At 41.9% G+C, this 141,729-nt stretch overlaps 10 protein-coding genes across 11 annotated transcripts in view; 7 read left to right on the forward strand and 3 right to left on the reverse strand.

The window, feature by feature from the left end:
* Positions 1-424: 424 nt before the first annotated feature.
* On the reverse strand, positions 425-15,617 carry LOC311508543 (high affinity choline transporter 1-like). Of its 2 annotated transcripts, XM_084573351.1 has the most exons (9): positions 14,795-15,617; positions 10,833-11,025; positions 10,533-10,646; positions 6,615-6,770; positions 6,306-6,454; positions 5,695-5,838; positions 2,574-2,727; positions 1,678-1,895; positions 425-1,556 (listed from the first exon to the last, which is right to left on the reverse strand). In XM_084573351.1, exons 2-9 carry the CDS (start codon positions 11,014-11,016, stop codon positions 1,050-1,052), a joined length of 1,626 nt encoding a protein of 541 aa, XP_084429477.1. In that variant the 5' UTR covers positions 11,017-11,025; positions 14,795-15,617; the 3' UTR covers positions 425-1,049. The 2 variants fall into 2 exon arrangements, with proteins under 2 accessions (XP_084429477.1, XP_084429478.1); XM_084573352.1 differs by lacking the exon at positions 14,795-15,617 and having other exon boundaries at positions 10,833-11,354.
* Positions 15,618-17,084: 1,467 nt separating this feature from the next.
* LOC311508544 (high affinity choline transporter 1-like) lies at positions 17,085-22,247 on the reverse strand (the record flags this gene model as incomplete). Its single annotated transcript, XM_084573353.1, has 8 exons — positions 21,950-22,247; positions 21,697-21,810; positions 21,253-21,408; positions 19,992-20,140; positions 18,944-19,087; positions 18,623-18,776; positions 17,714-17,931; positions 17,085-17,591 (listed from the first exon to the last, which is right to left on the reverse strand). Exons 1-8 carry the CDS (start codon positions 22,131-22,133, stop codon positions 17,085-17,087), a joined length of 1,626 nt encoding a protein of 541 aa, XP_084429479.1. The 5' UTR covers positions 22,134-22,247.
* An 11,886-nt stretch (positions 22,248-34,133) lies between these two features.
* Positions 34,134-41,943, reverse strand: ints13 (integrator complex subunit 13). Its single transcript, XM_084573617.1, has 17 exons — positions 41,804-41,943; positions 40,697-40,947; positions 40,513-40,587; positions 40,175-40,377; positions 39,700-39,780; positions 39,475-39,565; positions 39,246-39,374; positions 36,997-37,081; positions 36,726-36,818; positions 36,472-36,561; positions 36,099-36,277; positions 35,853-36,017; positions 35,571-35,725; positions 35,236-35,463; positions 34,996-35,126; positions 34,543-34,678; positions 34,134-34,398 (listed from the first exon to the last, which is right to left on the reverse strand). Exons 1-17 carry the CDS (start codon positions 41,805-41,807, stop codon positions 34,362-34,364), a joined length of 2,133 nt encoding a protein of 710 aa, XP_084429743.1. The 5' UTR covers positions 41,808-41,943; the 3' UTR covers positions 34,134-34,361.
* A 719-nt stretch (positions 41,944-42,662) lies between these two features.
* ano6 (anoctamin 6) lies at positions 42,663-57,056 on the forward strand. The gene is made up of 20 exons (XM_084573128.1): positions 42,663-42,933; positions 46,853-46,923; positions 47,361-47,489; positions 49,618-49,683; positions 49,758-50,045; positions 50,146-50,259; positions 50,358-50,473; positions 50,655-50,789; positions 50,890-50,992; positions 51,349-51,409; positions 51,609-51,754; positions 51,895-51,972; positions 52,251-52,476; positions 52,568-52,737; positions 52,822-52,919; positions 53,000-53,130; positions 53,352-53,557; positions 54,457-54,653; positions 54,860-54,965; positions 55,111-57,056. The coding sequence occupies exons 1-20, from the start codon at positions 42,831-42,833 to the stop codon at positions 55,333-55,335; spliced, it is 2,769 nt and encodes a 922-aa protein (XP_084429254.1). The 5' UTR covers positions 42,663-42,830; the 3' UTR covers positions 55,336-57,056.
* A 90-nt stretch (positions 57,057-57,146) lies between these two features.
* pwp1 (PWP1 homolog, endonuclein) lies at positions 57,147-63,065 on the forward strand. Its single transcript, XM_084573014.1, has 14 exons — positions 57,147-57,416; positions 57,755-57,813; positions 57,937-58,097; positions 58,231-58,316; positions 58,444-58,540; positions 58,667-58,905; positions 59,002-59,075; positions 59,184-59,280; positions 59,387-59,448; positions 59,532-59,643; positions 61,410-61,500; positions 61,920-62,041; positions 62,150-62,255; positions 62,388-63,065. The coding sequence occupies exons 1-14, from the start codon at positions 57,351-57,353 to the stop codon at positions 62,480-62,482; spliced, it is 1,467 nt and encodes a 488-aa protein (XP_084429140.1). The 5' UTR covers positions 57,147-57,350; the 3' UTR covers positions 62,483-63,065.
* A 205-nt stretch (positions 63,066-63,270) lies between these two features.
* mrpl42 (mitochondrial ribosomal protein L42) lies at positions 63,271-65,470 on the forward strand. Its single transcript, XM_084573023.1, has 5 exons — positions 63,271-63,426; positions 63,848-63,896; positions 64,532-64,616; positions 64,901-65,064; positions 65,285-65,470. Exons 1-5 carry the CDS (start codon positions 63,348-63,350, stop codon positions 65,328-65,330), a joined length of 423 nt encoding a protein of 140 aa, XP_084429149.1. The 5' UTR covers positions 63,271-63,347; the 3' UTR covers positions 65,331-65,470.
* Positions 65,471-67,261: 1,791 nt separating this feature from the next.
* On the forward strand, positions 67,262-73,987 carry ube2nb (ubiquitin-conjugating enzyme E2Nb). The gene is made up of 4 exons (XM_084573932.1): positions 67,262-67,368; positions 69,066-69,312; positions 70,500-70,640; positions 71,747-73,987. The coding sequence occupies exons 1-4, from the start codon at positions 67,339-67,341 to the stop codon at positions 71,788-71,790; spliced, it is 462 nt and encodes a 153-aa protein (XP_084430058.1). The 5' UTR covers positions 67,262-67,338; the 3' UTR covers positions 71,791-73,987.
* A 17,891-nt stretch (positions 73,988-91,878) lies between these two features.
* nudt4b (nudix (nucleoside diphosphate linked moiety X)-type motif 4b) lies at positions 91,879-105,693 on the forward strand. The gene is made up of 5 exons (XM_084573240.1): positions 91,879-92,439; positions 99,245-99,355; positions 101,074-101,118; positions 101,237-101,324; positions 102,000-105,693. Exons 1-5 carry the CDS (start codon positions 92,344-92,346, stop codon positions 102,218-102,220), a joined length of 561 nt encoding a protein of 186 aa, XP_084429366.1. The 5' UTR covers positions 91,879-92,343; the 3' UTR covers positions 102,221-105,693.
* Positions 105,694-108,897: 3,204 nt separating this feature from the next.
* On the forward strand, positions 108,898-121,294 carry pkp2 (plakophilin 2). The gene is made up of 13 exons (XM_084573075.1): positions 108,898-109,320; positions 111,051-111,121; positions 111,561-112,138; positions 112,244-112,385; positions 112,529-112,736; positions 112,826-113,003; positions 114,029-114,146; positions 116,089-116,235; positions 117,950-118,126; positions 118,378-118,531; positions 118,616-118,802; positions 119,001-119,088; positions 119,614-121,294. Exons 1-13 carry the CDS (start codon positions 109,137-109,139, stop codon positions 119,689-119,691), a joined length of 2,310 nt encoding a protein of 769 aa, XP_084429201.1. The 5' UTR covers positions 108,898-109,136; the 3' UTR covers positions 119,692-121,294.
* An 8,846-nt stretch (positions 121,295-130,140) lies between these two features.
* rassf8b (Ras association domain family member 8b) overlaps positions 130,141-141,729 on the forward strand; it is a 15,100-nt gene continuing 3,511 nt past the window's right edge. The window contains exons 1-3 of the mRNA XM_084573303.1: positions 130,141-130,730; positions 139,251-139,425; positions 141,667-141,729. The exon at positions 141,667-141,729 is cut by the window's right edge and continues 288 nt beyond it. Of these exons, the coding sequence (XP_084429429.1) occupies positions 139,314-139,425; positions 141,667-141,729 (175 nt within the window). The 5' untranslated portion in view covers positions 130,141-130,730; positions 139,251-139,313. The remainder of the gene's footprint in view (positions 130,731-139,250; positions 139,426-141,666) is intronic.

Here is a 141,729-nt window from a genome sequence, read left to right on the forward strand (position 1 = left end):
ATCACGCTTTTCTGGACGGCAATGGTTTGTCTTGTCTTACGCATTTACTCCTGGTTGTACTTTGTAAAGATAAAGTTCATTCATAAAAAATGGAGAACTGACCGCACAGACGATAAATGATCTTAAGTTTGTGGAAGGTGGACGCCGAGGTATACTACGCTGCCGCCATGACACCGGAAGTCAACTCTTGTGTTGATTCAGTAAAAAACATTTAAGTTTGTGGTTGTAAGGTGGCAAAATGTGAAAAAGTTCAAGGGGTATGAATACTTTTTCAAAGCACTGTATGTCAGCGACTTTGAAGAGAAAACAGTTATCTAAGCTTGGCTTGGAGTGTGATTTTTTTTAGAGGCGGGCGAGGGTGAAGTGTGTTTGTAAAGTGTTGGTATATTAATCTAATAAAGGACAAATTTCTTTAAACCAAATAAATTGTTTTATTTATGACTTTCAGGACAAAAAAGACAACTAGAAAAAAGACATTTGACCAAAAGGGACCCCTTGACCAGCACTGGTCATTGGCTGCTGTGTTTCTAGGAGGTTCAACCTGAACATGCATACAGCATACGTGTGTGTGTACATTAACATGGCAGTTAAAAACAGAAACTCAATTAATTTAAGCCTTCTTAAATAGTCCCATCTAACCAAACCGTCCAAAGCAATGTCCCAACATACATGCTGAGCTGTGCCCTTAAAACACATAAGACATACAAAAATAAAATGTAATACTCAAACAATCACCAAAGTAAAATCCTCATCTCAACCACAGTTTTATATTTTGTCGCTAAAGGAACGATAAATACAACTCACTCTTAGGATTTGTTCACACTTAATTCAGTTCAAAAGGAACTCTGGTACAACTGCAAGTGTGAATGCTGCCATCTGAAACTTGAACTAATCTGTTTGGTCTGGACCAAATGTACCACTTTGTGTTTTGGTCAGGACCAAGAGAACCCTTAGACATATCATTGATCCCCTAAGAAATAGGAGCACATTTGACCCGTATGACCAAATCCTGCATTAAAAATCAAACATTACATTTATTGTTTCTATTATTATTCTTCATTCAGTTTTTCACTTTCTTCCACATTTCTCTGGACTGGTGCCATGTAATGTGTGTTGCTCTTCAAATCAGCATCACTTGTACTTTTCAGCAGCCTCTTCTCAGATATCCACTTAGCCAGCTGTGATACTAGTATAATAGTTGCGGTGGTGAGGAGCATAATTGTAGTGCGAAAAGGGAACAAGCGGTATCTGGAACCATCCTCCTGCATCTCATCCCACGGCAGGGGCAGAACATCAGGGAGGCCTATTTGAGGTTCCCCAACCAGAACTCTCAACAGAATCGCGAACACAAAGCCAGCACAGGCCCCGTACACGTTCACCAACTGGGGCAAGAAAAAGGTGCACATCACCTGGGGAGTCAGCATTGAATACAAAACATCTCCACTGACCATCCAGAACAGGTGAACGGATGACGATATCATGGCCAGGCCTGCTCCTATCACTCCACACAGGACGACTGACACCTTAACCACCACAAGAATAGTTTTTTCTGATGCCTGAAATAGAAGAAATCCTTTTATGAGCAATCAGGTTTGTTAACCAAAGTGGATAATTCTTGAGACATATTCATTTGCTGCTTGCTTGTGTGCTGCAGACCAAAACCAAAGTGTTACTCACCTGTTTCCAAATGATATTCTTGAAGATATTTCGGCCCAGTTGGGAGGCAGCAGACAGGAGTACAGAGTCAACTGAGGACATCACAGCTGCAGCGAGTGCTCCAATACCGATCAGTGAGACGAAGAAAGGGCAAAGATACTGAAGGGCAATTGGCAAGATCATACCAGCTTTTCCCTGTTCGTACGGGCTGGGTGAACCAAAGGTGGTCTCGTTCCAATCTGACAGACATAAAGGAAATGGGATTACAATAAACAGTATCATAACATGTTCACTTTTTGTTTCAGGTCCTTCCACAACATTTCTATTGGATTAACACCTGAGTCCCATTACATTGATTGGAAATCATCACACCTCACAGATAGGTAATATTGGGTGAATAAACAAATACCAAAACATATTATTTCTATTTTATTTGTTTGGTTGGGTTCTCTGTGTCTACTGAAAGGATTTATGTGAGTTGTTTTTATGCCGAAATTCTGAGGGGGACAAAGACTTTTAAGCGGCTCTTTTCCCCTTTTTTTTAAACTGTTAAACTTGGTTCAGATATTTTGGGTAGCCTTTTACAAACTTCTTACAATAAGTTGCAGCAATGTTGGACTATCGCTTCTGAAAACAGAACTGGTGTAAAAGAGTCCGTTTAAAGGGACAGTCAACAGAGCGTCTGTGCACAATTGTTGAAAAAAATAAAAGTAGATGTCCTAACCAACTCACCAAAACTATAGTTTGATAACATGAAATCTGGGGAGTGGTTAATGATGTCAACTTAAGTTTATGTAAGTGTTTGTGTGACAACTGCTCCTTCTAGTCATAATTATTGGAAAAGAAAAGGGAATAAAAACTTGCTTCATGACTAAGACAGTAAGTACAACAATGTTTAGATAGTTAGGACTAGGTACTGGTAGATGCCGCCACTGCTCCAATGATGAGTGATGGGATGCCGAGGATTGGACATAATATTGCTCCAGCATAACAAGTGATCTTAGCTTGAGCATCAGTGGCTGTGGACAGGACCCTCTGGTAGAACGATTGGTAACACAGCCCTCCAATGCCCTTGGAGAGGATTAAAAGCAGAGACAATGACTGTGTTTTAAGGAATGCAATATGTTCAGGAAATGGTTTCCAATGAAGTGCAAATTTTCGTTCTTAAGAATGATGTATTTTCTACTGACAAGTAGAGTGTTGTGGAGTTGCCCATGTAAGATACAGTGCATCTGGAAAATATTTACAGCCCTTCACTTTTTCCACATTTTGTTATGTTACAGCCTTATTTCAAAAAGGATTAAATTCATTTTTCCCTCAAAATTCAACACACGACACCCCATAATGACATAATGACAATTTTTGCAAATTTATTAAAAATAAAAAACTAAGAAATTACACATACACAAGTATTCACAGCGGCTGTGGCTCAGTAGGTAGAGCGGGTTGTTCACGAACCAGAGGGTTAGCGGTTGGATCCCCAGAATGTGCCACATGCCGAAGTGTCCTTGAGCAAGACACTGAACCCCCAGTTGCTCCCAGTGCGTGGCACTGGTGTGTGAATGTGTGTGTGCTTGTGTGAGCGAATGGGTAGATGTGTCTATGACTGTAAAGCGCTTTGAGTACCAATAGGTTGAAAAGCGCTATATAAAAGCAAGGCCATTTACCATTTACTTTGCTCAATACTTTGTTGATGCAGCTTTGGCAGCAATTACAGCCTCAAGTCTTTTTGAATATGATGCCACAAGCCTGGCACACCTATCTTTGGGCAGTTTTGCTCATTCCTCTTTGCAGCACCTCTCAAGTTCCTTCAGGTTGGATGGGAAGCGTCGGTGCACAGCCATTTTCAGATCTCTCCAGAGATGTTGAAGCCACTCCTTTGATATCTTAATAATAATAATACATTTTATTTATGGGAGCCTTTCAGGACACTCAAGGTCACTGTACAAAATTGTTAAAATAAAACACAATTAAAATACACACAAACACATATATAGTTAAATAAAAATGACAGTAGATGAAAGTGAGACTATGGAATAGAGTAGGCCTGTCTGAATAAATAAGTTTTGAGCTGAGATTTGAAGGTGGTGACAGAGTCTGAATTTTTTAAGTGTTCCGGGAGGGCGTTCCAGAGGCAGGGGGCTGAGCGGCTGAAGGCTCTGGAACCCATGGTGGTCAAGCGAGCCGGTGAAATGATGAGTTGTATGGATGAGGATGACCTAAGAGTGCGGGCAGGAATGTTTATGTGGAGCAGGTTAGTGAGGTACCGAGGGGCGAGGTTGTTTGTTTAGCAGGATTTTGTGTCAAGGATGACACCCAAACTCTTAACCTGGGGGGAGGGGGAGACTGGGGAATCTGAATGGAGAAGTTATTTATTTTAGACAGGGTGGATTTGGCGCCAATGAGAAGAATTAAAGTTTTGCCACTGTTAAGTTTGAGAAAGTAGATGGAGAATCGGGTTCTGATTTCCTGAAGACAGTCAGAGAGGTATGTGGGTGGAAAGGTGGAGTTGGGTTTGGTGGACAGGTAGAGCTGGGTGTCATCCAAATAACAGTGGAAATGAATATTGTACCTATGAAATATCTGGCCAAGGGGGATGAGGTAGATGATGAATACAAGAGGCCCAAGAACAGAGCCTTGGGGAACACCAGAGAAAAGGGGGGATGGGCGGGATGTAAATGTTTTTAACTGAATGAAATGAGTGCGGCCAGAGAGATATGAGATGAACCAATCGAGAGGTGTGTCAGAGATACCGAAGGAGGCTAGTCTATGGGTGAGAATGGACTGGGAGATAGTGTCAAATGCTGCGGTTGGATCAAGGAGAATGAGGATTGAGAGGAGTCCCGAATCAGCAGCCATAAGGAGGTCATTGGTGATCTTGGCTGTGTGCTTAGGGTCGCTGTCCAGCCGAAAGATGAACCTTCGCCCCAGTCTGAGGTCAAGTTCACAAGCTCACAGTGCTCTGGAGCAGGTTTTCATCCAGGATGTCTCTGTACATTGCTGCATTCATCTTCCCCTCTATCCTAACCAGTCTCCCAGTTCCTGCCGCTGAAAAACATCCCTACAGCATGATGTTGCCACCGCCACGCTTCACTGTAGGGGTGGTATTGGCCTGGTGATGAGCGGTGCCTGGTTTCCTCCAAACATGACACCTGGTATTCACACCAGAGAGTTCAATCTTTGTCTCATCAGACCAGAGAAATTTGTTTCTCATGGTCTGAGAGTCCTTCAGATGCCTTTTGGCAACCTCCACACAAGCTGCCATGTGCCTTTTACTAAGAAGTGGCTTCTGTCGGGTCACTCTACCATACAGGCCTGATTGGTGGATTGCTGCAGAGACGGTTGTCCTCTCTCCACAGAGGAATGCTGGAGCTCTGACAGAGTGACAATCGGGTTCTTGGTCACCTCCCTGACTAAGGGCCCTTCTCCCCCGATCGCTCAGTTTAGACAGCCAGCCAGCTCTAGGAAGAGTTCTGGTGGTTCTGAACTTCTTCCATTTAAGGATGATGGAGGCCACTGTGCTCACTGGGACCTTTAAAGCAGCAGAAATCTTTCTGTACCCTTCCCCAGATTTGAGCCTCAAAGACCTCCGAGACATTCCTGTCTCTGAGAGATTCCTTTGACTTCATGCTTGGTTTGTGCTCTGACATGCACTGTCAACTGTGGGACCTTATATAGACAGGTGTGTGCCTTTCCTAATCATGTCCAATCAACTGAATTAGTTCACTTAAGCTGTAGAAACATCTCATGGATGGTCAGTGGAAACAGGATGCATCTGAGCTCAATTTTGAGCTTCATGGCAAAGGCTGTGAATACTTATGTGCATGTGATTTTGTAGTTTTTTTATTTTTAATAAATCTCAAAAACTAAAAAAAAAAAAATTCACATTGTCATTATGGGGTGTTGTGTGTAGAATTTTGGAGAAAAATTAATTTTATCCATTTTGGGATAAGGCTGTAAGTGTGGAAAAAGTGAAGCACTGTGAATACTTTCCGGATGCAATGTGATGTGATGGGGTCCATTGATGGTGTCCCTTACCAGTAGCAGTAACTCGTCTACCCAGCGTCCTGCATCTTTTAGTTCCAGTCTGCCGATCCATGGCTCCTGGTGCAGCTTGGTTACTGCAGCAACAGTGAAGTTAGCAGAGTAGGGGCTTGTCAGGATAAAAGGCACGCAGAGCCACTGAAATAAAGAGGAAACTATTAAACAGTGCTGCATCGTAGAAATTCAAAATTTCACTTGAAGGGATCATCAAAGTCTTTTAAATTCATTTTGATTTTACTTTTACCAAATTGCATTTAATTCCATTTAATAGTTTAAGACTGAACACACCAAACCAACATCAAAGGACTAGAATCAACAACCACCAGCAAAGAGACGACTATCAGTTGGTGTGTCATGGCTGTTACACCTACACACTAGATGAAATGTCAAGGAGTAATCAATATCAATGCAGTTCGTCCTCTGGTGATCATGAATCACCATGGCACACTATCCAATAGAACAGACCAAACATATCTATACCAAAAATATGTGATGGTTCTGTCATCCAAGTTATGTATATCCAAAAGTCGATGCTAAAACAAAGACAACTGGATTTGTTGTGTTTTCTTGTGAAGCGAAAGAAGCTTTACAAAAAATTTCCATACCAAGCCGAGCATGATGAAGCTTAGCTGGATGACATCAGTATAGGCCACAGAGTATAATCCTCCCATTAATGTGTAAACGACTGCCACAGCTGCAGAAATAACCACAGCCAGTGAGGAGGAGATATCCATGACCACGCTTACTGTCCCACCTGTAAGACATACATTAATAAGTTTCACAAAGCTGCTATGGTGTTACTTTCACTGTAATTTTAAAATAGTTGTTTTAGTTCCCTGCTGGCCAACACAGAGTAGTTCAACCAGCAATGTTAAAATACCAGTGTCATTGTATTGCGGTAATGACAAACTTACCCAACGCAGAAAGAATGCATGTTATCCACAAGATGTCTCCAAGGAGAGCAGGAATGAAGATAATAGCTCCGATAGCGTTGCCATATTTCTCTTGAAATGGGTCCATGAGGGTGACATATTTCTTTGACCGAATAGGTTTGACAAAGAACAGTCCACCTGCAGTCAGACAAAAGAAAACAGTACACCCCACCAACCAAACCATTACTAACAGACATAGCGAATAGTTCATATACTGTATTTCATTAGATTAGAAATTGACCAGAATAGTGATAAATAAATTATAACCACAAAGACACGAATCTCCCATGAATAATATTGATAAAATAAATAGAACCTAGCATTTGACATTTTATTGAATTTACTGTCAGACGGTTGTAACGGAAAGTTTTCACATAATCAACACACATAGTTCAGAAGCAGCTTTGACCTATAAGTCTATTGAGGTATATGTTATATGTTCGGGGCCTGCGTCTGGGAGCCAGACAAATAGCTGGTCAGTGTTTGATTGGCAACGGATTCTCGCACATAGCTGTGCTGTGACAGACGTGTCAGCAGGGCATTCTTTTTGATATCTGCTGTAGAATTAAAGCAAAATGAGAAGCTTTGTCTGACTGGCTGCAAACATCAGGGACAGAAAACTACAGGCAGGGAGAGAAGCTTTAACCTCGTCTCCATGTCAGGGTCTTAAACTAGATCTCGATCTGGGCTCAGCTACACCCAGAAGACTGGCACAGTGAGCTAGACTGCCTGTCCCACAAGCACTCAGGAAAGGGCTGAAGGACTGTATTGAAACGCAGATGACATCACGGCTCCACTAACATACAACCATGAGGCTGAAGCATCAGTTTCAGCTGCTGAAAAGCTGGAGCTTTTCTTAAAAGAACACAGAGATGCTCAAGAGGCAGAGGTGGATATAGTGGGCCAGAGAGGAAGATTTCTTAAATCTTGAATGCAGATAATGTCCTATACGGTAGAAATGGAGAAACTGAAGGTTTCTTAACCACTGAATCAATCTGAAGCAATTGTGTTGAAATGGTTCAGGTGCATTTGGTGCAATTGTGGCGACATCTGCTGGATAATATTATACATAGCATTCGCATAAAACAAAGGGTCGTGAAACAGAAAGGCACTGTTGTGTTTGTTCAACAATAAAGGATCTACAGTATGTGCGTCTTGAAATGCTTGTTTTTTTTTCTTTTATAGAAAATAATAATATACTTGTATGAGTTTGCCATCATTTAATACTGTATGGTTTAGATATATGCTTTTATAAGATTGATAGAAATACAAAAATATATTTACAAAATAAAAGTGAAATGGTTGTGCAACGAGGGACTGTGATAACAGCAGTTGTGCAAAATGCTTGTGAAACTGGGAAGGGGATTTGGGTGGTTCAGAGATTTTTATTAAAAACAAGATAATTTCAGCTGAGTTAGGCTTTAGTCTGTTTCTCTATGTATGTATGTATGTATACAGGTATGCAAATCAGTGTATAGTGTGTGAATGCCTATGTGCCAATGTAAGTATGCAAGTTAATCTAATGTTATACTAATACCTTAAACTTCACTCTCCCTCGTTCTAAATCAATGAAACTACATAACGTATGCAAAACTCTCCTCCTCTCAAAAACCCACAACCATCTCAGGCATTGTGCCCATTTATAAGCATTGTGAGTTTGACAATCTCGCTCTGCATTCAAAACTGGAGTGACACTTTGCCGATGACGGCCGATAGGCATGTGACGTAATGAAGCTTCATTTGTTGAGTCACGTGATTTTTCGACTGATGAAGCGAGGCATCGAAACATCTTGTCGCGATACTTCTGCTTTGAAAGCTTGACACTGTTTCGAGCGTCTGCTTCGAGCGTAACACCTCTACTGTACAGATATGTACGTGAAGGTTCTCAGTCAACCAGGTCATGGTATATCCAAAAACATTTAAGAAAGGCAAATGGACTTTTAAATAGGTTTAAATAGGAACATCTGTGGGTTTCTGTTGACGACCAGGAACTGGCACGACTAGTGTCCATTAATGACTAGAGACTTTCCTGTTGTTGAGTGGGGACTGTTTGTCCCTGTCTTCCTTCCCTATGATTGTTGCTCTAACAACCCATTATCAGCCAGAGGCTCCAGTCTCAAGGTGTTAATGGGGTTGAATCTTCTTGAGGACAGAAGTTAGGACTGTATTGTAAATTGATGGCAGCTTATACCTCAGTCCACCTCCTCTGTTTAGAGAAGGTTTTTCCAATTTAACATATAGATGGCTTCCTTTACGCCTCTTTCAAACCTTCTCTGGCAAAGATTTGGATGTTAATGTCTTCAATGTGAGTGTCTTTTGTCCTTCAGGTGTAGGTGGACCACTGAATCGTTTCCTGATGTGCTGCCTCTTCTGTGCTGTGACATGCGTTTGTGAATACGTTGTCTGTACATTCCTCACTGCACTGAACAGCATAAACTACATTGCTCTGTTTTTGCCCCCCGGGTGTTTTGTCTTTGGGGTGGACAAGTGTATTACCGGGTTTGAAATAAACTGGAATAAGGTGTTTCCTCAAAATTCAGCAGTTGCCATGGTACACAAAGCAAAAGTGCACAATACACCATGTCGCCGCCAGACCTATACTATCCTTAACGCATGTCCTTGGGAGCTGACTTTGATTATGAGAACAAGTGGTCCAGAGAAAGTCATAAGAAAGATTGGGCTTGAATGGTCAAATTGGAATGGCACCAATTGTGTTGTCTCTGTGAACCTGAGCAAAGCACTCTCACACACTCTTTATCGCTTTACGAATGCACATCCACAATTTTCACTGGTTAAGCCAAAACATAAGGAATGGGCAGACTTGAAACCTTGGGTCAGAGCATGTGATATGGTTGAAAATTTCCCAACAATCAATACACACATGGCTTAGAAGCTGCTTTATAATATAAGTCTATTGAGGTATATGCCCGTATACCTCACCTGTACATGTACAGGTATATGTTCTGTAGTAGTCTGGTGTTCTTTCAGGGCCTGTGTCTGGGAGACACACAGATAGCCAAGTGAAAAATGTGACCTCCAGTAGATAAGAAGTATAAAACAGATCTACACTGTGTATTCTTTGCTCATTCGCCTCTCTCAATTCTTTCTTTGTCTGTGCTGTGAGCCCATCTGATCTGCAGATGATCAAGTAAACACACAGAAAGAAGACAAAAGCCCTATTCGCATGGGACTACTTTTACCTGGGGACGTCATGTGATTCAGAAACGACCCCCCTACGTCTGTGTTTCATGTGGCACATTCGCACGGGATAAGCAAACTCTGTGTTTTACTCTAATTTACTATGCATAGTGATGTGTCTGCTACTTTCCGCTTCATTTCACTGCATGTCAGAGGACATCTTACACTTTTTGACAGCTTTAGTTACTTTGCAAATTCTAATTGATAATAAAAAAATATATTTTTAGAAATAAAACATGATGAGAATATTGATCCCGGGAAAGAAATTACGAACGACCTTTCCCGCTCTCCAGACTTTGATTTACAGCACATCCTTCATAATTCTTAAGGGAGGAGAGGCAGAAAAAAGCTGCGAATCAAACAAAAGTCTTGAAAAAGTAAAAACACATCCCAAAATCACAGAGATGCCGATTCGCACTGGATTAGTATTATCACAGGACCTCTGTGTTATGAGAAATAGGGAAGGTAATTTGCAGTGTAATTTTTACTTTACAAATTACGGACATGGTCGATTCGCACGGGATTAAGATCACAGACGACCTCCGCTATTATTACAAATTACCAGAGGTCCCCGGGTAAAACTAGTCCCGTGCGAATAGGGCTAAAGAGTGTGCTGATTTCTTATTTTCCAACAGAAATATCCACCACACGGTTTATTGATGATTTTTCATTGCGGCATTCGTTGCATTTTACCTCACTCACCTAAAACCAGGTTCATGGAGAAGGCAAGAGGTCCAACGGCCCAGACCAGTCCCTTTGTTGGATCATAGATGACTTCAGCATTACCCAAAACATAACCTCCACCAACCCACGTGGCTGCAAAACAAGAGTGGACATACAGTCAATGAGAAAGTCAATAAAGTCAGCTTCACCAGTGTGTACATTTCTATAATTAAATTTCAAAAACATTCATCGATTTCAAAGTTGAGCCCCTACATGGGTTACTATTATGACCATCTGAGCCCCCATCAATGACGACGTCGCTATCATCATTTTCATTACCTGTCATAGTAAATATGCTGACCCAGATGTTTAAGTTCCGTCCTCCAACCATTGCCACTTCACTACGGCTCCCAGGGCATTTCTTCTCCTCATGCTTGGACTTCTTGGATGCCCAGATGCCCGTTACCAGTATGATTACGTAAAACACTCCTATGGACAGTAGTCCTATCCAGTTGACGGCCATCCTCAGTGTCTGTGGGGATGCAAAACACACATAAAGGTTAAGGAACACTCTATTGTACCGACTTTATTCTATGGCTTAGACCAGGGATGGGCAACTGGCGACCCGGGGGCCGCACACGGCCCGCGACCTCACGACCTCACGACCTCACGTTATCTGCCATGAAGGATTTCAATTTAAGTTGCCGCTACAACACGTTGCCCAAAGCTAAATACGAGAAGTATACTGAAGCTGCAAGGGCTGCTATCGTAGCGGACCTCAGATCAAAAGTACGCAAACAACAGCGACTTTTTACCAGTGCCCACTGCTGGTCGTGGCAAGGCAGAGTGGGTATACAGGGAAAATGTTAAACTGTTTCTTAGTGTGAAAATGCACAAATTAGTTCTTGCAATTAATGTTTGTCTGCTGTTGTGCAGCTTTCTGCCAACCTTGAGATGGATGGTGATTTGTATGTTTTATTTTCATGAGCCCTTTGCACTGGAAAAAAAAGAAAGAAGTGTTTTTTTTGTTTGCTTCAATAAACATATACACAAACATATTTTAAATGGCAGTTTTATCATATCTGGTTCAGTGTGCGGTCCTATGGGGCCCTCAGGTAGTGTCGATGAAAAATTGTGGCCCCCTCCATCATTTAGGTTGCCCATCACTGGCTTAGACAATGAAATGTATACGCATTTGTTAAATTTGTTAGATTCTTAGAACTGACTGGGACTTGCACTAAGCTGCACTTTCTTTACATTTTCTTCCCTTTTTTAAGGGTGTTATCTATTTTTCATAAGCGTTTTATTTAAATGTTGTGTTATTTATATGTGTGCCTCTTAAGCCGGGAGTCTGCAAAATTTCGTTATCTTCTCATAATGACAATAAAGACACTTTATGTGTGAATGTAGTTTAACAGCGGGCAAAAATAACTTGCATCTCTAGAAATGGTATGGGAAAGTTTTTGAAGAGGTTTTGCAGCTAAGGGAAATGATGTAGTGGTTTTATTGTATGTGCTAAGACTGTCCAACTGCCAGGCCTTCTATCTCCTAATCTGGAGGCTCCTTTTCTTTTCCCCTCTCTGTTTTCTCGTGCTTGATTACAGTCAGGTGTGTGGATTGGTTCACCAGCTGACAGTGAGTCAATCAACGCCACTACTTATACCAGGCTTCCACCACAGCACATCACCAGTTGAACATGTTTTACTTGCCTTTTGTCGCTAGACTGTGCTCTTCTTTCAAGACTGTGATCTTGACTTGAGGCTACCTCCTGCTTGCCTGTGCCTGTTAGTTTTGAACCCCCTGGCAATAAAAAGCACTCTCTACCCAGCTCAATGCCCTTTAAAAAGATTAGTCAGCTGTTGAATCCCAAAACTCAGCTTGTTGTGTTCTGGGTTCAGCCTTCACCCCGACACATTAGATCTGTTTCTTAAATTAAGAATTTCGTGATGGTGATTCGAATCCTTTTATCTGTTGTTTCTAGAGCGTGAGATTATTTCAGTTTGATAACTAAGACCAGTGAGCGCTGGAGAATGGGAGCCTGTGTGTGTGTCCGTGTAAGAGAAAGTTTTTGTTTTTTTTCCAGTGACTGGGAATCTCATCACAAATAAATTCTCCAGTGAAGTTCCAGGTTGACGTGTATTCTGAACCAGTTTTCTGAATGTGAAAAGACTGTTATTAACCTGTCAACAAAGTCCTAGTAAGAGCAGATTTGTCGCTTGAAGGCGTTCTAACAGTAGTACTGGTGAAATACAGTTCGGCGCAGCATTAAACTGCACTTTGCGTTTAATGTTGCTCAGCGGGTAAAATTACAGTATGTATGGATTTATGTAGACTACGTTTCTATGAGTGTTAACAGTATGACTTGGGCTGCTTTTATACCTAATATTTTATTCCGATTCAGGGAGTAATGTTCTTGTTTCTTTTCTGTACAGTCCTCAAAGTCACTTATACCTACAGGCACAGTTATTTCCATGAGGTTGTTAAAGTAATAAATATGACCATGCTCTCAGCCAGAAACACCTGACATGTAGTGACACAATCATTTAACATTCCATGCACCACTGTCAAACATTTGTCATCTGTCAATTTTAACAGAGAATAAAAATAAATAAATACCACAGTGATTACATTAATCAAATAGTAACCACATTTGTGTTAGACAAGGATCTATCATCGTCTCTGACATAATAGAAAGGGTGATGGTTTTAGTTGTAGCAAAGGCAGTTTGCTGTACATGAGACCAGGATGCACTATAGGAAGTTAGCACAGACGGTGTGATGCTTTGGGCAATACTGTGCTGGGAGTCCTCAGATCCTGCTGGTTTGAGGAAGACAATGACCTTAAGGTGTTGACCTCCAAATTCCCCAGATCTCAATCCAATCAAGCATCTATGGTATTTGCTGGACACAAACACGTGCAGAGACCCATCTAAAGAATCTGCTGCTCACATCTTGGAGCCAGATGGGGATAAAAATCCAGAGTTCCTTGACTTCCATTAAAAGCTGTCAACTTCTTTACCTAAATTCTTCTAATAAAATCCCAGATTCACGGGGAATCCTGGGCCATTTTTCTATATTTTTATTTCATCCTGCTTCGCCTCCTTGTGTGTGTCCCGCATTTGGGTCCGACCTCGCCATACCTCACCACCACAAAACGTGACAGCCACACATTTGGGGCTTGTTTCCATTTTGGGTGTGCACATGGAAATTATCATGGAATTCTTATGTTTTTGTTTTTTTTTTAAAAATTGGCAGTCAAAGAGATGGCCAGTCGGGCTATTTAGGTGGAATACTGGCCAATAATAATTAAAGAGTGTAAGTTGCAGGACTTAAAGGATCTGCTGCTAACATCGTGGTGCCATATACCACAGCACACCTTTAGAGGTCTAGTGCAGCACATGTCTGAGTGGGTCGGAGCTTCCATTTAAAACCTGTCACCTTCTGTTGTCATTCCAGGGCTGTGTCATTGCTTGTATTACAGCCCTGAATATGGGAAGAAATAATCACTACAATGATTTAAGGATCTTTCCTGACAGTAGCTCTACTGGAGTGCATTCAAAGCAAACACACATACTTTTTTTTAAACAAATAAATGCAAATACAAGTAAATGGAATGGACAAAAATAAATTAGAACACAAAATTGATCAAACAGTAATATATATATATATATATATATATATATATATATATATATATATATATTCAACTTCACATAAAACTAAAAATAACAAGCACAGGGCTGCACTGTTAAAAAAAAAAAAAAAAAAAAAAAAAGTGGACGCCATGACAGCTCCTTAAATCTCTATTAGCCTCATTCATATTTGAGTCATTTATATCTTTCTTTCTTATCTTTTTTTTTGTCAGTTTTTAATAATTACATTTAGTCCAGCTGCGACTGGCAACATTCATTTAGGCACCCATTTTATATTATGTCTTTAGACCAAATAGAAAAATGTGTTTTTTGAAACCTCAAATTAAATAAACAGAGACGTTCAAAAGCAGCGCAGCGGCTGAACACGTGCTCCCGAGAAAACTTGTAAGTAAAAAAAAAAAAAAACATAATGATGTGAAACCATCAAAGGTGTACAGGGTTTAAAGCAAAATAACATTTCAGATCTTAAACAATAAACTGCAGATCATCGACTTGAATGGTTTACTGTAGGCCTATTACTTTGTATTAGGGCTTATTCACACAAGAGGGATACATTCGAGAAAGTTAGTTTGCTAAACGCTTATATTACACACTGCTATGTTTAAATATGTGCCAGTAAAAAGGCAAACTTATTTAGCTTCATACTTACCGTGATGGGAGCTGTATGAATAGCAGGGTGATGCGCCTCCAAATGCTGTATTGTTCCGAGCTATTCTTTACCCTCAAAACTACCAAAAATCGAAGAGGAAGAAAAAGGAGGAGGAGGAGGACCAGTTTTGCCAGACATACGACTATCACATCACCAGAAACCGATGCCTGCTCATACAGCTTAAAAAATAAGTGAACATGAGTACGGACTCGGGAGGACAGAAAGTACTAAAACAAAAGAGTCCAGCAGCATTGACACGGACACCGGCAAGAAAACTGTTCGCTTTCTCCTGTTGGGGCAGTTCTGCATGCAGAGGGTAGATCCGGTGCTTTTATTTTGATAGTCAACAATGAATAAAGCAGTTCTTTCCCACGAATGGCAGACACTCCTTAGATAATTGCAGTCCCACGCAGTCAAAGTACTACAAATTTAAGCTACAGGACAAAAGTTTCTTCATTACACACCTGGAAACACTAGGGAGGATCAGACTTTAGGCAAACGCCCCTTACCCAAACTTGACTGGGACGCACATTTATAAACATAGTCCGCACGTATTTTGAATGTCCGCTTTTCAGATAGCATCCTATCATGTAAAATAACGGTTTAGTTAACAGACACCAGATATTAGTTTGAGTTCGTCTCGTCTTAGTCGCAGAAAAAAGGAAGAAAAAAAAAAGAAAAAGAAAAAAAAAGTTCGCTGACGAACATTTTTCGTCTTCGTCAAGCATCGAGAGCCGACCGAAATGCTTAACCAAAATGGAAGACATACTGATATTATTTATCTTTTCACTGCATAAATCACATGATTGTGGGTTAATAATTAAGGTGCATTCATTTTATGCACCTTGCAGTTTATCTAAGCGAAAGAAACGAAGCCAACTACTAGCATCAGCCCTGCTGTTATGTCAGCGACTTTGAAGAGAAACAGTTATCCAACAGGGCATGCTTTAAGTTTTTTTTTTTTTTTTTTTTTTTTTATGTAGGGGGTGACGTGTGCTTAAAGACGACGTATAAGTATATTGATCTAATAAAGGACAAATTAATTTAAACCAAATACATTGTTTTATTTACGACTTTCAGGGCAAAAGAAGACAACAAGAGAAAAGACATCTGGCTAACGGGACGTCTTGAACAGGCTGTGTTTCTAGGAGTGTCAACGTGAACATGCACGTACGTGCATGTGTGAGCAACATTAATTTAAGCCTTCTCTAACCATAACCGCCCAAAGCTGTTTAATTGAAAATTGATCCGTAAAGCAAATATCCTGCATAGTTCCTCGACTTTAATAAGCAGCTATTGTACAAAAACATGAAGTGATGAAGTGACTACCTGATCGCATGACTTCCACTTCCAGCTCGTCTTTGACGTGCGCACGCAATCGCAGCGTTCGCGCGCATTTGTGGAGGGCGTGATTACGACGCTGCTATTTCACCTGGCAACGAGAAATACTATTCTCTGATTGGCTGACCGATTCAAGCGGCGCAGTCTGCCTTCGCCTCATCCATTCTTAGGTTATAGTCTGTGTTACTAGTGTGGTGAGTTTTATGCAGTGACTCTATTAATGCACTTTAGTCATTGTTTTTGATAGAAGTTCTTTATTACTGATTTACAGTGTTTGTTTAAGTCAGAAGTATATGATAATTTAAAGGTAAGTAAAAGAAGTTATTGCTAACATTATCTTTCCATGCAGATAGTTTTACAGTCAGCTGTTTTTGCCCGAGCTGCTTTCTACCAAGGACATAGCTAGACCTTGTGTATATAAGTGCATCTATTCACCTTGTAATACAAGGCAATGCTCTAGTTAAACCTCATTTCAGACTATGTGAGTTTTTTAACGTACAAACCATGGACTCATGTTATAAAACATCATTTTAAAATCTTGCTGCCTCAAAGTGAAGATACCTCAGCCTCAGCTTCACAGATGATTCTGCTGGTCTCTACAAACACACAATGTCCCAACATACATGCTGAGCTGTTCCCTTTAAACATAAAAGACATAAAAAGAAATGTACTACACAAACAATCACCAAAGTAAAATCCTCATCTCAACCAAAGTTTTATGTTTTGTCGCTAAAGGAACGACAACTACAACTCACTCTTAGGATTTGTTCACACTTGATTCAGTTTAAAAGGAACTCTGGTACAACTGCAAGTGTGAATGCTGCCATCCGAAAGTTGAGCTAATGTGTTGGTCTGGCCAAATGTACTATTTTGTGTTTTGGTCAGGACCAAGAGAACCCTTAGACATATCATTGATCCCCATTGATCCCCATTGATCCCCTTTCTATTATTATTCTTCGTTCAGTTTTTCATTTTCTTCCACATTTCTCTGGACTGGTGCCATGTAATGTGTGTTGCTCTTCAAATCAGCATCACTTGTACTTTTCAGCAGCCTCTTCTTAGATATCCACTTAGCCAGCTGTGATACTAGTATAATAGTTGCGGTGGTGAGGAGCATAATTGTAGTGCGAAAAGGGAACAAGCGGTGTCTGGAACCATCCTCCTGTATCTCATCCCACGGCAGGGGCAGAACATCAGGGAGGCCTATTTGAGATTCCCCTACCAGAACTCTCAACAGAATCCCGAACACAAAGCCAGAACAGGCCCCGTACACGTTCACCAACTGGGGCAAGAAAAAGATGCACATCACTTGGGGAGTCAGCAATGAATACAAAACATCTACACTGACCATCCAGAACAGGTGAACGGATGACGATATCATGGCCAGGCCTGCTCCTATCACTCCACACAGGACGACTGACAGCTTAACCACCACAAGAATATTTTTTTCTGATGCCTGAAATAGAAGAAATCCTCTTATGAGCAATCAGGTTTGTTAAACCAAAGTGGATAATTCTTGAGACATATTCATTTGCTGCTTGCTTGTGTGCTGCAGACCAAAACCAAAGTGTTACTCACCTGCTTGCAAATGATATTCTTGAAGATATTTCGGGCCAGTTGGGAGGCAGCAGACAGAAGTACAGAGTCGACTGAGGACATCACAGCTGCAGCGAGTGCTCCAATACCGATCAGTGAGACGAAGAAAGGGCAAAGATACTGAAGGGCAATTGGCAAGATCATACCAGCTTTTCCCTGTTCGTACGGACTGGGTGAACCAAAGGTGGTCTCGTTCCAATCTGACAGACATAAAGGAAATGGAATTACAAAAAACACATACAATATATGTGTTGTGTGTGCATATATATATCGGTATTCTCTACATTTCTAAATAAAAAACTATTCAAGATATCTGCGGATTTTCACATAATTTGTCAACTTGTGCATTTACTCAGGAAAATAAGCCAATAGTTTAGTTAAAAAACAAAATGATGATGACATGGACAAAGGAGCTTTCTGAGAACCTCAGAAAAAGGGTTCACATACTTCCACAACTCACAGATGTGTAATATTATGTATTAAGTATGTATATGTAAGTATTTGCGCCCTTCTTATGTTAAACCTGTTATACCTTGGCTTGTCGTACGGTAGAAAGTATGCACGGGGCCATGACCCATTTGCAACCAAACCTTTTCTCCTACTATTTTTGTAAAAAATGTGGTACCTTCAGGCATTCATAAATGGCTCTCAACTGTGAACCTGATTTGTGGAGGTCCAACTTTTTGGCTGATTTCTTTTGATTTCCCCATGTTGTCAAACAAAGAGGCACTGAGTTTAAAGGTAGGTCTTAAAATACATCCACAGCTACACCTCAAACCGACTCAAATGATGTCACTAAGCCAATCCATATAACCATCTCATCAAAACTATAGTGTAACATGAAACCTGTGGAGTGGTTTCAGCTTGTATGTCGTGTGTTTGTGTAGGTACTGGTAGATGCCGCCACTGCCCCAATGATGAGTGATGGGATGCCGAGGATTGGACATATTATTGCTCCAGCATAACAAGTGAGCTTAGCTTGGGCATTAGTGGCTGTGGACAGGACCCTCTGGTAGAACGCCTGGTAGCAGATCCCTCCAATGCCCTTGGAGAGGATTAAAAAAAACGAGGTAATGAATGCGTTTAAAGGCCACCTAAGCCATCATAACATATTTTCTCTCTGAAGAATGATGTGTTTTTTACTAACAAGCAAAGTGTAGTGGAGTTGCCTATGTAAGATATGTGATGGGGGCCGTTGATGATGTCCCTTACCAGTAGCAGTAACTCATCTACCCAGCGTCCTACATCTTTTAGTTCTAGTCTGCCGATCCATGGCTCCTGGTGCAGCTTGGTTACTGCAGCAGCAGTGAAGTTAGCAGAGTGGGGGCTTGTCAGGATAAAAGGCACGCAGAGCCACTGAAATAAAGAGAAAACTATTAAACAGTGCTGCCTCGGAAGGTAACCACGAATGTCTTCACCAAATCCGTTTTTGTTCTACTACTTTCTACTACTTTCAAGACATTAGGAACACACCAAATCAACATCAAAGAAATACCAGCAGCAAAGGCCGACTGTGACATCGCCTGTGTCCGGACCAAAAAGTTCCACTTCAACACATGAACTACAACCAAGAGCCAGCTAGCACATGTATTCTTCTTGATTTCAGCGATCAAGAGAAAATGTAATATCTTGGTGTTGTACAATATCTCAAAAGCATCAATGTCATTATTGACTTTTATTATATACACTCTGGATGCCAATGGTGGCTATGGCCACATGTGTCACAGCCCTTACACCTCTGCAGAATCATGAATGTTGATCATGGGACACCATCCAGTGGTTGTTGAGACAGACCAGTTCAACATAACTATAGTAAAAATGTCTGTGAAGAATCTCAATCATCGAGGTGATGGTATATAAAACAAAGGCGACTAGATATGTTAAGTTTTCTTGAAGACATTCTGCCTCTTAGCCGAGCAGCTTCTCCAGTTATAAATGCCTGGTGGGGGACCAGGTTTTGATCCTGTTTTAACTCATTTAATGCCAGAACCTTTAGACTCGAGGTGTGAATAGGGGAAAATCTATTTGGGGATGGATGTTAAGACCGTGATGTAAGTGGGTGTTAGATCGTGTCTCAGTCAACCTCCCATCTGTCTTCTCTGACTAAAATGTACTCATGCAACGTGCACCCTGATGCAACTGCTTAGATAAGTAGCTAAACGTCTTCAAGAAAAGTCCAGTTGCCTTTGTTTTAAATTTAGTTTTTTGCATGTACTAAAAATGGTGTGAGAAAGCTGCAGCAAAAAAAAAATCTCTGTACCAAGCCGATGGCGATGAAGCTTAGCTGGATGACATCAGTATAGGCCACAGAGTATAATCCTCCCATTAATGTGTAAACGACTGCCACAGCTGCAGAGATAACCACAGCCAGTGCGGAGGAGATATCCATGACCACACTTACTGTCCCACCTGTAAGACATACATTAATAAGTTTCACAAAGCTGCTATTGTGTTACTTTCACTGTAATTTTACAATAGTAGTCAATCATTCACAACTTTGACTGTGGTATTACTAATTTGAAAATTGTTGTATAAGATACACTGTCTGGCCAAAAGAAAAGTCACCACCAAAAAAAGGGTTGCACACTCTAATATTTCGTTGGGCCACCTTTCGCTTTGATTACAGCACGCATTCGCTGTGGCATTGTTTCGATAAGCTTCTGCAATGTCACAAGATTTATTTCCATCCATTGTTGCATTAATTTTTCACCAAGATCTTGTATTGATGATGGGAGAGTCTGACCACGCATGATGGGTGCATCACTTCATCTGCCTCTCTTCTTACCCTGATGCGCCCATCACTCTGGAACAGGGTAAATCTGGAAAATCCGGAAAAATCTGAGACCACATGACCTTCTTCCATTGCCACAGAGTCCAATCTTTATGCTCCCTAGCAAATTGAAGCCTCTTTTCCGGTTAGCCTCACTGATTAGTGGTTTTCTTAAGGCTACACAGCTGTTCAGTCCCAATCCCTTGAGTTCCCTTCACATTGTACGTGTGAAAATGCTCTTACTTTCACTATTAAACATAGCCCTGAGTTCTACTGTTGTTTTTCTTAGATTTGATTTCACCCAACGTTTAAGTGATCGCCGATCACGATCAATCAGGATTTTTTTCTGACCACACTTCTTCCTCAAAGACGATGGTTCCCCACTATCCTTCCAGTTTTTAACAATGCGTTGGACAGTTCTTAACCCAGTTTTAGTAGTTTCTTCAATCTCCTTGGATGTTTTCTCTGCTTGATGCATGCCAATGATTTGACCCTTCTCAAACAGACTAACATCTTTTCCATGACCACGGGATGTGTCTTTGGACATGGTTGTTTAAGAAATGAGAAACTACTCATTGCATCAGTTGGGGTTAAATAACTTGTTGCCAGTTGAAAGATAATCGCCCATGCGGTAAATATCCAATAGGAGGCTCGTACCTATTTGCTTAGTTAAATCCAGGTGGCAACTCCTTTTTTGCCAGGCCGTGTTGATCATAAGACTAGTATTGTATTCTGTTAATGACAAACTTACCCAACGCAGAAAGAATGCATGCTATCCATAAGATGTCTCCAAGGAAAGCAGGAATGAAGAGTACAGCTCCTACAGCATTGCCATATTTCTCTTGAAATGGGTCTATGAGTGTGACATATTTCTTTGACCGAATAGGTTTGACAAAGAACAGTCCACCTGAAGTCAGACAAATCGAAACAACACAATTATGGAGCAACACAGCGAATAGTTTATATACCGTATTTCGTTAAATTACTAATTACCTAGAATAGTGATAAATAAATCAATCATAACCACACAAAGACACAAATTTGCCCTATTTATCTTTAAAATAAATAGAACCTAACATTTGACATTTTATTGAATTTACTGTCGATTTTTACTGTCTATGGTTTTTTGAGGAGATTGAGGTTCCTCTTTGTACCATCATTTTACATCAAAGCAGTTGCATTTGAGCTCATTTACCTATAATCAGGTTCATGGAGAAGGCAATAGGTCCAACAGACCAGACCAGTCCCTTTGTCGGATTATAGACCAATTCAGCGTTACCCAAAACATAACCTCCTCCAACCCACGTGGCTGCAAAACACGAGTGGACATACAGCCAATGAGAAAGCACAAAAACATTCACCGATTTCAAAGTTGAGCTCTGACATTCCGACATTATGACCATCTAAGGCCCCATCAATGACGCTGTAGCTATCATCATTTTCCTTACCTGTCATAGTAAATATGCTGACCCAGATGTTCAAGTTCCGTCCTCCAACCATTGCCACTTCACTACGGCTCCCAGGGCATTTCTTCTCCTCATGCTTGGACTTCTTGGATGCCCAGATGCCTGTTCCCAGTATGATTACGTAAAACACTCCTATGGACAGTAGTCCTAGCCAGTTTACTGCCATCCTCAGTGTCTGTGGGGATGGGAAACACACATAAAGGTTTTTGCAGAGGTTTTGCAGCTAAGGAAAACTCTGTTGTACTGATTTTATTCTATGTCTTAAGACTGACAATGAAATGTATTTGTTCAATTTGTTAGATTCTTAGGATTGTATGCACAGTTTCTAGTGTCCATCTGCAGAACAGGAATTTCGGGATGGTAGTGTTACAGTGAGCAAAAATAACTTGCATCTCCAGAATTGCGGACGAATAGTTTGGCAATGGTTTGTTTTGACTAGTACAGGTGTCAATCCAGTCAAGTAGGGGTGCGCCGATCAGCATTTTTGCAGGCGATCACTGATGGTCAGTCACCCGGGGCCACTATGTTGTGCTGCTCCAGTCCAGTGGCCAGGACGTCTCAAAGCAGGCCACTGTCATAATTTCGTATTTTTGGTACCTCCGTTGTAATCCTGTTTGGTTTCTTTGCGTTTCCTGTTTTTATTTTGTAAGCTTCATCCTTGGTGTTTCTTGTCTTTGATTGTTTGATTGGTTTCTCCTTGAGTGCTCCACTCCTCATTAGTTTCACCTTCATCAACCCCTCTGCCTATGTGTGCTTATATAGCCCTGCCTTTCCCTTTGTTTGCTGCCACTTTGTCTGTGTTGTTCCCTGGATGTTTTGATTGTGTTTTTTCCTTGTGATCAGTGCCTGTGCTCAGTTCAGTTTTGCGTTTTGACATTTTCTTTTTTGGTTTCACAGATTTACTTTTGTTGAATTACTCTATGTTTGATTACCTCTTGTTTACCTCTGATTAAAAGATCTGCTGCTAACGTCCTGGCGCCAGATACTGCAGCACACCCTCAGAGGTCTATCGGAGCCCATGCCTCAGCGGGTCAGGGCTTCCATTTAAAACCTGTCATCTTCTTTTGTCATCTCTTTTTTCAATGAATCATCACAAAAAACTTAAATTCCTCCAGAGTAATCCTAGGTTCAAGAGTATGCTGGACCAGTTTACAGAACAGAGAGACTTTTATTAACCGGCCACCAAAGTCCTAGTAAGAGCAAATTTGGCAGTCACTGAATGTCAGTGTAGTAAGCTGTAGTGTAATTACTGTTTGCATCTTGTAAGCACATACTAATACTATTGGCATTTACTGGTGAAGTCCAGTTCGGTGCAGGAATAAACTGCACTTTGCATTTAAAGGGGAATTACCGTTTTTTACAACCTGGACCTTATGTCTGGCATAAAATATGATCGTTTACTCACCCATATAACTTTATTGTCATTTGGAGTCTTTCGGACGATATTTAGATCTGCGTATATCCATATAGTGGTAGTGACTGGGGCACCGCAACGCAGCCTCTAAATAACGCATTATTTGCCACGAAACTCTTTCATTTCGCGGACGTGCAGCGGTTTGCTCTTCTTTGGCCAGCTGTTCTTCTCTCTGCCTCTGCATCCTCCTTTCAACGAGCTCCTCATCCGTATACTCTGGCTCAAAACGGTAAGGACGTCCATCATAAACAAAGTCCTCATCCACAACCTCAGAATCGGAAAAATATTCAGCCATGTTGCAAAAAACTAGCAGTAGCAAATTACAGGTAAACAAGATGCGCAGGGATGACATCATCCAGGTCAGAGGTTAGTAGGTCAATCTACTGGTAACTCCGGACTCAACGGGGAATAGTACTAGCAAATCATAACAAAGTATTGGTGAAATGAACGAGTTTCACGGCAAATAATACGTTATTTAGAGGCTGCATTTCGGTGCCCCAGTCGCTCTCACTATATGGATATATGCAGATCTAAATACCATCCGAACGACTCCAAATGACACCAAAGTTATATGGGTGAGTAAACGATCGTATTTTATGCAAGAAATAAAGTCCAGGTTGTAAAAAACGGTAATTCCCCTTTAATGTTGCTCAAAATTATAGTATGGAATTATGTCAACTATGTGTCTATGCAGCCCTGATGTAGTGTATGAACTGGGATGGTACGTTAAACGTAGCTCATAGCTAAAATAGCTCCCATAATTGCGACTCTAGAGTCCACATTTAGTCAAAGGCCCAGAGCCTGAGGTAATAACATTTGAAATGTGTCCGTTCCTGTGCCTTTGTCAGTTTATCAGGGAACAATGGAGCAGTGCTAAGGTTTGCATTAAACTCACCACAGGTCCTTTCTTTCTCAGTTGGCTTCATGCCACTCCTCTTAAAAATATTTCCTGCCAGCCAACACCCCCCCCCCCCCCCCCCCCCCCCCCCCCCCCCTTCATTCCTCAGTCTGGCTCCCATTACACTGCGTCGGTCAGTCCCAGTTTATGCCAGGGGCCCTGCTCACAATAGTAAGGTCTTAACCGTTCTATGGAAAGTGTATATATTCCATTACTCATCATTGGGGCACAGCCGACCCTGTTATACTGCAAAAATAGTGTGTCTACAAGGTTTTCCTCACCATTGAACAGTACATAATCAATTTCACGTAATGCCTCACAACAGGACCGTTGAACCAATTGTTTCTTAAACATTTGAGTAAAAATTTGGTTTGCCTACCAAATATACATCAATTAGTCATGTTTGCACTTAATTTTCTCCAACTTGATTGACCTCAATTCTGAAATAATGTAAGACGTGTCTTTTATAATAGTTAATATAGTTTCAAGATAAGTTAAAGATTTTTATTTTATCGATGCTCAGCTCCTGAACCGGGTTAACAGAGATATACTGTACATGTAAACAACCACCCACATGCAGTTACAACCATATTCAAAATCAGGAGGTGATTGACACGAATAAATGAGGTGCTGTTCATGTTTACGTTTTAAAATACAGTGACTTTTTAAATTAAAATACACAAAAGAGGGACTTTTAATGGTGTGCCTGTAAAAATGACGGTAAAGGAGAAAAGGAACATCCTTCTGGATCATTTTGGACTGTGGACATGTAAAGGAGCCTCACAGTATTGGATGTTTCACTGCTAGGGAATTAAATCTGAGCACAGTGAAGTTGTTTTCAGCGGCACATACCTTGAACAAATTTGCAGATCAGTTCTTCTGTAAAACTACACACTAAATGCATAGATACAAATAAAAAATTTGCAGTTTACTTCTTGTTACTTTACATGCAGTTGCTGCAAAGATGCTTCTCCCGATCATCTTGTTTTCCACTATTTGTCATGTACCAGCTGACTGGGATTTTTTTGCAGTGTGCTTTGTTAATCAAATGGAAAATACAAATAATCATTGGCAATTTAAACTGTAAAAAAATGTCAGTGGAGCAATAATTACAAGCTGCAAGCTGAACAGTTAGCAGAACTCTAAATTTTTTTTGTGTGAATTTATAAAATCCACTGACAGCAAATGCTCCATTCTCACAAAAATAGCACTCCTGAGGAAACCATGTATCTTTACAATATTTCTTTTCATTACAAGTTAAGAAAATTGGAAATTATTTTGCGCCAAAATAATTTTGAATTGTTACTTACCTGAGTTATCTTGGAGTGTCCAAGTTTGAGCAGAGCTCCTCAAAACCACTTATCAGTGAGTAGGCACAGTCCATTTTCTTAAGACTGACAGGGTGCCACAATTTGCTCAACCTGAAATACCTGACATCTAGTGACATGATTGGTTCATGTGGCATGCTATGGAGGCTATGGGCGACACGCTCTCACATTTTTCACAGCCACAATGAAAACAAATCAAAACACCAAACAAAAGTGGAGCTCAACTGCCGCAAAGTTACCACCACAACAACTGGAAGTAGAAAAAATAAATAAATTCACACCAAGCTGAGCAGTTGACACCACAACCAAATGGTCCCGTACTGAAATCCACAAATTCAGCGGAGGTTTAGAAGAGTTTAAAGGTTTGGCCAATTTGTTGGTATTAAAATACAAAATAGTCTTTCATAGTCTCAATGTGTGGACGAATGCACAAAATCATTCCAGATGAAAAGTCCAGTTGCACATGTAACTGATGTGTATATTGTGATAGAGTATTTGTGAATATTTGAAAGAATTAAACCCAAAATGTGTCTGGGTTTGGCCATATTTAATAAACAATTACAAAACTCACCCGCTTAAAGCTGTGTCTCACTGGCCATGCTGCTGCTTGTACCTGTGTTCAAACATACAGTACATCCATACTGTTACACCACTGCATTGAGTCTGTTGTATCATTCTACATCATATAAAGTAGACACTGTATAAATAAACTGTATTTTATTTTACTATGACCTACATTTATTGTAAGTAGTAACAAAGTTAAACTGTAACATTCAGTAATAATAACAATATAATAATATTAATAACAACATACATAGTAGTGATACTAGTTGTGATTATGCATCATTAAATCAAAACTTAAACAGTAGCGACAGTATCTACGGTAGCATTATTAGGCAACTTTGCTTTATTTAAACTTACAAATGAAAAGTCAAACAGCATTTTTTTTTATGTTAGAAAGGACAACATACCTCGACACTGGGACCTCTCTTCCACCTCCTCTTTCTGAAAGCTGCACCTGAGGGCTTGGACGACTTTTCATGATGACAATATCAGTTTGACTGTCAATAGGAACCGCGGGTTTAAGCTGTATTTATTCATTTTATATTTTTAAGAGGGAGCACGAGGAAAGAGTGCGAGGAAAGTCGAGGCTGCAAATTATTACTATTATTTTTATTTTAGCTGTATTTTTTGGGGTTATTTTTTAAGATCCTCCAGCAGGTGGCGCCCTAGATGACCGCCTATATGGCCTCTGCCAAGAGCCATTTCTGAAAATCACTAAAAAAAACTAAAAAACTGAAAGAAAAACGTGGTTTTACCAGAACCCATATTAACACTAGTTACTGAAATTAAATAGTTTAGTCTTTCCTCAACTTAATACTCAAAAATAGACCTAAAACCTACCCGTTGTTGAAGAAAATGCTGCAAAACTAATGGATGTTCAAAAACAAAGCAACCAACCAATCCACCATCAACTCACCCAGCTTCATCTCCCACTGTCACCACAACCAAAGCAATCATGCTGGTACCTTCCCAACTTAAACCTCAATCCTATATACCCTCTGGAGCGCGCCACGCACAGGACGGCTTTAAAAGATGAACATCAGTAAACCCCAACCAGGTCCTGACAAGCTCACCCCCACCAGAGAAACATGTCCCCATCCAGGAAAAAAAAGGCACAATGATCGAGTGGTTCGAAGGAAGGCTGAGTTACTCAGTCCAATTGGTTCACTTCTTAACTGCAAGAGAGACTGCGAGGGACTAAAAGGACCTCAGACACTCTACTCACTAAAGACACACCAACAGGAAACATGTAGCAGCCAACAACAATAAGTCACCTCCATTCATTCAACAACAAAACGCCGGTGTTCAGTCTCCACAAAAGTTCAAACTATCCCAGATGACCTGGCTCAAGGGCCACAACAGAAAGTTGAGAGAGTGCGACAGAGTTACAAAATGAAATGTGTATTGCAACAAGTTATATATATAAAAAATGTTTAGTACAATTAAGGCAAAGAAAATGAGCCAAAGACACTTATACTGTCACTGCAAAGCCCATCGGGGTGCAGAGGGACGTAACAACATAATTTAAGAACTTTTGTACATGTAGTGTAAAAATTACATCCCATGAGATCCTACTAAAACGACTGAAATGACCTCTCAATACATCACACATACATCGATCAGCCACAACAATAAAACCACTGACAGGAGAAGTAGATAACACTGACCATCTTGTGACAAATCAATGTTCTGCTGGGAAACTTCTGGACCTGGCATTCGTGTGGATGTCACTTTGACATGTACCACCCACCAAGACCAGACCAGGCACCTCCACCCCATAGTAGTGACTCTCCTTGATGGCAGCAGCCATCCCCAGCAGGATGCAGCCTGACACAGGCACACACACAAAAACAGTTTAGGAACAACTCAAGGTGTTGACCTGGCCTCTAAATTCACGAGATCCCAAACTGATCAAATATTTGTGGGATGATCCACAGAGGCCCCTCCTCTCAACCCATAGGACCCAAAGGCCCCCACTAACAACAATCTGTTGCCAGACACCACAGGACACCCTCAGAAGGCCCATGTTTATTCTCTGATGAGTCACAACTGTTTTGGAGGCACAAGGGAGACCTACACAATATTAGGAAGGTGGTCATAATGTTATGCCTGATCGGAGTACAAACTGTGTGAGATTACCTACCTAACTACATGTGCATTCACACAGTTTAATAACTTGTCTTGTGACTGTGTTCAGAATCTAATTTCTTCAACCTGAAGATGAATCTTAGCTGTTCTTGAAGGGTTTTACAGATTTTTTCCAATTGCGTGGTGCTGCAAGAGCTACAGGCCACAGAGATCCTCAACCGTAGAAATTACGGCACAACAGTGATGTTGAGAAAAACAGGTATTCTCCAAAATGTAATGACATTGAGGAATCTTGTCTACTAGGCTGTCAAGAGCCTGGTAGCAACGCTAAAGGGACTCATCTTCTTTCTGACACCTATGTTTGTGTTCTTCATTTGTCTGGGCAATTTTTTATTTTTATTTTAATTTTAATTTTTTTGCAACGTAAATACCTTATATTGAAAAAATATTCCCACACAAAGATAAGCCAGGTGGACAGACTTATCCAAACAGACTGAGACCTGAAGAAGGGTGGGCCCTCTTAGACTTAGGTTGTCTTTTTTTGTTTGTTTTAAGCTTACCGTTTAAACAGGGGTGTTCAGCTTCTTAAAAGTATTCACTATACAATATGTCGTGTATTCTTAAGCGAGGGAGGGCCTCAGTTCACTGTAAACACATACATTGTACGCTTGTCATGACTAAACGTATGTGAACTTTTGTATCACGTGTGACCATTGGACTTCTCTTTACGTACAGCTAAAAAACTGAAAGCCAGATCATGTGTGTGCAGTAAGTGTTCATAGGTTCTGGGGGTCCCCAATAAGTCACTTTGGTCCAGACTGAAACACCACAATAAAAAGGATTGTCATAAAATTAGGTACACATGTTCAAAGTCCCTATATACTGTAGTAATCACAATGCTTTTAACAACCCTTTAATGTTTCCTCTGTCTTCAACAGATGTTTGCTCTTTTTAGCGCAATTTATTTGATCCCTCTAATAAAACAGAGCACTGACCAACACTTGAGTGTCATTACATTGACTCAAAACGCCTCTGAACAATTGGGCTCTAATTTGTCCTTGAAATTAACTTTTGCCACTCACTGATATGTAATATTGGCTCATTTTTACAGAATAAAAGCAAATACACAATGTTTGATTCATTCGTTTGATTAGTCTCTCTCTACGTTCAGGATTTGTGTGAAGATCTGCTGTTTTTATGCAGAAAAGAAGAAATTTATGGGGGTTGCAAACACATTTAAGCACCACTGTAGAGTCTATCATAAAAAGCCGTTTGTTTTTCTACTTCATGATCAATATAAAAAGGGATAACATACTGGCTAATTCTAAGCATGTGAACTTTCATGTTTTGGTCCGTGCCAGCATAATGAAATACACGCGCGTCCACAAGCGTGGACAAATGTTGTAGATGCCAATTTAAAAATATCTTAACGTTTTCTTCTTTCGTTATTGCTTCTCAAATTGCTCTATGGTCCGTTTCACGCTTTCCTCCACATCTCTACGAACCAGTTCCATGTAATGTGTTTTGCTGTTCATATCAGCTTCTTCTCAGACAATCACAAAGCTGGTTCTTCTTTCCTCTTTGTTTTTAGTACCACGATCAAATGTGTCCAACACTTACAAGACCTATCAAAACTAAAGACGTAACCGTGAGACTACTTTCAGTTTAGTTCATGCATAACAAGCTAACCATCACCATGTTAGCAATGTCCATGTGAGCATGCAAGCAGGGCAGGTAGCATGACTCTTGGTCATGTTTAAACTGAGACAGTCGGTTATTGTGTTACAAACATGATGTCATATCGGAGAACACCTCACTCAAAGACATGAACAAAAAAAAAATACTCACGGCCTTCTGATTTGATGCACCAAGAGACTGAACGGAGATCAGCCATCTTAAGTCACAAAAGTCATTGTTAGGGCCTGGTAGCATTTCACGTATCTTAGTAACCACAACTGACTTGTAACTGGATCACCAGAGTGTGAGCGCTGCTAATGATCGGGTTGAGGATCAGGTTCCGTCCAGCTGTAAACATACACTGCTAGTTGGCGGTGCGTCACTGTACATGTAGTCTGCTGGAATCTTTGGGGTGGGGGTTCTTCTTTCGGAGCAATGCCACTTTTTTTATCACAGCGATAAAGAAGGATTTCAGAAAATTTCCATCTACCCTGGAATTAAAAAGTATCCATCTTTTGTCTCAGAAAAACACCTGGGCTCTTTATGATTGATCACCTTCCAAGGTAGAAACAGGACATGGGCGACCTTCCAGGCCAATTTAACCAAAAGAGCATCGTGTCACCTAAAAGCCCGGACCTTTACCTCAAGCTATTGCTGTTGCTCCAGAATGTGAGTTTAATGCAACACTGCCTCCTAAGGACAGAAGTTGGCGGGTTTCCCAACTTCACATCTGAGGCAGGATCTAGAACTTTGAATCTTCTCTCAACATTGCCACCATCATGCAGACCGCACAGTATTAACCCTTCTCTGTCGCTGACCCTGGCCTCTTCCGCGCTGACACGCGAGACCAACGAAGGAGAATGGCTCGCCACTTGTCTGACCCCGAGACCTCACCGGAGGGAAACCCCCCTCTGGACTGAGTCCTATACAGCCAACCGCACTGACTCAGAGAGTCAATCGACGGCCACCTCACGGGGCAAGTCTGGTGTCGTTGACTTCTATATGACTGCATGTGATTGTTCTGGGTGTTTAGTCATTCAGATCATATGTTGTAATGAGTTGACCTTGTTTGAATGGCTGCCCACAGAATGAATGGAGTTCAACGGATGAATGAATGAATGGAGGAACATATGGGCTAATAGAGCAAAGGAAAGTTTGACCACATGGAAAATAAATGACTGCGTTAGAGATAGGAATGGGTCCAATGAATATTAACAGGCATTAAGTGAATTTTTGGCCTCTTGGGCAACTTTAATAAGACAATGGTCACTAGAGGTTTTCTTGTTAAGCCCGTTTTGATGTCATTTTGTGTTTTGGTTGGTTCTGCAAACAGCTATCTAGAAATTATACTGATGAGTATGATCCAAACTGCTTTCAGAAGCAATGTTACTATAAAAACCGATGATACAAACCTTAAACTAGGAGGTGTAGAACTATGACCACTTGTTGTTGTTGGTGTACCAAACGACTTGCGTTGCATTCTCCCTCTCTTAGATCACACTGTCTACGACCGCGAGTTTATTAGAGACCACAGCACAGCCCAACCAGCACACCACAACCTCCCATCTGTTTCTCATCCACTCTCAAAAGACGCCGACGAGCGACCGCCGAGCTCCACATTAACGACAGCACAGTCACTGCCATCATCAAACAATATACCAGCCACTCAGCCGTTTCCAGATGTGTCACCGTACCCTCACACAATCCTAAATCCGACTCAGGATGTGTCACTGACCGCGTTAATGGGTCAGCTGGCGGCGTCTGGACAACCTGAGCTGGAGTCTTCGCTCTCTGCACCCTTGTTATACAGCCTGGAGGCATCAGAGATGTTCACACCCGCTTTACCCTCTGAGCTTTTTAGTGGACAGCTGGGGACGGATGCAGTATTTATGTCTGTGATTCCTGTGCTGCAAACGTTCTCCATATCTTCACTTTCTGATACTGGAGAATTTTTGCAGCAGAATCTTGAAGACAGTTTTGACAAAAATGAGCAGACATTAAGCTTAGGAAATGTAACACTGCTACCAACACATCTGTCATCGAGCCTTTCTTCATCAAACCCTCCTGAAATTATTTCAGTCCCAACGCTATCTTTCAAACCAAGCGGTGGGACCGTACAAGTCATGTCATCAGAGGAACTAATTCAGACTCTGCTCCTTGAGAAAACTGAGATGTTCTCCCACGTATCTTTAGTCAATACGGTGACGACAAGCTCTTTTTTAAGTAAAACACTTCTGGATATAATTCCACCAGTTCTAAAAACTGTAACTCAGGAACTTCACACAACATCCTTGGATCTAGACCCTTCGTTCCCATTACGTGACGAATCAGTAGCACAGGATGTAAGTGGGTGTCCTTCAGCAATCAAAAGAACTTTGACTGAATATCTTTCAATACGGCCCTCGGGAGATGTTTCAGAGGAACTTACGGAGTCTAATGAGTTTGCATCTGCACTGTTAGGGTCAGCGGAGGAGATGTCTGCTAGCGAGGCTTCAAAAACATCTCGTCAACAAATAAACATCTCGGAAGGTGACGTCCTCTCTACAATAACACACCCGTCATCAACCCTGAGCTCATTTAACTACAATGGAAACAGCCGGAAACCAATCACAGAGGAGCTTCCTACTCAGCAGTTTCTGAGCATGTCAACCTCATGGTCAACATCATTGCTAACTTCAGGCTTTTCCTTGTATCAAAGGCTGAGCTCAGTCCAGCTTTCGCACCCTTCAGCTTCTATCTCGAGTGAGTACCGCGCATCTATGCCCCTGAGCAAGGCATTGGAAGTCTCAGTTGCAGCTGAACATGTCTTCAAGATACAGGCGTGGCAGCACCTTTAATATAATTTCTGAATCTACTGTGTATCAAATTTAAAATAAGTTTATATTTATTCAAAATGTCTATGAAAGTAATTGTTTTATTTTCCAGGTTCTCTGAATCTCCCACCTAAAGTGGCACAGTCTATCCCAGCTCTGATGGCCACTGTTGGTTTCCCCTTCCACTACTTGATCCCATCCAGAACATTCGTAGATCCAGAGGACGGCGAGGCTGCTGCTCTGTCCCTGGAGATGCAGCTGACTGATGGACCCCCTGTCAGTCTGGGTACCTGGTTGGCTCTTGACAATTTGGAGCTTCACGGTGTTCCTCTGGAGGTGGACCTGCAGTTTGCTCCTCAGGATCTCCTCCTGGTGGCTCGGGACAGGCACGGTTTGACCGCCCGGTTGCCTCTAACCCTAGATCTGACCCGCAGCCCCGTCGCTCCCTGCCACGTTTTCACCCTGACAGCTCAGCGCAGCCTCCACTCTATGCTACGCCACCGCCGCAGGGTGGAGTTACTGCTGAGTAAACTAGCCAGCTTCTTCAACAGCTCCAGCAGCCACCATCTTACTGTTGTTTCCATGACTCCTGGCTCCACTGTGGTGTCTTGGTACAACTACAGCCTGTGTGAAGCTTCTCAAATCAGGACAACACTCTGCCACACTGATCAAATACGGAGAATGTGGTTGGCAATGAGCTCTACGGATGGATCAGTCAACCCTGCATTCAGAGAAGCAATGCTTCCAGAGTTTCCTATCTCAAGAGTTGGATCTGTGAAATTCAGTTCTGACTGCTTTCCCAGCACTTCTACAGTTGCTAGTTCAACCCCTGCTGTCCACTCTACCTTGAACCCAGGTTTAGGCACCAATACTTCCCTCAGTCCCACCTCTGACAACTGTGTCTCTGCATCTCCGGCTCTAAACGCCACCTCAAAACAGGTGGACCCCCATCAAAGGATGGCTGACACGCTGATAGCTCTCCTTATAGTCTGTCTTCTTATCCTTATCGTCCTCCTCGTCTCGGCAGTCCTCTACTTCTGGGGTGGTCACAGGAGGTCGAGAACAGTTGCCATTTGGCCTGCGAGCAGTATTGTCACGGTTCAAAGTGGAGACTTATCGGCCATAAGACCAAGGAGGCCTCCACTGCTCCACCCTGAGCTACCTCCACCTCCACTGAGCCCGTGGTTCGACCTTTCACCTGAGGACAAACTCCCGTCTGATTGCGAGCAAGAAAGGAAAACTCTTGACAAGATACTACAGCCTCGTACTCCGCAGTATGACTTTTTAAATAAATAACTAGCTAAATAACTAGCTTCATTTTCCATTTCAAGTGTGGACAGCTTTCCTCTGGAGCAAGTCTTCAGACAAAATTCCACATTCAGGATCATTTGTGCTAAAGCCAACAGCAATGGTCTCTACTGGCAGCTTTATTGTGTTACACAATATGTGAACAGCATATCTACAAAAACACGGGTAAAAAAAAAACATTAGAAATTCCTTGTTAGAGTTCACTGTCTATTTCGTCTGATGTCCACATTTTCAGGAGTCTGAAAAACACTGCGGTCCATAATCTCATCCTTGGAAAAGGTGAACCAGTAGATCTGTGGAGACATCATCTGGAGGCCTTCCCGTTTTCATGAACATCCATCCTGTGAAGGGGGAGAACGGTATTAGTCATGACCCTGTCACAGTGCAAAGACAATGCAAGCATGCAGGTCTAAGCCCTAGGGTACTGTCACTCAACACGATGATTGCGACACCCTAAAAGCGATGACTGATTTTCCGTAACACACCCATTGTCATCTTTGAGGTGCTGGTACAACTCGAACTTGTTGTTCACGGAGCTCGCTCTTCCAACAAACTCTTGGTGCTTCCTGGAGTTGGCTGCGGTGATTCGGTTGGTCCACATGGTGAGGAGTGAGACAGGGCCTGCAAGGAAAGACAAAGTATGAATGAACGCAGTTTGTTTCTAAAAAGTTAATCTGATTTACTAAAGTATTAAATATGTTCTCAAGACAGTGAAACGTGTTATTGTTAAATACTGCTAGAATACAGCTAAATAAATAAATGATCTTTTTTTATATGACAACTTTTCAGTAAAAATGCTTAAAAAGAAAATCTTTCATGCACAAAATTGAGACCAGTACAGACAATATTTCAAAGTAAGGAAAACAAATCGGCGAGTGAGCACGAAGCTTGCTCTACTATCTACATCTGAACCGACGTAAGATTTCGACTGCTCGTACCTTTCGCTCTCTCTGGAGGCTGAACCTCCTCCGTGGAGAGACGAGGCTTCTTGTTGAGTGGCTCTGGCGAGTCGGGGGAATCCTTGATCACCTCCGACTCCTGCTCCTCTTTATCCAGCAAACCCTTTAGTCTTTGGGAAAGTGCAGCAGCAAGGAAACGTGTTTTCGTCAGTACATTTTGGCGGAAAACCAATAATTATCCAGCTGTAAGCAGACCACAGGTATACAGACTCTACTGACCTTTCAGAGTCTTGCCAGCTTTTGTCCTCAATTTCCTTGTTGCCATTCTTCTCCATCCTGTCTTCCCTCTCCTCTCTCTTCCTCCCCCTCTTCTTCCTGTCCTCCTCCTCTGGTTTGCTGCGGCAGGCGATAATGCAGTCCAGAACTCGCTGGTGTCTTTCTGTGGCTCCGATGTGAGTCTTCACTAATGTTTCCAGCTCGTTCCACATTGTCCGGTACTGTTCGTCCCTGCAGATAACAACAACTTCCGTTTAATTGTGTGGCAGATTTTTCCTTTATGCTTATAAGCGCAGGATAGAGGATGTTTCTAAATGCACTCAAATGTAAATAAATACCTCTTGGGGCCTTTGCCTCTGGACCCCACTGTGGAAATGGGAAGTGGGTCATTCTTCCTCTCCATTTCAACGAGGTTGTAGACGGTCTTCTGGCAGGTCAGAACATCCTCATCAGTCAGAGTCTCTTTCACTATTAAGTTAGCCAAAGGAACCACCTAGTGGAGGAAAACAGGAACACACACTTATGCAAAAATGTGTCAAAGGGGAAGGATGTGTGCAGACAGGAATATCTAGGAACAACATCTAGGAACAACAAGATAGAGATCTAATAAGGCTGCTCACTGCCTGCATGTTGAAGATGGTGGTCTGGGAGATGATCATCGGCCAGTATCGGGTGTGACGTTCCAGCTGAGCCTTGGCCCTCTCAACTGGTAGCTTCCCAGAGGGATCGTGGGAAGACTCTGCCACCGGAGTCAGCCGGTTCTCCCTCATAAACTCACCAAAATCCTGACGGAAAAACAAACAAAGTTCAACTGAGGATATTTGTGCTTCGTGTTTCGACGCAGCGCGGGGTCGAGCTGAACGTACAGTAATTCGGTAGTCTGTCACTCTGCCGCCGCAGCCTTCGCTGATGGACGGCGGGTCCTCTAAGGTGGAGCGGTTGCTGTTGAGCACGTGCAGGAAGATCTCGCCTCCGTGGCTGCTGAGCATGTGGCTGATGACCTTGGATCCCGACTTCCTCGGCTGCTCCAGCAGCACCGATCGACCTGTGGTCAATCAAATAAGAGGGGAGATGAGTTAGCAACTGCAACAATTAGCGTGAAGATCAAGAGCAGGAAAAAAGTTAAGGAGCATTGGCCAACTCCTTCCTTCAGGTAAATCTTAGGATTTCAGGAAGAGCACAGCTTTAATGATCAGACTAAATTAGAAAAACAAATATAGATGTAAAAAAGTAGATTACCATTAAGGAGAAAGTTTGTCAAACACGACGAGGGCCGACTGTTAACGTCTGTGGGGGAGATGCGATAGGCTCCTGTGCAGTAATGCAGCTCTGAGGAGAGGGGGGGACAAATACATCACGTTAATTCCTGCAGATTATATAAATAACTTTCCTTTACTGCTGTGTACAAATGTTTTTTTTCCCTAACAGGGTAACACTGTTTGCTGCCTCTGATAGGTCTTAGTAAAGATGTAGAAATTGGAAACTGTGCCCACCTATGCTGTTTGTTCGTGGCGTGCACCATTTCAGCGTAACCGTCTCTTTGAGGCCATTTTCTCGAGTGCTGGTGCCCGCCATGTGCAAGTCTCCTGCACAACACAAACACCACACATATATAGTTAATTTTCCTTCATAAAAAAATTAGATATTAAGCAAACAATAAATCATCAGAGGTGTGAAAGAAACTGGAGATCAGCTTCCCAGCAACGACGTTTCATTTGAGTTCGTCGTGTTGTGCGGCTCTTAGTTAATTGTATTTTTACCCACCGCTTTTAAAGAACTCCAGGTGAGCGTCTCTGTGATGCAGGAGCTCGACGTCGTAATTGGCCGATGTGTTGGCGTGCTGCTCTTCCTGTCCGCCCCCCCCACAGAGACAATAACACACACGGGTCAGCGTCATGTCGGCTCTTAAAATGTGCAAACTAGCACTAACACACGGGCACAAACACACGTCAACACTGCTGATTTCATGTTCCAAAGGGTAAATGATCATGGAAAAAGTAAAAGGAAAACAGTGACTTGCTCACAATGTTTTCTCCTCTTTAAATCAGAGTTTAAATCTGATTAACAAAATACATAGCTCTGACTAGAACCTACAGTTGTTTGACAATGTTAAAACAGCTTTAGTCTATATATTTAAGCCTGACAAACTTTAAGGGATTTAAGGGATGGTCGAAAATAGTTACTGAGACGGCACAATGGACCACACTGAGACACTAAATGGAAGGCGTCGTCATGGAAAGAAAAGGAATCAAATGGGGACAGAGACGAGGGGGGAAGTTTGGACAACCTTTCAGGTATACACACCTAACAGACACTGACAGTGGCTACGTTTACATGGACACTAGTCTTCCACTAATAAGAACAAAATCCCTCATGTAACCACCTCAATCAGAACATGGGGGGGGGGGGGTGTAAACCTTTAATAATCCGCTCAGTAAGAAGATATTAGCACCTAATAGCCTTGTAAGTGCTCGATACAATCGTTTTTTTTCTCTGGGTGGCATAAATACATTTTTTCTGTGCATGTTTGCCTCATATGTTCCAGTTTGTGGAAGAGACACAGACAGAGACAAGAGTGGTAGCAAAACACAGCGGAAAATGTTGGTCCATCTTGTTCTCTCGCTGACGAATTAAATCAGTTTAGTCAATAAAAAGCTAAGTTCTTCTTCTTTGGTTACATTTCTAGGCGATTCAATGGTCCAGAGCGGGCAAAAACTTATATTTCGTTTGATGTTTCGGGACATGCCTCTTATCCATAGACTGTATATAAAAGATTGTCGCCATGACAGCGCCTCAAAATAGAAGCAAGTAGAGCTCCCCCCGGTGGCTGGCTGCAGTATAGGTCATAAGCTCCGCCTCCTCCATGTTAGTGGATGGCAAGAATAAAACAGGAAAGTACACGTTAAATAATATATATATATATTTTTTTTAAGGATGGTTTCTGTCAATTTAGGTAGTTAATATAATGCTGATGCATGTTCAAGTGTCAATTGTTCTGATAGGTTTTGTTTTAGTTAGTCATTTGATGCTATAGAAACAGGATGCGGCATTATGACGACAGACAGTTGCCATGACAACTGCTCCATGAAGCAGTTCCTAGAGTAGGAAAAAGTAAATAAATAAGTACAGTGTACAATGCAATATTTCTTGGACCGTACTGCGCAGACTCGAGCTCCAAACTCGAGAAGGAAGTAGAGCCGCGTCGTCCATATTTATATACAGTCTATGATTTTATCAGCTCATTTTAATTAGTGTCCATGTAAACACTCTAATCAGAATGATTTCAGTCAGAAATATTGTCCATGCAAACATAGCCACCGTTTAATACTCAGAAGAGGCAACGTTGGTCACAGATGTTTTGACAACATCTAAAACATTTAAATGCAAGATTCATATTATGCCCTTTTTTTTTAGTGTAAATATAGTCTCATTATGCTGTTATCATATCATATTAGGTTAAGCATTTTTAATCTTTTACATCAATCTCTGCAATCCAGACCAGAGTTGCCTGTCCTTCACTTGAGCCTCATCCGCAAATCTGTAGAGCAGCTGTCACATCAAAATAACACTGTAAGACTGTGGGGCTCAAAATATACACACTACATGGTGTGAACTCTGCCCCCTTCCTCAGTTTGATGTGTGTGTGATCAGAGTACTAACCTGTTCGCAAACATTTAATGTGGGCTAGCAAAACAGAAAATACAGCATGAAACCAGCAGCAGGTTCACAGTCATATCAACATGCAGGTGAGATCAACGAAAGAGTGAGAGTTTAATGGGTTATTACAGAGGAGGGAAGGCTCACACTGAACAATTAAGCAAGCAAAAAGAAAAAGAGTGAAGGAGGAAATGAGAAAAACAACAAAAGTAAGCAATCGATCAAATAAGAAAAAACATATATAGCGCGCCAACATATTTTATACTCATAGCAGGAAAAAACACTTTTATGTAAGTTAACATTTTGGTGAGGGATGCGCAAGACCAGACACAAGGCAGGAAAGAGAGGCTTTTTACCTTCATGGGGATGTTTGTTATGGTGGTAGAGGCCAAGTCAAAGTGCTGCTGGACCAAAATGTTGAGCTTGGTGGCCAAGTGTCTCCCAGCTCGAACGCTGTGAACCTCACTGGTGAGCAGAGGGGAAATCTGAAACAAGAAGAAGCGGATAGATGTAAATTCGGCTTTAAATGTCACGCGTTCACTTTCTTTTAAGGCAGATTTTTATATCACTGAGATTCTCGCCCACCTCTTTCTTGGGTCGGTCGGACACCAGCGTGTCCTCGCCCTGTGGGTAGATGTGAACTAGGACCAGCTCACACTGCTGGATGGCCATCAGCCTAAAACCCCACGAAAAAACGTGTTATTTATTGTCTTTTCATGAGTCATACTTGCTGGATAAAACACTATGACATGCTACATATACACGCGTATCGTTCATGTCACTTTTCCTTGCATGCCATCTTCTACTGACCTGTCTGAGCCTGCTGCCAGCTTGTTTTGTTCTAAAATGGTTTCCTGGATGCAGTCTTCCAGCATGCGTACATGAGTATCACTGTATGAAAAAAAAGATGAAGGCATAAACACAGCGGTAATGACAATACACGGAAACATTTGTCAAATGTGAGCATTTCCCCTTAAGGCAATTATGCACTAAATGATCACGCATAATTAAAAAATAATCAAATAATCATCCCATTAACTCCAGATGCTGAACTGGAATATTTACCACTCGGGCAGTGATAAGGATGAAATGACTGTCTTAAATTAGCTTAACCAACATTGTACGAGTTTTCAGTAGCAATATGATACATTGGTGAGATGTTAAAGAGGTACTGATTAAATTCCACTGTAATTTTTAAGCGTGTTTATGTGATGGGAAGTGTTTCTAATATTGTTGATCCTCTATACAAACACAGTTGATTTTCTGGCATGTTTTTGATAGTGACCTTTTAGCATTGGTCAGGCAGATAATACGGCCTCTGTTGGCAACTCTCTCGGCTGTGTCCATCAGCGCAGTGCGCCGCTCGTGCTGCAGCTCCGTGATCTTGCATAGTGACTCCACGGCGGCGACGAGCCCGTGCAAGATGCTGCAGCACTCCGGGTCCTCTCGCGGATTTGGCGGGCCGACGGCTGCCAGAGCTGACATGAGCTGCAACGGGGGAGAGAGAAATGATTTAATCATATTACTGCTCTGTTGCTGCTGTTGACTGGAAATGCAGCACGATGCAGCTGTTCATAGACAATCAGCTAATGCAGTTTTTACTTTTAATGGGCAGTGGATTACCTCATGAGTGCTCTGATCTTCCCGTCTCCAGCTATTCAATATGTGGAACTCTGAATCACTCACAATGTAATTAATCTGTAAAATAAAGAGGTGGTGGAACATTAACAACATACCTGGTGCATAGTGACAAAACTGATTAAACCTTTCCAACCATGTCTTCATAAAAACAAAACAATAAGCTAACCAGTTTGTCCTTTGGATAAACATCGTAGAGGATCCGGCAGTACTCCATGGAGCACTCCACAGCACAGGTCCACAGGGACTTGGACACAGGGGCCAAGGGAATAACCCCTTGAGCTCGGCTCTTTGTCAGCACGTCACACTCCACCTGCTGACGACTGGACTCTGCCATGTAGGGACAGTGGTCCACCACGAAGACCGTCTTGTGCGCCACTGAGAACATATTCATCTTTCTAAACTGCACTGTGCACTGATCTGTAAGAATAAGAGAAACGCAGTGATGTTTAGCAGCGGGGAAAGACCTTTGTTTTCTGTTTGTGTCGCAAATGTAAACTGAAATAGGATATTCCCAACGTGTCAGGGATGTAGCAGTGTTATCATTCAGGATTTAATCACAAACTCGCAGCATTTCTATTAGGGAAGATAGTCTGTCAGGATATGGGTCAACATAATTTTTTGTTATAAATAGACTGAAGTTAGTTAGATCCACTCCTTAAAGGGAATATATGATTCATTTTATTTTTGTTTACATGACTGATTTCTTTATAGGATCATTTAGACCCATGGCAAGACCAAACTGTGATCTACTTAACAAAGATCTGTAAATATCACAGCATTTTATATAGATCACAGTTAGTAAAGTTCATTGTTACTAGAAAGCTGTATGACAGCTGTCACATTCACGTTCGGTCTGTATCCATTTCTGACTTACTACTACAGGAAAAACCGGTACGCCAACATGGGTGTTATCATTTAAAGTGTTTCCTGATGGTTCACACACACACACAAACTTTAAGGTTTGCCTGTTGATCAGTGAACTCACCTGCCGAAAAACTAGTTTTCCGGTCAGAAAATAACCCGAACCGTCTGAAAATCGGAGGCTTGTACTCCTTTGTGTCAACTTTTAGCAGATAAAGTAGTTATTCGGCTGCCAAGCGATGAGCCTTATCAGTCTCAGGACATGTTAATCACCACAAACTCAGATTCGTTAGCAAGCTAACATCACAAGACCTATTAGAGTAACAAGCCACCGCATTAGCCTGCTAGCTAACACTAGCCTAAATCATTTATTCGCTGATTCACGTTTATGAAAGGCGATGTAGACATTTACCCATTCTGGCATTGATGTGATACTAATTTAAACGTCTTCTTATTAGGCCACTTGCAGACGATTGCTGTCCTACTATTTTACACACTAGTAATGGTAAGCAGAAACAATACACTTCCAGGCGCTGCAAGCTAGCAGATTGTTATTGGCGGAAATGTACCCAGCGCTGTTCCGCCGCCGTTTTCCTTCCCCCTAATACAAGCGCAGCTTTGATTAATCGTTCCTAACCCGCCAGTGTACATCTTTCCGTAAATCATAAAATGGGGCGGAGAAAACAAATAAATAAATAAATAAAAATCCTATTCAATGAGCAACAAGTTAAAAATATATATATGCCATCCTACAAATGTCTACACATAATAATAAAAAGTTTGTCGGGCGACATAAACCGTTAAACTAGTCTTTTCTTCTCGTCTTCATCTCTGTTGCTATTGAAGACGAAGAAGTTGTCTGAAAAAATGTGTTAAAATGACGGGTTTAAATGTTGTATTCGTTTCAGTTTCAACATTTTAAGTCTTCCTGGAGTCCGCAGACATATTTGAAGCTGAAGCCTGTTGCGTGGTTACAGGTTAAAAAAGAAAGAGTTTATGAATTAAACCTAGAAGTTGGCCGTTGAGACGGTTGAATGCTAAACTAGCAAAACAATGGCCGCGTTTTCCCCTCACGTACCCCACCTGTGTTTTTACACACAAAGTAATATTTTAGCAGCGAACTTGGGGCGAAATCAACTTTTAATATTGTTCATGCTTCAATGGGCGACATGTCAAACGCGTAATGAACAACGGTAACGCCCTCCTGCATCTCCGCTCGCCGCCCCCGACCCCACCCGTTTCTTTTTCCCTTCTCATGTCACGACTTGATCAAACTTTATCAGGCCGAAACTATGTTGAGAAGTGACGCCGGTATGCGCTGAGGCTGCGCCGTGAATCCACTGTGACATGCTGTAGGGGTTGTTGTTGGTAAATCGCGTATAAAGTTTTCTGGCTCTCGGTTATGTGACTTTGAATCCCACCACCAGCCTCACCCCCCGATGAGGACCATGAGCGACAACGACATCCTAGAGATGGACTCCCTGTCTGAGACAGATGAGCTGGCGGGTGATGGGAACTTGGACCTGATAGACGAGGAAGTAGGTAAGAGAGACACAGTTTGCCTTTCGCAAGAGATTTGTTGTCTTTTTGTGGGATCTGGGGCATCGTCTGGGCTTTTATCCCCAGCCGCCCCTGTCCATCTCATGGTTAAAATTGCACAAATTTGTTCACTCATCCATCACTATTTTGTGTGGTTTAGTCTCAGTTAACCACTTTTCTCCTCATTGTGGTTATTATTATTTACAAAGAAGACACTTGGGATTATGCAAATTCTATTTAAGTAAGAAATCTGCTTGAAATGAATGCTCACTTAACACTTGACTTGCCAAAATCTTAGCCACATGGAGGTTATGCTAATAAGCATTTGTTTATTAATATATCTTGAGAAGCTGTTGGTTTAACTGTGTTTTCATTTTGGGTGGCTGCGGTTTATGGTACTGTTGCGTTGTATTGTGTTGTACCGACACATGCTTCTGTTTCAGTCAGTGGGTAAGGCTCAATAATAAAAACAGCACCACAGACTACATCCTTTAAAATGATTATGCAGTTGAGTGACCACATTTCCTGCACCGTTTCAACACAAGTTGGGCACTATCACAGTCACGAAAGGTGGATTTAGTCCAGAACTGTAAGACTGGAATGCATTTGTCCTCTCTAGTGTGCCTAACGAACCGTCAAGAGAGTGTATTTCTGCCGATATGAAACACGAGCCCCCTTTGTCTTGTGGCCTTAAACGGTCAAAGCGATGACTGTACAGTGGGAGACTGTTTTAACATTCACACCGTGCAGCTGTGCACCCGTGGGAGCGAGGTGCTCGCATTTGGGAAGAAGCCCAGTCTCACACCAGGCATCTGTAAAAGAGAAGAACCTGTACTACGAGTATTAGCTCGTCGTCAGTTAAAGTAACCTTTTTATTTCATATATACGTCAGATGTGGTTCCACAGACAGGCTTTGTGGAAGCAACCGCCTTTTTTGACCGCGGTTGTTTGGACTGTTTACATTCCTGAAACTGAAACATTGTCTGGATGCCTTGACTTGTCTTGGAAGCCGATATAGATGAATATAGATATTGTTGGAAGTCTACACTTACTGTACGTTATATTGCTGTCTCTCAATCTGTGAGCTCCTATGTGTTTTTCACAACAACGCACTGTCTGCTGTTACATCCTCTTTAAAAATTCACCCACTTGGAGACAAATGGTCCTTTGCGGTTCACACTGATCGCTCTCGGTAACATAGAATAGGCCCTATCAACATGGAAACAACATGGAAATAAAGTGGATAACAAAGTGCACGTCAAAGTGCAGCTTTCATAATGAATTATTAATGCCTTTCGTCGACCTTGTGGGTGCTCAGCAGACTGGACAAAATAGTACTTTTATTGTTACACCAAATGTGCACGGTGAACACGTGGTGATTAAGGAAGACTCCCGCATGTTTCATATCTGTACCCAGATGGTGCAGTAAACCTGATGCTTGTCAACTCAAACGAGAAACAGTCTCTGTGTCCTAACATGGTTACTTTACTTAATTATCTTTCATCTTATTTCACATGCAAAATGCTCAGTTGCTGGCGCTTGCCGTTTACACAGAAAAGACATTAGAGCTTATTTTGTTTGTGTGTGAGAGAGCAAGAGAGAGAGAGAGAGAGAGAGAGAGACAACCAGATGATATATATAATTCCCCTGTGTTTGACAGAGAACAGCATTTCCTGTCAGATGTGGCATAGACACAGAGCTGTGGCTGTGTCTGCATTATTCTGCTCACGCTGGCACGGACTGCGAATGTAAGAGAGGAAGTTAAATCTCCGCTGGTGTGTTCTGACGTGAGGGCAGAATAATATGAACATGCTTTTCTCAAGAAACATAATTACTCACTTGCGGACTCTAGGAAACATAACAGTGATTATTTCGAGTGATAAATGTGTTGGAGGCTGTGAGAGTCTTCGTACTTAATATGCCTGTGAAGCATGAAAGTGTATTAAGTGGAAGATGCGCCACAGACAACCACAGGAAGTGATTCTCCCCTGTGCCCACTATAACTTTAGTTTCCTCTTTCTTGCAGTATCCTGTTAGAGTGGGCGCAGTGTTGAACAATTTGTCATCTTTGTCCCTAAGTGTCCAGTACTTAATACTTTAACTTAGATTATTTTATTCTACATATGCTTATTTACACCCAATTTCCTTGTCAGACTGTTTAGTGATTCCAAACATAGCTTCCCAGCTGTTACTATGGCTAGAGTTTTGAAAACAACATCTGCCTTCACTTAGCTTTCTCATCGTGTTCTAGTTTATGTGGAAACAACGGACCGGACTTTCCATACTAATGTTTTGTCATCTGTTTTTTTTTTTTTTAAAGACATTTATAACACAGTCGTGAAGCATGTATAGAGTATGAGTAGAGCATGAGGAGAAACGCCTCAGCAGACAGTGACATGTTTCTTTTCTTTTTGTCCATGTAACTTTGTGGTGAGTGGGTAATAGTCTGCAAGCAGTGGAAAAAAAAAAAAAAAAAAGAAAAAGCAGCAACAGAGTATGACGTTTAAGGAAATGAATAACGGGCACGTGTTGCATCGTTGATCACCAGTAAGGCTGAGCATGAATTTTGTCCTGGTCATTTTGTAGGTGAGAGTGATGTTAAGTTGAAGGCGTATGATGGGAAAAACAAAGCAGACCATTAATATTTAAGTCACTGCCTCAATAGGAAATAAAGGTTAAAGCAGGTATAGGTGACTATAAGGGACATTTTCATTTCCTCTAATAATCTGTAATCCAATTTTAGACGAATTTAGCGAAATATAAGAATCATTACACGTTAAGTTTGACTTTCTGTTTTTGAGAATAGCTCATAAAACATGAAACAAGATCAGACCATAACAGAGGTGCCGTGTAGACTGCAGCTGAGAAAACACGGCATTTTGTTCCTGATAAAACAACTCCAAACTCCTGGACATCAGGCCGTATCTGTTAAACAAATCCAGGCATTTTTTCCTTCGCTGAAGTTCGATAACATCAGTGTCACTGATTTATTGTTGTAAGGATGTTATTCAGTCTCTAACTCAGAGTTTCGGTTTAGTAAAAACTTGATTTCTTATTCTGTAGTTTTCCAGATGATGCTGCGGTTTTGTGATGAGGAAAAGGAGAGGTGTTGTATTTCAAAGTTATTCCAAGTCACTGTTAGGCCTTACAGCTTTTGCAGCTAATACTCACTAAATGTGATCATGTTTTCTCATAGATTGTATAAATATGGACAATGTGCCACCACTTCCTTACACTGGTAAAACTGACGCTATTTTCTGGGAGATACGGGCGGCGTTATCTTGCGACTTTGGAGCCAGAGTCTGCGCAGTACGGTCCGAAAGTGGAGCCAAGTGGAGCCGCAGTATCGATGACCCGACCACACTTCTGCCGGACTCACTCGCTCTGCGTTTACTTAATACTACACTCTGCTCTACCTCCACCAGTTACATGGAAAAAAGTGTCAATTTTTTTTAACATCCATCAAGATTATATTAACTACCTAAAATTACAGAAACGATCCCTGAAAAATAATTATTTGATGTATATGTCAGTGTTTTAGCTCGGCCCTAGTCCCATCCACTAACATAGAGGAGGTGGAGCTTATGACCTATACTGCAGCCAGCCACCAGGGGGAGCTCTACTTGCTTTGGCTTCACTGTAGAGGAGCAGTTCCGCCGTCCATCTTTATACAGTCTATGTGTTTTCTCAGGTGAACCTTTAAGAATATAACCCATTTTATATCTTAATGCACAGCTAAGCTAATCACAAAAATAAAAAACAACAGGGCTCTTGTAAGATAGCAAAAAAAATTTCCATGCGTTCTGCCAGATACTGATATCACTCGGCATCGCATTGGCCAGACTCTTGAAAATGTCCATATCGTTTATGGTCATTTTCCCGTTCCTATTCTTATTTATGTGTCTGCTCTTTTTTCCTACAGTTTACCCCCAGGAGTTTCTACCGACCTATCAGTCCATTAAAGAGGGAGCAATACTATCCAAAGCACAACAGGTGAGTCAGCTCTGTCTGGTCGTGCCAACGAGCAGCATAGCAGCAAACTTTGTCGGTGTGTCTGAGTTGCAGATTGACAAAATAATCCACATTTCTTATGCCACTACACAAAAACACACTGTGATATCAAAGTACTAACATGCTGTGTGCTGGCATGGGCTTTATGAATGCTTAGTGGGTGTCACAAGTCTGATTGTGCGGAGGGAGGAGGGCAGATAGACGAAGGGCGGGTGTCTTAATGTTTACTGACTCTTCTCAACTCTCCTGCATTGCCCACATCACAGATCAAGTAGGCTTATCAAGCAGTATTTAGCAGCATCTCGTCGCTACTCAACATGTTCAATACGTATGAAATCATGGAGGAAGAGGAGTGCGAGTTTCAAACCGCAGAGTTTCAGTCCGCAGAGTTGCCTGATGTGAATTGTTTCTGCCCTCAGGCAGAGTTTAATGGAAACCCCGACTCCTTGTTCTTCAATGACGGCGTGCGGAGGATTGACTTCATCCTGGTGTACGAGGATGAGGACAAGAAGGAGTTTGAGAAGAGGCACACGTTTCAAAGGCGCAAAGTAGGTTTCTCACTCGTTAATCTCTCTGTACATTAAATCTGCAGGTAATGTAATGACTCCTTATACATATAATAGATGATAGAAGAGTGACATAGTGTGTGGGCGATATTAAAACTGCCACATCAGCATCCTAGTAAATGTTAGACTCATAGTTTTTAAATAGATCTTGTTGCAAATCACGTGCCTTTATGGAAGACGATTGTTTTTCATGAATGGAAACTATGCTGTTAGTGTTTTTTTTTTTTTTTCTTCTGCTGAAAGCACAAGTTTAATGTCACGCACAAGTTGATTGATGACATGACCTTCAAACAAAAGAAAATGCATTATGAAACAATAAAGCATTTAATGATAAAGCTATTCATAAGCACTTGTAGGGAAAGATATGGTCAAACATGATAAGGTTTATTACTCACTACGAATCCTTATTTGGAAAAGGAGTTTTTGTTTGCACCACATTCACATTGTTAACTTGTGGCTGTGTATCAGAAAGCGTATTGAATTAAATGTTGCTTTAACCTTTAATAGTTTGGGAAATGGAACGGTGCATTTTAATTATGAGACGTTCAGTGTAGCTGCGCTGGCTGCGTTCCCTGAGGGAAGATGAGCAAATGAAGAGCATCGTTCCTTCACTTAGAGCACCAGAACTGTGCCAAACAAACTCAAGTCAGATCAGTGGGACTTGATCTGAGGACACAGACGTCATACTCAGACGTGTTTGTTGCCACTGATGTCTTACACAAGAGGTTTGCAGTACGGTTTGTGCAACCTGTTCGGGAAAAACGTAGATCCAGTGTTGCAATTATAACACTCAAGTGGTTTTGAAATAGACACCGTGCTCTGTGATGGCTACGTTGAAACTTACTGATGTACATGTAGTTACTATATGCCTATATGCAGGTAATGGGGGTTATGACGCTGATCCGCCGGACAGATTCACCAGGACTGAACTATTCCTCATTCATAATCATCCCTAATCGGATTAAATCCAGCAAAGGGTGATCTGTGCAGCAGCCTCTACCAGGCACTCCCATTACTTTGTTTTTTCCACATCAGTCAGACGTTGCACAACCTCTTCCTGCTCCGATTCCAGCCGCTGGAAATATGTGATTCAGCTCTGTTGGTGTTGGCTAAACTGTTGGCTCAAATGACTGAAACTTGTGCTTTTGACAAATACATTTTTTTTTGTCTCTCTAATAGTTCACGCTCTTATGGTGTTTCCTGTCAGTCACGGAAACATCCACCTAAAATACAAGGTTGGCTAAACAAACAGCGGAGCTATTTTGCTTTTGCTTTGTCAACATTGCCTCAAGGGTGTTGATTACAAAGGGACGGTGAAAATGTGGGCGTGGATACATGAAAAAATTGTTTGCCTTGACAGACCATATTGTCCTTAGTGATAAGGATTCCAAGTTATAAAGATTTTAATTAAGATTCTTTTGTTTCTAATGGGTGTTCCTTAATGTTTCTTTTTAGTTCATTGTGCAACTATTTTACTGCATTCCTACTATTGTGTAGGTTTCCCTTGTGCCTCCAAAACAGAACATGGGCCTTCTGAGGGTGTCCTGTGGTGTCTGGTAACAGGATGTTGTTAGTGGGGTCCTATGGGTTGAGGGGAGGGGCCTCTGTGGATCATCCCACAGATACTTGATCAGTTTGGGATCTAGTGAATTTGGAGGCCAGGTCAACACCTTGAGTTGTTCCGAAACCGTTTTTGTGTGTGTGCCTGTGTCAGGCTGCATCCTGCTGGGGATGGCTATTGTCATCAAGGAGTGTCATTGCTGTGGGGTGGGGGTGCCTGGTCTGGTGTAGGTGGGTGCTCCAGAAGTTTCCCAGCAGAACATTGGATTGGCACAAAATGGTCAATGTTATTTACTTCTCCTGTCATAGTGTTATGCCTGATCGGTGTATTTGCTGTGTAAATAATATTATGGGAGTGGAGGTATCCAAACAAAGTGTCAGTATGCAAGTGCTCATGTTCTTTGTGTACAAACATGGTGGAACTACACATTGGACTTTGTTGTATCTTCCTTGAACTCTTTCAGGAGAGTATTCATACCTGTGATTTGACACATCAGCACATCAATATGGATCAGAAAGTTTAAACTATACCTATATCCTATATCTCCAGAGACGACGAGAGTACTTTGAGGCCAGCCTGATGAAGATGGGCATGGAGTTGGAGGCCACTCCGTCTGTAAGTGGAAGTTCTTGGAAGTTGTTTCTCCTCCTGTGTCTCGTGATTGAAGTAAACCCTCTTGTGTGCTGCAGGTAATAGACGAGAAGCTCATATTTGTGAAAGTTCACATGCCGTGGGATGTGCTGTGCACCTACGCCGAGGTCCTGCACATCAAGCTTCCCATCCAGCCCAACGACCTGTCCTCCCGCCCCTCCCCGTGGCGCTTCTTCTCCTGCATCACCAAGCACTTCTATCCCAGCGAAGACCTCATCAAAACTGAGACCGAGTACTTCACTGCCCCCTTTGAGAAAAACAGAGTGGACAACTTTTATGTGAAGAGCAAAGATACGTTCTTCACTCCAGCCATGAGGAGCAGGATGGTAAGTTTTCCTCGTTCTGTTGGAGTTACTGGTTGACTTCGATAGATTAACACAATTTACATAAACCTTAGTTACATAAAGACATTTTTCTTCTCACCAGGCGTTTTACATCCTGAGCCGAGCCCCTTATGATATAAGAGGTAACACAAAGAAGTTTGGCATCACCAAACTGCTGGATGGTGGAGTGTACAAGGCCGCCTATCCCCTCCATGACGTAAGCGACACTGTTTTCTACTTTGATTAACTGCTTACTGTTTTGTTTTGGCGACACTGGTGTATATATATTCATGACTTCTCTGCTGGCTACTTCAGGGCAGGTTCAATGTCAGGTCCAAAGAAGAGGGCTGCTCCAATGAGCGATTTCTGCTCTACACAGAATGGGCTCATCCAAAAAGCTTCTACAAGATGCAACCACTTGACCTCATAAGGTGGAGTCATCATAAATATGAAATAACTTTAAAAATTCTGAATGATTTAATACAGATCAAAGCTCTATACAGTAATTGTTTGACTGTTGTCTTTGCACAGTGAGTTTCAACTCCCTGTGACTTCAGTAAACACTACGGCCACTGTAGCGATCATTAGACGTGACTTTATTTCTTTTTACAGGAAGTACTATGGAGAAAAGATCGGCATTTACTTTGCTTGGTTGGGTTTCTACACAAAAATGCTCGCTCTGGCTGCATTTGTGGGCGTCGGCTGTTTCATTTACGGATATAAGACTCGAGAAACCAGCACCTGGAGGTATTACAAAATGAATTAAATATTAATTCTCCTCGTTGCTTATAACTTTGCTTCCTTTATTGCATTCAGTCGCTAATATTCTCCCTTCTGTGTCCTGCAGCAAAGAGGTATGTGACCCTAGGGTCGGAGGAAATATTGTAATGTGTCCACAGTGTGACTACTGCCAGTACTGGGTATTAAACAGCACCTGTGACACTGCAAAGGTGAGTTTTATTTTATTTTAGCAACAAATTTACACGTCTCTTTACATTGTTTTTTATGTCAGGGGATTTTTTTATTATAATTTTTACCTTCACGTCAGCAAATATATGAAGGCGAATGTAATTTAGGATCAAAACCTGTATAAATATAGTATGTTTTAGAGGCAAACATCCTATTATAACGTCAGATGAGAGCTGGGTTTTTACAAAGATCTGTGTAGGGCGTGATGCAGGATTTATGAACAGTGACTGATACTGTTCAAATGTTTGCAGAGCTTTAAGTGTTTTACTCTGACACAGGAGCAGTTATATCTTCTATTTACACGTTATCTCCATGTTCATTCTTTTCTATTTTTTAGGATCTTAACATCTTTGATAACTTTGCAACCTTGGTATTTGCGGTTTTCATGTCAGTCTGGGGTAAGTTTGATCAAGTTTCACCTGTTTTTAAAACATTCCCACAGACCATATGCAGGCATGTTGGCATCTTTGATTGTGCTAAAGGCAAAACAAAACATTTTAGTCACTGTCTGTCAGTTTATGTAGGAATACACTGTGACTTCCTTCCGTCTTGTAATTGCCCGGCTTGTTTTTTCCTGTTCCTGGTGATTTCCTTCAGTGACATTATTCCTGGAGTTCTGGAAGCGCTACCAGGCGGAGTTGGAGTACCAGTGGGACACCGTGGAGTTTCTGGAGCAGGAAGAGCAACCTCGCCCAGAATATGAGGCCAAATGTGTCCATGAAAGAAAAAACCCTGTCACGGGGGTAAATCACGCACACTTTCTTGAGCTAGTGTTGTGTCTTGTGGGGACAAAACATCACAAGAAAGATTAAAGATGAGGTCCAAATAATAGTTATGTTGTCGTGTTTCATGTTGTGTTTTTTTCTTTTTTTGTGCGATTTAGATTAAAGAAAAAGTGCCATACACAGAATGTGGACGATGCGTTCGACTGTCAATAGGGATAGGGACGGTCATATTCTGGGTAATATACTTTTTCTTATAAGTCTGCAGTTCCCTAATAATTGCTGTTGCTTTAAAAGGATATATAAATTTAAATCAAAACCAACAAATAGTGTGTTCTTTTCCTTTCCTTATGTGTTCAATTGTTGTTTGACTCCCAGTTTAGATTTTTCTTCGTGTTGTTCTCTTGCCCTTTGTCTTGTCCATTTAAATAAAGACAAAATGTCCCTTAAAAAAACTAAAAACACATTAGTAATACATCTTGCTGTGTAGAGTTTTCAATTTAATTTTGGCCTTCAGATTATGCTGACCCTGGCGTCCATTGTGGCCATCACCGTGTACCGCCTGGTTGTTTTCTTCATCTTCTCAACTAAACTCAGAAGAAATCTCGATAATCTGGAGGCGATAAAGGAGTATGTGACACCTCAGATGGCCACGTCAGTCACAGCCTCACTGATCAGTTTTGTTGTGATCATGATCCTCAATGTTCTCTACGAGCGGTTTGCCGTCTGGATCACAGACTTTGGTGAGTTTAACCTGTGGCCGTGTAGCTGTACCTCTGCCCTTTAGTGAGTCGGACATGGTTTAATTACCAATCCTTTCATGTGTGATAACAGAGCTCCCACGGACCAAGACGGAGTACGAGAACAGCTTGACTATGAAGATGTTCCTGTTTCAGTTTGTCAACTATTACTCCTGTTGCTTCTACATCGCTTTTGCGAAGGGGAAAGCAGTTGGCTATCCTGGAAGGCCTGTTTATTTCTTGGATAGATACCGGAATGAAGAGGTACTGTTAGTCCATCTAGCTGTTGCATGTCCAACTTTATAACTTATGATTCTTGACCCTTGATCTGTGTCTGTGCTTCTGCAGTGTGATCCTGGTGGTTGTCTTATTGAGTTGACAACTCAGCTCGCTATCGTCATGGGTGGAAAAGCCATCTGGAACAACATCCAAGAGGTCTTGCTACCGTAAGCAGTCTGGGTCTCTTTACCTCTTTCCCTCGCTACCATTGCTGTTGCTTTATCTGATCTCTTCTGTCCCTCCACAGGTGGTTGAAGAATCTGATATTTCGCCACTTCACCTGTGCAGCCTCAGAGAAGGTGACTCCTCGCTGGGAGCAGGACTACCAGCTTCAGCCCGTTTCCAAACTAGGACTCTTCTATGAATATCTTGAGATGGGTAAGATGGAAAATATGTCATTAGTCTGCTGTGCAGAAGTTCAAACTGAACATAATTATCCTTTAAGTTGAAACTTCTAAAAGTCCAAAATATATTGTACTTACAGAGACAGTTCAAGTTTAATGGCACAATACAAATTTATTAAACTATTTAGGAGTAACGTAACATGAAGTTACACTCAGAACAGTGTGTTCATTGTTTCTCTGTCTCATTCTTGACAGTTATCCAGTTTGGCTTCGTGACTCTGTTTGTGGCCTCCTTCCCTCTGGCACCGGCTCTGGCTCTGCTAAACAACCTGTTTGAGATCCGGGTGGACGCTTGGAAATTTACGACTCAATTTCGCCGGATTGTGCCGGAAAAGGCTCAAGACATAGGGGCCTGGCAGCCCATTCTTCAAGGCATCGCCATCTTGGCTGTGGTCACAAACGTAAGTTGATGTTTACATGTGCCTAAAAAAGGATTATTCACCCCTTAGGATGTTTTCCCCTTTTATTGCTTTTATAAATGGAATTGTGGTCAATGTCATTTGGCTATTTGACAAGAATTTACAAACAAAAGAAATATATTCACCCCATTCAGTCAAATTGTGGCCCTTGAGCCAAAAAGTTTGCCCATCCCTGGTCTAGGGGGTCCTGTCACTGGTTATTCAGTATTCCTGGCCACAATTACACCTTAAAGACCACTCCATGCAATTCAGAGAAAAATATATTGAAAAGTATAAAGTCAGTCTACGTCACTGAACCCTGGAGGTCTGTTAATCTAGCAGAAATGGAAGGAAAATGTGTAAATCTGCCTTGAGCAGGCCGTCCTCACAAACTGAGTGACCGTGCAAGAAGGAGGCTAGTGAGGGAGGCCACCGAAACACCTATGACAAGTTAAAAACTTCAGCAGCTGAGATGGGCGAGCCTTTGCACACTGTTTTACGGGTTCTTCACCAGTCAAAACTTTATAGGAGAGGAGAAAAATCTTGTCGAGAGGTCAACTGGAAGAAGGCTCTTTGGTTTTAGACCACAAACACATGAATGCATGAAGGTAATGACAAAGGTAATGGGTACAATGTGTGCAGTAAAATGTAGGGAAACCGTGGAGGAAAATTTAAAATCTAGACCTAAAGGATACGGCGATAAAAAAACATAATTGCATTATTTTGTAGAAATTGGTTTTCACTTTGATAGTGAAGTCAAAAAAGCCAAAAAAGCCAAACTGTATTGACCATGATTCCAATAATAAAACATCCAAGGGGCTGAATACACTTTTGTAAATTTGTAAATCATAATGTTCAACTTTCTTTTACTACACTTACTTTATTTCCCGGTGTCTCAACAGGCCATGATCATTGCTTTTACATCAGACATGATTCCACGTTTGGTCTATTACTGGTCCTTCTCGGTGTACCCATATGTAGACAACATTGATCACACAATGGTGGGCTACATCAACAGCTCCCTGTCTATATTCAACACCAGCGATTTCTCCCAGAATATGATGAGGGATAACTTATCTGCCAACATCACCATCTGCAGGTACAAAGGCCGTTCTGTGTGCTGTATTTGCATGACAGTTTAAATTGAATTATGTTTTTCTTTTTCTGCTTTCAAAACTATTGCTTCCACTTACATTCATGCAAACAAACATATTCTTTAAATTAAATTAAATAATATACATGAATAAAACCTGCAAGCATGTGTATGATGCTGAATTTGCTGAAGAAAAACCTTTCTCTTTTAAGGTATCGTGATTTTCGGCATCCTCCGGGACACCACAGACAGTACGAGTACAACGCCCACTACTGGCATGTGATGGCTGCCAAAATGGCTTTTATAATAGTAGTGGAGGTGGGTGTAATACACACACACACACACACACACACACACACACACACACAACAAATAAACGGGAAATCTCCCCGACACTAAAATATGTCGTCTTTAATCACTAAAACACACAACCGTCTTCTTTTTCTCTTCCCTCTCCTTGCAGCACATCGTTTACTTCACCAAGTTCCTCCTGTCCTACATGATCCCGGACGTCCCGTACGCTGTGAAAGAACAAATCAAACGGGAGAAATACTTGACCCAGGTTATCCTCCACGAGACCAACCTGAATCTGGTGACGAAACGTTTGAAACCACTCGGGGATGAAATTAAAAGCTACGTGGACGCAGAGCACACAAAGGAGGAGCTGGAACTAGATTTTTCACAGTAGATGAAAACGTACGGAAGAAGATATCATACTTTTTTCGGTGTGATAAAATATTCCTTCCTTATACTATATACCTATTTAGAAAGGCATCTACATCTGTTTAATGCTGATGAATACACCTGTAAACCTGTGAGATTTGTAAATACCTGATTGGTTCATATTCATATTTTTCTATTATTTGTTATTTGCAGATGTTTTAAACTATGTATGGATGGAGCTAAAATGTTACATAGGTCAGGGAAGGTGCATAGTTGTGTGTTTTCAATTGTTACATGATGGGAATCTGTGAAACCGGCCTTCAAGATTCACCAGAGTTCCTGTGAGTTTGTTGCAGACACGAGTCAGGCCTATGCCGCAGACGAACCACTGACAGCTCAAGTGACATTTCTAATAATGAGCCATCTTGAAAGATCGCCACTACAGCGTTTGAAAGAAGAAAGGAGAAACCACTGTGTTCTCGTCCTGGACTCATTCACGGTGTCAGACAGGAAAAAAACCACAGAGCATCTGCTGTCTGCCAGGGTGAGACAGGACTGTCTCATCAACAACATACAGTAATGAATGTAATGTTTTATAGATGAAAGAGCAGTGCATCTTTTTTTTGCACCGATTTATCAATGCATATATGAAAGTGTAATTCAGTTTGAGACTATGTAGATTCAGCTTTTAACAATTCTAAACAACTTAACACATAAAAAACGTGATATTTCAGCATAGAAGCTCAAACACTGACATTAAGAGTCAATAAGCTTGTTGCAGGTAGATTACTTCTACACCCATCTTTGGATGTAGCAGGAATATCAAACCAGTGCCTCGGATTGAGAACATGGTCCACTATTTTCTTCGACTACCTTCAACCGTGTAACATACTGACTGAAGATTTGCTCAGTTGTCTCAGAGATGGATCAGTTGACCTGTAAGGTCGGTAGCTGTTGTTATTACCCTACATCCATTGCACTTGTTGGACTTGTAAACTCAAAAGGAAAGTTGGTTAAAGCACCAGAAAAGCCTGTTAAGTCTAACTTAAATCTAATTTTTTTTAACCTTAAGTGTCTTTTTGTTTTTTTGATTGCTTTCTATTTTTTGCCTGGCTATATCAGCCCACAGTGCCGGCAGCAGCACCTCACTCCGTCCATTTACGTACGTGTAAATGTACTGCTGGCTTCCCCTGAAATATCAGTATTGATAGACACACATTTGCACCACTTCTCTGTAAAGGACCTCAGATTATCTGTCTTGAAGTGTTAAAATACCAGTAGTAACCTTTTACTACATCTACTTTCCTGTGAGATTTAGGGTTTGTTAAACAGAGAGGCGATTCACCTTTAGTTTGTGACAGCACAGGTTTAATGAATACAAGTTTGCTTTTGACATAATAATAATGCTACCACTGTGTATTTGCAGTTTGGCCTTTGTTTCCATGTAAACATAATGATTCAGCTGTGTGATATAGCAGTTTGTTTAAAATGTGTTACCCTCTCTGTACTATACTGCTTTTTACTTGTATGGTTGAAGTCCTGTGCCATGGCCATAGTACTGCATGTTATTTTCAGATATTGTAGACCATACAGCAATTTAACCTTCTCCTGTCACTGATAAAACATTTACTGTATTATGACTTCACTTTGTCCTAAACAATGGTACTATAACCGTAACGTATGTAAACGGTATCATGTCTTTTTATGTTATATTGTCATTTGTTTTATAAAAATATGTCCCATATGCGCCTTTTCAGCAATTTGTCTTATTTACCTTCACTTTTACATGTGACCACAAAAAAACTAAACATTATACACGATTTAAATTGGCTTATATCGGGGGAGTGATGTACAGCTACGACATTTTTGAACAGGCGGAGTTTTCAACGCTCTGATGACGACATCCATATGCGACTAAGGTCCGTTCAGACTCACATGTAACTAACCAACTCACACACTGGTGTGCGTGTCTAACGTGAAGCAGCTGGAAAAGTCAGCAAACCCTTGTTTATCACATTGTACTCTATCGATAGAGTCAGAATGAGCTCCCAGATTACTTGCGTCGGGTGGGTAAAGCGAGGCGTTGCCAAGGAAACCCCGGACAAAGTAAGTATTGTATTGGACCTGCTAGCTAACGTTAGCCTACCTGCGGCTAATCTGTCAACATGGCAGTTCCGAGCCTTTAACAGCTTTTTACAATGCCGTTAGTGTAATTTAATATCATATAACGGACTTTGTGAAGACAACTAGCGTGAGAACAATTACAAATTATATTGTAATCGTATCCATCGTGTCACTAATATACCATGCTATGTATATGCCGCAGCACATACACATGAACCAGAGTAATTTGGATAATGTGCCAAATATAACTGCTTATTATTCAGCAGTTTGTTTGCTGCTTCACTAGCTTTTCAGACTAAACTTTCTTCATTTAACTCTAGGTTGAGTTGAGCCAAGAGGAGCTACAGCGCATCATTGCCGAGACCAAAGAAGAGTTGGGGTATGGCAGCACAAAACACACAGTCACACACTATTTCTTGTTGCTACTGTCCATACCAAATGTGTAACTGTTTTTTTTTTTTTTTTTTTTATGTGATGCTTTATTCATGTTGGATTAAATCAGGCAGCTGGCAGCTGACGAAGAAGAAGAGGAGGATGAGGGGTTACCTCCTGAAGAAAATCCCAGTGACATTTCAGCACCACAAGATGAGAATGCTGCTGGAAAGGACGAAGACGATGAGCTAGCCGAGTATGGACTGGATAAATATGACGAAGAGGACGAAGGTGAGGGGGATGAGTGGTATCTGTGTACAGTATGTTAACTTTGTTTCGCCGCGACATGCCTTCAGTGTGCTTCGGCAGGTCACTAGAATCTGTGTCGTGTCATGACAGTTCTTCTTTTCTGACTCTAATTTAGCGACTGCTAATCTTGGTGATAGTCTGGCTGGGCTCACCGTGTTCAGTTCTAATGAGGAGGATCCTTACATCACCATCAAAGATACGGTGTGTCCCCTCTAAGACTCGGTGCATATATTTTTGTGCAGTTCCGCAAATCTGCAGACCGTTATTTGTTTCTCAGTGCAATTGTAATATGGGAAAATGTTCTCATTGCTTATTTCTTCCCCTTTAGGATCAGTATGAGCGAGAAGACTTCCAGATCAAGCGCAGTGACAACCTCATCCTGGCAGGCAAAGCAGATAAGGACTGCTGCAATTTGGACATCTATGGTGAGTGAATGTCTTCATGACTCTCATCAGTCTTGGATCCAAAGTTTGTTTCATACTTCTGCAACAGATCTACTTAAATTATGCGTTGAGACGTGCTGACATTTTGATCCATTTCTCATTTTACAGTGTACAACTCCGAGGAGGACTCTCTGTATGTCCATCACGACATCCTGCTGCCGGCGTACCCTCTGTGCGTGGAGTGGCTAAACTTTGACCCCAGCGGAGAAGGTCCAGCGAATTACGCCGCTGTGGGCAACATGACTCCTCAGATCGACGTGTGGGACCTGGACGTGGTCGACTGTCTGGAGCCCGTCTTCTCTCTGGGGAGCAAAAAAGCCTCCAAGAAGAAAAAGAAGAGCAAGAAGGTACAAGACTGCGGCTCGAGTGTTGTTAAATATTGAAAGTTAGTTGATTTTTGGTTACGACATTAACACATTACTGTCATTTTCTGTTGATATCAGGCGGCAGCAGCAGCAGAACCTGTGGAGGGACACACTGATGCAGTGCTGGATTTATCCTGGAACAAGCTGGTCAGGTCTGAGAGGCTTTTTTGACTCAATACAAGATGAAAATCTTTCTGTAAATGCACATATTATTTTCATAAATATGAGTCTTTTAGCCTAAATCAAATACTCTTACCTAGGAACGTGTTGGCCAGTGGATCCGCAGATGAAAGCGTTATCTTGTGGGATTTGACTCAAGGCAAACCGGCCACAACTCTGCGCAGGCACACTGATAAGGTATGCCCTGAGGAATAAAATAATTAATTAAAATAATTCACAGTTTGTACTGGATGTTGTGTCGGCAGGCGTCCGTAAAAAAACACAATAATCCGTTGTCTTTCAGGTCCAGACGTTAAAGTTCCACCCGTTTGAAGCGCAGACTTTGTTATCAGGATCCTACGACAAGTACGTGTCACCGGGTTTCCAGCGCAGGAGATTGTGTAACAAAGTTTTACATTAACGCTGGATTTGATCGCTTTTGTTTTCAGGACAGCTATCCTTTACGACTGCCGCAGTCCAGACACCAGCTATCGGACGTGGAGGTTCAGTGGCCAAGTGGAGCGTCTGGTGTGGAACCACTTTTCTCCGTGCAACTTCCTGGTGAGTAATAAAAATGTTCTCGTCCGATAAATAAGAATGCAGAAGCCGATCCCAAACATCTGAAACTCACTGTGTTAAAATGTAATTTCACCGCTTGGAAGGCCACTACACTGATCATCCATAACATTATCACCACCTCCTTAATATAGCGCAGTTCCACGCTTCGCCCTCATAACAATCCTAACCCACCGAGGCACAGACTCCTCTAGACCTCTGAAGGTGTTCTGTAGAATCTGGCGCCGTAACTGGCGAGGTGGGGCCTCCATGGGTCGGACTTGTGTGTGCAGCACATCCCCACGGATGCTTGATTGGGCTGAGATCTGGGGAATTCGGAGGCCAAGCCAACAACCTCGGACCATTTTTGCTTTGTGGCAGGGCACATTATCCCGCTGAAAGAGGCCACAGCCATCAGGGAATGCAGTTTCCATGAAAGAGCATACATGGTCTGCAACAGTGCTTAGATAGTTGGCATGTGTTTAAGTAGCATCCATATAAATGTCAGGACCCAAGGTTTCCCAGCAGAGCATTTCCCAAAGCATCAAAAGGCCTCTGTCAGCTTGCCATATTCCTAATGTGCATCCTGGTGCCCTGTGCCCACCAGGGACGTGACGCACACGTACATGTAAAAGAAAACATGACTCATCTGACCCGGGCACCTTCTTCGATTCAGTTCTTATGCTTGTGTGTCCCTTGTAGGAGTTTTAACAGTAGACAGGGGTCTGTACTTTAGCTACAGGGTCTTGTCTGTTGGATCATACCACACGGGTTAGCAGACCAGGAACACCCCACAAGAGCTGCAGTATTGGAGATTATTGCTCTGTCCCAGTTATCTAACCATGATAATATGGTCCTGGTCAAAGTCACACAGATCCTTCCACTTAACATCAACTAACAGGACAAAGCTGCATAATATATCGATCAGCCACAACATTATGACCACTGACAGGAGACGTAAATAACATTAATCATCTTGTGACAATTCAGTGTTCTGCTGGAAAACTTATGGGCCTGGCATTCGTGTGAATGTTACTTAGACATGTACCACCCACCTAGACCAGACCAGGCACCCCCACCCCATAGCAATGACACTCCTTGATGGCAGCAGCCATCCCCAGCAGGATGCAGCCTGACACAGACACAAAAAACGGTTTAGGAACAACTCAAAAAAACCATGAAAAACAGCACAAGGTGTTGACCTGATCAAGTATCTGTGGGATGATCCACAGAGGCCCCTCCCCTCAACCCATAGGACCCAAAGGCCCCCACTAACAACAATCTGTTCCCAGACACCACAGGACACCCTCAGAAGGCCCATGTCCATTCTCTGATGAGGCACAAAGGAGACCTACACAATATTAGGAAGGTGGTCATAATGTTATGCCTGATCAGTGTTTATCCCGCCCACTGACAGGCAGTGATTCATGCAGATCAGTAGTGACGCCTTGAGCAATAACTCAAGTAGCACATTTGTATGTTGGCGTATAATCTACGTTGGTGTGTTTTGAAGGAAATTAATTAAAAAAACAAAAACATCTCATCATTTAGTAAAATGTAGCAGTGTCTTCATGTCTCTAATGGGTTTTCATGTGGTGGGTGAGTAATACTCAACAGAGGCATTAAAGCGAAGCCTCTTGCTGTCACATTCCTTTTTAAAAACATGTCCGTAAATAGCAATTATGAATCCAGCTGCTGTGTGGTCAGACTGTATGTTTCACAGGCTCTGTGGTTAACTCCACTATATGTGTGTGTGTGTGTGTTTGTTTCAGGCCAGCACAGACGACGGTTTCGTCTACTGTCTGGACGCACGCTCGGATAAACCCGTGTTCACGCTGAGGGCTCACGATGAAGAAGTGTCAGGTCGGTGGATGTTTGTGTGTGTTTGACGATCGAAGGGAGAGCATTCGGTTTGTTCATCTCCAGTTTTCGCAGCAGTATGTCATAAAGCAAACACCAGCGGTGGTTTGCCTCCTCTGTCGTGGCGAGACTGTTGGTTATGATTCACGTTGGAAGGATTGCAAGCATTTTACGTCTATAGGAAACTTGCGGTTAACTTGTTTTCAGTCAGTGTTTGAAACTATTCTCCCTCCTTGCTTTATTTTCTCCTCTTCTTCCTGCGTCAGAAACCCTTTTCTTTCACCAGTTTTCCAGTCACAGATTTGCTAATCATGGTTTTTGCTATCAATAAATATATGTTGCTTAGTTTCCTTTGTGTCTTTAAAATAGACTTGTTCTTAAATGTGTAGTGCTGGTCTCTAAATGTCTTCAAATTGCTGCAGGTTTGGACCTCAGCAGTCAGATTAAAGGATGCCTGGTCACCTCATCTGCCGACAAACACGTTAAGATCTGGGACATTTTAGGCAACAAACCGAACCTGGTACACTCGCGGGACATGAAAATGGTAAGAACTTGGATATATAGAAGGCTGATTGAGTATTTTACAACATCTAAGTCATGAGGTTTTTAGTTCTTTAAGATGTTAATGAATTACTTTTGCACCTGTGAACAGGGCGTGCTGTTCTGTGCTTCCTGTTGCCCCGACCTGCCCTTCATCTATGCCTTCGGGGGACAGAACGATGGCTTGCGGGTTTGGGATATAAGTGACACTGCAGCAGGTACAGATGACGCTAATCTTAATTTCATCCCTCTTGAATTACACACTTATGCTGTATTCGCTATAAATTTACAGTCCCCAAACCTTGATTTGTGAATTCAGTAGTTAATTTAGTGACGCTCCTAACTTACAGTGGCGGAGGTGTTCGGCAAACGTGAGCGCTTGGTGCCCAACGCGGGATCCCAGGCATCCAGCTCTGCAGCCACAGCGGGCATGGAGGTGTCCTAGTGATCCTCTGAATGCTTGTAAACATGAACAGACTAATCTAGCGTGGGAACATGACAAGCTGCCCTGCATATGTGGCATCCCTCACAGTGCAACAGTGGGTTCATGGGAAAAAGGATTGGATTACATGAAGCTGCACACAAAGGTTGGCCAAAGTATTTCCAGACCAGGCCAAAAGGACCCCAAGAACTTTGTCCAGCTTAACTCCTACCACACACGATAACTCTGACGATGAACATTCAAAGACATGTTGGGAAAAGTAAAGAAACACGTGTTTCTTATTTCCATAGTAATCAGTATTTCTGGGAATATATTTTTATCGTTCGGTGGAAGCAGTGAATCAAATATTTGATGATAAATGACTTTATGTTTGAATTGTTTATATCACCATGAAGTCCCTTTCAGTTTGACTTTCTTCGTACATTACAAATGTATGATTATTTTCACACGAAACACATACGAGACACTGATTTACCTGTGATATGGCATACTTCGGTAACCAATGCTAGGATAAAATCTGTGTTTGGCAGGTGTACTTAAAGATTATAATCTCATGAAAGTGCTGTATATTCAATAAATACAGTTTATTAAAATGTGTAATGTTTGCATTTGTTGTTCTTGTGGGTCTCAAACGATTTTCCAATCTTCAGAGGGCAAATATTGTAAGAGCCCACCATATACAGTTAGAAATTTCAAAAGTTTTAAAAAATAAGTGTACGGCTTGTTCACCATTTGTTAGAAAGTAATGTTTAATCAGACCGTTTGATTTCGTTCCGCAAATCTGGTTATATAAAGTGGAACTAATGTTGGCGAGTCGACGCGCTATTACGGAACCATTATAGTGACGCACCCGGCAAAATAACGAAGCATGGCGTCGGGTCATTTGTGCAAGCTACACAGTCTGCTAACACGACTGACTTACGGCACCACGCTGCGACATATACAGAGTAAGTTGTGTGGCTTTATTTATTATTTGTTGGAGGTACTTTTAGTGTGACTGGGTTTACCGGTAATAACCGTTAAAACAAAGATGGCGGCACTAAGAGTTAGCTAGCTTAAGCTAACCTTGACAGTATGTTCAGTAGGTAAACATTAGCATAAATTGTGTTTTTACTGTCAACTCCTACGTTTTCGTGCACAACAAAAGTCGACGTGAACAGCCTTATTTAGAGTATAAGAAGAAGGCTGTTTTATTGAAAGGTTAGAAACCATAGGAACAATTATGATTAGCAGACGTCTTGGCCCAGATAGGTGACACTGATAGTAGTCTGCAGTGTATATATGCCTTCTCCAGTGTGTCCATCTGTGTTATTATCGTTTTGAATGTAATATATTTGTGTTTCTTACCTGTTTGGTTTCCTGTTGCAGCTTGTTTGGTGCCAGTTCGACAGAAGTCCAGTGTTGATGGGCCATACTGGTATGTTAATAAGTCAAATGCACCTTTCATATCATTGTTTTATGACCTATAATTGTAAGCTGTTTTCTTTACTTGCTTTAATTGAACAACTGTGATCAGTTTTTATGATGCACGCAGCATCAGCCAGAATAGCAGGGCACAGTTGAGGCAGCTGATAAGTTGGAGGTTTGCAGCCAGTCGTGCAGCTTTTCATCTATTAGCTCACTCACTAATAGCTGCTCCTTCTTGTTCCATTACTCGCTGCAGTATTTAAAACTGATCCGTTTTCAGGAAATGGCAAAAATGTATTTCTTGTGACTTCTTAATTTTAAGTCAACTCATTTTTTGTGAGTAAAATCCTTTTGACTTGAAGCTGCAGCAATTGGAAATGTTAAGAAGCAGTTTCTGAACCCATTAGCTGTCATCTGTTTACATTCATATGCAGAATGATATCTGTTTATAGAAATTACTTTAGTCTAGAAGCTTGTGATACTGTAGCTTTGCTGAGGTTGGCTATTAGTATATGAGATTTAGATTTTTATTTTAGTTTTTTTAACTAGTTTTCAGTCAGCGTGTTTATAATCCACTCTGAAAAATATAAAATGCATTTTCTAATGTTTGATCTGGACACTAATTCTCCAATCTCCCGGATTTAGTGATGTGGAAATTGGTGTAACGTCAGATGGGAAAACCATAGTGTGCTACCATCCCACTAAGGACATTCCTTATGAGCTTACGCAGGTAAGATCGTCATCAATAAGTGATATTTTTTTACCTCAAAAGATCGAGCTCTTTCCTAGGAGAGATACAGTTTGTGTTTAACAGTATGTGTTCTGCTAGAAAGACTGTTAATTAACAAATTCACCGTGAATTGTGTAATTCCACATCGTATATAAAATAAATTAAGTGATGTAAATAGTACTCAAGTGATGGGAATTGCTGCAGGATTGCTCGAAAATATTGTATATTTATCAAACGGAGAAATGTGTTGGATGTAACCTCATAATGTTGGTATATCTTTGCAGCCTATTGAACGACCAGACCCCCTGACCAACACAGTCGAGACCCATGATCAGGTTTTAAAGGCCCACCTCAGCAAGGAGGTGCTGAAGGGAAAAAAGGGGCCCACTATAGAGGAGCTGAGCAAGATGTTCTTCACCACAAAACACTGCTTTTATCCAGTGGGACAGTAAGTACACAAATGACGCATATCAAGCAAGGCCTTCGATGCCACTGTTTGATTGACTGAGATTAGATCAGTTGCAAGCTCTGATCTGAACACTTTTAGACTTCTTGTCACGTTTATGGTTAGATAATTCTGAATAAGTGTGTAAGACCTGAAAGAAAATTTCATAGCTCATATGTAGTCAATGATCGATAATAATAATCCTCTGTTTCACTCTTCACAGGTATCACATGAGACGCGTGAAAAAGAACCCCCCAAAGGATAGATAGTTTCTAAACTGCAAATTATTGTTTTCTTCTCACAATTCTGTAAAATAAACTGGTTAACATTAAGCTCGTCGTCACAAGTTTTTGCTGCTACAGTGAAACCATTGTTGGGTTTTAAATGTATTCTAGCCTTATGTGTTTGGTGTGACTTTTTTATATTTTTTTTCCACTTGTCAGTTGGCAATGCAAGGTAAATCAGGCATGCAAACTCCTCACCTTTCGGCGAAATTCGCCGTTTTCAATCCAAATTGGGTGACTTATGTGATTCGTGCAAATCCGAGGAGAAAATATTTGGGGGGGGGGGGGGGGGGGGTAGCCTACTCGTTGACTTTTATTTTAATATATTTTAATAATATAATAATATAATGTTCTATATACCGTAAATCCTCTAATATTGGCCTGTATTCCATTAGCGGCCGGGTCTCCAACATTTGCCGGTCTCGCTGTCAGCGGAGGTAAATAAAGGCCGGTCATCTCGGCGGGTCAGGGTTTCGGCGGCACGGTGTGGGAGGATCCCCTCAGCGGGACCTCTCCCCGGCGTCGGCCGGCCCCCGCCGGGCGCATTTCCTCCGTGGCGGTGCGCCGCGACCGGCTCTGGGTCGACCTGGAAGTGCTCGGGGCGAAGGTGGCTCGTCGGCTCCGGCCGCGAGCTTTACAGCGACCCCCCGCATCTCACTTGGGGTCCCTGGGGTCGTGGAATCAGTGCTCACTGCGCCCTCTCTCCGTGCGGGGAGGGACGGGTCCCACTCGCTCCCGGCGCGACTGCCGACCGGCAGCGGACTCACTGTCCTCAGTGCGCTCCGACCGCGTCGCGCCGCTCATTTGTTGTTAATATTCTGTATGCATACCATGTTATGGTAACGGTACGTTTTCAATAAATGAACCTAGTATTTTATAGGTTCAAATAGACATAAAATCTTGTTTTTATTCATTCTACTCGTAGTTCGTTTTGCTCAAATAGAAATTAAGGCCTGCCTCTAATTCTGGCCTCCTTCCAATAAAGGCCTGGACCGCGATGTGCTTGAGTAAAATAAAGGCCCGGCAGTGAAATATGCCCTTCAGGCCCGAGGAAAAACAGCCATTGAGCTGTTCAGGCTCAATGGCTCAAAAGTTTTTTTTTTGGTAAAAATTAGTGAATTTGTAGTCTGTTGTCTTTGTAAATCTCTGTTTACCAAGGGGGGGGGGGGGGGGGGGGGGTGTTCGTGGCCATTTCCCTCTTCACACTCTTCTCACCTTTTTGACCCCTGACCAGTTTGCATGCCTGGTAAATGCAGCTTTAATAATTGTGTAGTTAAATGTAAATATAAGGTAAAAGTGAAACTAGCATATTATATTTGAACAAGCAACCAAAGCTGCTTCAGTTCTGCTCCACAAGTCACGAACAATTGAAGGTCTTGATCTCAAAATCATGGCGTCAGTTTGGGATTACATGACGACAGAAGAAAATCGGCAGAAGGAACTGTGGCAAATTCTTCCAGATGTCTTGAACAGCCAAAATATTCAAATAAAATGAAAAACTTCTCAAGAACTAATGTCGTTTCACTGCTTAAATTCGGTTGTAGCAAATATTTTTTGTTGTTCAGTTAGTTTGGAGTTATTTGATTACTTAAAAAAAAAAAAGTACTGTAGATCTTCGCTTTATATTTTAATTTGTAAATTTTTTTGATAATGGCCATAAAACAAAATTTTCCTGCTTCTGAGTTTGTCATTTTGTTTTTAAAAAAAACGTTATTATTTTTTGTTTCACATCGTATTTCGTTGTTTAAAAAATATATATAAAAATGTAAAATGTTTTTGTTTTTGGAAAAGATATTTTAAAAGATAAGCGAAAATTAAAATCCTATTAGTATTTATATTTATTTTACCGACAGTTGTTTTGACGTCTGCGTACTTCCTTACGTCATCTGAAGCCACCGGAAGTGTGAGTTATCTGTCCCCGCCCCGGCAGCTCAGTCAATCCAACCTGAAGAGAAGGCGAGTCCACGGCTAAAAATATAATAGCTAACACAAGATGGCCGGTTTGCCTCGTAGGATTATAAAGGTACACCCGACACCGAACAGTGTTTATATATTTTAACGAGCCCATGTGTTGATATTGTAGAGGTTACTTTGTGAAAAAAATGGACGCACAGTTACTACCATGTCGCGTGTAGCTTGAGCGGCTAGCGCAGTTAGCATCTACCGAGCTAGTTGTCGAGCTAGCTCGCTGGTCCGTGTCTGCAAGTGTTTTGTTTGCCACTTCCGTTTACTCCCTTCTGCTCTGTCTTTTGCTGGAATTTCGTACAAGTAGAAGCGTTGTTTTACACAATTAGTATTTTTAAGAGAGCTACGTTTTTCTATTTTCAAGTACGAATCAACAAATTGTATTAATTTGTCCCAGTCGCCATATGAATGGATTCGCTAAGTAAGCTAGGCTAGCCGCTTTAGCTCCGCTGATTCGTACACATGTCTGGCGCTGATGTGAACCGCTGTCCTTGTGTTTTTTTCAGACACATAAACGCGCAAAGAGAAGCAAATCTGTCGGTATCGCTTCTTACACGTTAAACGAGACAAAAATAATAATAATATATGCCGGAGCGTTGAGGCCTTTTGCGCTGCGGTCTCCTCCCTCTGCCTCACCGCAGTTTCGCTGGGCCAGGCCCGGCAGTGGGCGCGATCAGGCTTTTCCGCCACATCTAGAAGCTATTTCTCGGGTTAGGCAGGTTTTCAGAGCCGCTAACACAACATCGACAAAGTCAAAATCACCACCAACCTTTTATTATCAAATCGTATATCGTATCATTATCTTCACGACAAAGATATATTTAATAATCTAGTATCTTTCCGGTTTATTGCAGATGTTTCGGTGCACCTGCTTGATATAAAACGCAGACATATTTATATATTTATATATACATATAAAATCTTCCGCTTCCTCATTTTGATTTCCATCTCGGTTGCAAAATAGTGTCGCACAGTAATGCCGGTTTTCATTTTAGTTTCTTTTTCAAGCCTATTCACGATTTTTTTATTTTTTTATTTTTATAGAACAAATAAACAGTAGTCATGTGATAATTTTTTTATTGTAATATAATGGCTCTATAAATAAGTTAGACACTGTTTAAGGAAATGGGAGATTGACAGTCGGCAGCTGTTTTGGTCATGGGTTATAATTTTTTAGTAAAAGAGTACTAGGTTACTTTCTTTAAATTTGATTTTTTTAAATTTTTTATTTGTTGTGTTACAGTAATTTGGGATTTTTGGTCATTATTACTGACAAAATAATTTATTGCTATCGTCACTGGTAATATATGATGGATATTTTTAACTATTTTCTCAAATAATGAGTTGAGTAATTGAGAAAATAACTGGCTGATTGTTTTAAAAGGTGAATAAATGTCTGAGCAGACCTCTACAAATAGTTTAAATTAAAAATAGCAGCACGAAACCGCTGTTTAAGTCACTGCACAATATATAAGTTGTGCATGTAAGAGTGAGAAGTATATGCAAGTGTGCCGCAGCCCGCAGCCGCCCTAAAGTTTCTGTATTAAACAATAGCTCCAGGAATGCTGTCTTGTCTGTTTGTGGGTGAGCTTGAAAGTTTACATGTGACTAACCTGACTGAAACTGTGCGATGTCGTCCGTTATATTCTTGAAAGTCTGTCGTCTGCTGACACCCTCAAGGTTATTCCGATTTATTTTTATTCAGAAATGTCAACAACAGTGTTATGTGTTTTTCCCCCCTCTGACCACACTCAGGAGACACAGCGGTTGATGGCAGAGCCCGTTCCAGGGATCACGGCTACGCCTGACGAAGGGAACGCACGCTACTTCCATGTGGTCATTGCAGGGCCTCAAGACTCTCCTTTTGAAGGAGGCACGTTTAAACTTGAACTATTTCTTCCAGAAGAGTATCCCATGGCAGCTCCCAAAGTGCGATTCATGACCAAAATCTATCACCCCAATGTCGACAAACTGGGAAGAATATGTTTAGACATTTTGAAAGGTAAGAAAATGTCATGTTTCGTTTGCGAGATTTCTTTTTAATTTCTTTTGTTTTTCCTGGTAGAGATCTGTGTGGAACCGCACTGACCACATTCTGCATCGCTTTAAAGCGGTTTTGCTTCCCTCGTAAAAGCGAGGAATGTCAAACAGATCAGGCTTCAGGAAATGACAAACACAATGTCCACTGTTATGACAATAAACTCTAGGTATTTATGCTCATGTATTAGTAAGAAATTCCTAATCTACCTGTTGTATCCAGGTGGCATATGTAGGGTGTTATGGCTGTTAGTGCTCACAAACAAATCTTATTTTTTATTTGGTCATTTGCGCTATTTGGCCTTCGTTAACTGTCAGATACCTTCAGATAAACTAGTGGCTAGGTTAGCTAGCATCAAGGTTAAGGAATGAGGAAAAAGCAACCCTCACAATATTGAACAGTGTTAACACACATAGCAAGTTTTCCTCATCTTGCACCAGGCCTAATTAGCATCCTGTTGGAGTGTTGTTTTTGGCCACTGGACAAAAGGAAGCACCAGTGCTTGATAGCATGTTAGCCAATGTTTTTATCACCAGCAACTCCTCAGTTCTTGTAGCTTCACTAAACAGCACATTGTCTGTCTGATGTTATAATCTGGGCCTGCAAGTAGTAAGCACCACGCTTGTCCATGCTATAAAATGATGTAAATATGAGCTGGTGAACCAAAACGGTGATCACGGAACACAGAGCCATTTGGTTTAATGTTAACTAGTACAGTTCAGTTTGAAAGTCAGACAGGAGATCCCCTTTTTCCCTGAAGGGCTTGTTTGTGTGTGACTGACAAGTTTACACAAAACAGTAATTTCCACACTCAAACGAATAGACGTAGATTTCATTTTTATTACCATGGTATAAATGTGGGAACAGAAAATAAATGATTATAGTAAATCACTGAAAAGCAGGCATTTGACAAACTTAAGTAATGTGGAAAGAGTAGCAAAGAGTTTGCCAAATATGTGTTCATTTATTAAATACAGATTATTATTAAATTACTTGCCAGGCTTGTTTTCTACTAGGTAAAGAAAAGGTCGATCTCGTAGATTTTTCTCTGTCATGTTGTGTCTGTTCCTCTGTTCATCATGTTTCCCATATTTGACCTCTGAGCCGTCATTTCTCTTTCTCCGTCTTTTTCTGATCTTCCCATGTCACAGACAAGTGGTCTCCAGCCCTGCAGATCCGTACAGTGTTGCTATCTATCCAGGCGTTATTAAGTGCTCCTAATCCAGATGACCCCCTGGCAAACGACGTCGCAGAGCAGTGGAAGAAAAACGAAAGCCATGCCATCGAGACAGGTGAGGCGCCGATTCGCGGTTCTCGTTAAAGCGCTCGGGATAGCCTGCGATGAATTATACCGCCACAGGTGGTCACGCACATTTCCAGTCGGAGAGACGTTCTAACAGATGGCAGCAAACATTAGCGCAGTTACAGACCTATGAATTACCACCCACATTGCGTTTATTGTATGAAATGATCCAAAGGTCTGGTGTCAGTTTCTCATTGGTGGTTTTCCTGTGTGGAGAGATAAAAAAAAAAAAAAACGTATCAGCAACTTTGGTGGATGCTGGGAGCATAATCTGACTTACAGGCAAAAATGACACTGAAATAGTTTCAACAGCATCAATTTTCGATTCTTTTGAAAAAGCTCTTCCTCATTCACATTGTTGGAGGATATTAAAATATGCTAAGTAGCTTCTCGTTGTAGTGCGGAGACCACTGTCTTATTTACCTGTATCAACTGAAGCTCACACAGTAATGGGCTGCTAACAAGTACACATTTACTTTGAGGACAGTGTTTTCTCTGTCTCTCTCTCATGGAAATACTGATGCAAACCAAGACGTCATTTGGAATGTGAACATCAAGCAAAGACAAAAAGAAAAACAGGTAGTGGTGCATTCAAGAGTTTTTAAAGGCACGATAATCTGTGGTCTGTGCCGACCACATTTTCACAGTTTCTCAGAGTCTGATGTCTTTACGTTGCTCGTTTTGTTCTACCAATACTCCAAACCCAAAGATATAAATGCCTAATTGTCTGAATGTACAAAACACTCAAAGAGAAAAGTGTAGAAAGTTTTGCATAAACAAACGTTGAGACGCAGTTTTCACAGGGAAACTCAGGCTTTGGAAAACTAATTTCTGATAATTAAAGACCAAAATGATCAGTTGAATAATACAGACAACATCTGGCAGATGGTCCAGTAATAAAAAATAATTTTAAAAGTCTGTCCCTGGTGGAAAGGACATTATTTTTGCTTGATAAACTTCTCGCTCTGGATTGGTAATAATCTGTTCGATTTTTTTTTTATTTGGAAAACCTTGGGCTATTTTTTTTCTCTTTACTGTCCTGCCCTCTCCGTGCGGCCTTCACGTACAAATATTTTATCTTTGTGTCTCCTCCAGCCCGAACATGGACCAGGCTCTACGCGGGCAACACTGAAGTATAGAAGAAACGAGACGAGGCGCCTGAATGTGATCCACAAAAAATGTACTCCTATTCTGTCAACATTTGAATTTAACGGACACAAAAAAAAAGATAAAAAAAAAAAAAGATTATAAGTCCAAAATCTATTTGAAAGAAATGACGAGATTTACTGCTGCAAACCTCTGGGTGACTTATTTTCCTCTCTAAGACGCGTTAAATGTGTGTTAGCCTTTTTTGTTTTTCCTGTGTTGCTATTTAAATGCATGGACAGAGAATGACACCCTCCCCACTACAGTCTTAAAAAAAACCAATCACATGCAATATGTTGACCCGAATTGGGCACATACTGGTACGTTTGCAAAATATACATGCATTAAAGCTGTCCTTCTTTTAACACATGCATCATTTGTCAGCACATCTGTATGTCTTTTTGTGTTATTTCAGCACATAGAGAGTGTACAGCTGTCTTCACATCGTAGTAAGCAGACAAAAAAAAATAATCTGAATGGTGAGCTTTCCCTACTGCACACCCAACCAGAAGGTTAGTTTGATTTCCACTCCGGTGAGTCTGTGCTTTATAGCACTTCACAACACTGAACATTTAGTCGGAGGTGCAGCTACTGTAGCTCAGCATCATCCCAGGAGCACATGGGAGCACTTGATACTAAACACAGTGTTTTCATTGCACAGAATAAGGGAGGTAAATCTTAAGTATTCAAATTTAACCCCACAAAAACTATAATAGCACCTTTTAATTTATAGCTTTTACTGTAAAATACATTCTCAAGCTGACAAATTTGCCGGTAACAACATTTAAAACGCATTTAACCGATTGTTAGTGTAAACTCGTGGTTGCAGCAGATGTAATCTCACCTTTATCGTAACCTACATCTTAACTTTGCTCTTAGGTTGATTTAAAAACAACAAAAAAAAAGGACCTAAATGAGAATTATGTCTAAAATAATCAACAATCTGACGGTTTAGCGTGTTTAAAATCGGAAAGTTAGCATGAGATCTAATCCCGGGTGTGGTGTTTTTTTCCTCAGCAATCAGTTTTCAGCCCCCGGGGTTGACCGTTTGGGGAGGGTGAGCCGAGTACTTCCTCATGCTTAAAAAGGTCATTCGCAACACATTGAGAAAGGTGGGACGACACAGGAGTCTTTGCGTTGGCTATTAACTGTACGCGTGTGGTAACGGACTTAAGATGTGTTGTAAATGACGTCTTTTTTTTCTCCTTTCTTTTCTTTTTAAGAGTGTAGGAAGTTGTTTGTTTTTATTTTCCTCTTCTTTTTTTTTTTTTTTTTAAACTGTCTGTCCATGCTATATATGTTGCCTGGTGTCTATTTTATTTCCAGTGTTACTTCATTAAAAAAAAAATGAGTATGAAAAAAAGACAGAACCAAACTGATTTTCAAATTAGTCAGCATCCCGGGGCGTTTGCGGCGCTGAGCTCTTGTTTTTATTTAAATGTAAGGGTTGATGACTGATGTGTGATGATTACACAAGTGCATTTAATCGAATCCCGAGGGGAAAATTTGGTCGTTGTGGTAGCAGAGGTTAAAAGAAAAAACGAATAAAACATATTGAAAGTTAAAGATATTATCGCACCATTATGAATTTTCTACTGGCTTGAGAAAATTCCCTCAAAGTCACACACATTTAAAGGTTGTAGACTCGTAGAAATCCTTAAATGTTCCTTTTAAAATATACTGTATCGACGGGTTAGAGGGATCAGATCACGACGTTAAAGGCTCGTCGCTTGTAGCTTAGTCCGCTCATATTGCTTCATCTGAAAGGGTGGTGGGGGGGCCCGAAACGTCACGTCGTAGTAAAACTATTTTTGTTCTCTTGCTCTCCATGGGATAAATCACAGGCTCGGTGTTGCGTAGATTTTGTGTCCTGTCCTCACACCAGAAATATTAACTCCTATCTAACTGCTACATTTACTCAAGTCTAGAAGAAGGCGCGTAAAAGCCGGGTTAATTTATTGTGTTTCCCCCCCTCTGAGGGACTTGACAGTAAACTGAGAAACAGTCACTGGATTTTTGAAGCGTATAGATCAAAAATATTAAGAGATCAATCTCTGATTAATCAGCTGCCCATGTGTAAAACAAAAAAAACAAATAAAAATCAATAAGAGGAGTTTTGTCGGTAATTTCAGTACATTTGCATACATGGCTCTTCAAACACTCTGTAAATAAACTGAGTTGAGTAAGTAAGAGGAGTCTCCTCTGTTTTATGATGTGTGGATGTGTGTGTCCAAAGGTGAACGGTTGCGGCTTTTAAAGCAGGGTGACGGTGCTATAAATCTCATCCAGGCATACCGATTAGCCATAACATTGTGACCACTGACAGGTGGGAGTGAGTAACGGCGATCGTCTAGTCATCAAGGCGCCTGCCGGTTGGTTGGTTCGACATGTTTGGCAGCGAGTGAACATTTTCTGTGTGCAGCAAGGGAAATGAACAAGTGGAAGAATTTGGGCGACTTTGGGTCATGGGTTCAAAAGTGGTCCAACAGAGGACAGCCGGCGACAGGGTCAAATGCTGGCCTGTGTGGTCCGATCCAATAGGCGAGATACTGTAGCTGCTGGCTGTCATATAAAAGTGTCCGAAAACAAACAGTGCATCACAGTTTGTTGTGTATGGGGTTGCGTAGCTGCAGTCAGGACTGTCCAAAGCTCCTATTGGCACTAAAGCAGCAGAACTGGACCATGCACCAGTAGAAGAAGGTGGCCTGGTTTGACGTAGATGCCCTGGAGCGTCTGCATTACTTACCAGGGGAACAAATGTCCCCAGGATGCACTATGCTAGCTATGCCCCGATGGCAGCTCTTGTCTGCACTGTCCTTAAAACTGTATGCTGCTGCAACGCAGCAAAATTCTCCCGCTGTGGGATAAATAAAGGATTATCTAATCTTAATGCTTCCAAGGTGTTGACCTGACGTCCACATTCCCCAGATCTCAAATCCAGTCGAGCATCTGTGGGATGTGCCGGCCAAACAAGTATGATCTCCGGAGGCCCCGTCTCACAGCTTGCAGGGCTTAAAGGATCTGCTGCTAACGTCTTGTTGCCAGATACCACAGCACACCTTCAGACGTTTAGTGGAGTCCATGCTCCTTCGGTGTCAGGGCTGTTTCGGTACTTAAGACAGGTGGTCGTAATATTACAATTCATCATCTTATTTCCATTTAGTTTGCTGCGGCAGCCCTTTGCTTTCATCTCATATTGCAGATTGGGGTTTTGTTCGGTAAAGCTTTAACCAGAGCAAGTACATAAGCACTTAGCGTGGATGAAGCTGTGAACAGTCCTTCAGAAATCTCACACAATGAAGCTTTTTATTCTCTACTGCAGGAGGCAGGACCATTTACATCCAGCTGAGGGCGGCATTGACTCTTTTAATGGTGGATATTCAAATCAGTGCACGCCTGAAAAGTTATTCCTGTTATTCCAGTTTTGTTTTATGGCTACACCAACACGCAGCAAGGTTAACTTCCTAGATGGACGTGTACGTGCACAGTGTTGTAGTTATACAGACAAGACATAACACAATTAAACCAATGAAGTTCTGTTGATAAGGAGTCTCCCAAAGTTCAGATGCAAATCTGTCTTTGAGTTCCACATTTAAGAACCTTGGACAGTTCACAGTTCTGGTTAAAGTCAGACAAGGAGCGACTTCATAAGAGTGGAGAGCCAGTTGGAGGTGGTAGAGGGAGGCAAGCGGATGAGTAGTCACATAAAAACTGACCACAGTGATATAGAAACAGAAAGTGTAAGTTGATCTTCCTCATAGGTCTTTCGCCTAAGCTATTTGTGGATGTAAAATACTTTTTCAGAATGCAACGTTCTTGTTCAGAAAACATCCACTCATCATTTTACCCATTTAACTTGGAAAAAACAAGGAAATCATTTGTGGAAATCAGATACTGTAGTGTTTGGCCGAAATGAAAGCTATTTGCGTTGATGGCACCTGCCCAAACTAAAGGAGCAGTTGTGATTTTTATTTGCTGTAAAAGTGCACAAACGTCGGTTTAAGCTAATGAATGGTGATAATAATATCCCCTGAATTCATGCTGTTGCTTCTAAGTGACACTAAATTTGTAGCTGTGGAATATTTTATTTTGAAAACCACCTGTACACAATGGCTTTGCCTCTTGGAAATTTTTCTCGACACATTAGGGTAGATTTAAGATTAGTGTCAAATTCAAATGACTGACTTCAAATTCCTGGTTTTCTACTCTAAAAAAATATTCTATTCTTAAGTTTTGTGGCATTAAAGGGGAACTACCGTTTTTTACACCCTGGACATTATTTCTGGCATAAAATACAATCGTTTACTCACCCATATAACTTTGGTGTCATTTGGAGTCGTTCAGAAGATATTTAGATCCAGCGGAGCACCGCGTATATCCATATAGTGGGAGTGACTGGGGCACTGAAACGCAGACTCTAAATAACGCGTTATCTACCCTGAAACTTGTTAATTTCACCAATATTTTGTTAAGATACGCTAGTGCTATTCCCCGTTACGTCCGAAGTTACCTGTTACAATCATCCGGGGTCTTTAGATTGACTTAATAACTTTTGACCTGGATAATGTCATCTCTAAGTGCCGTGCGCACCTGCGACAGTCGGCTTGTTTGCCTGTAATTTGCTACTGCTAGATTTTTGCAACATGGCTGAATATTTTTCTGATTCTGAGGTTGTGGACGACGACTTTGTTTATGATGGACGTCCTTACCGTTTTGAGCCAGAGTATACGGATGAGGAGCTCGCTGAAAGGAGGATTGTGGAGAGAGGAACAGCTGGCCAAAGAACAACAAACCGCTGCACGCCCGCAAATAGATAATGGGTAGCTTCGGACTCAGCGGGGAATAACACTAGCGTATTTTAACAAAATATTGGCAAAATGAGTGAGTTTTGCGTTAGATATTGCGTTATTTAGAGGCTGCGTTTCGGTGCCCCAGTCACTCCCACTATAAGGATATACACTGCACTCCGCTGGATCTAATTATCTTCCGAACGACTCCAAAGTTATATGGGTGAGTAAACGATCGTATTTTATGCCAGAAATAAGGTCCAGGTTGTAAAAAATGGTAATTCCCCTTTAAGGCATCAACTGTTAAAAAAGGTCAAAGAAAGTGTGAGTTGTCTCGTCACATTGGATTACGTATGATTCAGAGTCAAATATATATATAAATATGTTTAAGTGAAATATGTCAACCATTATTTTAGTTAGCTAATCACTGCACAGTTCAATTAAAAGTCCCTATAAACCATATTAATATACTGTATAACCAATATTCTTCATGGTGTAAATCACTTTTTTTCTCTGCTGTTCTTGCTGATTCCCACACGATGGCGCTGCAGTCAAATTTACCTCCTAAAAATCTTTGCATAGTGTTTCCCTGACAGTCTGCAGGCACTGACAACCTGGTTTACATGAGTTTCTTCTTGGTAACATCTTCCCGGCCGTATCCAGTCTATTTAAATATCAACGCGAGCACGTGTTTCTCAGAAGGAACGTGCGTCCTGCGCGCCGTGTTTTCCACGTTACCTTTGCCAAGAGAAACAAAAAAGGTTTCATGATGTTTTATGATCACTGCTTGTTTTATATGACAACAGTGAGTCATTCAGGCTGGAATGCAGCCATTCTTTTAGTGGAAGTGCAGGAAATGATTCCCCTCAGCATTGGCTGTACCTGACAAAATATTAACCTGCCCTCGAGGCTGTTGTCTGTTTCAGTCGAGGCAACACTTTTACTCAGTCATAATGACTTTATGTGTTTTATATTAATTATTGTGAGCTCATGTAGGCCATCATGCAACTAGAAAGAAGTTTGATTATGTTGACGTTCTTAACCTGAGTTCAAACCCAGTGCTATTTAGGACACGTTTTATGGTTTGTTTAGGTCGACACCGGAGGAAATATTAACAGACGGGAACATATGACGGTGGAATAAAAGGCAGACGCATGAGTCACTTTAAAGTAAAGGTGTTTCTCTGAAGCTTGCTGGGACAGACAGACAGACAGACAGACATACTTGTTAAAACAAAACCTGCGAATACTTTGCATTTCTGCAAAACGGGCATTTCAAATGCAGCAGCCAGGTAAATGGTGAGATCTGTCTCTCAAATGTCTCATTGGCAATTTCCCTATTGCAATTTGTTCAGATTCCCAGACGAAGTAATGTCTTCATTGACAGCGCTACATTTACCAGTTAGTTTTGCCTTGAGCTAAACTAACCAGTCGCCGGAAGAGCAGAGATGACTTATTAAATCACACTTAACATGCTTTCTTTGTTTCCTCTGATTCTTATTTGTTTCTTTTTGGTTTGTGTGTTTCTTTATTTCTTATTCCTTCCATTTATTCTTCTATTATGTCTGTAGATTTTCCTTGATTCTTTTTTCCATTTCCTTCATTCTTTCCGTCCCTTGTTTCTTCTATCCTGTATGTCTTCATTCCTTGTTTCCATCCTTCCTTTCTTTATTTTTCCATTACTTCCCTTGTTTCTCCTATTCTGTCTGTCTTCTTTCTTTCTTTCTTTCTTTCTGTCTTTCTTTATTTCTGTTTGTCTTCCTTCATCTTTCCTTCCTTCCCTCTTTTTCTTTCCTTCGTTCTTTATTCCCTACTTTATCCTATTCTGCCTGCCTTCCTTCCTTCCTTCCTTCCTTTTTCTTGCTTTCTTGCTTTTTTCCCTTGTGTCTTCTATTCTGTCTTTGTTCCTTCCTTTCCCCCTCATTCCTTCTTTCTTCCTTCCTTCCTTCCTCCATCCTCCTCGCTCATTCCTTCCTTCCTTCTTTCCTTAATTTTCTTTCTTTCTTCTATTCTGTGTGTCTTCCTTCCTTACCTCCCTTATTCACCCCCTCCCTCATTCCTTTCTTCTTTCCTTCATTTCGTTCCTTCCTTTCTTCCTTCCTTCCTTCCTTCCCTCATTCACACCCCCATCCCTTCCTTCCTTCCTTCCTTCCTTCCTTCCTTCCTTCCTTCCTTCCAACTTGTGTCCTCTGGGGACATGGGGACAGCCTCCTAAACATAGCCCTGCTCCTCTGACACCAGATCGTGTCTCGCTGTGACGGCTGACTGCAGGTGTGAGACCTTCTCGTTCACGTGTTGGCGATGCCGGACGGACGCATGATGACAGGCGTCCTGTTTTGACGGCCGTCGTCAGTGTCGTCAGCACTTCTTTAAAACCCAACCCTTGTGTTTGTTATGAAACCTGATGGTGTTGTTCCTCCTTCGCTCGTTCTCCCTATCCCTTTCCTCAGTCCCAGCCTATTCCCACCTCTTTTAATTTCTTATCCCCCTGCCTGCCTCCCTTCACTCCCTTACTTCATTCTTTCTCCTCATTTTCCCACCTCCTCTCCTCTTCACTCCTCTCTTACCTGCCTCTCATGCTCTCTTTCTTCATCTCCCTCTTATGTTTCTTTCTCTCTTTCCCTCCTTTCATCTCCCTGTCTTCCCCCCTCCTCTCATCTCATCTCCTCCAGCTTTCCCTACTCTTGCGCCTCTTTCTTCTTGCGCCGTTCTTTTTCTCTCCCCTCTTCTTCCTCTTTCTTCTTTCTCCTTATCTCTCTCATTCATCCCCCGGTTCCTCTCCTTTATCTTACCCTCCTTCACCTATTCCCCTCTCCCCCCCCCCCCCCCCCTCCTTATCTCTCTCTCTCTGTCCCGCTGCAGATGAAGTGTAGAGGGACTGCAGTCTGAACCGTCTCACCTGAACCCTCCAGCTGTTATATAACCACCCTTGTTATCCTCCCATGCGTGAAAAACAAAAGTCATGAGCCCGGGCCGAGAGGGAACCCTCTCCCTTTTGGTCACAGCAGGTCCCAGGAACGACTTCTGGCTCTGAATCCCTGAGTGACTTTTTTAGGTAATCTCTCTCACAGATGTTACACAAGACAGCTGCAGTGGAACATTAATGCAGGAGCTTATAAGGAAAAGAGCTTCTTCAGCCATATTTTAAATAATTATAAACCCTTACCCATCCATCCTTTCAGCTCTGGAAACCCGAGGTTAACATCCCCTCTCCGGCGTCTTAGTTTATATTTTGCTGTCACTCGGGGACAAGATATGCAGATTTATTTGACGATCACACACATTACATGGAGTTTTTCCAGTCAAATACAAAGTGTACAGCAACACACAAACTCGTCGACGTACAGTACACTTGTTTTTGAGGTTTTCCGTTTCTGTTTTTAAAACGGAAATGTTTGTTTAACACCACCCCATGGATGCACGGATGGAAAAATGGAAAGCAGACAGTCGTCCATCTCAGTCATTTCAAACATGTAAACCGTGGCCCTGTTCACCCGGACTGTGTGTGTGAGGTAATAGCAGGGATTCCTCCTCTAGTCTGCTGCTGCCAGTTTTTCTCACCCATAGTGAGAACACTCTGTTCTATACGCTCTCTCTCTCTCTCTCACTCTCTCTATATATATATATAACAGGGACTGCGGTGGAGCACGGGAGGGCATATGATTGTGTGTGTCTTTAAATGCATGCAGAGGTCTGTGAATGAAAGGGAAGAGGGCTTTGGATTTAGGAAAATAGTACAGCATTTTGCAGTTAAATGACAACACAAACTGTGACACATGCTTTAAACTCTCCTCTCTCACTCCTCACGCCGTTTCACTCCAACACAAACACTAAAAAAAAAATGAGCCTGCACTCGTTCAGGAGCCTTATCTCTCCTCTCGCCTCCTCGCTCCATCTATCTCCTCGTGTTTGTTAAGATTCAGATGGAAATCTACAAGCGCATTTAAAGTTTTCCAAGGTTTGAACGTCCTTCTCTTTCCTCGGAGGGGTGGGATTTAAACGCGTGACTCCCTGTGGGTTCTGTGGCTTTGTGTCGAGCGATCAGACGCCCCGGGAAGCGATTGAGTCTGATCTCATCTCGCGTTGAAAAGACACACTTCGTACATGCGGTCATTAGGCGCTCTGTGGTAGTCTCGCCCAGAGATGTCGAATGTAAATAATTAACAGTCTCCATTCACTGAGTCTTTTTATGGGGCCTGAGGAGGGTAACCACCACCCCGACTTGTAAACAGATAGATTACATGTAACTGCATCAGAGGGAGTCATGCTGGCGATGACAATGATGATCAATGGCCCGTTGAGCTGATAGTGAGGTTTCAGCAGTCGGGAATCAATATGGCTTGAGAGATTGACTAAGGAGTGTTCCAGTGGATTTTCACAGAAAGATTAGATCAACACAGGCTAAGAATTATTGGCACGACAGGCTGCAAGGCACATTCCACCTTTCCAGAATCAGCAACAGCGATTCCCTCTGCGTCAATCTCAGACCGTCTGTACTGTCAATCCAACTGTAGTCGGCAACTTTTTAGTCAAATATTTGCTATGCTGATGTGTCTCTGACGTGCTGACCCCGCACCCTTTGACCCCGACGAGTGAAGATGTGAAATTTTCTCCAGAGGTTTATGAAGAAAACCAATACTGTAGAATCGAGTGTCAGCATTCAGTACCAACGGATTCACACAGTTCATTAGCAGATATCATTTTTACTACGTTCACCCGTCTTATTTAGCGTGTTAGCATGCTAGCATTGGTTATTAGCGCTAAACACGATGTACCTCTGAGGTGCAGTATGTTATTAGCCTTGCAGGTGCCATGGTTACAAGCCAAAGTCTGTAAATTTACACTTAACAGGGGCTGTAGACTCACGTTTTGCCAAAGTGGAACATGGATCCATTCGTCCATCATCCATAACCGCTTATTCTGTGAGGCGCTGAGGTGCAAATCCTACCTGGCATTGGGCGAGCCACACTAATGGGCATGACACACCGAGCAGACGATCATCCGTTTTCCGGTGTTGGGCAACCGTTGAGTGTCCGTGGCCCTGGTTTATTGCGGCGTGTCCCGCCAACAGTCAACAAATGTTGAATCAACGGCGGAATGAGTCGGTGAGAGAGATCTCTCCGATAAGCTGTTCATCTAAAAACTACTGCACAAGAAGAAAAACAGAAATGATGAAATGACAAAGTTCAAAGAGAGCACAGAAGGTGAGTTTTACACTATTATCTAACTTGAACTTCAAATAATTTTTACAACGACATGTTCATGTGGAAGGCAGAACAGTGGTGTGGTGGTTAGCACTGATGCCTCGCAGCAAGAAGGTTCTGGGTTTGATTCCATCGTGGAGGTTGCATGTTCTCCGGATACTGTCCCTCTGTATTGGCCCTGGGATAGACTGGCGACCTGTCCAGGGTGTACCCCACCTTTTGCCCAATGACAGCCGGGATAGGCTCCAGTCCACCACTCCAGAGGACAAGCGGTTACAGAAAATGAATGAATGTTCTTCTGGACCAACAGATCAGCATAGTTCAGGAGATGTCGTCTCTGTACGACGGTTTGCAGCTGTTCCTAGCTTCCTAGCCTCATTTCCACAGAGTTTTTTCCTTTCACACAGGTGCAGAACGTATGTTCCAGCTTGCTGTTGGCTGTAGTCTTTTTGGTGTGTTCAAGTGCAACTTTTAGGCCCAGAGATAGGGTGACATCACAGTTGGCCTTTGTTGTGGTTGACCTTTACATGCTTTATTATGGTCAATTTAAAATCCCCTATTAAACTAACATGCGTGTATTTGGACTGCGGACAGCTCAGAAGAGGCGACGGTTCTAACCATTGCACCATCATGCTGCCCTGGAACAGAAATGTAGGCACAATATTTTATGGCAACCCATCCAATGAGTGTTAGGACACTGCAGTCAGTAACAAAATACAGGCCAATAGTCCAAAGATACCAAGAAAACTAGTGGAAACCAGACAATTTGTGCCATTTAGGTTAACAAAACACACTTCATAATGAATAATCATTTGTTTTGCTAGTTACCATCTTAACCAATTATTTAACTGACAAGTAGTTCACGCTTTGCCATCAAATTAAATGACTTGATGTAACTATTCTGTAAAGTTAAAATGACTGCTCGTAGTCTTGTTGCAGACGTTGCACAGAAAGGTCACCCAACCCAGAATTCACATAAACATCAGACAGAGATAAGGCAAGAGGGATGGGTCAGAGATAAGGCAGAGGGCATAAAAGTAGTTGGCTCTTTGAGCTTAAATATTTGGCAAAGCATTATTCAGCTCATTGCCCAATATCCATTAAACAAAGGCAATCCAATTCACAAAGGTTAAACCAATAAACCTTATGTCACAACCTTTAAAAATAAAAGGTTTTCGTTTTATTTTGAGATAAAAACTTGTGACAGAAAGCTGAAGTGATGCTTTGTGAGGTGATGAGTAACAGAGTTTTTAACCTGCATCTAAATCCTGTTTCCGTGGCTCTTTCTGACAAAGATGCGGCGACAACCGCAGAATCAGTGTCAGTTATTTTCAGGTCACCGTGACAATTAACCGCGAAAAACACGGGTTAACGTCCAACTTTAGCACGATGACACCGGCAAACACAGCATAACAGCACCCAATTAGAACCGGTTGTTGTCAATTCCCAGTGAATCATGTCATTTGTCGTTCCTTTCACAACAGGAGTGATGTCACTTGAATTGCAGCACTCCTTCCCTCTTTCCCTTACTCCCTTCCCTCTCTCTCTGTCTGTATTCAGGTCACTTTTTCTTGCATAACAGCTCATTCATAAAACAGCACCACACCTCAGGGAAGGGATGAGGAAAAGACTCTAGACTGCTGCTGAGACACGTAAAAAAAAAACATCCACGCGGGGAGGATTTTGCTGCAGTACGAATAGTTGTCATGTCACGCTATGGTGCAATCCAGTTACTGTAACTGTCCGAGGGAAAACCTGGTATCTCTAGTCAACTTAGAAAGAGTATTTTAGGGAATATGTACTTTTCTCTCTATTTTTGGACTATAATTCAAATTGCATTCATGTTACCTTTAACAGAACATATGTTAGAGACCAGGAAACTTTACTTAGCATAAATAATACTGTCAAATTGCTTTATAAACCACCCTCCCTGAAATCAACAAATAATAAAAGAGCAGGGCTGTAATTTTGCTCAGCAAATGTCTCACCTTTGAGTTTTGCTATTGTTTATTCCTATGATATCGTTTCATTTCCTGTGAAATCTTGAGACAAATTCCACAAAATGAACTGAATTGTGAAGAAGCGAGGTTTAAGCCTTGCACAAACGCTTCATACGGGCAGGACCGCTGAGGATATACTGTACAGGCACGTGACAATAACAATGACGATATTGAGGGATAGGTGCGTTTTGAAGGAAAGACTTCCAAGAAGACGCTAATGCAAAAACAACTCTAGGAAGTACAGAAACTCAGATGACTAGAACGAGTGAGTCACCACAGGACAAAAAAAAAAAAAAAAACATATTGACAAAGCCTTCAGATGCGATCCACAATAAAAAACAGAGACAGTATTTATAAATGATGGTCCCACACGTTCCGACAGGTCTACTAGTTTTGCTTGTATTAAATTATTGCAGGAAATAAAACAAATGTTTAAACTTCAATGCATTAATTAAAAGGATGATTTTGATTTAGTCTAGTATCTACTTTAAAAGTGAATTCTGTTAAGCTTCAAAACCTTATACCAACAAACTTTTCATTTATGTTTCACCCTACAGCTTTTCATTAAAGTCATTAAACTGGCATTTGTTCCAGGTCTAAAAAAAACCCCAGGGCCAACCTTTTTGTTCATCTCATGAGAGCGGCACACAAAAAAAAAAGAAATATGTGCTTACTTTTCCCAAGCTACCCCTGAGTCACGGTGTGCCACTGATATACTCCTCAGGTGAAATGAATCAGTTTTATATTTCTTCTTCCTCACCGTCAGCCGCCGAAGGCCGCAGACCTCACCACAGTCTCAGACCTCTTGTTTGGGTGGATGACATCCTTCCACACAGCCCGTGAGTGTGTGTGTGTGTGTGTCATTGTGGCCGTGGAGTTTCAGACAACTTTCCCACATTCTGGCAAATCACGCCGTCCCAGTCTGGCTTTGTTTATGCCTCTTTAGAGCCTAATCTTCATGTGATTATAGAGTGTCTGTGTTTTTGTTTTACCCCAAGGAGACAGAGGCATCATTGTGAGGGAAATATTTCTCAGGAACTACTGTTTAACAGCGGTAGTTAGTGACGGTGTAACATGGTAAAGTGTTTACTCTTCATGGAGCTTCAGTTTGATACGTTGCATAAAAACCTTCACCTACATATGTATTACTTTACGTTTTAAATGTGTTTTTATGTCAGTCTGCCGGCAAAAAATAAAAACCTTTGAGCCCAACCTATCCCTCTCTGTCCGTCTGAGTAAGTCATCCTAATTGATGTTTACTCACACTGAGTCTACTTCATCCACAGCTATTATAATGAGATGACACAATGCTTTAATATGCACCAGCAAACACCCATTTTGTCTTTCAGTCCTCACAAACAAGTTATTGTCCTTCTTCCAGTGGCCTGTACTTACCCTGCTGCATAAACTGTAGGCGAGACGTTGATGTGATTTTGGGCATTAAGTGAAAAATGATTCATGTCGTAGCGGTATAGTGGCAGCTACATTTATGAACATTGATGCCACAATTGATGACAGGCGTCCGAAACTGAGCCGCTGCTCACCTCAACTGGCAGCGGTCATCTGCGAATAAGCAGCTCCACTATGATGTAAGTTGGTTGCTAGCTGGTGGAAGAGTCAGATACTTTGATGGCGAACTGGAGGAGACCAAAAATAGAGCTAAAACTGTGTGAATATTGGGCGTAGATTAGTCAATGATGATTAAAGGTTTTGTTTTTATAGCTCACCGTGGCCAAAAGTATCAAATATGAAAGTGTATAGTTTCACAGATTTTCTCTTTCACATAGTTGGACCCCAAAAACAGCTATAAACCGGAATAAATAGGCTTACATTAGCTAATAATGTGTCCAAGTGCCCAAAAACTGTATATACAGTATAATTTTACCCTATGTTCTCCTGTTTGGAAAAACTGGAGGTAATTTACTTTGCAACTTGTGTTCAACAGGATTGTACACACTGGATGGTTTTTACTTTCTGTTGATAAAAGTTTGGCCCATGTGGTCATGATGTTGGGTGCACCCTTATCTATTTTTACTTCCTATCTTTATTTCCGGCTTTAGTTAAATTTGAATTTTATTAAAATATTTCATGCTGTTCTTTAATACCTGCTGTCTGTGTCCCTGCCTCCTTTGTCCTCATTCGAATTAGACACATGTGTAAATAAATTCAGCTGCACACTTAGTTAAAGGTAGTTTCTCCACAACAGCAATAGGTCTATCAGTGGAAAGTCAGTCATAAACTTAAAGTTACATATGTTTAATCAAAAATATCCATAATTATCACATGTTTGGGAATCTTAAGGTTCAGAGCTCAACTGTGGTCTCTCAGGCTAGCAACAATGGAATAAATTTGACAGTAACATAACTTAAAAATCAAGCGTTTCTCCGATTCTTTGAGTTCTCTGTTGCTATCTTGGTGACGAACCATTATTAAGGAGGACAAAGATCCATTTGCAAAGGCGTCACAGACTCTTTAGTCAACAGCTGACAGCAGCTCACATCCATCCTGGCAGCCTTGACCAGCTGCCAGGGACTTGCGTCGTCATCGAAAAGGCTGCCATGAAGACATTCACCTCACCCTCAATACCTGCGAATAATTCTCCCACCTTTTTCTTGTAAATACATTTGGGAAAGGATGAGCTCATTTTAAAAGCTTATTTTTAAACTGTCCGATAATGGAGACCTCAGGGGAAAGCAGATGGCCAGGTCTAAAATTAGCATGATAGCTCCTGCGTGATGATTATCCACAAACTAAATTTAGGAAAGGGATAAATGATGCATCATTGTTTTTATCATGACGAGAACATTTATATCTTTTATGTTTGAAGGCATTTCAGAGCAGATTTTCTCTGTCTGGCCGACAGCCATTCCTTCACATGGCTCGAGTCTGAAGGCTCAGTGCCGAGGTCAAAGAAGAGACTTATGGGTGAGCTAATCAGCTCAGGATTTTATACGCATAATCGCAGTTGGCCGCAAACACTGAGTGGATCACAAGCAAATGAAAAGGCAGATTAAACTCCATGTGTGAGAGTGTGGACATTTCTGTGTGTATCCATAGTTACGCACTCTGTGTACATACTGTATTACATATATGTGGTGTTTGTGTGGATTACTATGTGTGCTTTGAGCTCGCCGTGTTGCCAGAAAGCAGATGTCCTCTGACTCTCCTGATAAAGTGAAGACAGGGATAGGCATACGTTCAGTCCTTGCTCCTTAGTCCCTCCGTCTGTCTCAGTGCGAGCCAGGAGAAACCGTACCCTTCTATTCCTCTCACACCTCGGCTAAAAGGAGACCTCTTAATCGCCTTCCTTCGCTGTGCAAGATGAGGATGATAAACCACTTCAAGTACATGATGACAGAAAGATTTATTTTCCTCTGAGGTGGCTGATGCTATTGAGGTGATAACATGTTATAATAGATGGGAGTAAGATTGGGTACAGCAGGTTATGTTCCAATTTTAGCCTTTATAAATGACTGATAATAGGTTACATGCAAACAGCGTTACAATTCTATGAATACATACAATGTCTAGCCTCTCTCCCCAACCAAAATAGCACCCATTAGATACACACCTCCTGAAATCGTGCTAATCATCAATCACTCCTGTCTCCATATCACTTACCCGGGCTATAAAGTTCAATCCACCTGTTGGCTCTGATGGTTTTTTTGTTTGTTTGTTTTTTTCATCTACATGAATTCAAAGGAGAACAATTTCCAGTAGTCAAATCAGCCAGCATAACCTTTCTAAAACAAGATTATGATGCTGTTTGACTTCCAGTAACATGATGACCTGCAGGCTTATTAGTATTTACATCAGAACCAAGTGATGAGCACAGTGATTAAAATGATACCATGACTTCTCTGTGTAGTGATTTGTTTTAATCACACTGGAAGTTTCCAGTTATCTAAAAGTTATCTCATTGATTTATTCAATATTCCCCTTTAACAGGATTACACACACTGGATGGTTTTTATTTAGTGTTGAGTGATGTCAAAGTCGTGAATTTGGCTTATGTGATCATGGTGTTGGGTGTATCCATGTCTATTTTACTTCCTATTATTTGTTTCCAGCTAAATCAGCATTTGTTCTAAAAAAAAAAGTTTTCATGTTTTTCTTTAATACCTGCCTTCTGTGTCCCTGCCTTCTTTGTCCTCATTTGAATTTAACACATGTGTAGGTAGTTTCTCCACAACAGTAATGTTAGGTGGGTCTATCAGTGGAAAATCAGTCATAAACTTAAAGTTACACATATTTAGTCAAAAAAATCTAGTATTATCACATGTTTGTCCATCTTAAAGTTCAGAGCTCAACTGTGGTCTCTCAGGCTAACATCAATGGAGTAAAGGTGACGTTAACATTACTTAAAAATCAAGCATTTCTCAGATTATTTGAGTTATCTGTTGTTATCTTGGTGACAAGCCATTACTAAGGACGACAAAGATCCATTTGTAGAGGCATCACAGGCTCTTTATTGAAAATTGCGTTTGTGAGCAAAAATGTAAGGTTTATTGAGTTTAATGTGCGTTTGATTGAGTGTTAGTCTCAAGATACTAATGAGCTCACCAGTCTGTTCTGCAATCTCAGAACCACTCCCACTGATTTTCAGTCAAAGCAATTTCAGTCAGTTTTTGAGAGTCTATAAATGTTGGTCACTCTGAGAATGCTAACATCAACATGTTAGCATGCTAACAAAAACAATGCCAACATGAAGATGTTAGCAAGGCATAATGTTTACCCTGTTCACCATTCAGCATGTTAACATCTACTATTACATAAATTGAAATATATACTTGGCAAACTTGGATCACTGAAGTTCCTACGATTTATGTTTATAGCCACATTTCCACCTTAAGTACTAGGAACTTTTAGTTCTGGGAACTTTTTTCAAGAATCTAAGAGCTACCTTGGTTGTCTGTGTTGCAGACCCTATCTTTAGAGTGCTATAGTTTGGGGGTAAAATAATTGCCCTAGAACAGTCATTTAGAAACTTATCCCTGTGTTGGAAATGTGCTGAATATCTCCAAAGGTTCCTAGTTCCTGGAAAACGCTACTGTGGTGGAAATGTAGCTAATATCTGAAGCTGACTAAGGCATAAGGCACCTAATATTTCACACATTTCACACACAATCACAAATGCTGTTTTTTGATGTTGATGACACTTGAAGAGAAAAAAAAAAAAAAAACATGTAATAACTTGTCACATGTTGCCAGACTATTGTCTACTAAACCCAGAAAGAAATGCAGATAAGATAAACAATCACTTGATTATCTTGTCTTTGGCCCACTTGGATCAGTCACATTATTTTATTGATCTTCTGGAGGTCAATTGGCTTTTGATGTTATCTAGAGCGTTTCGACATGTTCAGCCTGCAGGTCAAAGGTGAAGTGAGGGTAAAGTAGTGAGTTACAGTGACTGGAAACAGTTTTCAATGAGTATGCATAATTAACACATTATAATTTGATCATCTGCTACACTTTTACTTCAGTGACATGGATTACATTCAATCAGTTAATAAATTACAAGCTTCTAAAACCGCATGTGTTCATAAAGGGAAGTGGTGGCATTTCTCTTTTCTTTGGCATCACAAGACCTTAATATGAACCCAATTGCTATATGAGGGAGTCTTGAGTTATTGTTTGAATCATGTTTGACTAATGTGTTGATTTACTGGAGCAGTCTGTTGTTCCTTAACAAAGTGTTGAGATCCATTACCTAACCTCAGATTAACCAGATAAATATCCTGTACTCAGATGATTGTGTAAATCGCTCCTCCTTTTTTCACACAAATTGCAACCGTGAACATTATCCCAGCAATGATATAAACTCAGTGAAAACTGGAAGTGACTGAAAGATTTCCCAACACGCTAAATGAGCGTGTTGTACGTGACCATAAGTACAACTTTTTCCAAAAAACGCTCAAATCAGGCAAACTAGAATACAGGAGGTGTCAGGTTTTAGCAGCGACCCACTTAAGAACAAAATAAACTTCTTTACGAATTGTGAACCATTTATCTTCAGTAAATTAAATAAGAAAGTGTGCCATTAAATGAGATTATACAAAAGGTGGAACATGAAACGTGGAACTTTCAAAAGTAGCCTCCCTTAAAAGTGCAATAAAACCTTCACGCCTGACTGTATCATGACAAATGCATGATATTAGGACAGGGCGGGTTTTATGTGTATATGGGTACCATTAATACTGAGGTGAGTCTTTATAAAAAGGAGGTGTGGCACCATGCCTGGTGGGTTTTAAATTAAAATGATTAAGGCATATTTCGAAGCTGCCGTTTCAGTTTCCTACGGCGCAGAGATAAACCAGGGGCATGTGTAATGGTTTAACCTGCGGATTGGCATGACAAAAGCACAGGCGTGACTAATAACAGTAAGGCAGGGCTGCGTCACAGTGTGCCAGCATGCACAATACCAGGACCCTTAAAATAAACACAATTCAGCAAACAATGTTATTTCTTGCAGTGGTTTCAGTCTGTGAGACTATGGGAAAGGCCTGTGTCATATAGGTCATAGGTCATGCTATGAAACTCGCAGATTTTTTTGAGGATCTCATCAAAAATACAACCTTTAATTTATATTAAAACTTTTTTTTTTTTCTTAGTGACGTGTTCTGATTTCTCACAGTAAGAATATTTAGGCTGTAAAGTCAAGGGTGACTAATAGTGTTTCTCTAACAATGCTAACAGTGCCTGCTTGAATTGTAAAGCTGTCATGGTAATTTTGTTAAGAAAAAAAATGAAACACCGACATCAAGGCTGTGGCTAGACTCAGGTTGTGTTGTGCACATTTTTTTTTCTAGGAATTTGTGTGTGGGGAGTCTTTGTGTAGGTTTAAGGCTGATTTACGGTACCGCATTGTTTCTGCGTAGCTCTCTGTCTACGCAGAGTTAAGGATTATGGGAATTTAACCAACACTAAGGACATGGAGCGACCTCCGACAATTTAACAGCACATCGCCCCTATGGCAGGCTGACTGTTTGAGGGAGCGACCACAGTAGAGTTCAGAAAGGCGGAGAAGACAGCTGCAACATAAACTCTTGTTTCACTCTACTGCAACACTTGATTTAATTTCATATTAAATAATTTATTATAGGTGAAAGACAGACACAAACAAAGAAAATAGTAGCCTATGTTATCAATATTATCCGCATGACTTTTGACACTGCCACCAAGTGGTAGAGGACAGCTACAACAGGTCTCCTACTAAGTAACATGGTGGAACCTTTATTCAAATACACTCTCACCTGGCCTGTCTGGGGCAAAAAGTTGTACTTGAACACACTGCAAAGACTACAGCCAGCAGCCAGCAGACACGTAGTATGTTCTGCACCTGCGTGAAAGGAAACAACTCTTCTGGGAAACAGGAAGAGCTACAATTAACTGGGATACCAAGAAGAAAGGAAGAGCAACAAACCGTCGTACGAGGCTGGCCTCTCCTGAATCAAAGCGATGATTCATTCTAGATCATCACGTCTTTGTGAAAACATATTTGTGTGTTTTCACAAAATATTAAACGAGAAGCCATTTTGTTTACCTCTGTTTCTGTTCTTGTGCACCGTTTTACCAAGAAGAATAACCACCCCCATGTGGTCTATCTGGGTTTGTGAAGATCTCTACTTGTTCTGCTGCTGCTTCAACATGATGAATTGCCTGGACAAAAAAAAATAAAAAAATGCTGTCCCACTGCAATCTAGGGCCCCAAATGCTCACTGATGGCCCCATACCGGAAATCAGGTTGATGGTTGGTGTATTGAAAGAAAGAATTAAAATAAGCATAACCATGGCGTCTATGCATCCATGTTGAGAAATTAAAACTGAATTAATGAAGCTACAGTTTGTTGATAAATTTGCTACCAGGTCAAACTTTGAGTTTGGGCTTGGAACTGATTAAACTGAGCTAAAACCCCGGCTGACAGTCAAGATCAGTGTGAAATGTTAAAGCGGCACAGCAATGAATGTGCCGCTGCCCCGCTGGAAATAATACGCACATGTTTATTATCACTGTTTTGAGCAGACCTTTAAAGCCCCGCCCACCGAGACCAGCCCAGCCAATTGGCTCATCCCTGCCTCCGAGGAGTGATCACCACCAAAACTCCAGCCTGCTTGTTCATTGTACTGAGTCAGCGGCCATGCGCAGTAAATGGATCCAGAGGAGGGCTGTGCTGCTGCTGTGTAGGCTGTAGTCTACATAAGCTCCCTCGCTCCCTGCGGGGCAACACATATACACACGCACACAGCCGGCTGGAGATCTTCAGGTAGCATCTGGAGCCTTGACTTGCACGGACGACCTGATTTTTTTTTGTCACGGAATTCCAGGATAGTGCGGCGGAATCTGTCCAGTTATCCCCGGACCCTCCTCTCTTAATGACTGGCCATCTCCGACCACGGATGCAGAGAGCTGCGACGATGCGGCGGCTCTGCTGTTAACTCAACGGACTCCCCTTCTCTCTCACTCTTTCCTCCTTGTTTATTTATTTTTGTTGCTTTTTTTTTTTTCTTCATTTTTGCCGGTTCTACCAGGAAAGGAAGCTGAATACATTCACAATGAAGCTCAAACCGAACCAGACCAGGACATACGACGGCGATGGTTTCAAGAAGCGAGCGGCATGTCTGTGCTTCAAGAATGAGCGTGAAGAAGAGGTAGGGGTGTAACGTTGTGTCTAACCGGACCGTGTTAACACTGTGCAGCGGTGGTGTGTTGTGACTTTGTGGCCTAGTCATCTCCTGTCTCTGCACCCAGTCATTCAGGGAGCACCGGGGTGGCCATCAATAAAATAAGTCTTTATTTCATATTAACGCGCACATACACGCGGGCTCTGATTTATGGTTCTTTGTGTAGCTTGCTCGCGCAGTGTTTTTGTGTGTGTCCCGTCCCCCCCAAGGCCACTGTTTTGGTTTGTGTTCCCGTGGTGTAGCTACTGTTGCTGATGCGCCTTGGGCCATCCAGTTTAGGCTAGTTTGAGGAGCACGTAGAGAAAAGAGAAAAAGCGTTGTTGTCAAGGAAGACTCGCTTAGCAACGTCCAAGTAACGGTTTTTACTTTCAGAATAAGACACGCGGCAAAGGGAGCCATATTGAATTTGCCCTTAAAGTTAAAGCGGTGCTTTTATTTTGAAGAGAAATTCGCCGTGCATCCTGTTAGCTTGTCACTAGCTTGGAGGAGCCGACCCAGGGGGCGAGGCGCTCTTTTTTTTTGCGCGTTTCCTTTAATCGCGGGGTTAACACCGGCTGGCGTTTAGTGGGGCGATAAGAATATGGGCGTCAACGCTATTAATAAACATATCTGTCACTTTACCACATTTAATACACCGCAAGCATCCATGGCCATGCAGTGGCCATTCACGATTATGCTGCATCCCGCCGGCCTTGAGCGGGCAGCTGCGTAGCAATTATGTGGATGAGGATTTAAAGGGACCTTCACCATGTAAATAATGAAGGTGACGGGACAGACACACATTGTTGTAGGCGCCTTAAAGACTTTTCTAGGTGACATGCAGTCCTTTAGAGACACCTCAAAGAAGATTTCTGTAGCTTTCAGCTACAATTTACAGCCCAAGCCAAATTAATAATGCACTAATCATATTGCTGCAATAGCTAACACTGTTTTGTGTTGGGTAACTCTCAAGTTTCCCAAGTTTTCTTTTTCTTTTTGTACATTTTGTTTATTTTCTTTCCATATACATACACTACAGTACAGCATTGAAGCTAAACACATACACAAACACAAAACCCAGTGACCCATAATCAAACAGTGCAAAAACTAATAAATAGGATTAGCCTATGCCATAATTAGGCAGTCCAGACAGACCCTATTATATTAAATACTTTTGTTTGTTTTTGTCTGGTAGTCCACTGATTATTCACTACTAAGTCACACTGTCTAAAAGCCAGGCCTATATTTTGTATATTCTTTCTTGACTGAATCTAGCCTCTTCTTTTAGTGTGTCATAAACACAGTATATAGTAAAAACAACCCAGTCTGTTGTCACTAGGTCACTAGACTGCCACAAATAGCTCTGGTGGGGCCTTCCAGTGTTTGTCTGTACAACACACATCTGAATTTTACCCACATATGCTCTCACCCACATTTATCCAGATGTCATGTCATCATTATGTTTGAGTGTTAAGCGTGAGGGTTAGGTATTTTGTAGATTTGCTGAGATTTGTACATGCGTGTCATATTTGTCGTCTCACTCTGTTACTGCTCTACTGTTTTCTTGCCTAATGTCGTGCAGAACTTGCACTTCGTCTTTTCTTATGACTAATTGTACGTAAGGAGAGTATTGTGACAACAGAAGTGTGTAGGTGTGACCGCCACCCTCTTCGTTTTCAGACTTTGACAGGCGTGTCTACTCATGCATTTTCAAAGATGACATTGCTCGAAGTGAGACAGCCAATACTGTATGACGCTTCAGCTGCAACTGGGTTGCTAACAATGGCTATTTTTTTTTTTTAAGAGATACAGAGCTTTGCGTTATCTATGCCTTTACCTACACACAATCAGTTCCTAGACACAGGATACCCAACTGTGGTGAAACAGGAGCTGTATATGCTGCTCAGCTGTTTTGTTTTGGACAGGAAAGGAGAAAGCAGAGCCCTCGGGGCAAGATACTCTATGACGGCAATTAAACTCCCAGCAGAGGAAAGCTGGAGCCTGACAGCGCAGAGGGACAGCAATGATAGCTGAGTAGGCCACCTGAGTTTAGCAGCAAGAAAATTGCATGGAGTCTCTGTGCCAATAGAGCCCCCAGTGCAGTGGTAGGGTGTAAAAACGACACGTGAGTGGTGCCAGACTGAAACTTTTTTTTTAACAAATGTTTTGAACATAATTTCGTTTTAACATGTCAACAAGATTCTTACTAGATGTTTTGTAACACGCCATGAAAGCCACATAATAATGGGTGTGTGGCTGATAAACAGGTTTGTTACATGGTTGGTTCATAACTCACCACATTGGTTGGGCCTCAGCCAAAATGCAGTCAAATTATGGTGCCTGTATGACTTTAAAGCTGCCGCAATCAATACTCACTTTAATACTTATATAACACCAGATCTCAAGAGTGAAGAGATTTGTAACAGTCCATAAAATTAACACGTGTGTTGTGAAATTGTCTGTTTATAGTGACACCTCCCCTGAGCTCACATCATCTCTGAGTTTTAGCGCCTTTCGGTTCATTGTTTTGGTTTTCCGATCAACAGCTTCACTGTTTTGGTTCAGACTCTCTGCTGTATACAGAATTCGTTCCTGCAGCTGCAGCAGCGGTCGGTTATTTCTACTGACGACGAACAAACGACTACATTGCCATCGCTAAACAGGAGGAGCATTTGTGACCGAAGCAGCTGGAGATTTTACTCAGTAGTTGGTGGAGAACAAAAATGGAGCGTAAACATGACCGTTCATCAGATGGCCAGAAACACGACTGTACATTAGTGCTCCTGAATGTGTCGCTTGTTTACGATATCTTTATGAGGTCATAATATTTCACTTTTATTGGTGGTTTAAGTTGTAAGTCTTGTTTGGCAGATACTTTTTTCCATAGTTGGTAATTACATAAGATGGCAGCAGTTTTATCAGACATGTTCATGTCATAATCCAAACACTAGATATTGAAGGTACTACAGCAGATTGTAAATAGAGTCATACTAGAAATGGCAGAAGGAGCACCTCCGTGTGAGAGAGTGAAATTTGAATTGTAGGCGTCCAGTCCCCTGTCCTGTTCTCCTGATATTCTCTGTTTACAGCTCGTCTATTAGTAGTTGTATAATGCAGTGACTCTATTACTGTCTTGGCGCTATTGATTCTGGCCCTGCACTGTTGTATTTAGCTCCCCCCAGCACCCAGACTGGCCTGGCATTTGGAGTCTTCTTTATTTGACAACTACAGGCGTTCCTCCTTGAGGGGGGGCAGAGGAGGTGTTTATGTCCTCCAGAATATTCCTGCCCGCTGTCCCCCTTTGAGGCCAAGTCAGAGGGCTCGCTTTCTTAAGCTGTGTTTTAAACCAGCGGCAGTCCTGCAAGCTCAGATTCAAGGAAAAAAAAAACACTTTTGAGCAAAGTTTTTATTGTAAGCGAACCACATAATTTATGAATTCTCTGACTTTTAAACTTTTTAAAGTTGAATCTGCCCATTGTTAGAAACTTCATTATCCAGTGGAGGTTTACTGTATGTTTGCATCGTGTCAGGCCCTGGGAAGCGGTGTGAATTGCAAAAACAGTCGTCCCCCCCACACACCATCTGAGGTTTCCCCTCCACCCTGACCCTCTTTCCAAATATAATCGGGGTTTCCATGCTCGGAGTTTAGCTGTCAGCTGACCTTGGACCCATCTATCGAGATGGTGTGAGTTATTTTGTTTTGGGGGGTTTTGCCCGCTTTGGAGCTTAGCCTGTGGAGTTTAACACAATGCTGTTGTTTTTTTTTTTTTCTGCAAGTGTTGGACATAGATTGAATATCAATGTTCTTAAGTCAAGAATTCACAGTTATCAATGTTCACTTATGGAGATTGTAGAATTGAGAAACTGCATGGGTTAAAACAGTGAGGTAAAATTACACTTTGACTAGTAAAATGCTCAAGAATGTAGAGTTTAAAGTAATATATGTGCATTTGATAGATAAATTAAATAGATGTTTGATTAACCAACTTAATTGATTGTCGTCTAAGTTGTGGATGACGGTTCAAAAAGGTAGATTAAAGAAATGTGTCGGTGTTGGGGGGGGGGGGACCAAAAATAGGAAAGCACAGTTGAAAAGTAATAAATTAAATTCAAAGGAACTCATGTCAGCTGGTTTGGGTAACTTAGTAAAGAAGCTCGGTCCTCAGTTATCATGGCGGCCACAGTCACGACAACTGAATAAACTCGAAATACTTGCATTTAAGTGAGTCGGCGAGGTTTTCTAAAAGCGATCCACGGAGACAATTAGAAGCCTGCAGGCTTGAATTTATTATGACAAGAAAATGTTTCCTCTTGCTCATGCGTCCTTCAGTAAAGTTCAAAGGCAGCAGCGCACCGCAAGCTCCCTCCTTGTGACACATGTAGCTGTACCCGTCTGAGAAGCACATGTGAAGAAGCAAATTGTTATTTAAACACAGCTCGTAATATGTAGACTCGAAATTCTTTATTCACAAACTAAACGATGTCGTGTTCAGAGGATGGGCAGCAACCAGAAGATTAAAATGGAGCAAGCGGAGCAGCAGCCTGCTTTGTCCTTGCTGCCCCGGAAGCTGGGTGGCTTTTTGTTTTGTATACATCATGCTGCCGGCTTAGGCCGCGTTGACACCAGCGATCTCCCTTAAGCCTTGCTGGCATGAGCTCAACACGCAGACACACACACACACACACAGTTGGACGGGGTGAGCAGGAGGTTGGAGCGCTCGGAAATCTCTGAACACGCCCAAAACAAAAAAGAAAGCATGAATGAATTTTTCATCCCGTCATGCCACTGAAATAGCTGCCCCCCCATGGAATTTCTGAAACACTAATATAGTCCATAATAGTCCACATGATAACATACTTCTGGCAGGTGACATCCAGGAAGAGGACAGATTGGATCATTGCTGCTGTCTTCTAAATCTTTAAAAGATCTTATAGGAGAATATAGGAACGCTTTTTAAGACTTCTTAGATCAGAAAATATAAAGATAAGCATGTTTTGGGGGTTAAAATGTTACACAACTCAGGCTATGAATGATATATGACCTTTGATACATATACAGGAATATGACTGGAAAGTTTCATGTGTGTAAGTGCTACTAAAGTGCGTAGGGGTAAAAAAAAAAAACCTTTAAGAAGATATGAAATGTAAAATTCCACACGTTATTTACAGGTAGAAAATGACCTGTGTGTGGTTCAACTTTGCACATTTCCTACAGTTCACACTCTCCTGAGAAGGCCTCTTGTCCTGCACTGGTTCTGTTTGCACTGGAAATGTAGCATGTGTCATTTACTGTGTATTATATAAGACCTGCACCTGTCTTATTAGATAAACACCTGCTGTGTGATTCTCCTTTAGCCTTTTCATCTAATGCAAATGCTCACAGAGTGTGCACTCTTAATCCACCTTTTCATACTCGACATTCGTGCCCTATCAACCTCATCTTAACCTATATCATCTGGGAATTAGCAGGTGGCCGAGTTGGGGGCGAACGCGGCACGTGAGGAAGGCGGCAGCCGACAGCGGCTCGCTGTCAAGGCCTCGGAGCATGTGGGCAATCGGTTTGGCCTTCAGCCCTCAGGAGAGCCTCAGGAGGCCTCTGATACCCGCAGCCTCAATCCCATTAGAGAATGTAAGGGAAGCTATACGAAAGCTGAGTTAGGATTAAGTGACAGGCTGACTCCTCTGGCAGATTACTGGATATGGTGATCAGATGGGCTCCGGAGGTGGATCTCGCCATCTGTTGCACAAGCTGCTTCACACACGTTTCTCACTTTTAATGCATGTATATTTACATTCACTGCTGGGTGCGCCCTGCTGCTTCTCGGGTGACATTGACGCCTCTTTGGCTGGTGCCTCCTAAGTGCTGCATGTGTCTAGAAGAAATGCACTAAAACCTCCTAATACGGCACATTAAATGCAGCGTGATTGATTTAAAGAAAAAAAAGAATCGCAAGTAAACAAACCATCAATCAACGACTGTAACTGAATTCCGTTTGATTGTTTTGTCCAGCGCTGGCTGCTGATCTCGTTACGACCCGCTCCCTGTCACAGACCGTGTGCGTTAATGATGATTGAATTGCTCCATGCAAATGCGATAATGTTTACAGCAGGTGGACTTGTGTCTGTTTTGATTGCTATATGGGTACTGCCACAAACCGCACACACAGACACATCTGATCCGCGCATAACGGTGCTCGACTTGCAACTGTAGTGTAATTCAACCCCCCCCCGCAGGCCCCGGCCCAGGCTCCAGCTGGGTTTACATGCATTGTTTGCCGGAGTTGGGTTGTGTTGGAACCACATCGGAACATGTTGTGATGGAGCGTAATTACTGGACTAGAATAAAAATCCTAAAAATTGAGAAAAAAATATTTTTTTCTAAGAGAAATATAATAAATATTTGAAACAGCCTCCAAAATAGTTAATCAGTCAAGTTCCATTTATCTAAAATACTAGGTTTGTGTGTAATAAACTAAAAATCTTATTAAGAACTGCAGTCTGCAGGGAATACCTCCTCACTTTCATACACGTATTTCAGTCCAGTGTCCTGTAAGCAACAAGAGGGAATAAATAGAAGAGGCACCACTGATCATCTATCATCTTGTCCTTGATTCCCGAGTTCAAAAGGTCACGGTTCAAGACGTGTCCTCAGTTTCCGTTACTCAGTAAAGTGAAGGCTCCTGAAATTGACTTTAGCCTCCCTCATCTTTGTCATCAAGGGGCATTCAAAGACGCACGTCCTGTGAAGTAAAACAAAAAAGAAAACCTCTCACAAAGTTGTCCTCTTCGACAGGTTCTGCTGGTCAGCAGCAGTCGGCACCCAGACCAGTGGATTGTCCCCGGGGGAGGGATGGAGCCAGAGGAGGAGCCATGTGGCGCGGCGGTGCGAGAGGTGTTTGAGGAGGTGAATAAATCTGTGCACTGATTTTTTTTTTTTATTTATCACACCAACCAAGTCTCCAAAGTGAGGCCATTTAGTGCAATCGTAAAACGGTGATAACGCCGCAGTTCCCAGACACATAATTTCTAGATATCTGTACAAGGCAGCTGGATTCTCATGAGATCACACAACGATCCACGTTGCCAGGCTTCAAGCAGCAGCATGCGCTTGTGGCCGACCCACAGAGGTGCAGACTAATCAGGAACCACGTGTATAAATGAACATGCTGCTACTGCTAGCTTTCAAAGCTCTTCAGTCTATACCTTGTTGTGTTTATTAGTCCATGATAGACGCTGATGGACAGACGGATGATCCAATCGTCTTTTTTTTTGAAAGTGCTCAACCTTTTCCAAACAGTTTCCTCCCCAGATGGTTCCGCGTTACAAACCATCTGGTGGGTCAGGTTAGCGTTTCGCTGCGTTTAACCCACATTAAGAGAACACCTGTCAGAAGTAGTAAGCAAAAACTAACCTTTAGGAAGTGTCCCGGTGCAGGACCAAGATCCTGTAGTATATATGTGTGTGAGTAGAGGGAGTACTGTCTGTTTAGGGATTCATATTTGATGAAGAGTTCGTTGCTGAGGATAAATACAGTAGGGGTGCAACAGTTCAGTCATGTAAGGCTGCAGAAAACTTGATACCTGTGTTAATTTCTTTAGAAATGTAGCACAGTGTCTCAAACACCTTGGATGCACAGGTGTCACTCATTCACACTGTTGCCCCTTCTCATTTCCATCAAAAGAAAAAAAAAAAACAGAATTGAAGCTGCATGTTCAGAAGCAGCGTGCACACTAAAGGTGAGATTTCTAAAGGGCTAGAGTGTCAGTAGCCGGGTGACCGAGGAGCCTGGTGGTATTTCGGAGGTCCCGTTCGCCGAGGACCTCGTGTTCTCGGCTACGTCAGGCGTCTAAACTTGGCTCTCGTCTGGATTCCTGCGCGGCCTGTCCTGCTGGGCACATCAGTGGGGCAGGGTGACACTTGTGAAGTATGCTGAGCAGGGGGAAAGGACAGATGTCATATGTCTTGACAGTAACGCGATTCCTGCCAAGTACATCTGAATTAATGAAACGAGCGCCATGGAAGGGACAGGAGTACATATCTGTAATAACACTCCTTCAAGATTGCTGCCAGGATTATACCAAGTCTAAATGCTAACGATAACTCTTATTACATAAGTCCTCCTTAAAGACTTTCTGTCGTACGTACAATCTATAACACTATGTGGTTATGTATAGAAATCATTCACAAAAACATAGACTGTAGCTTGGCTCAGAGTTTCCTCAAAACTAAAGAAGCAGAGATGACAAAACTCCCAAAAATGTCACACAGATTTAATCTTTTGTGTGTGTGTGTGTGTTTGGGTGAGTGTTTGTCGAGCGTTTCTACATCAAAACAAAGCTGAAGAAGGTTAGATTTGAGTTCAGTCCACAGAGGCGGGCCTGAAGTTCTTTAAAACGCTGAAATGTAATACACAATTCCCATTGTTTTGACTCAGAACATGGTCGGGCTTGAACAATGCTATTGTTTTCTGCATCTATTCATCAACGTGGCTGATTTTTTTATTTTTTTTTGTGTGAGGCCACAGCCTCTCAACAAAGTGTCCCGTGAGTTTGTTCTGTGTGTAGAAATAAAAGAACCTCCTCTTAGACTTTTTGTTTTTTCTTTCTTAATTTTATTCCTCAGGCTGGCGTAAAGGGCAAGCTGGGACGTCTGCTCGGCGTGTTTGAGGTAAGCATTTAATTCGTTGAATATTAAAGGGCGTGTGCGAGGTTTTAAGTGGTCAAATTAAAATTCCCGGCAGAAATTTTTGTGTTCTAAATCCTCCTTTTCCTTCTGATCCCCGTAGCAAAACCAAGATCGGAAGCACCGGACGTATGTGTATGTGTTGACTGTCACAGAAACACTGGAGGCCTGGGAAGACTCTGTCAACATAGGTACGGTTTCCCTTCGTGAACGTTTACAGTTACCTCCTTGCTCCTAGCTCCGACTTCACCCCGTGCACTATACTGTACCTTATGTGTAGGACGGCATACTGCATGTAGACTACAGGGACAACAGGTGCTTATCAATGTAGACCACTGATCTGAGCTGCAGTATATTACAGCTGTCCGTACTGTGGACGCCGGCATCTACTTTGTTTTCTGGAGCCCGATGCATTCAGTTCAGTCGCTTTGCACAAATGTGTCAGTTTTTGAGTTTGCATACACGTTTGTCTGTCATGTTATTCATGGATTTATGGTGTTCCTACATTTAGCCTTCTTAAATTCACCGTGTTAACCAGACAAACCAGTTAGGTGGTAGATATAATTTAAACATGCACTTCCGCCTGTGGGATGATTTCACTTTTTAAAGTGTTATTTCCTTTAATAGTGAAGGGAGAGCAGCATGTAGCCATTAACGCTCACATTTTGTACACTAGAAAAAATAACTTTGATATAAAATCAACCTGTGGAAAAGGAAAAAACAACAGAGTGTCTTTCAGGCTGTATTATATATGCACATTCTGTGTAATGACAGACAGTTAATGGTTTTGTAAGCACTTTATTTGTGATACAGGGGAAAAGCTGCTATTAAAAGCTTCCATACATGTTCTCTGTCTCCATCTACAGGCCGTAAGCGGGAGTGGTTCACCGTAGATGAGGCCATCAAAGTGCTGCAGAGCCACAAGCCCGTTCACGCCGAGTACCTGCGGAGGCTCCAGCTCAGCTGCTCCCCCACCAACGGAAACTCTATCCTCCCGAGCCCGCCGCCTAACGACAACTACCCCCATTACAGCGCTACACCCACCACGCCCTCGACAGGCGGCGTGCTGGGCTCCTCCTGCAGATAGGACTGCACCCCCGCCTCCTGTCCCGCTTGTCCGGCTCGGACAGTTTACCGAAATTCTGTACAGTCTCTTGCATGAATCTAATGACTTTTCAGAGTCGTGGCTCTCTTGTATGTATAATTTCTAATGTTAGCTGCAGGACAGACCAAAGCCATTGCCGGGACTGTGTTAAAAGACTGAGCGGGAGAAGCTGACGAAGCTCAGTCAGACAGACATTTCAGACAGAGGAAGAAAACAAAACTGTGGATATGGCCGATTCAGAACACTTTTTCTTTTGCTGGCAAACACCCGACTGGAGTTTGGGAGGAGGAAGCTGCACACTCTGCTGGCGTGAATGACCTAGTGAAGGAATGCCTTACAGAAACTTTGTATGAATGTTGTATTTTATTTCTCTGATGGTCATTTTTATTTTCTTTTAGCAGAGAAAATATGCAGTGTAGTCAATAAAAGGTGAACTCACCCCAAAGCACATCAATGTGGGGGAATGTTTCTCAGCTTAATAGTGTGACAAGCGTCAACCCATGAGGATAAGAGCAACTATACTGCGAGGATATTAATTTAAAAAAAGACATTGTTTCAGAAATATCCGTTGCATTATAATATATACTTAGATCTTCTTAGCATTAATTATTTTACAACATTGAGTCGATCGACCTAACCGATTCCTAACGTTGCTTTTCAAAATAAAAGTAAGCTGAAAGTATTTGAAACACAAGAACAAAATGAAAGTTGTCATGATAAAAGCTGTCGGCGAGCTGCTACCTCAGTAAACTGAAAACTGGATACGATCACTCTGTGTCATGGCATCCTCCTGTGACACAGCACTGCTCTGTTTATATTTAACTTCAGCCAAGGCCTGCAGAGTTACGAGTCGTCTAACCTCGACTGAACTAAACAGATTGTTCTGTTGTTTGTTTAACGCCACATACCTTTTATCAGTGCTTAGCTTTTCCCTGTGAAAGTATTTAATCGTGCGAAGGACACCTTGCCTTAGGTGTTATTCCGCAGGTCTAAACTTGATGTAAAAAAAAAAATTAATGATAAATTAATGAATGAAAATGATAGTGATTGCTGGCTCTTACTTCAAGGCGCAGCAGTTGTATCATGTCTAATGGTGCTGCAAAGAAATCTGATTGTTTTTGTCCACAAGTAATCAAGATAGCTTGAATCTAGGGCTGCAACAACAAATTTACTGTTTTTTGATTGATTTATTAATGTTGTGGTCTATAAAATGTTAAAAAAAAATTGTGAAAAATGCTCATTACACTGTATGCCGACAAGTTGATTCAGTGTTCTAGCTCAGTTTGAATCCCACAAAGAGGTCTGAAGGTACAAAAAAATACAATAAGACCTTTTTAATATGTGGCACATGCTGCCATTTGTGTCTCTCCACTCAAATTAAAGACATAAATGCGCCCAAAATATTTAAAATAAAGTGGGAATTGTTAAACAGGCTTTGAAAAAGAAGACAAATCCAAAGAAAAGTGACTCACATTTCAGATTCATTTCTTTCTGCTTACTCATCCTCACCGACTCCTACTCTCTCCTGCTACGACAGCTGAATGACGACTAGTAACCATACAGAGATTTGTAAATAGCGTTGAGGAGAGCCATTGAAATGTGTTTTTAACCTGAATGAACCTGTAAATTTTCTCTTAATATTTTATATATTTTTTAACGATGTACAAAATGGCAGAAGAAGACACTCAGAAATCCCCCCCACTAAGTATGTACAGTACAGGATGTTTGTATCACATATGATGATGCACCGCAGGTTTCAGGATGTGATGTTTGGTTTGTGTTGTGATGATGGAAGGAATCGTAAAGTCATGAGAATAGAGGTTCAAGAGGTGCATTTCAGAATGAGACGTGCTGTGAAATGCAGTCTTATTAATATGACTGGCGGCACAGAATGAACGTAGAATCGCTGGTAACCTGAATCCTTAAACAAGTTTTGAGAAATTGGTAAAAATGTAAAGTTATTTTCTTTTTTTTCCAAAAAAAAACTAAATATGCATAGCATTTTGCTAACAAACTTGTATTTGTTATGTCCAATCAGGCAAACAAGTATTAATAAGGCATAAATAAGGAAACTAGTATTTTTTAAATAGATATGTAACATTTTGGGGGAAAAAAATGCAGTTTTAAAAAGGATAGCAAAGATTTGAAAATGTATTATCAGTTTTTCTTTTACACATATGCAGGCAACTTTTATGTGAACATTTTTGTTGGAGTTAAAGGACCATTGTTTAAGATTTAGGGCGAACTTTTGGTAGAAATGGAATATCCATCCATCCATGTTTCTACAGTAGCCCAGAATGGACACACAAAGAAGTAAAAGGCCCTCGTCAGAGCAAGTGTTTTAGGTGGCTGCCACAACACGCCATACACATAGGAATTGGAGGGGTATTCATTTGGATGCAATCTGCTGCCTCGCCAGTAGATGTCACTAAGTCATACACACTGGTCCTTTAAAAGATTTCTCTTTCCATAGTGATACTGACTTTGATTTCCTTTTACCTTCCCTGTCGTGCTGCTCTGTTACAAAATCTTATCAGCTGTATCATACACTCTGACACACCGGTTCAGCTACCATAACGCTTCAGCCTTGTTTGACCTGGGGTGTGTATGTATGTATTACAGATCGATGAATGTGAAATTATGATGTGCCAAATTAAAAAATATGTTCGTGGCCCGATGGAGAAAAAAAAAAAATCTTTATGTCAACAACTTGTGAATAAGGAACATTGTTTCAATAAGTCTGTTATTGTTACTTCAGAATATAATCATTTAAAATGTGAAGAAATGTGTGTTTTTAGAGATGGGCTGCATCCTCCATTGTTTGAATCATGAATAGTCACTTAGTCTTTACCCCACACTGTTTTACAATTCACTTCATGCTCATGTAATTGAACATGTAAGACAAGATTTGTTTAACTTAAATTTGTCAGTTGTGATGTTTCATAGCTTAACGTCAGCTTTGCTGCTCCCTGAAACACCTTCTTCCTCCACTTGCTGAAGTGCTGTTAGATGCTCGGGTCCTTGTTGATCTGTGACCGGTCATTTCAATCAAAGCAGACGAAGAAATGATTTGTCACCGTTTATCTGAATATTATGCACAGAAAAGTTTAATGTGAAAGTGATTTAAAGAATTGTACTGGAAAGATTGTTTTTGAGCAAAGATTGCATTAAAGGGGAAAAACCTTACTGTAGCCGTGGTTTAATACGTTCTTTTTGGAGGAAACTTCGTCTTCTTGTTTTTAGAAATGGCAAAGAATGATGATGATATGTTGGATTTAAAAGACGCAAATAAAAAAACGCTGAGTCCTTGCTGCAGCAGCCCAGGGTTCGAGTCCGACCTGTGGCTCTTTGCTGCGTGTTATCCCCTCTCTCTCTGCCCCCCTTTCCTGTCTATCTTCAGCTGTCTCTATAATAAAGGCAACAAAAAGCCCCCAAAAAAATATATTAAAAAAAATAAATAAAAAAGACGCAAATAGTTGAGGGTTTAGTACGGTGGCCCTGAAGGTCAAAACACAACGACATTTCACAAAACACAATGACATTACAGAAAACACAACAACATTTCAGATTACGGAAAGGGTAGGGACAACATTTCTTGTTTCTGATTGGACAGATCCCGTGCTATAATATAAGCTGATATGATTGGTTGTTTCGCTGCCAGTCAAGAAACAACGCTTTGTGAATGGTCAGCTATGTGTAAGTGTAGACACTGTGATGCGCTTTGAAAGCAGACAACATGTACTGTCCACATTGTGGAAAGAAGTATGAGTCTGCATGTCTTGTGGAAAGACATTGGCATTATTTAAAGAGGCCGAGGGGGACACACGATGAGGACGTAGTTGCCCCGTCTCCTCAGTCCTAACTCCTTCAACCGTGCTTTCAGGGTTCCGAGGGACATGTTAATGTCATGATGGGTTGAAAGCATATCAAGAATGACATTATATGTATGTCCTTTTTCAAAATATTCCTCTATTAATGTCATCTCATCCTCCATTCTTTCCCATGCGGTTTAAAACTCGTGCACGGACACAGCGTAGTAGAAACACGAAATGACGTTACACTGTCGGGTTCTGTCCAATCACAAACAAGAAGTGTTGTCCTTACACTTTCCGTAAGCTGAAATTCCGTTGTGTTTAGTGAAATGTCGTCGTGTTTAGTGAAATGTCGTTGTGTTTGACCTTCAAGGCCACCGTAGTTTAGTGTATGGAGAGGAATGACCCAGCTATAGGGCCTCAGGTCTTTTAAAAAAAGGGGAGTTCTCACCGCCACACCCCATTCTCAGAAGGGATTATCTGTAAAGTGACACGTGTTTAATGAAGGATTTTGGTTTGTGCAGTATCCAATGACAAGGGTCGTAAAACTCTGAGACAAAGTTCGTGAGCTGGCGGATTGCTCTGAAATGCAGGAGGTTCCCACACATAATCTGCATTTTAGCCTTTGGGACGGCTTCAACTCATGATCTAGCTTCAGTTGGAAGGAGCGTAATTGACCATACTCTCTCCCTGCAATGATCTGGCAACAGTTTCCTCTTACAGCTAAAGCCAAAGAGGGCAGAGTTTTGGCACAACTACCTACTGCCACACCCAAATCAGTCTTGTACTTGCTTATCAGTATGACAGCAGCAATGCAGAGCTGCCAACTCTCACGCTTTCGCCGTGTGACACACGGTTTTGCCTGTTTTCACACGCACTCACGCCACACATCCAATTTCTCACGCAAAAAAAAAAATCCGATCTTGGTCCGAGACTCTTCCGTTCCTTTTCAAACTCCACGACGGTAGATGGCGCTGATGAGCACCCCTGAACCTTTGCGCTGCGCTACACCTGCAGTGCACCCCTTTACTATCTATGCCTGCACCCCGAAGTAGACAGAAGAAGAGGTACAGACCGCCAAGACAGCAGGAGAAACCAGAAACTACTTTGAGAAGTCAGATAAAGAAGAGAATCTGAGCTGAGACTAGGCCAGTATAACCATGCACACAGATCATAGACAAGGACTTTACCCAGCTTCTGATCTGCATCTGATACTGATTATGCCTCATTTAAGCTATTTTTGTAATGCATTCATCTGTTTTATTGCTTGAAAAAGTTGTACTGTTTAAGCACTTTATTTGTTGCACTTTATTTGTCTCTGATGGACCATGTGGTGGGAGACTTTGAATGAAGAATAATGTCCCTCCCTAACTAATCTTGTGTCGTTTTTGGCTGAACATAAATCATTAAGTGCTCTTAATAATACAATTATTCATAACATAGGTTAGGTTTTAGTTAAGAATTAGTTTAATACCATTTTAATCAAAATATCAATCAACCTACCTAGGTCAAATCTTAAACACTGATCTATGAATAAGGTTTTATTGTCATTTAGGCACACCGATAGTTTTCTGGTTGAATGTTCAGCTCAAGTCTACAGATTAAGACCTACAAGTCATGATGCCGAACATGAATCAGAATAAGTTCAGGTATTGCACATCTTTAGCAGACCGCCCAAAAATCCACTAGAATGCTGGAAACCACATCTACTTAATCCAAAATCTCCTGGGGGTGGACCTTCAGCTATGTCTGCTTCACAGAATGTAACCAATATTGTCCATCTTCAGTGGGCTGCCCCTATCAACAGCTTTGGACCTCTCCACAAACCACCAACATGCAGGGTACAACATGGGTACAACATCAAATTAATTCCAATTATCTTATATCTGAGCCACCAATTTGTGTGACTGCGTGCACGGCATAATTTTGGTCACCCACGACAAAATCTCACTCCAAGGTTTTTTGAAAAGTTGGCAGGTATGGCAATGTGTTCCTGAATTGAGTGACGTTTGAACATTTCCCGTGCCTCGCCTCTTAATGAACACACAAGTCATACTGTAAACAAAATATCAAGGCATAAAACAAGTGATCAACTTTGTGTTCCTAAATCGGGTAATTAAAAAACAACATCTTGTAATTGCTTAAATCATAAATACAAGTAATAATATTTCAGTGCAATGCTACTTTAAACATGCTGTTTTTAAAACCTTCACTGAAAATAGTATAATTTGGCATTTGAGCTGCTGTGTCTGTTAAATATCGGGTTAGCAAACAACTGGTTAGCTTAGTTTAGCTTAGCATGAAGCCTGGAAGCCTGGAAGCAAGGGGAAACAGCTGTTTTTAAATTGAAAATGTTTCTTGTTCGGCTAATAGTTCTCAACATTTCAATGAAATGTGGTTAAAATATTTCTGGGTCAAAGCATCAAAGCAGTAGGCTAATGTTCCTGGTTGCGTCTGTTGAGTGGTTAAAACAACAAATTGCTGTTGTTGTTTTTTTTTTGTTTTGTTGTTTTTTTTACTCTTTGTTTTATTTATCTTCTTACAAGAAATAAGACATACAAGAAATAAATTATAAATTATATACTGTGGAGGTGCTGTTGTTCCAATTTTCGGAGCCAGACTTGTGCTACGCTAGCCGCTAACTTTAGCAATGCATCATTGTCATAGTTTAGATAATTTAATTCCTCTGACCACTTTTGTATGCTAGTTCATAATATTGCATAATTTATATAAATGCTAACTTTTTATATAAATAAAACAGAACAAATTGCATTTTAAAGGCAGTGTATTTCAACATGTCAAGAATAAAATATTGTATATTAAAATACTTGATCAGCAACGATGCTCGAGTGATGGAGATGGAGTTACACTTATAATAGAAGTAACGTTAACAGATACCTCCCAGCGGGGACACCTGACACCTCAGGTGCGCCTGTAAGCCCCGCCCTCCTCACTGTCAGGACACTGGTCGATCCACCTGAAAGAGAAACAACAAAGCACAGTATTAATCCAGGAAGAGCATCTATCTGGTGAAATGAAGAGACCGATTTAGACTCGCATTTGTACTTTTTATTTTTATTACCACAATGGATGAGGTATTTTTTTCGGCGTTACCTGCGCAGGGATCTTTCGTGCTGGGTGACACCAGCCTGGCTCTGCCGGACGAGCCGACTCCGAGTTCCTCGACGGGGCTTGATTCAAACCACCGGAGCCTGCGTGTCCACCAGCAGGTCCAGCACAGTCTGAAACGGAGGGCGAAAAAGTCAAACGGTAATATGTAACGTGATCAGTGTGTGAGAATTAACATGATAGTTTTGCCATTGATATCCACGACCAGATGCACGTCGAGCCACTCCTTCTGCTGCTGTTCGCACATGAAGGGATCATTTTTCTAGGGAATACTGTGGGGACACTCTGGGGAGCAAGACACATCTTCCTCCCACCATTCATGCCACTATCTTAAATTACATGGTACATATAGACATTAGTATCCAAGGCACTGTATTATTAAATCACAGTATACAATAGTTAACAGCATTTACTATTATTAACCTGATGTATGTTTAAAAGTTGTTTGTGCCTGTTAGTATCTGATGAGTTAAACATTCACATAGTGTGCTAGAAACATTATTTTATTCTTAAAATAATGTTTCTTCTTAAATGGTCCTCATACCTATACGCTATGAGGACCCAGGCTGTCAGACCGTACTCATCTCTGTCTTCTCTGTCCATAATATCTGCATTGTCTTGTGTCCGTTCAGAGGTCTGTCATTATTTAGACATTTTTCTGTGAATGGAATGCAAACTGCATGCAAGTTCCCTCGTCCGACAGGTTTCTGCAGTTTCATCCCTCTGCCTGAAGGCTGGTTGGAGCGAGGGCTCGCAGAGTTTGAACCTGCTCCGCTGCAGAGAGGGCCTTGGTTTATTAGGCCGCAGTGTTGGTTTCCTTCTATAAATGTTCAAGCGACCAAACATCTAGCTGGAATTCGGCAGTTAGTTATTAGCAATCTAAAGATGGCATATACACAGATCAGGCATAACATTATGACCACCGACAGGAAGAGTAAATAACACTGACCATCTTGTGACAATTCAATGTTCTGCTGGGAAACTTTTGGACCTGGCATTCATTCGCGTGGACCTTACTTTTACATGCACCACCCACCTAGACCAGACCAGGCACCCCCACCCCATAGCGATGACACTCCTTGATGGCAGCAGCACACACACAAAAACGGTTTAGGAACAACTCAAAAAACACGAAGAGCAGCACAAGGTGTTGACCTGGCCTCCAAATTCACTAGATCCCAAACTGATCAAGTATCTGTGGGATGATCCACAGAGGCCCCTCCCCTCAACCCATAGGACCCAAAGGCCCCCACTAACAACATTCTGTTACCAGACACCACAGGACACCCTCAGAAGGCCCATGTCCTTTCTCTGATGAGTCACAACTGTTTTGGAGGCACAAGGGTGACCTACACAATATTAGGAATAATATTGTGTGTAATGTTATGCCTGATCGGTGTATATTTTTTTTTTTTTACGGTTAAATAGATTCCGGCACTTTTTAGACTTCATGTTTCCATGACCCTAACTTGCTATTGAAACAGCTGAAACTAAGGATTTCTCTTTTTATTAACTAATCTGCCTGATCGCTTTTTTTAGTTGATTAATCATCTTGGTCTATAAAACATCCATCTCCAAGAGAAAAGGTGACATCTTTAAATTATTGCTGCTTTATCCAGAAAATCAGACAGGGTTTAACATGCATTCTGTTTTATCTTCTGCGCCTCGCTTTCCCTCTTTCTTCCTCCTGCCAAGTTGGTGTGCAGATCAAAAAGACGCTTTCATCGCTGTTTAGTCTTTTGCTGTACTTTAATAGCTGAGCAACCCGGGGTGGGAGTCACGCCCTCCGACGAGAGGAAGCGTTGCCATGCGTTTCGGTAATTACACTGTGCAACACTATACTCAAACAAAACCTCTTCGGCTCATTTCAGGTAGTTTCCACTTACAGAAAACCACAGCCAAGAGCATCGACGGTTTGGATGGACCTTTATCAAACACAAGGGTAGGGCACTCTTTTACCTCCAATTAATCATGCATGTACCAACACAAGCGCAATGTAGGGACATTTGTCATTTTGATTTATCATTAAAATGTTTATCTCGCAGCTAAATTTTACAGCTGAGACCGAACAGAAGTATTTCTTGTACCTGCCTATTATAAAGGAATGAACTGTCTATAGCCTCATATCATGATGCTCTTTAAATTCTACTCCATAATTTGAATGTAGTCAAATGATCTGCAGCTGTTACTTTGGTGTATGTTCACAGCCTCCGAGCTTATCACACGAATCAGTGCGTGTTTATCTTTGGTTGATTTGCGACTCTTTAAACTGTTTTGGCTACGTGGTGCTGTAGGTGTATGGAGTCCATATCTTGTAACCTGCACAGGGAGTCCTAATGAATTAAAGAGAAGTTGTGGTTTTTATTTTTTTTTTTTCACAGGTAAATGGCTTCTCAAACACCTCCCTCCCTAACAGATATATGCAGACAACATCCAGGAGGCTGAGTGTGTCTCCAACACCGAGTCCTGAGACACCTCGCCCTCGTTTTTACAGTACTTACCGTTATGGGATGCAAACCATTCCGGCAGCCGGTCCTTCACACACGGCGGGCACTCTGCCATACCACTCATCTGTGTCTAATTCACAACGGGGCTTCAATTTCTCAGAGATGCCTCGAAGCACGCAGAGGTCGTTCAGACAGACGCCGCGAACGCAGTCCATCTTTGGGAATTCAGGGTTTCAGCAAAATGGTGGCTACAGCTCTCGATGGACTCATAGACAGAACACAGTGCGGCAGGGTAAAAACACTGTGCAGGGACATAATGGTGACATGATGCTTGGTCCAGTTCAGCCTGACGGAGGCTTTTCCTGGGTGGCTAATGTCGGGAGGACGGGCCAGAGGTCCTACAGACTGAATTCATACCCGCCCTCAGTCGGCGGCATGGAGGTGGACATGGGGAGGCAGATGGAAGTAGAACTCCCCGTTCAGCAAATGCAGACGCAGAATGTCATGACAGTGTAAGATCTGTGTGTTCACTTTGTGCATTTAATTGTTTAATGCATTCCTTCACTGTCCTGATGTGTGATGTACAGTATACAATGAGTGTTTGTGTTTCCTTGTAGGGCGTCAGAAAAAAAACAGCTTCCAGAGATGACAGTGGAGCGAGCCGTGAACCTTTTGGGCAAAGATAACAAGGAAACGCTGATCAGCGCAGCCAGCTGCATACAGCAAAAATGTTTCCAAAAGGCTAATGCTAGAACCATGGTATGTTTAACCATATGCATTGTATGGGATCGTTGGATAGCGATTCAGTTGTTTTTTTCCGGAAATGCAGTCCTGATACAGTTTGACTCGTGTCTTTGTTAGATTATTATGTTCCTATGTGAAAAATCCTCTCTTATTTGCAGGTGTACAACCTCCATGGGATCGAAAAGCTGCTGCAGCTTCTTAACCATGACAGCGAGGAAGTGCAGCGCGCCGTCGCTGGGGCGCTGCGCAATGTGGTCTACCAGAACAACGAGAATAAGATGGAGGTGAGCAACAAACATGGCGTGACTCTCATTTTGCAGGCACTGCAGAACAGCCGTGACACGGACACCAGACGGCAGCTCACTGGTGGGTACTTTAACTCAATTACGCATACACACAAATCATCAAAACATTAAACACGTCCTTGCAAATAATGAAGTGCATCCCACTCCTAGGCATTTTGTGGAACCTCTCCTCTCATGACCTTTTGAAGAACGACCTCTCCAGGGAGTCCTTGTCCATCCTCACCAAGTCAGTCCTGGTGCCCTGTTCTGGCATCGGCGAAGGCGAGAACCCAAAAGACGAGCTCCTCGCTGACGATGAGGTTTTCCACAACGCTACCGGCTGCCTGCGGTGAGAAACTACCGCCAAACTCCAAGCTCACTCACACACACACACACACACACACACACACACACTGCTGGGCGTCAAACACAGCGCAATGGATCAGAGTAACATGTGTGTAGGCTCTGATGGAGAAAGTATGGAAGCCCAGTAGTGTCTGTATTTGGTCGCTGTGCAAAATAAGGCAATTATTCTGTGAGAATACAAAGGCGAGAGTTGGCAGAGCTACAGTATCAGTCTGTGCCAAGCCGAGGAATGAGTAATCACTGAGTCAACATGACGAACTGATATCCTCCTTCCTCAGAATCCTGTTGAAAACAGTAAGCAGGAAATACTGTTATTCTGTGCAATTCTGAGCCCTAATAGATTTATGGAGCATCTTTTTGGTAAAACAACTAAACAACCAAAGGGAGATTAAAGAATAAAAGAAAGAGCAGACCACCTACTTGTCAATCTTATATTTATACAGTTTGTTTGCTATCATGATGTTGTGCCAAATCCCGATTTATCCATCGTGGCCTGAGATTCTCCGTCGTGTCTTTGCCTCATACTTGTTTGGACACACATCATCCCTCTGTTTACACAGCAGGAGATATCCGACGCACTGATCCCCTGGCAACTCCAGCCAGATGAAAAGAGTGAAAGCCTGAATTATTCATCGAGCTCTCTCTCTTCTCTCCGCTCTGCTGAACTGAAATCTTTCAGCCCTCGCTGGCCCAATGTTATCAAGTTCTCCTTATCGTGTTCAAAAGCCTTCCGAGCTCCCAGCGGGTGATAGATGCCACGAGTTCCTTTTCTGTTTCTGTTTTGCCTCTGCGCAAAGAGCCTGTTGTGTTATTTTTCGAGAAGGGTTTAGCTGTGGGATCATCTATCATGATTTCTAATGGCGTTTTAATACACAAAATAAGGCCTCCATGAACTTGGTTGACAGAAGGATTGTTATTCGCTGGCTTTACTAATACAAAACGTCTTTTCTGACACACAAAACACAAATGTCACATGGCAGTGACGGCTTTGACGGTTTTTGTTTGCAGAAATCTGAGCTCTGCTGGCCCGGACGTCAGAACAGCGATGAGGGCGTGTGACAGTCTCATAGACTCTCTGGTCTACTATGTTCGAGGGATGGTGGCCAACTATAAGCCAGATGACAAGGTGAAATTGAAAATGAAACAAATTCCAGAGAAAACGTTTATTTGTTTCACAAGAAAACCTCTCCGCAGTTTAGTCACGCCACTGTTGTTGTTGAGAGTTCACAAGAAGGAACTTGTTTATTCTGCATGCTCTCAGTTCAAGATACACCAATTAGCCACAGGATACACAGGAAAAGTGGATAACATTAACTATCTTTTGACAATTCAGTGTTCTTTTGGGAAACGTTTGGACCTGGTATTCGTGTGGATGTTACTTAGACATGTACCACCCGCCTAGACCAGACCAGGGATCCCCACCCCATAGCAATGACACTCCTTGATGGCAGCAGCCATTCCCAGCAGGATGCAGCCTGACACAGACACACACACACACAAAAAGCTTTAGGAACAACTCAAAAAACATGAAGAACAGCACAAGGTGTTGACCTGTCCTCCAAATTCACTAGATCCCAAACTGATCAAGTATCTGTGGGATGATCCACGGAGGCCCCTCCCCTCAACCCATAGGACCTAAAGGCCCCCACTAACAACATCCTGTTGCCAGACACCACAGGACACCCTCAGAAGACCCATGCCCGTTCTCTGACCTACACAATATTAGGCAGGTCATAATGTTATGCCTGATCGGTGTATATAAAGTGTTTGTGGACATGTGGGCCTCCCTTAGAGAGTAAAACTCACGTTAGGAAAGGGATGTACTTTGATCATTTACTTAAGTAAAAGTCCCGCATTGAAAACTCTACTGAAGTAAAAGTTTGTAAGTATTAAGAGGGTAAAGTATTTAGAGTATCAGAGCAAAAGTGCAAAAGTACTCTTTGCACGCCAAAATGTGCTCACCAGAGGTCAGCCATGGTTTTCACTGGCACAGAGGCTAGATGTTTTCGGGTTGTTTGTGTGTTCCACTTTTGTGGGAACGCGATATCTCAGACCCAGGGCGTTTCTTCACATTTGGCATCCTCTCGAGCCTGAGCTGATTTTAAAGGATAAAGGTCACGTTTGTTCTCACACAACGTGCTTTTGGCCATAACTGAGGAATTCGGGAGCTAATTTCACACGATTATCTAAATGGATCAAATAGTGAAGTGATGACATTTTATATCCAAAAGGCAGTGGCGGTTGTGCATTTTCCACCTAGGCCTTCAATGACCTCCAAGCTCATTCAAAACACCTCTTAATACAATCGTTATGACGCCACTGCTGTAGAAACCATCAACAACATATAGATACGCAATAAAACAGGACGTTGCATCGCAGACGGGTATCTCATACAGCGAGATGACTGCCATTACTAAAGCAAGAATCTCACTTCAATTCACAAAGTCTCCTCTCACTCAGCATCAATGTCGACCCACTAGAATGACAAAAATATTGACAAAAGATATAAATATAATTCATTAAGAAACAATTTAGAGTTCTCCTCGGAGCCTGTCCACCAAGGGTAGCGCTCATGGTTGCCGACCTGAAAGTTTTCTGGCTGGGTCCTGGCTAGCTAGCTCCGGGGTTGGGCGGCCTTTCTTCACAATATCCAGCTTTTCCTTCAAAGTCTGAAGATCTGGCGCCATCGTAGGTTCAAAAAATAGCTATGAAAACGTTAACGGGGATGATTTAGTTGTGCAGCTCGCATCAGATGAACGGAGCGGCTCTCTGACCCTCCAATCACAGGACGCGAAAACTCTGACGCTACCGTAAGCCACAGAGAAGACCTAAGAATACGAACTTCAAATGTGATTGATTAAAGGAACAGCTTCATTACAATGTGTTTCAAGCTTGATTAATATTGTAGCTAAATGAGGATCTAACCATAACATTTTAGTACTTTAGTGAGTTTACTTACTACTACTTTTAGTATAACTATTAAAGTTTCATGATGTGTGTGTGTGTGATTAAACAGCTTCCCACACTGATGAATCTGACATTTATCTACGTTTTCATCTGCTCTGAAGTCCACAGAGAACTGCGTCTGCATCCTTCACAACCTGTCTTATCAGATAGAGTCGGAGATTCCGCCGCAGCACACCTCCAGAGAGTCTCAACAAAGCTGGGCTCCGGTTTTCGGCTGTTTCACGTCCAGAGGTGCCGAGATCCCCAAGGTAATCCCTTCCAACAGTAATCCACTCCGACAATGCAGTTCCTCTCAGCTCTACAAAGCGCTTCAGCTTCTTTAAGCCGAGTCAAGTTTTCTTGTTAGTGCTGCTGTTCCCGTGTTACCTCTGGCTTTCATGTACACATACTGTAACCCACTAAATCTCTTTTACAAGAGCGTCCCGGCCAAGAAGACAGCTCACGTTTTAGGGACATAAGGTACAAATAAGTCCTTGTAGCGAAGATGGTAACTTCCTGTACTTTTTTTAATAATAGATTCAGAAACACAAAAATACCAGCAGCTTACATGTACTCCGATCAGCCGTAACAATATGACCCCTGATAGATAAACACTGATTATCTCGTAGGTGGAATATATTATGCATCAAGTGAACATTTTGTCCTTCAAGCTACAACCTGGACCTTATTTCTGGCATGAAATATGATCGTTTACTCACCCATATAACTTTTGCATAATTTGTAGTATTTCGGGAGATATTTAGATCCGCGTATATCCATATAGTGGGAGTGACTGGGGCACCGAAACACAGCCTCTAAATAACACGTCATCTGCTGCGAAACTCGTTCATTTCACCAATATTTTGTTATCATACGCTAGTGCTATTCCCCGTTGAGTCCAGAGTTAGCTGTGATCATCATCCGGGGTCTGTAGATTGACCTACAGACCCCGGATGATGTCTTCTGACCTGGATGATGTTATCTCTCAGCGCCACATGCACCCGCAACACTTGGCTTGTTTACCTGTAATTTGCTCCTGCTATGGTTCGTCCACAACCTCAGAATCGGAAAAATATTCAGCCATGTTGCAAAAAACTTACTAAAACTTTATGAAACCAAGGACTGGGAGAATACTTTTATTGGAAAACTGCAGTTAATGTCTTCAATGTAATTTTTGCACTTTGCAAATGCATCCCGCGGGTCAGATTAGACCCTCTGGCGGGCCGCATCGCATGTTTGACACCTGTGAAGTACACCCTTTCATGGAAACCCTGTTCCATGATCACTCTTTCTGCGGGATAATGCACCCTTCCACAAACTGAAATTGTTTCAGAGAGGGTTTGAGGAAAACAGCAGTAGGTTCAAAGTTCAATCCATGGAGGCCCCACCTTGCAACTTGCAGGACCTGAAGGATCTCCTGCTAACGTCTTTCGAGTCCACGCCTCGATAGATCACGGCTGTTTTGGCAACATAATTACGCAGGTGACGTTATGGTTGATCGGTGTGCATAACATTTCCATAATGTGGTATAGCACGTCTTTCCGGAATCGTTGATTTATGAGGTTTCAGTACAGTCGCATAAATAAACATCAGCAGTCGCCACCATTCTGCTGCTTTCCAGGAGATTTTGGAACCCGGCTGCAGGGATTTGGTCCCGTTAAGCCACAAGAGCATTAGAGAGGTCCGGCACTGATAATGGGTTTCTGGCACACAGTCTAGGCTCAAATTCATCCCAGTGTTATCTGACCAGGTTTATGTCAGGGCTCTGTGCAGGTCGGTCAAGGTCTCCCGCACAGATTTCAATCCTAAGAGCTGAATTTACTGTATAATTATGCAGCTAATCCACTCTTCCTATATCATCTGAACTTAAATGTCATTAAATGCAGAAAGTCATGTATTGTTAATGCTGTTAATTGCTGCCTCTTGTTGTCAGTGTGAATCCAGTGAAGCCTGAAATCTGCAGCTCATGCCTTTCTCTCTTAGGATCTGGAGCAACCACGCCCCCTGCTGGAGGAGAATGCCAACCCTCACGGCGTAGAGTGGCTGTGGAACCCCATCACCATCCGGATGTACCTGTCACTGTTGGCCCGCAGCGAGCGCAACTACACCCAGGAGACTGCCATCGGAGCGCTGCAGAACATCACAGCTGGAAACAGAGGGGTAAGACAGGACGCCACTTTAACAGATACATGTAGAGTGGAAAAAATTATTTAGCCTACGTTAGGTTGACTTTAAAACAGCTGATTCATCAGTTATTATGATATATAATACATATATGCTCATAGAGTTAAGTGAAGTCTGAAATTAGAAACCAATGATTTCATTAAATTTATTTATCAGGCAGTAATTAAATACTAAAACCGGTTTAGATTATCAGACACATATTTAATAAATTTTCTGTGGCCTTGTAGCGGAGTCAAGCCATTGCCTTCAGCATTGTCGAGCGGGAAAAGGGTCTAATCCACATTGAGAAGATCTTAGAGGACGGCGACAGCAGCTTGAAGGCAGCGGCCATATCTCTGATAAGAAACCTCTCTCGCTACCAGGAGCTGCTGCCTATCATCGGTAACCTTTTTGAACAGCAGCCCTTCACTTTATCTTCGTCAGCTTTCGTTTGAAATAAACGCCCTTTTTTATGTGATCCTGAAGGGGACGACGTGTTGCCCGAGGTTGTGAAGATGCTTCCCGGCGACGAGTTAGACCAGCCCAGCGAGCTGACGATCTCTGTGCTTCGCATCCTGATCAACTTCAGTCAGAGCGACGTGAAGTACGTCAAAACCATCCTCAACCTAAAAGCCCACCCGAAGATTGTCAGAATCAGCCACACGCGCTATGGGTTAGTCAATTCTCCCCTCAACGCTGCTCATAAAGTGTTCACATGTGAAACTGATAGCTTCCTGCTTGAGGATAAGTAGGTCAGGTAGACACTCATAAATAACTTGATGTTAGTGCTAATATCCAGTATAATAGTTAATAAAAGTACCCACACTGCAGGAAATTGCACCTGATCTGATTTTACTTTTCTGCCTCTCAGTTTTGGGCCAACCCGAGAAGCTGAGGTCGCATGTGTCCTGCTGCACACAATGTGGATGCACGGTGATCTCCAGGGAGCCTTTAAGAAGGTGAGTTCCTGCTTCTCATCATGTGCTTTCTTTAAGGACCGTGATGCTTTATTTTTCAAACATCCACGTTTTGTCTGAAACGTGTGCTCGTGCCTCGCCTGAATAAACTCAAACATTTTGGAGTAGCTGTTGCTCTTGCAACATGTCGATGTTCTCCTTCTAGGTCTGTATCATTCATGAGACCTGTGTTATGAGTTTTATTAAACATCAGGGTGCATACTACACTGGACAAAGAATTTATTTTAAATGTAAGGCACTGAATTAGCTAATTTCTTCCGTTTCTTCAGTTAGCTGCAAGTCAACTTTCTATAACATGAAATAACATAGAAATTGATGAATTGCTGCAGATTACTGGTTAAATGTCATATTTAATTCACTGATTTATTCATACTGTAGCTGGCGGTATTTAATGTCTTCTACAGTGTATTTTTTGACACGACCACCAGGGGGCACCAAAGATGAGAATTAAATACAAATGGGCTTTAATATAAAGTCTGTAATTAACAGTTTTCTGTATCTCATCAGAGTTGTTACAAGAAATCTGATTTCATCAACGCAAGGACAACAAGGATTGTGAAGACTAGAAGAGGAGAAGAGCTATAAAGAATAAACCTGAGCCACAACGCACACATTTTCCTAAAGATCACCTTTAGGTTTTTGTTTCCTTCAGCTTTACTGCTCTTGATAATGTTGGTTAGCTTAAGGCAGACTCTCCTAGTCTTTTTCTGTTATATGAAATGCTTGAGAACCACTGAGTTAATGACACATTTTAATTTTACAAAATTAGATGTTTTATTAAAATAGAGGTAGCGGGTATATGAACAACAAACCTACTGAAGCAAGTGGGTGCATCAGTAAAGAGCTTTTTCTCATTTCAAAGCACTTTTTTTTTTTTTGAGAGTTTTGTTGACACCCTTTTGAAATGCAGTGCCTTATGGTCAGAAAACCAGACAGATGAATGTAGAAGCTTTTGAAAACACAATGTCTGAAATGATTGAAATTTAAGGTATTTCTTTAAGTTTGTGTAGTCATTTTTATTTTTCTATTTTGTAGAGGCAACTTAACAGTTGATAGTACTGTTTAGGTGACATAGTAATTATGCAGGGAACCACATTGGCAGCACAGTGAAAGCAGCATTTGTTTTTTGAACGCACGAACAAGTACATAAATGTGTATTAAATGTATTTTAAGCATATAAAAACAACAAGCAAATCTTATGCCTTCTGAATCAAAATCTTTTCCAGAAATAAACGGTTTTCCAATACGTCATTTTCCTCATTTTGTTCTGGGAAACTTTGACAATTATTTAAGAAGACTGTCCGGATATTGTAGCTCATGACATGTCTAGATGTATGATGTGCGTGTTTTCTGTGAAAACATTGGTGGGGACATTTGAGAAAGCGTTTCATTGGACGCTCAATTAGTGCACACCCCCAAGTGCAGGATGAGTTATCGACATTACAAACTGCCTTAAAGAATAAGTACAAAACGTTGGGCTAGGTACACACATAGGTGACATTTAGTGCACGGCATATAATTTAAAGATTGAATTTGAATTTGATTGATCTGGGGTACTTTAATAATTAAAGCTCCAAAACTATGCATTGCAGAAAAAGGTCAGGCATTTTCTGACATTATAGAGTGACAAATGACTAGAGAGTCTAATATCTATATCTGTAATCTGTTATCTGAGAAAAGGTTGGCTCATTTATCAAAGTTACAAACAGATCAATATACTAAAACAATGTAAAATTTGACTTACAGTGCAATTTTAAAACATCTTCATATAAAAGGTGGAAGATGGGGTCTTTGCTACTAGAAATAAAACTCACATGTTCGACTTTTGTGTTCATTTGTCGGGCCTCTCAGTGACTTTGAGGCCCTGAAGCAGCGTTGACCTTGTGGGGGCTGGCAGGGCGAGCTGCACTGCGGTAAAGCTGTAGTGGGGGAGGAGTTGGGAGGCTGGGTGCCAATCAACATCACCCCTCCCGGACAAGGCTTTTAAGGTCAGGACAAGGCTTTTTAAAAAAAAAAAATAAAAAATTGAAATCAACACTCAATCCTCTATAGTGATATGTGCTGAGCAAGATTGGAAATGATTGGAAAGGGGATTTGGCATGAAAGAGAGGCGCTCTGAGAAGAAGAAACTCTGTAACTCATCCTCACAGACCCAGCGGTCTTGCTCGTACACATTTTGTATTTAAACAGACGAATTCCCCCGGAGATGCAGCTCATCTAATGAAACTGATCACCGCTGGGAAATCTGGAAAGGCCTCACTTGATTTTCAGGCGGTTGTTAAAATTTTCTAAATCAAATTAAGAGTAACCCACAAAGCAATTACAGCTATGTGCCTGTGACTCTCCTTGTATCCACACAGCTGGGCTGCACAGAGACGAGGCCTAGGACGCAGTCAGAGCGAGGGAAGAGGACGTAATGTTGGAGATGTAAAAGAAACTCACTTTGAAGACTGATATTATTCAGTCTGTTTTATATTAAGGTGGAGTAAACACATTTCACTTAAAATCTGAGCAGAGTAGATTTAAAGTAGATTTCATATCTAAGATTACACATATTACAAGACAGAAAATGCACAGTAACTCACAAAGGACACTGAATTATTTAGTGAAACAGCTTTTCAGATGTAAATATTCATCCTTTAAAGATTCAGAATCAGTTTTTTCATGTCAGGAAAACAAGCAAAATACAGATTTGCTGTTAGTACCATATAAATCCTGCAGAGGGCAGTGCTGTAGCACTAATGCCGTGTTGCAACATTAACTGCTCACCAGTCACCACTCACCAGAAGATTCAATTTGGATCCATAAAACTGTCCCCAAGTGCTCTTTGTCCTTCAATAACATTTTTCATATTCATGAAATCTTGTTTCAAAGCGGTTTAGCTCCCAGATTAAACCCTGAGCCTCTCTATTCGAGGACCTGCAGTTTCCTCTCCTCCTGCTAATAATCTCTAATTCACCCACTTCGTGGACTATTTTGGTGACAAAGGACGATGATTTTCAAGCGCCTGGTTTTGGCTGAAGGAGGGAAAAAGCTAAGAAGGAGCTAAATCCTTTTAACAATAGCTTACTTGTCTCTCCACTGCTTTTTGCAGTCCTGAGCATCGGTCTTATTTCCAAAGAGGAACCTTGTCGAAACAAACAAGAAAACATTGTGGGATCAGTCGACAAAAATAATTTAACACTCACACTTGTAAATTACCTTCTTTATAAGTGTGAAAGTAACGTAAGAAGCCCAAAGAATATTTATAGTCCAACACAGAAATAATATACGCCTAAAATACCAAACTAGCCGATGGTAACAGGTGTCAGAGAAACATGAGAATTGTTTTGTTGAAGCGCGCCCCGCTGCTCCCATGTTGACTGAACATGTTTAAAACACGCAAAGAGAAAGAAAGGATTCATTCAAAGATCTGCAGCAGTGGGAAAAAAGGAAGTCAGTTCTTAACTTCACACTGAGGCCATTGTCGGGGGTGTCAGCACTCAGGGCAAATAGCTATCTGCTGACATGATCACTCACGAGCATGTGCTGAAGCAATTAAACAAAATCAGTCCAGAATTTGAAGGTTTCCTGGGAATACGGGTGTGTTTGGTCGTCTGATGTTGTGGTAGATTGAAGCAACACCCTTTAACGTCACAGACTGGGGCAGATGATGCCGACTATGTGAAGGGTTTATAAATACAGACCTCATGACACTATACAAGTAGTAGACACAGATGCCCCACGAATAGGAGGTTTTCCAGCCACTCTATGAGACACAAACACAAACGTACTGCTAAATGGAAAGTATGAAAACATATTTGCATGTAGATGTTTAGCAGCTGCGATGTTCTCCACGGTAGTTCATGGTGTTAGCATGCTAAGATTAGCTAATTAGCACTTTAATACTGATAGCTGAAGGTTGTAGGCAAAGTATTTGACTAATTAAAATGGTTAAGTTGATGGTGATGGTGCTGGATCAGGGCTCAGTTGTTTAAAAATATCAGTCTGGATCCTGGGGGGTATTCCAGAAAGCAGGTTTACCGCTAACTCTGGGTATGTAAACCCAGAGTTAGCGGTAAACCTGGGATTTCGGTTCCAGAACGCTCAAAAATGATCAGGCTATGTAAGTAACTATAGTAACATAGGCTCTGAACTTAACCTGGTAGGGGTAGGTTTTGTTCAGGTTATGTTCGGGTATTTAAGTGCACGTTCAGCCAGACCGCTGTTTCCACACTTGTCACACAATGACGTTTCCTTTTGAGGAAGATCCAATTGACATTGAAGCACAAATCATTCGGGCTATTCACCGTGAGAGAGTGATAAGACCACGACTTAATATCCTTTCTTTTCCTGATGAGTTTTTGCCAGAGCGCTACTGTTTTTCTGCGGAATCTTTAATTTATTTAAACAACATTCTCCATCCCCACATTTCGAACGTTACGCATCGTGGATTCGCTCATCGTAATTGTTGCGCGTGCGATAGCCTATTGCACAACATTGCAACGTTGCGCAATGAATTAGTTCCTGCTATTGAGGAGCAGATAGGAACACATTCAGCAACTTGACATCAGAGATGGTCAAAGAATGCGTGATGAAATCTGTCACAATCACTTCAACCAAAAAAAATAAAATAAATGCACGTAAGACTGTTTCACACATTTATTTGCCCATTGCGTGTTTCATGGCCTGAAAAGAGAAAACACTTCATTATAGAGCAAATGTTCTGATCCAGTGTTCTCATGCACTGACAGAAAACATGAAGCAACTATGCTCTAGTCTCTGCACAGCATTTCTTTACCTCGATTCCTACGTGACTGCTGAGAATGTCTATTCATCCTCCTATTATTTATATGAACGGTAATATTGGCTATAAATTGGTCATTTTCGAACATGCAAATCTACACAAATTAGACATAAGTGATTTAGGCGTGGGCCTATTAGGGTAAATACATTGCACTTGTTCATTTTGCTCCTCCTGGGAGGTTGAGGGCTCCGATGACGTGCCCCCAGGAATCCCCTCCATCATCGGACGCCCTCGATTGATACTGATCGCCAACTCCTCCACAGGGGTGAGGGGGGACACCGCTGGCCCAGAACCGGTCTTCCTCTCCTCTGCTTTCTTCCTATTGGCTTTGAAATGAATGTAACTTGTTGCAATATGGCAATTCAAGAATATAATACTGGATAAGTGATGTCTAAGATGATGCACCCAGATATATCTTACCAACTTGGACAGTGTTTTTATATTTTGTTTTGACCTGCGGCCACGTTCTCTTGAGGGCGGTCGGGTTACATCTAATTAAAAATAATACAATATATGACAAGGTAGTCTATAGTATAAGAAAGTCTCATACAAAGCAGTTAATATGTAGCCTAATATCTACTGAATTATTGTGCTTCTGACACATTAGTGTGCTATATCCTACTAAACTTACGCATTTACGCGGTCGGCAATTCTCTGCCAAGCAAGATCTCGTTCCTTGGCAGACGCGCAAGTATTGCTTTTTTTCGTTATTATCGCTCTTTCCTCCTCGTACGCCTCGAGCAGAACTTGCTGCTCCGCTTCAGAAAAATAGGCTGCTCTGCGCTTTGCCATTTTTACTCATGGTTTCGACTCTCAATAGATGATGTCTTTATAACTTCGCCGTGATCGCGCACAACTCTAGGTTAAACAATCCGGGGTTGATTGAACTGATTGCTAACCGGTGTTTTGGAACCGACAGCTCGGGTTTAGTCGCCTCAGGTTCAGACAACCCAGAGGTTAAGTTTTATCTCAGTGTTTGTTAAACCTGCTCTCTGGAATACCCCCCTGATTTGGTAATCCTATGTTTTGCTCACCATGATCAGGTTTGGATTCAACTTGATCCAAACTTTTCAAGATCCTAAAATCCAGATTACTGTGACTCTAAATGGGACCATATATCAACATGTCTGATTATCTGGCTACTAAGAACCACCCAGTGTGGTGTTGCCTGAATTGCCAATGTGCCAAATCCCTTTCTATTTCACCCTTATAGCAAGCAAATATACATTTTTACATCCGGGTGCATTGTCCCTCTCTGGATGCACCGGAGCCTGTTGAAGATCCAACCTCTGGTGTCAAAACTGGTGAGGGAACAATGGATGCAAGATTTAAAGATTTGTCTTGAATGGTCCATCTCGAATGAATTTATTTGATATTGATAGTTGTAGGGGTTTATTCTTTAGTTGAACAATCCTAGTGTCAAGTTTTGAACAGTCTTTGAGCAATATCAGACTTTTTTATGTGATTTTTTCTTCTCCACTTTCAAGATTTGGTCCAATCCTGCAGCCACAATCTGATCAGATCAGATTACTGGGCCCAGGAGATCCCTTAAGTTACAACAGTAAATATGGTTAAGGTCATACTCAGTCTCAACTACCTGAAATGTATTAAATGATTCCCGCCTGCTGTGTGACAAATGATCATGCTTCAGATGTTATGCTGGTTTAACTGATTAAAGCTTGATTCACGTCTGAACCGCCCACTGTTACCGAGCTCTGCTGCAGGTGCTGTCTGTTCATCAGGAAACATCACGTGCAGCTGTGCTCAGTTTTTAAAGCTCCTCAGGCTGCCGCAGCACACGGCTGCTTGTTGTGAGGCTGAGAGGATGGACTGTTTGTGTGGGGAAGCTGCTTGAGTGAGGAGGAAGAACAGAAAGCTCTTATGAAAGTGGGACAAAGTTTTAACCAAAGAGACCCTCCTCAGACAAAGCAGACTTTTTTTATGTAACTGGTTACTCAAGCAGGCACTTGCCTCATCTTATATGATCAAAAACCAGAAATGATTGTCTTTAGAAAGATTGCTTTCACACTACAATGGCAGGAAAAGATTGCGTCTGCCACCTTCATGTTGATTCCATCAGATAACAAGCATCGTGTGTGAGCACAGAACAATGAAGGAGAAGAGACGTGGCTGTCAGTCTTTAAAAAGTGCACTACGGTGGTGAATTCAAATTAACTTTGGCTCTACAACAAAGTCAGCAATTACAAATCCTGGAACTGAATCCACCCAAGACTGTGAACAAAATTCATCGAGCAAATAGGGACACGAAAAATCTTTCAGTGGTTATCTCCCGAGTCCAAACTAGTGAAACCTGTGATAGGGTGGACGGAAGAGGACCCCTAGGGGGGTTGTGGAGTATTGTCAATGTACTGTAGGGCATTCACAGGTTTAAGGGGTTTATGGTGGGCATTGGAAATTGTGCCAAAAGGTAGCCATCTGGGTTCCCCCTTTCTCTTTTTTTTTTTTTCCTCACAGGGTCCCAAACAATTGACCATTTGTTGTCCTCCTGACTGGTTTGCTGGCAACCAAACAGAGGGCTCCCACCATTTGTCAAGTCCGGACTTCCTAACACGACACAACATTAGCAACTGTGCTTTTTCACAATTACGAGGTTCAAAGCTAACTAAGGCTAGATTTTCTTTCTACGCGAATGGACCCCATTGCATTGACATTGTTTGTTTAACTCAGCAACTCTTTCAACGAATGTCAGGACTTGACAAAGGGAAGGAGCCCTCTGGTGGGTGGGTGGTCCAGCCAAGGGTCAGTTACTTGATTTTCCTGTCCTGACTGTACACCCCTGATCTTTGGCCTATACCACAATAAAATCTGATCTTCCAGGTTCCTTCCCCCTTTGTTTCAGACCTTTACGTCTTCAGGTTGATGCAGATGTCAAGCACTCTAAGCACAGAGGCTCCCATGAGGTCACATGTATTCATGTGAGGACTCAGATCCGGATTTAGATCTACGGTAGTAAAATCTGTCAGTCTGAACACTTTCAGGCTGAGACATAAAACTACATTTCTTGGAAAGCGGGGGAACAGGTGGGAGCTGAGTACTGAGCACTTGAGGGATCCCAGCAATGAAATCTGATAGATGCAGTCAGCCGGTTAGTTAGCCGGTTAAATTCTCAGATGTTACGTTGTGCAGTCGGGCCTACAATACTAGAACATGGAGTCTCTGGTGGCTGGCCGTGACAACCACAGCAGACATTTCAACAAGGATGAGGACCATGGAAAAAGGGGAGGCAGCGTGAGAAGTGTGGAGTGCTTTTGAAATTCAGAGAGTGAGAGTGCCCGCTCAACTCGTGACTGATTGGGGTCAAGGAGGTTGTGTTGTGGCTGGTACAGAGAGAGCTGGTTAGAAAAGGCATGCTGAAGAGTTTGAGAAAAGAGATTGATTTTTTTTGATGCGTGAGTCCCGACAACAGAGGGCTCGGGGGTTGGCTTTCTGACCTGACTGCAAACACCAGCGGCCACACCGACATGAGACCAGACAGAAGGTCAACAGCAAAGGTCGGAGCAGGCAGAGAAACTGGTTTGCTCTGCTAGAAACAAATTTCAAGGATTTATCGAGGTGATGAAGAGAGGTGAGGAAAGAAGAGCCTGGTTTACCTTCAAACTCCTCGAAATCGGAGGGAATCAGAGCAATATGTGGAGGATTTAAGATGTGAAAAAAGAGAAACGGGAAGTCATAAAAAGCTGCGGCATTTAGAAAAGGGAGGACAAACAATACATTAACATATTTCACTTGTTATTATGAAGCTAACGTTTACTGTTCAGTGTCATAGCTATAGAATAATGTCAGAGAAGGCAAAGACAATGAGGAAAAACAGGAGTAAACATGGGATAAAAAAGATTCACTAGCCAGGCTGCTAGCAGTAGCCCTGTTGCTAACACAACCACTAGCATCCAAAAGCTGCAAAGAAACCAGGAGCATCCACATTGTTTCTGGTGGAACAAAAGGAACAAATGTCTGGCTGCTAGCGTAGCTATGGTTAGCCATGCAGACGGTCAGATGATCCACGCTAAAGTACTTTCTGTCTATTGATTTTCTTCAGAATCAACACCGACTACCACCGCCCCGTTTATTTCATTTTGTAAAACAATTAGCTTTTCTCTACACATGGTAAATCATTTCTGTCTGCTTTCATGCCTCCGTTATTGCTTTCTTTCTATTGCTGACGCTACATTGGTGCAAAGCAATGCCTATAACCCTGTAAAATCATGACAATATCCTTTACCCTCTTGAGTAAATTCTTTCTTTTCAGTGAATGTTTTGTGTCCTATATATGGTCTTTGCAAAAGCAGCAGAAATATATTATGCCTTTGTTTTAATCCTGCAAAATCCTCTGAATGTACAGCCCTCTTTCTCCCTCTCACACAAGCTCATGATCATTTTGTCTGTTGTAAGCCTGGCTTCATGCTGAACCGAAGCCAGGCTTTATACCCTGAGAAGCATCTGTCAAACCTTGACATCGCTGCCTGCAAGAAAACATCCATCACTCGTGGCTTGACTGTCTCTGAACCATATGTTGAGGATTAATTGCAGGAGTTTGGTTCTAAATGGATATACAGGCCCACGACTCTGGAACAAATCGGCGCTATTAAATATTAAAGGTAGCTGGAGAAGGATCGTATCACGAGTTTCATTAAATTTATGACTCAGGTAAAGACATTTGCATGCAAGGTGGATTATGGGAGGCTTAATTCAGCAACAAAGAACAGCAACTGTATGCAAATGTTAAAGTTGTCTACTTTTTCTATTTAAAATTTGTTCCCAGCAGAGTAGCACTGAAAATTACAGTATTCTGAAGGTTGTCCGTGATTCTGCCTGATCAGCACAACAGGCAGCTGTCATGATTAATGCTGTGAAACATGAAGGCGTGAGCGCTGACTGGAATTATAAGTGAGGACAAATACAGAATCTTGAAGTAAAAACACTCTGGGAAATGAAAGCCTAAAATTAACATCAACAGGAGGCTGTAAACGAATGACAAATGTGTTTTTTATTTGCATTTAGCTTGCTCAAATCTGAATGCCATTGAAGACATTTCTCAGAAGTGAAGCGGACACCTCTTAATCCCTGTCCACAGACCTTCGGTGTGTCCCTCTACCTTTCATGCTGTGCAGCGAAGCATTGCTCAAACCCACAGAAGTATATTTGAGTCCTAGTGGAGATCCCAAGGTTTCCAAAGATACCAATTATGTCAGTCTGTATTTATGTGAGAAATGATGCACTAGACATCCAGAGGAATATTTTCAGCTGAAGGCATGGTGCAGCCAGAAAAGAAAGTGTCTCAGGTTGAACATTTCACTCAGTTTAGATAGTTTGTCCTTGTATGCACTCGTATTTACGGCATGGGTAGTTGTTTAGACAAGTGGTACCATCGGCCTTAATGATGAGCACCCTGCTGCTAGATAACTGTTGACATCTAGTAGCCATTGAAGCTAACAAGCTAATGACCAGGTAACTTCATATAGGTTTAATGAAAGGAGGTTGTGTTTTCACTAGCTTTACATGGACAGACAGAGCATGTTCTCTTCCACGCACATCCTAGCCTAGCGTAGCCAAACTCAGTTGTTGTCAGAGTCTGTAACACTCCATTTTGATTCTATTACAGGGCCTGTTTCAGCCACTACAGAGAAAAATAATCACTGTTAACTGTTCATCCTTTTAAATTTAATTTGCTGTTAATATGTTTTACAACAGACATGATGGTAGACTGGTGGACCTTGCATAATCGGTTCCCAACAGACCGCTTCCAGATCAACCTGGAAAGCTGACACTGATTCACATGGAACTACTATTATCAGGACCTCTGTGTTTGGAGAAATATGGTAGATAATTTCTAGTGTTATTTTTCACGTTATAAATTATGGACATGCATAGAACTGAGATCACGCAATGTACAATTCAGATGAACGCAATGTTACACAAATCACTAGCAGACCTTGTGCAAACAGGATGTTGGACATTATTTTGATGTTTTAGATTATTTTCTTGAGGAGATTTTCTTTAATTGCACCATTTTCTATTTCAATTGAAAGCCCAAGGAGTTGCATGCTTGCAAAGAAAGAGGTATTCATTTGGCTGTAATCTCCAACCTCGCCACTAGATGACACTAAATAGTACACACTGGTTCTTTAAAACTGCATAGTAGCATTTACACCTGTTACTTTTTTTGTATTGTTTCTTGATGCTAATAAAATTGTATTTTCTTAATTTTACTAAATTGTTCTTTACTGAATGAGAAATCACCTACAAACTATAATAATATTAATAATGTAAAAACTGTTTATGAAGAGAGTGAGTAACTTTAGATTTTCTTGATAAGTAAAAGTGAAAACCCCTCATGTGTCCTTTTTCTCTTCACAAGAAAACACTGTTCTTCTTCTCTGTGACTGCATCAGAGCTGAATGGATCCCGGTCCATTCGAGTCGCCCTGTGCGTTGCAGCTTTAACTGGTCCAGCATGCCTTGCGGTGTCCCAGTTCTGTTCCGATGCAATTTACAAGTGAGTGAGGTCTGCGTCTCTGATGGGGCAGAGCGGCGGGGCTAGCAGGCAGAGCAGCAGATGTTGAAAGCCCCCACCTCGTCGGATGTCCTATGTCCGGGGCGCACACTCGTGTTTACATCCACACACGGGTTGTTTCATAGGAGAGGCGGGGAGGTGCGCACACCGCTAACTCTGATGCAGGCACGGATCGGCACGGAATAAACACAGATCTCCCGCAAGTGGTCCGCAGTACAAGTACAAGGATTTTTTTTTTTTAGAGAAATACAACACAAGAGGACAGTGACAAATGCTCTGACCAACACTGATCTGCTGCTGAACAGAGGTATGTATGTTGTCGCTTTTGGCACCGGGCTGAGGAACTTGAACGTTGCGTCAAGCAACATTTAAAGGCTGCCATTTAAACAAGGTTGTGATTAAGTTTATTATTGTATACATGTGAGAACCAGAGGAGCTAATAAGACCGATCATCTGTAGATTTATCCTCCTCTACTTTATATTTTCACACATCCCCAGTTCGTGTTCTGGACTGCCCGCACCGGATCCAATGAGCCAGCAGGATGTGAGTGTGCATGCATGCGAGGTGAGTGGTCAGTGTGCGTGAGTGGATCTGCTGAGCCCTGCAATGATGAATCTGCTAATAGAGTTGGGCCATAAGAGCTCAGTCAGCAGTGCTTTTAATCAGAGTTCCTTCAACTGGCTCACACACACACGGCCACAGCTAGAGAGTGTAAAGTCCTTGAAGTAAACACGCCTGCTATGGAGGCAAGGGCAAACTGTGTGTTTGTGTTAGGAACGATTTAATTTACAAAAACACAATGACAAATCAATATGTTTACTCAGGTGGGCATAGGGTGTTAAATGCCAGCTCCCTTAATCTCACATGTGCATACATACAGATATGGATTAGATAACACATTTTGGCACATTTGGACATACAGAATTTATTTCCTTCTCAGTGAAGTATCAGTCCGCTCTTAAAAACACCAGCTTTTGCTCCATTATTAAATCTATTTGGTTTATTTCCTTCAAATGTTTAATGACCATTTCTTGATATTTAAAGTGAGGTGTTTTTGACATCGTCACCGATTCACTTTCACTACATATTTTGGCAAATTATTCTGTTTTTCGATGTTCAGCCTAGAACACGACTACTGAGGATGTGTGAAACATGTAAAAGTGTAGGGAGAATACGTCAACAGCTGATCAGTCACTTACCAGCTCCTCTTTGTCAAAATATAGAACAATATCTGTCACGTTTTTCTTAAAAATTGCACATTTTCAAAAGCCAAATGTATACAGTTAAAGATAAAGCAAAGGACTATGGAGCATATTTGTATGTCGTTTAAATTTCAGTTGATTCGTTTCTTTCAGCTGCCATGGCAATAAAGTTTAACAAACTTTCTTCCTTAAAACAAACTTTGTGCAAAATTGCAAGTGCAGCGACTTTGCTACAGCATTCGTTTTGGCTCCTAAGCTCCTAAAGCTCCATTAACACAACCTCCACGTCTTCCATTATTCAAATAATTGATTTCACCGTGCGTTGTTATCTACACTAGTAGACGCACCATTCCTCGTGGTCAATATTTGCCTGTTAGATTAAACCCCTGCTGCTGAAGTGGAAAACTCTTCACAGACTTGACAGAGTAAATCCAGTCTAGGTTATCTTTGAGCAAACTCCTCCTCCTCCCCCTCCTCCTCCTCCCACCAGCTAAGCTCCGAGTCTTACAGGGTTAAAAGCTTATTGTCTCCACCAAGCTGATTAGTTTCTTACTTTTGAGATGGCGAGGTGGTAGTTTGCTTACACAAATTTAATATGGTGATTGTTACTTGCACCAGCTGGATTTTGAATTGAAAACTACCAACACCACTTCTTGTTTGTTCACAAGGACATCAAGCATCGTCTGTGCATCTAGGACTTAAATGGAAAGTTGCTTTGTCCTATTACTCCCTGTTAAACCTGCAACCACCTCGCTGTCGTCCTCTGACAAAGCTGATGTGGAAGTAATCTCAGACAGACGTCTGCCCTGAGCAGCATGTATCTGCATCTAATGTAGAGCCAGAACTAGAGCATGTAAAGGCCAAAACGGGCCTTGAAGGTTTCAGTTTAAGTTTGCAGAATGCCTAACTGGTAGTAGGAGGATCAGGATCTCCTCCTGGAGTCTAATAGCATTAGTGTATATTAGTGTAATAGTATGCAGGCGAAACAGGGATGCTGTGAGTTAACTCCAAACACAAAGTCATGAGTATATAACTGTATGTATGAGGACCAGTGAGACTCCAGGACACTCCATCAAGTAAAGTGACATCTTGTCTGAAGACAAAGGTCAAAATCTAATTTGATTTGCTTTTTCCATTAGAAATACTTGCTGACACTGGAATTTCTTGCGACTCAGCCTCAGCACCTCAAGAGCTATTGGAGAGATCGCCATGAAGTGCTGTATGGACAATCATGGTCACCGTTTAGGGTTAATTATTGTAATCCTGTGACGTTTCCGCGTGAGGCTAACATCTTTGGGTTTGAGTGAGCTAGCGCCCCTGCCGTTGGATGGATCGCCATGGCTTTTATTATGAATATTTATGTTCACATCCGGATGATTTTTAATCACTTAAGTGATCCTCAGACGTTTTCATCTAGTAAGACAACGTTTCCGGACAATTTTTCCACCATATCTTCCAGCATGTAAACACTAGCTAGCATACATCCTCAAAAAGTCACATGCGTGTTACCTCATCCGGGGATGAACTCTTCTGTAAGAGTCTTTTACGAAAATGCTAAACGACTTGGTGTTGATGTTAGGTCTGTTTGTTACTTCCCCTCTGTGTTTGAGCTTCTCTGTGCAGAATCATGAATCATGCAGATGTTCAGTGTCATGTGCTGAAAGTGGAAAGTTTCTCACCAAAAGCTCACCATTAAACTTGAATCCTGTAGTTAAGCCTTTGATTTGAGAAATACTTAGATAATCTTAGATTTTAATCATTTGAAAGCAGGTAACTGAACTTTTTTATGGAAGAAATACATCAGAAACAATGGCCGCGGACAGTAGTATTCCACTGATAATTGGAATAATAGTACAATCAGAACAAAAAAGCTCTTGTAACCACCTCAATCGCAACCTAGTGGCCTGATCAGAAGGAACTGAACTTCCCCCACCCAGGTTTTTGGAGGTAAAAGTCAGTCTGGAGTCACTCCGTTGGGAGTGGAGATCTGCCAGGCCAATTGTGACAGACGGACAGAAGTGCAACAGTGACATACATGTCATCTGATCACCGTGGAATTGAATTTCTTCACAACAAATTGTCTCTGATTGGTTGAAGGATGGGCAGCACAGAGGCGTGGTGGTTAGCGGTGATGCCTCGCAGCAAGAAGGTTCCGGGTTCAAATCCATGGGCCTTGGAGTTTGCATGTTCTCCCTGTGTCTGCGTGGGTTCTCTCCTGGTACTCCGGCCTCCTCCCACCGTCCAAAGACATGCTGGTTAGGTTCACTGGTGATTCTGAATTGGCCGTAGGTGTGCATGTGAGTGTGAATGGTTCTCTGTCCCTCTGTGTTAGCCCTGCGATAGACTGGCGACCTGTCCAGGGTGTACCCCGCCTCTCGCCCAATGACAGCTGGGATAGGCTCCAGCACCCCCTGCGACCCTTCACAGGACAAGCAGTTACAGAAGATGAATGAATAAATGAATGGTTGAAGGACTAGGGGTATTTTTTTATCGGCTGGAGCACACCCCATAATGAAATCCAAATGGCGTGTTACTGGACTCGTACTCTGACAGTCTGTCTACAGAATTGAGTTGTCAATAAAATCTCGATCTGGCAGATCTGATGCTTGATTGGGCGCCCAAACCACTTTGCGCCATGTTTAAAAGAAGTTTTATTCTCATTGATGTTTTGGGGCAAGTCAACATGCAGTGTATCTTATCAGATCCTTTTATGTTGTGTCCATGTAAACAGTTAATGTAGAATCTTTCATAAAAAATTTATAGATTTTTGCCTCAAACTTAACTTAAATTAGTTTCTCCTTTGGGGAAATCATCTAATTCCTCTTACTGCTCCAGCTGAGGCTTGTTTAATCTCCATCAGAGGACCAACTCTGAGACGTTCCAGCAGCGCCCCCTCCCCTCGCTTAATCCTGAGAGAGAAACCCCGCTGCAGTTAACACACCTCCACGTTTTCCCGCAGCCCACATTCAGAGCAGACAAAGAGGAAGTGACAGGAAAGCACGGGTCGCTTCTTAATTGTTACCGATTGTTTGGTCTACTTTCCCAGACCGTACCCTCCAATCAATCCAGTCATCTGTGCGAGGCTCGGACAAAGCCGGAGCTGTGTCGCCATGGTGAGGGATTGTTTGCATCCAGTCATGCTGTAGCCATGTGGGCTCAAACACACACACAGTGCAGCATGCTCTTTTGTTTGTGCACCACTTGTTTCAGCGGACCCCCTCCCGCTGCCACAGCTTCCCTAAAAATTGGCCTCTGATTGCATCATCGTCTGTTGTTAAACTGCTCGCTGCTGCTGCCACTTGAAGAAGAAGAAGTCACATCTACCTCAATACCAAAGCTTCCACGAGTGATTCTGTTAAAGATAAGCAATAGCACACTGAAAGAAATCAGAACTGTGACGGCAACGATGTACTGTTTGTTTGTCGCTGGCACGGGGGCAGCGAAATAATCAGGGGTTAAGAGTTCAAATTTAATCAGTGAGCTGAAGTTGAAGTTTCATTTAGGAGAGGAAATGAACTGTTTGTTTTGTTTAATACATTTGAACCTAAGCTTTTATTTTACATTTTAATACCTTTGTACCTTGATCTCCCCGATATTGAAGGAGCCTTTAGTGGCATTTACGCTCTGATCCGTGTTATAAGCCTCCGTCCGTGCTTGAGGAAGAAACCCTGACTTGTCACGCAGCGTCCACTCCCTGGCTCTGCCTTTCTGTGGCATCTCGAGAATGAAACTTCAGGGGAGGCAGGCTGAAGTCACCACTAAGTTTAGCTCCACGGCTCACGGCCCAGACAACACAATATCCCTCATGTCTGAGAGCAAATGGCTGCGGCAGAAGTTGTCTGACACCAAAGATTTGTACTGATGGCGGCAACCTTTCCTCCCCGCACGGCAGGGCCACAATCCATCTTGTCAACTATTTCCTCGCTTTTGACCGAAACAAATATCACTATACCTCCTCTACTGAAGACAGTGTGTTACTGTGGCTGCCTGTTCTTCTCTAAATTTGCCCTATTCTGATCATTTTTTTGTTCTTATAGTTTGTTGTTCCGCTTCTTGGAGGAACACAGATGATAATGTAAGTACATACAGATCCTGGAAGCTCCAGTAACACAAAAACAAACTCCTACTTTAGCATTTTCCAATAAATTAAATAAATGCATTGTAGCTTTTTTAACTAAAGGCTCAAACCGTGATACTTGCTGAAGCACCATATGGGTGTCTAGCAAGCCTAACGTTTCCACAATGGCCATGCAAACTATAACAAAGCAGAATTTGGATGGACTGCCGTTAGTTAGATGGGTGGTTGGCTAAGGTGTGGCTCAGGTGCAGAGCAGGTTGTCCAATGATCGCTACTAATTACTGCTGATGGTGTGAAGCTCCCCAACCCCTCTGCATGCCAAAGTCTCCTTGGCAAATCATTGAGCCCAAACTTGTGGTGGGGGAATGAGATACTTGGAGTACCGATAATACAGAAAAGTAGTGCAGATCATTTAGTTTTGCCGGTGTACGATCTGTCAGTAGTAAACATGACTGCTGGGCAAACTGGACAAAATTCATGGTGGGCGGGACACAAATCTAGAAACACAATTTCAAGGCAATCCTTTAATGAAAATTACACAAATTCACTATTTTTAAATTCAAAGACTAGACTAAACAAAAGCTATGTTAAGATAAATCCACCTGACTCTACCCCTAGCAACAGAAATGTCAAATTTTTTCCGCTTTCTATGGTGAAAGTGAAGGAGATCCAAAGCTTTGTTTCCTCTGTGAATGGATTACTACGTGAAGCTGGAATGTGGAGCGTTGAGTTGGACAGTTTATTAAACTGTGACTAATGGAAAAGGAAATTCCAGCACCTTTCTCGCAGGTTCTGTCTAACTGTGCAGACGCGAAGCTCGCCGAGTGTGTCTAAATATGGAGGTATACTTTCGCAATGAAGCTGAACCAGAATAGAACCCCCCCCTCCTCCCACCCTCACTCAGCCACCCAGCCCCTTGTCCCAGCATATTAATTTGTGTACACTCGCTCGTATGATTTATTTATTCGCATGCTGGCAAGCGGGAGCATCAAAGTAACTTTGATTTAGATTAAAGGGAATAACAGTATGATGAAAATTCAGAATTACAATAGCAATGGCTTGAGAGAGAGAGAGAGAGAGAGAGAGAGAGAGAGAGAGGTGGAGGTGGAAGCGGCGGAGCAAGCCTCTGTAGTGATTCAGGTGCTGGAACTTAAAGAAAATCGAAGCTCGTTTCCTGAAGGAAACAGACTTCAGTGTTGTTGGTGCAGTTGGGCAGAGAATTCGATTAGTGAAACACTGATGAGACCGTGGGTACCGACTCTAAGGTTCACATGTCAGAGATCCTCTTTAGTGTCACAAATTGAAAGCGCCTAGGTTGTTAAGACCGTTCCGTCGTCCAGGATCAAAGCTAGGAGTGCTCTGTCTGGTTAAAGTGAAGCTGAACATCTGCTCCTGCACAGCTGCTTGCCCCTATGGTATAAGAGCCACCCAGGATAAAAACACATTTTAGCATATGTTGTGATGTTTATGTCGGAGGAACGGTGGCAGTAACTAGCTTTGGAGGCCATGTTTTGGTATTTACTTGTACTTGCACAGATCAAAACTCTGACTTGTGCACTTGCAACCAAAAAAAGTATAATCTTCTCATTAGCATATCAGCTATCTTTGCTGAACTGATAACTCATAGTCCTGAAAAAAAATCTGTGCTTGTGTTCCACCCTGACCTGCCTGACTTGTGTTGTAAATCATGAGAACATTATTACAATTTTATTTCATAAATATGATCCCTAAAGTCATTTGTGTCCTAAAAATAACCTGTCATTGATTAATAGACTCCTTCACGTTTAATTTTTGAACATTAAGTCTCTCTTAAAAGTGATTGATTTAAACTTGAATTTGCTTGCAGCTTATTTTCTCCGTCTTCGTAGTAGATTTATTCTCATTGTATCACTGGGGGGTGAATGACTTCTCACATGCGGTGGAAGTGCCCACTCAACGTGTGTGTGTGGCCTGAGCAGTGCGCTATTATAAGTGCGTTCGGGGTGAGATCACATTCACAGGTTCGTGCCAACTGGATTTTCCTCCTCGGTAAAACCTCGGTGCGATTTGGATCATCACAATAAGCATCCAGTTCCAATATTTTGACCGCGGTCGCGAAAGTCTCAAGGTGTCATCGCTGCATCAGTTGTGATACTGTGAGTTTTAAGAGCAGACTGTTGTGTAAATGGTTTCAGTCAGAGTTGGGTGCCTTATTGATGAGCAAGCTCAGCATCCCTCATGCTTTGATTTGCCAACAAAATCAATGAGTGCATTGTTTTTTTTTATACCTTGTTCATCCCCAGATTGTTTGCCCTCCGCCTTCAGGCCACAACAAACCCATTCTCTTCTATTTATCCACCTGCTTTATGTGTTATCTGTCCTTCTACTCTTCTCACTGAAACAATCTCATTCACTGGACTGTAACATCTATCTGAAATGCATCCTGCAGTATCCGTCTAAAGCAACAAATCATCCTGCTTCTGGGTAAATGCAGGCCTTGCCATTACCTGATACCTTGAGTGCAGAGGAGTGTGCAGCATAATGCACTCTCACGGGGGGGAAAAAGCCTCACAGGGGGAGCAGTAGTTAAATTGCAGGAGGAATGGGAGTCCCACTCCAGCTGTGATGAAGATGGAAGGTGCCTAAATTGTTAAGAGAGGCCTCAAGCTGTATGGAATTCAAGGATCAGAGCTGAGCTGATGGGCCAGTCAGGAGAAAGGGATCACTTCTGCTCAGTAGGGTCGCAAAACTGAGCATTAAACACCTGCTCCTTCACTGCTCTGTTGCTCTGGCCCGCTGTCATGCGGCCATGCCAGGTTCGTAACGACAGCCTCGCCGCTGAGTTGCCTGTGTCAGCACTTTGAAATGGCTCCCGTTCTCCATGCATGCAAGCTTCCCGCCGCAAATGAAAAATATATTGGAGGAGTTCTCTTAGCACCGGTCACGACTGCTGCACCGCAAGCGTGTTCTCGCAGCAATTTATCAGAAGCGTTACATGAAAGCAATTGAAGAGAACAAGTGTTGCTGTGCGTTGACATCGAGTTTCAGGTGTTTCCATCCGTAATGCGGTTTGCTCTTTAATGGCTGTGAAGTCGTTTAGGAAATAATTCAACGCTGGAATTGTTTTGTGAGGATGTTGTCATTGTTTTACACTCAGATGTGAAAATTTTAGGATGTAATAAAAGCTCTGTTAAGATTATTCTACCAAAATGTACTTGCAGTGGCAGAAATCTTTCACATTGTTTAGGATGTCATGCTAAAGAAAATGCTAGCTAGCTGCAGGCGCTGGGAGCCGTTAGCAGACGTCCTTGATGAGTGTTGGTCTCTGGGATAAAATTTAAAGTTGCTAATTTCTCCGCTATGGATTTGTTAGGTCTCGTTCACTGAAAACACCTGTTTGCTCTGTCTGTAGATAGGATTGATAGGACCAAAACAAAAAAAAAGGCATTAAAGTGTTCTAGATTTGAACAGACTTGCAGAAGCAGGAGATGATTCTCCTTGGACTGGCGCAAATTTTTTTGTTTGATGCTTAACTGTGAATATTGTTTTTTTTTTTTTGCCTTTAAGGATGGAAACTAAAAGAATAGCAGCACCCTCTTGTGGTGTGGAGGACTGAGGGAGGGCCTCTGGATGAAGGCCATGGAGCTGAAAGTGTGGGTGGACGGAGTGCAGCGCATCGTGTGCGGGGTCACGGAGTTCACCACATGCCAGGAAGTGGTCATTGCTCTGGCACAAGCCATTGGTAAGCTCAAAACTACCCACTGCACTACGAGGGGAAAAAAAACACTGTACTCTTATCCATCACATTCGCGAGTGGCAGACGCTTGAAATGAAATCCAATAACAGCAGAATGTAAAACATTATATGGAGGGGATATCGCAGCCCAACATAAGCACACAGACGTCTAGACGAAAATGGCGTAAATTATATTTTGTCCTACATAAATCCCCACAGGGATATTCTGTGATGTGGGCTGTGTCTAATATTTGCCAGGCAAGACGTCAGACCTACTGGAGATGATAAATTGCATGAAAATGAAAAGCGACTAGAGGGCACAAAGAGATTTTCACCGTAAATGGGCTGCACAAAACAGGATGAGTCATGCTGCAGTCTTTGCTTTATTGACATGTGCTGTACACTTGCAGAGAGATAAGTTCCCACTCTGCTCGTCCCTGTATGAACATTTTGCACACGCCTCTGTGGATTTAAGGCGTGTGTGCTGTTTAAAGACTTGATTTTTCTCTAACCCCGTAGATGGAGTTAAAACGTGTCTTTAACGGTGACAGCGTAGCAGGAGTTATGGCATCCACTGTCCTTTGTGTCCGCTGCGGCTTTTGTCCCGGCCGGGCCACTTTGATGTGTGAATGGTCGTAGTGATGAATGCACCTCTTTTTACAAGGACCCTTACTGTGCAAGGAGGGGGCGATGGGGCAGTGTTTTGCTCTTATCTGTATGTGCACAGACAAGAATACACACAAAAAAGCTGTGAACCGTTGAACCTAGCCCTTTGGCTAACACAATCGCTGTTTGTTGAGTTGAGTTTTCCCACTGTAAACCTCTTTCACTAAAACGCGCCGGTGAAGTTCTTTGCATCTGCCATTTGTGCACGAGCGTGGGAGCGCTGTGGAAGGCGGGTTTTGTTCTTTTGCCGGCGTTTAATCTGTCCTCGCCGCAACACACGCTGAACTTTATTTTAATCATTTTTAGAAGGTCGCATCGCTTCCTAACGGAGGGTCCACTGGGCGTTTACGCTGCGACAGCTTCCATTAATCTGGAATCTCTTCATGTAGATGATTAGTACAAGTACTGTAGTGCTTATGTTTCCCAGAATAAATCTCAGAAGACATCGCCGACACACTTTACTGGACATGTATGAGCTGAATCTGTCTGAGGCGTTATCCCGGATGAAACTTTTTTTTTTTTTTTCTGCCGAGGTCGAATTCAGGCCCCTGCAGCCAAAAAAACATCTTTGCCATGCAAAATTTAATATTATGCTAATTGTAATTTTGCTTTCAGGCACATTTTGCACATCGCATTATAATAATTGTACAGTACAGTCTGAAAATTGAAATGTTTTCTCCATTTGCAGCATCAGTTTACAGTAACAGTTTCTGCAGCACTCTAAATCTCCTCTAAAAGTGAAAGAGGGCGTCTACTTTAATAAGGACAAAATGAAAGTACTTAAAAATGCAATGCTGTTGGTGTGCAAAAATCTACAATGAATGCTGCATAATTTTCCCCAGCTAATTCGCCTGCATGCATTTCTTTTGAGCAATTATTTACAACTGAGAGGTCTTCCTGAAATCTAACACTTCTCAATGTTGCTGCATGTAATTTACTGGAATAATCTTTTTGTAAAGTAACACGAGGCCTTGGATTTCTGTGCAGAAATTTTAAAAGATGTATTTTTAAATGTTGGTTTTGAGCATTTTGAAAAAAAAAAAACATGAACTTTTGCATGTGAAAACCGGCACAAGAGCCATTTGGGAAATGTGAAAAGGGCTGCTTGCAATATGTTTCAGTCTCGAAAGGCTCCTGCAGAACTCGGTGATGGTACAGAATCAAAGGGCTGAGCAGGATTTACTGTCCACTGAAGTGCACTTACAAACAGACTTGAAATGAGTTGGCAAGCCAGATGATGACAGTGTGCAGGAAAGTATCTGCACTCAAGATAGATCTGGAGAACGTTATGTGCTCGAGGCGTAAAGGAACAGCATGAATACCACAAAATACCTGGTTATTCTCTCGTATTCCTTCAGCTTATCTTGCCAATATCCATGCAGTAGTAAGTTGAGAATCTGTATTTACTGACAGGCCTCACAAATCATTAGTTTGTTCAAGGAATCAAAAACAACCCAACAGCTGTTTGTCCTCACACTTTGCCAAAACCTGATTAGTACACATCACCTCTTTCCAGCCGAGCGTCACATAGCTGTCATAAAGTGTTTGTTGGAGGCTGTTTAATCAGAGGTTTTTGTCCCAGGCCGAACCGGCAGATACACTTTGATCGAGAAGTGGCGGGAGACAGAACGCCACCTGGCTCCAA

Source organism: Chelon labrosus (genome assembly GCF_963514085.1).
Source record: "Chelon labrosus genome assembly, chromosome: 23".
NCBI lineage: Eukaryota > Metazoa > Chordata > Actinopteri > Mugiliformes > Mugilidae > Chelon > Chelon labrosus.

Excerpts from the sequence above, each read along its gene's own strand:
- LOC311508543 (XM_084573351.1), bottom strand. The coding sequence starts at position 11,016 with ATGGCCGTCAACTGGATAGGACTACTGTCCATAGGAGTGTTTTACGTA. Across the intron at positions 1,896-2,573 it reads AGCAGTGGCGGCATCTACCA|ATTGGAACGAGACCACCTTT; the intron begins GTACCTAGTCCT and ends TATGTCTGTCAG. Across the intron at positions 1,557-1,677 it reads AGAATATCATTTGGAAACAG|GCATCAGAAAAAACTATTCT; the intron begins GTGAGTAACACT and ends CTTCTATTTCAG.
- ints13 (XM_084573617.1), bottom strand. Across the intron at positions 35,726-35,852 it reads CCATCTTCAACATGCAGGCA|GTGGTTCCTTTGGCTAACTT; the intron begins GTGAGCAGCCTT and ends TTCCTCCACTAG. Across the intron at positions 35,464-35,570 it reads AGAGGCAAAGGCCCCAAGAG|GGACGAACAGTACCGGACAA; the intron begins GTATTTATTTAC and ends TGTTATCTGCAG.
- ano6 (XM_084573128.1), top strand. The coding sequence starts at position 42,831 with ATGAGGACCATGAGCGACAACGACATCCTAGAGATGGACTCCCTGTCT. Across the intron at positions 49,684-49,757 it reads AGTTGGAGGCCACTCCGTCT|GTAATAGACGAGAAGCTCAT; the intron begins GTAAGTGGAAGT and ends TGTGTGCTGCAG. Across the intron at positions 51,755-51,894 it reads GAAAAAACCCTGTCACGGGG|ATTAAAGAAAAAGTGCCATA; the intron begins GTAAATCACGCA and ends TGTGCGATTTAG.
- pwp1 (XM_084573014.1), top strand. The coding sequence starts at position 57,351 with ATGAGCTCCCAGATTACTTGCGTCGGGTGGGTAAAGCGAGGCGTTGCC. Across the intron at positions 59,076-59,183 it reads TCCTGGAACAAGCTGGTCAG|GAACGTGTTGGCCAGTGGAT; the intron begins GTCTGAGAGGCT and ends ACTCTTACCTAG. Across the intron at positions 61,501-61,919 it reads TCACGATGAAGAAGTGTCAG|GTTTGGACCTCAGCAGTCAG; the intron begins GTCGGTGGATGT and ends AAATTGCTGCAG.
- mrpl42 (XM_084573023.1), top strand. The coding sequence starts at position 63,348 with ATGGCGTCGGGTCATTTGTGCAAGCTACACAGTCTGCTAACACGACTG. Across the intron at positions 63,427-63,847 it reads CACGCTGCGACATATACAGA|CTTGTTTGGTGCCAGTTCGA; the intron begins GTAAGTTGTGTG and ends TTCCTGTTGCAG. Across the intron at positions 64,617-64,900 it reads TTCCTTATGAGCTTACGCAG|CCTATTGAACGACCAGACCC; the intron begins GTAAGATCGTCA and ends ATATCTTTGCAG.
- ube2nb (XM_084573932.1), top strand. The coding sequence starts at position 67,339 with ATGGCCGGTTTGCCTCGTAGGATTATAAAG. Across the intron at positions 67,369-69,065 it reads TGCCTCGTAGGATTATAAAG|GAGACACAGCGGTTGATGGC; the intron begins GTACACCCGACA and ends GACCACACTCAG. Across the intron at positions 69,313-70,499 it reads ATGTTTAGACATTTTGAAAG|ACAAGTGGTCTCCAGCCCTG; the intron begins GTAAGAAAATGT and ends CCCATGTCACAG.
- nudt4b (XM_084573240.1), top strand. The coding sequence starts at position 92,344 with ATGAAGCTCAAACCGAACCAGACCAGGACATACGACGGCGATGGTTTC. Across the intron at positions 101,119-101,236 it reads GTCTGCTCGGCGTGTTTGAG|CAAAACCAAGATCGGAAGCA; the intron begins GTAAGCATTTAA and ends TGATCCCCGTAG. Across the intron at positions 101,325-101,999 it reads GGAAGACTCTGTCAACATAG|GCCGTAAGCGGGAGTGGTTC; the intron begins GTACGGTTTCCC and ends CTCCATCTACAG.
- pkp2 (XM_084573075.1), top strand. The coding sequence starts at position 109,137 with ATGGATGAGGTATTTTTTTCGGCGTTACCTGCGCAGGGATCTTTCGTG. Across the intron at positions 112,737-112,825 it reads CACCAGACGGCAGCTCACTG|GCATTTTGTGGAACCTCTCC; the intron begins GTGGGTACTTTA and ends TCCCACTCCTAG. Across the intron at positions 118,127-118,377 it reads TCACAGCTGGAAACAGAGGG|CGGAGTCAAGCCATTGCCTT; the intron begins GTAAGACAGGAC and ends GTGGCCTTGTAG.